This window comes from Chanos chanos, chromosome 4, assembly GCF_902362185.1.
Source record: "Chanos chanos chromosome 4, fChaCha1.1, whole genome shotgun sequence".
Lineage (NCBI taxonomy): Eukaryota > Metazoa > Chordata > Actinopteri > Gonorynchiformes > Chanidae > Chanos > Chanos chanos.
This window is the reverse complement of record NC_044498.1, coordinates 17,983,124-18,126,170: the sequence shown is the minus strand read 5'-3', so window position 1 is coordinate 18,126,170 and position 143,047 is coordinate 17,983,124. Positions and strand designations below refer to the sequence as shown.

Genomic DNA, 143,047 nt, shown 5'->3' with positions numbered 1-143,047 from the left:
TTTCACATTATTATGTTTGTTCCTATACATGTCTATGGAACAAAAAACTTAAAAAGCTAAATACCCTAGGAGGAATGACCCTATGCCCTGTGCTACTCAAGTTAACAACCTGGTTCTGATGCATCAGATTAATATTAACATTTATTCATCTAGCAGATGCTTTTATCTAAAGTGATTTCCAAGACAAGAAGAATACAAAACAAGCATAGAGTGGTGCTAGGGTCTAAACAGCAAAAAAAGAAATCAAACAGCAAAGAGCCTAATTGTTTTGTTTTGTTTTTCATGTGTTTCAGGATCAACATATGTTTAACATGGTCCTGGACATGCCTGAAAAACCAAAAATAAACCTCAAATAACACCCAAACCTAAATGTGCAACTTCTTACATCTTTAAAAACTTAACCTCAACCCCAGTGCTATGGGGACTAAATGAAGAAAAGGCACTAAAATGTGTCCTACCTGTGCTGTGAGTAGGACTGACAGGGCGATCTGGGCCCTCTCTGTGGTGATGTCTGTACGAGCTTTGCCCTCCCACACAGTCTCTTTTTCTATAGCCAGTAGTTTCTGCTGAGCCTTGGAGATCAGTGCAGTGCCACGTGCACCAGGGGAATAAGAACCCTGGGCTCTGAGGCTGCAGTCTCTTCTGCCCTCGGGTGTATGGGACTGGTTTGTTAATGCAGATTTATGAGAAGGTTTGAGGATACTCTGTGTTTTAGTAACAGGTTTTGTGCTGTGGTGGACATGTAAAGGTCTTGCAGAAATATTCAGCTTCATTTTCTTAGCAGGCACAGGACTAACTTGCTTTGGTCTCATTGGGCTGAAAGACAGGTGGTTTCTGGAAGAGACTACTGACTTGTCCAGAGATTTGTGGGGTATATTTGTATTGGATGTATTGGGTGGTACGATGTAGCGAGACTTTAGTACACTATCTAGAGTCCGTACATAGCTGCTGCTCTTAGAGGGCATGCAGTAGGTCACTGGAGACAGAGAGATCTTGGAGAATGCGGCGGCCCGATCACTAATCTTCTGAGCCTCACTTTCCAAATACTGATCCAGCAGCTCACTGCAAAACGCTGAGTGGTTCTTCGGACCTGTTCCCTCTGAAACAGAAGATCTAAACTCAGATCTGTTCAAATGCAAATGCATATACATTCAACACAATTTTGCTTCTTAAATGAACTTAAAATAAGGCCGTGTGTGCTATGTGCAGACTCAGCTTTTGACCCTGAAAAGAGATATTCGGTCTTTGACCGATTAAAGAGGTGAAATCACTATTTAATTGCTATTAATTAAAATTAATTTACATCTCTGCTAATATTCACAAGAACACTTCTGGAATTAAGCATTCCTGTAAAATCTACAACACTGTGGGACAATGTCGACAGAAAAGCGTTCGTCTGTGCTTGGCACTGAGCTGTAACTGTTACCTTCAGGTGTACTTAATGGGGTTTCGGGGCTGAACTTGTCTTTCCAGCCTTTTATTTTGGTGGGATCATTTGTCTTTCCAGTCCGAGAAACAAAAGGAACGGCCCCACCTGAAGAAGGGAAACAGACATCTCTAATTTTGATTTCTTGAGTTTAACCTCATTCCCCAATAAAACCAAGCAAGTGTCAACCCACTGTACCACTGTTATTGATAGATTTCAAGTTTCAAACATTATGTATGAGTAATTGCTCATTGTCCAGACACAATAAACCAGCCAACTAGGCATAAAGAGCTCAAAATTGTTCTTAGTACATGCATTATTTAAACGCGGGCTTACAATGCTCCCATCAATACACTTTACATTCAGATTTGCTGATTTAAACAATATACATTCACACACATGGTTTCCATGTGATCGGTGCGTTACAAATTCCTCCACCAATCACTGACCATGTTACTCCTTTTACACATGCTATAATGAACTGCATGTGTTATGGGCTTTGACAATCAAGACCCTAAGAGTAGAATAACTCAATGAGCATTCTCACTCACCAGGGGGTGGGACAAGGCTCCCTCCATTCACTTTACCTAAGCCACCATATACACCTAAGTATTGTAAGTCTATGGAAACAGCTGGATCCAGAGGGTTTAACTTCAGGCCAACTACATGGAAAATAATGAGACAATATCCTTTACATTTTATCACTAAATCTCAGCATCACTCAGAAGGCACAATACTTACACACATGTGGCCATTTCTACTGATTCAAATATGATTTTATTGTTTCTGTACGTGTGGAGCTGTGGTGTACAGTTCTAATCACCTTCCTGCAGATCTGGGTGAATGACCTGTCTGTGCATCTGTTGTTTCAGATCCTGAAGTAAAGCACGCTCTGAATTAGAAATCTTCTCCTCAATAGTCATGGGATCTTCTCAACAAAAAGAAAAAGAAAAAAGAAACAGAAACAGAAGTGATTTAGTTGGGAAGGGTCTCCATTCAAACAGTTATGATTGTTGTGACATAGATTTAATACTTCAGCTTTAAACACATACCCTTATTAGTTTCAGCAGGCCAAGATTTCTCCGAATAACCCTGAATATGAACTGGTGGAGGATGAGAGGCCTCCTTGCATCCTGCCACTCTCCCCACATCAACACTCAGCGCCTCCTGAGGCACAAAACACCAAGACATTCAACATCATCATCATCATTATCATAATCATAATCATAATCTCCAAAAAACATGACAGCAGTTAAAAAAAACACCTGAAAATGACTGAGATATGATAGCTTGTTGAGGATTTGCAAACATACCTTAGTGGTGAAAGACACAAAGAGAATACCCTCTACATCATCGAGGTGTGGCTCAACAGCTCCATCTGTCGGGTTAATGGCAGATTTCACACCCGACCCCTTAAAGTACTTTGTTTTCGACCAACATTTAGATTTGGGTTTCCTCGCTTTTCTCATGGCCTTAGGAGGTCTCATTTTATACCTCTGAGTGTTTAAGGTGTTCTCAGCAAAAGGAGGTGACAGTTCAGGCAGAGCAGCTCCAGGCTTCCGTTTGACAGGGGAAACAAACTTCTCATGAGACTGAAGCTGAACTGCCGCAGGGAATTCTAATAGTTCAGCATTTGGTCTTACGGCGATGTCGGAGCAAGAATCTGGAGGACAATGTTTTCCACTCATAGTTACATCCCCATTCTCAATATCCAAGGTTCCATCATTTTTACTCACAGCCACAGTGGGTGCACGTAAACCTGTAGAGAACTGCTTCAGTGAATCACTGTCACACTGACTGGAATCCATCATCCCTGAGCGGGTCAGTTCATGAGGTACATCAGCACAAAAAGAGAGCTCCTGACGGTCATAAGGAACAACCCTCTTCACTTCGGGAACAACCTCCTGATCCTCCACAAGAGTTCCCAATTCAGGGTGAGAGCATTTTTCGCTGTTGGGGTTCAAAGAAAGACAAACCGTGTTATAGCTTTTCACAAATGGTGAGTAAGAAGCTGATTAGTTGAGTAATGACAACTAGCAGCTGCAGGACAATTAAGGGAATAAATGGCGCCTAGTCTGAAAGACTGACAAATTGTTCACTGGTACATTTCATATACTATGTACACTCTAATGTATGACATATTGAATATATCTGTAATTTGGAAAACATGACCAAAACTGCATACAATAAACAATTCGACAAATAATGTCGCCTATGATCCTTTTTATTCCACAGTACATGTTTATAAATCTGTCTAGAAGATTTGACTTTCCAATAATTTGCTTGTCTTTAAATATTTTCTGATGTTATTTGTTCTTTGCTTTTATTTAGAACAGTGGTTGTCGATTCCAGGGCTGGGAACCCATTTTAACAAATACAAACTGTTTTTGCCCAAGCCTGACTAGTGCAATAAATCCATAAAGCTCTTAATCAAGTATTTTAGATCTGTGTTATGACAGTTCAGCTATAGGAACAGATCAAAGTATGAGTAGTATTAATAGCCAATATAACTGACACATTTTGTCATGCCTGACACAACCTACACATTTGATATTAGTGCAACAAAGAAGTGTATGTAGAGTTTAGGAATAGATCAAGCCATTTGCTCTCTTGTGAAGGTAACTACTGTGCTGTAAAACACAATGTGCTGTTTTACAAAAATGTGTTCAGCATAGAGAACTGTATAAAGAGCAACTATGCTCATCATTGGATTTTGCATTGAAACAATAAATGATTTAGTGTTGAGTAAACAAGTTACTTCGATCATTTTGGTATATGCTTGCCATTTAGAGCCCAGGTTCATTCATCTGGAACACACATTCAAGAAAATTCTTATTACCTCCCATGACTGTGCTACTACAGGGCTGGGACTGATTAGCCAAAAAAATTCCCCCAAGCTAATGCCAATAAATTATGGAGCACAACCTTAAAACATTACATGTAGTTAGTAGACCAAGTGTGTTTCAGTAAGTATATTGTGATGACTTAATACATTACCTGAGGTCACTGTTTAGAGATGGGAGGGCATCCTGGGTTACTGTCAGAGGAGAGGAGAGCACATCTTTATTTCCCAGAAAAGAGAACTTAAGTTTTGACTTCAGAAAACGGGCTCCCTGACTGACATCCCTAAAGGCCTTGGCAAAGGGGTTGTAGTCAATTTTAAGCTGGGTGATTTGTGGATTTTGGTAACAGGTCACAGCATAGAACTCCGTCTTGGGGAAGGTGAACATGCGGACATTTGGACTATCCAGTGGAACAAGCTCCTCCGAACCACTTCTAACAGGCACCACGTGAAGACGAGGCAAATAACGGTGCATAGAGTGCAGAACTACATGGCCGTCTTGGTCCATCACATTATTAGTCAGCTTCATCTTGTAGAAGGACACTGGGCCTTCCATCCAGCGCCGGCCCAAGGAAGGGGAGTCAGGATGGAGACACACTCGCCGGAGCACATGTGGCTCTCCACTCCCACTGGCCTCCCACATCTTTCCATTCCACCGGTACCGTGAGCCATCCACAGGCACGACGTCCATGACCAAGAGGTATTTGCAATCTGGCTCCAAGCCCTTCAGACTGAACCGACAGCAGGGAAACATGCGTCTCCCTGGCTTTGTGAGTATCATCTCGGTGCCATAGCTGTGGAATCGGCTCCATACAGAGTCATTCTCAAGAGTGGCTTCAATGTTACTGACATCAAAACTTGGCTCTTCATGGGTCTGAGTATGTGTGATGGAAGGTAAGACATGTGTGCGGTCCCCTTCTTTGGTCATTAAAATGACTGCCTGGTTCCCACTGCCCTCGTTGATTTTACCTGGCTTGAGAAAGACGTAGACTGAAGGAGAAGCTGAACCCACAGGTGCATTCTCCACCACCTCCCTTGCCTCCAAAACCCTCTCACAGCTTTCATTCTCCATGGTAACAATAGCAGTGTGCAGTTATGGGTCTCCAGCTGAGCTGTCAAAATCTCTCACCTCAGGTGCAATGTTTCTTCAGTGGCATCCTGTGGCAGCTGAGAACAAGACCAGCACTATTAAAACACAGCACATCTGGAGGATAAATACTAGTAACAGTAGCAAATTGGAGGAGTACTTGGCCATGTTTACACTATTAGAAAAAGTGACCCAATTCTATTTTATATTGTTGTTATTGTTAAATGTGACACAAATTGGATATTTTCATGAAATACATAGCAAAAATAAATATACACTTAAAACAGACATTCAAATCTGTTTACAACATTCATAAGTCGTGCTAAACACTCATATCTATCAAGCCACCCTCCATCAAAACTCTCACATCAAATTTCATTATTAATTGCAATTTGTGTGTTACTCACAATGCGACACCCTCATAACTTTTGCAAACATCATTTGCAACAAGGGCTCTTCTTTCTCTCATTCACTTTATTCTTGAAATTGACTTCAACTCAGGCTTCCTGAGGTAAAAGTAGAACTCCTATCCACCACCCTGGATGGGTCACCTTCAATGGATGACTAATGTAAACACAGGTGTAAGAAATGGGTTACTTTTTTAAAAAAATGGGTGTAAACGGCTACAACTGGGGTGAGTTGTGCTGGGAAATACTGCCCAGTGCTGCTTCTACCAGCAGAAATGCAGTAGCCTATTAAGTTATCTTAACAAATTGCAATACAACGTTATTTGTAATACTCATATAGGCTCAGTCTTATTTTGGGCCCAGATTAGTTCCTACCGCAGTACATCAAGTTTAAAGTATCATTTACGAGCCAAATACTCGGCTGCTGATGCTAGCTAGAAGAAGCCTGCAGCGACCTATGTCGACAAACTCTGCGTGTGGACCTCTGAGGCCCAGCGACGATTGAAAAACATTTTGCAGATCGTTTTCCCTTTAATTTTAAAAATCTGACACCTATCATCTACTATATCGGTTATTATGTTTACATATTTGTAAGTGTGGCGAAATGTTAACGGCCTAGGCGAGGTGCTTCTCCTTGGAACTTCAGTTACTTGTACATCGGATCGGCAGTTAATCGCACTACAGCACTTTTGGAGTGGCTGATGTGTAGGTCTATGGGGCACGTGTTGTAGAGTCAGTTGTTAAGAAGTGTAGCTGTTATGTCTTGGAATATGGTCGAATAAAACAGGACTACTGAGATCAAAGGAAATCTTTTTAAAAGTGCCAAAAGCCATTGAGCGGTAAGACATTAATCTAAAATATTACGCTTCGAGAACGTTGATTTTAACATGGTTTTGTAATGTTACAGCACGTGATTTCTTTTCAATCAAAGGGCTACAAGAACAGACATCCACAAATCGCGCCACCCTAGCGCTGCCAGCATTGGTTAGCTGGTGAGCTCGTGACTCTTGAAAACAATGCCTTAGAAAGTTTAGATAACTGCGCACTCATATTCAACTCCTGGTTTCTGCGCACAGTTCTGTTGAGAATCTGAAACAGCACTGAACAAGAAAGCGTGTTTCTTCCCACGGCATGTATGCTAAACTGCTTCTTGTCAACTTCGACGGCGTTCACAAGCTCAAAAATGGAGGCCTAAACGGGTAGCTCATGCTCTGCCCGTGTAGAACGAGCGCAGCGCATGCACATCCACCTCAATGGCGCGTGATTCCCAAAGCAGCAGGATAGAGGCGGGAGTCCTACATCCTGAGGTTTTTAGCACCCCTGCATACACTCGTGCGGTAGAAAAACTACCACAAAAGTGTATCTTAAACTATGCGTATTAACATGTGTTAACTTACCTTTATCAACCCACAGTGAATAGAACTGCAAACTTGTCGTTTATAGTCTTAGTATTGTTGCCTATGTATAGTCGCCTCTCCGAAAGAACTCTTCACACCGTCCTTCGTATCAGCTGTAGGAGCAACATATCCGTGCCTCTTACAAGCGTGACGTAGCGCTCTCCATGGCGGCATTCAAGTGAGAAACTACCACGCAAGCTCCCTCCAGAGGTGGGTTTCACATACTTTCTGAACGCAGCAGTAACTAATCGCACTTCTCTAGTACGTACACAAGCTGAAGACAAACCACCGACAACACTCCAGTACTCCATTTATTAACTAACACTGACAAGGCTACTTTGACAGACTCGAGCAATGAATGGATGTCGAACTGTTGGATACGTTTAATAAAAAATACTGTCAATCCATGTCGGTATATAAAGAGTCATGCGTGACACAGTGACAACATATCTATCTATCTATCTATCTTAAAAGATGTAATCATGTGACAGAGAAAATAAGTGCACAATTCACGTAACGTTTTTCTGTCTTAAAGTATTACAGGGTCTTCTAATACGCACCATAAAAATATTAACTCAGAAAACGTGTGACAATGCGTATTTCGTCTCTAAAATGCTTTTTACGGCGAAACAATCTTTTTTAACTTTAAGTTTTGTTAAACAATCGACGCGTGTCTGTAATTATTTCATAGCACTCGGTGTAAGCAAATTTCATGTTTCTCTTGATGGGGGTCGATGGGGTTATGGTCGTCTGCCAGATGAGAAAAGGTGGTACAAACATCCAGACCCAGCTACCTACACGAGCTACAGTTGCAGGAAAACTATACAAATTGTTGAGTGCTGTTGCACTGTTTTGTTCACTCTAGGAATATAAGGTGATGTTGTGTTTCGTAATTAGAACGGATTGATTAACATTTCGAAAATGAGACTGGAAAATGAATATGGTCAATTACCACATTGTGAATCCAGCAGCATTAACACACAAACGTGATAATTGCCGGGCATTTCAATGGTCTTTAAAAGCTGTTTACTGTGCTAAATTGTATCAACTTGTTTAAGATGCGTTTCAAAATGGCGGAACATACTCTTCGCGCTCCCAAACTCATCGGCACGCTCTTTGTTTAAGCTTTGTTTTACCATTTCTTGATACTGTTGCAATATTGTAAAAAGAATGTACATGCGTTTCCAAATACTCCGAAAACACGGCAGAGCGACCTTGCAGGGTACAGAATAGCTTTTGAAATAGCGTGTTTGCCTTTTGGGCGTCTTTCATCTGTTATCTTTCGCTGCATTTTGGTGCTTAAAACGAATACCAACGCTTTGTAGTATAAGCAGAGTTTCCTTTTTCATCATGTGTTTATGTTATTTGCACCAAAGCCAAATCCATCAATTAGAAGAAATTAACTAACTAACCTCTGTATGTACCATAAGCTGTTGAAACAGACTAAACATCCTGAATTGCTATAATGTGGAAATCCAGATACATAGCTCAATCATGTATAGACTACATTAAAATCTCCATTGAGAAGACTTTTCCCGGAAAGAAAGGGTGATGCAACCTGTTGAAATTCAGTCTCTGACAACTGAGCCCTTATAAGCTTACACAAGTCAAGTAAAACTATCAAAAACCGATGGGCCTAACAAAGTTAGCACAGCATGTACAGCTAAAATACATTAGCTTCATTTGTTCTGGAGACAGAAACCAGGAAAGATGGCAAGTTAAACCCATTTTACAGTGCGTTCTTGAGCTTAAATTGTCTGTATTATCTCAAAGAACTAGATTTAGATGTACAATCTGCATGGAAAAACAAATCAGAGGCAATGAGTGTGGTGGGTTTCAAATTTTGAGCATGGGCTAAATACTAGGAGCCTGTATGACAATTTATAGACCTACATAATTCAGCTGGGTCTGAATGAAATGTAAAAGCATATAGCTTTGATGTTTAATAAAGTTTAATGATTTATTCATTTGAGGTGTATATGTAGAATCACATGCTTTGAGACATGCTCTTAGTTTATGAAAAACGTGCCCACTATATGTAAAAATCCCAGGCATAAGTGTCAGAGAATGCTACATGGTGATATACCATTCAGATGGATCCCAATTGTTTCGAAAGCAATTACACTTAAATATAAAAAGCAAAACATAAACAATACTGCACATTAGAATGTCATTTTGAAGAGCAGTAGTCTTAAACTGAAGCAAAATCTTCCTTATTAGACAAGTCACCTGTTTTGAGTGACACCTGTAGAGCACTCACAGTTCCGTTAACAGAATGGTGCCTCAGATTTGTTCCACTGATATTGCAGAGATACCAGGCCTTAAGTTAGCACAAGACTCTTATTTACTGTCACTCAAATACTCATCAGTGAATGAAGGATGTTGTCTTCTACGGAAAGTGACACCAAGTTCCTGCTTTTTACAAATTATGGGGCTGGCAAAGCTCTAAGGCATCAATTAAAAGACTCCCAACCCTCCAGGTTCTGGAACTGTTCCTCAGGCTCCAATTAAACAGTGAGCAGCCACTTCAGGTTAACTGACATCAGAGATATTCCGACCCACTGAGGCAGAAATCTGAGGAGGAAAGGAGATAAAAGAAGTGATCACATTGCAGCACCATCAAACATAACCAATTAGCGATGAACATCAAACCAATGGAAGAGGTTATCATTTCACTTGTGGCATTGAGGATTCTCATCTCTATCATTGGTATTTTTGGGAACCTCTTCTTGATCCTGGCCATCTTCCAAGTGAAGCAGCTAAAGACGTATGAAATTTTCCTAATTGGTCTGACTGCCTCAAACCTGGAGGAGATTGTGGTTGTTGACATCTATGACATTTACATGAGGTACAAGAGCAGTGTCAGTATTTGGTTATGTCAGACCCTTAAATTCTGGACCATCATAGGACAAGTGGGCAGTATCCTCTTTACACTTGTCATAAGTATTTACCGCTATCAGAAGCTCAGAGACACTGACACACGGCTTAATCTACCAATACATATGGACAAGATTCGAGTTGCCATGGGGCTGTGTGTGTTTTGTGGGTTTCTGGCTGCACTCTTTGCTGTGCCTACTTATGTCCTCAAATTGGACGGCCACTTGGAAAACTCCACCACTAGAAGATGCCCTCCGGATTTCTTCCTGTGTTCAAAGACAAACTGTCCCACTGTCAACCGTGTCTACAAATTCCTCTTCATCGTTATCTGTAACCTGCTGCCTCTGATCATTGTCACTGGGACTAGTATGCTCATTTTAAAAGTGCTGATTGTTCAGCAAAGGGTGATTGCAGTTCTGCAGGGCAGAGGGTCCGTGATCACAAATCGCCAACGCCCCAGGAACAAAGGGTTGCATCGTAGCACTGTGGCAGTTCTTGTAGCCATGGCGGTTTTCCAGGTAGACTGGATCCTGTACCTTGTGTTACATCTTGCCTTTGAGCCAAACAGCTTCTCCGCCTGGTCTGAGGTAGAGTTTTTCATTACAACATCTTACACTGCCATCAGCCCATACATATATGGTATTGGGAGTAACCTGTTCTCCTTGAAGCATTTCATGAATTAAAAGCAGCTGTTTTTACTGTTGCTTTTGACATAAAGGTAAGCATGAGACTGAACATGGAAACACATGGTATTCAACTAAAATTGTCACTAAAAATAGCACTCACAGAAACTCATCACTTATTAAGGTTTTGTTCAAATTTCAGATATGCAGAGAATCATATAGTCAGATTGAGTTTTTAAATAAGTGACTATCACTCACTCACTAACACATCTTAAAGTGTAAGTTCTAAATATTTCAAACGAATATACGTATATTCTTTTCTTTCGGAATTTGATTGTCACAGTTACTATGTTTATTTCATTGTTCATATTACAAAACTGATTGTGTTTATATTTGAATTGTATATCTATGACATCTTTGTCACAGCAAATGTGACATGAAATGTGAAAATGTCATGTTTGCAAAGAACATAATGGTATACTAGGAAGACTATTAAGCATTGTGGAGAGAAATCTAAAAGAATGGCAATAAAATTTATCTGAATGAATTTATATGAGAATGCTTTCTCTCCTCATTCTCTTTGTGCATTCATCTGCTCAGGCTGATCACATCATGTTATACATTTGGAACAACATAAGCATATATTGAGTCAACAACCCCTCACCCCTTGTGTTTTGTTATGCATTTAAATTTTATTATCATTAAAGGGAGGTTATAGCTTTGAGAGTGAAAAGTGTTCTCTTCACTGACACCACCCTGTTGTGTCAACCTCTTATACAACTTGCGCAAGTCATCTTCTCCTGCCTCTGAATTCCTTAGTTAATAAGGAACTACTTCAGGTTATTGTTATTAAATACCACGGGCCATTTTAATCAAGGCATTGTGGTGACGTTCAAGACAAGAGAATGTAGTTACTATAGTTACTAATGACTTCATCAGTGCCATTCACTGAGCTGAAATCAGAATCATCACAAATCATAACAAACAGCAAAAAATGTGAACAAATACCAATACTTGAAATGAAAAAATGAAATCCAAGACTGAGCAGAGAGAGAAAGAGTCTCACAATAGAACACACGTGGAACAGTTCTGCTCCTTAGTCGATCGCACTCCCACCCCACCCCCGGAAATCAAACCTGCGTCGTAAACATCTCCTAAATGAGGGCTTGGCACCTCCTCATTAGACGACCAGTGTAGACACCTGCATGAGCTACTCGTCACTCACAATGAATTCCAAAATGATTTGTTAAGTTAGCTAGGTTTTATTATTATGTTTTATTAGACACGTCCCACTGAGATTGATATTTCTTTTTGAGAGACACCAGGCAGAGAGACTGCAAAACATTCACAATGTAACACATGAATAAAGCAGAGACACAGTCCAGAATGAATGATCAACTTTTAGAGCAATGACATGAGGCATTAATGCATGTACAGACTTCAAATACATTATTACGTATTAATTATTTAAAATGATCACAAAACTTTACAAAGTGAACTTTAGAGTTTTCTGAACTATCTGAAGTAGGGTTCCTGGTAAGTTATTGCTATTTTATCAAATTCAGTGTCTGGGGCAAGGAAAATCAAAAAGTAGCAGATTATCTGAATGGAGATTATAAATGCTGTACTGCTAGTACAGATATAAAACAATTTGATTTGTTTCCCTAATATTGAATTGTAAGTTTAAAAAAACTGCCAGGGGATCAACATAGGAAGAAATAAGGGGGTTAGGCTACAATATCTCTACCTGTATCTTCTTAAACAAAAATGAGAAATTTAGCTATAATTGGTTAATTAATTGCATTTATTAATACCAACATGACAAAGAGAAGGAATGTCAACAATTTAAAACAAATTGGATTCACTGACTCATGTGTAATGTGGGAGGATATATGCTTCCCTAAGAAAGAACTGGCCAGGAACTGTAAATACAGAGATAAGATTTTATTTAAATGCCTTGTTTGCTGTTTTTCTCTCACCATAACAGCTCCTTTCACTGAATGCAATTTGATCTGTATCACAATAGGCCAAGGAGGATCCAGGTCTTCACATACCAGACATCAGTCACATCATGTTGTGTCACAAAAGTGGCATGGTTTTGTGTTTCATTTATCTCTCACTTTCTTCTTTCTTATAAGGTACATTCTGATTTAGGATTTCTTTGGGACCACTTCCACTGATCTTTCATCCTGTTTATCTCTAGCAGTCAGCCTCCCTCTGTCAGCTCTTTCACTCTTTGAATATATGCTTAATGCAGTAGCCATAATGCATAAAACTACTGCTGCCTACCCGGAGAGGGTACAGGGTTGTGCCCATTCTATATGTTAATCATTGTGAGTCGTTTCACAGGAATGACTCCTCTCTAGGTCTTCTCACAAGAAAGAAAACACTCCAGGCTGCTACCCCGTTCAGGTAACCTCACAGCGTTTTTAACAAAATGATGTGTGTGAAATGCCGGGATGGCAAATTGTTCTTGTATTATAATTTGATATATTAAAATCCATGTGTAAAAAACGCTTGGGTAATTGAAACAGATTAAGAGTATTGTCTCACAGTGGAGTAGAATGTCACTGGTGCAAAAAAGAGGTTCAGTTTTTTCTTCTTTCCAGAAAAATGGAAGATGACAACCAAGGTGCACGTAGCTAAAAAAAAAAAAGAAGTGTGATGGAGAAAATTGAAAAATGCACATCGTGTGATGGAAACTGGATGGCCTAGTCTAAAAACATTAGCTGTATAGCTGGAGGCATAAAACTGATGTGATAACAAGTGGACACAGAGTGCACCTACAATGACGCTTTGTTTCTCTCCATTATTAGCCTTCTTGGTCTCACTTTTGCTTTTGCTGACTAAAGTTCAAAGCTTGGAAACCCCAACATTTTGCATTTCTTGTCTAGACCAGAACTCACATTTTCAACTGATTAACTGAAAAGGCTGTTATAGAGCTGAAAGGAAACACAACTACAGCCTAGGTGCTCTTTGTGTCCCAAGGGCTATCACTGTTTAATGATATTAAAGACTATGTTTCTGTGAGCAAAGGTAGGCTAGTCCTAGAACTGCGTATGAAGTCCTGACTGATATTACAGACCACTCATTCCTCACTCATGCATAAGCTGTGTAATTGGGCGGAGCTAATTCTTTACTGGAATTTAACAGCAAAAAAAATATTTTAATTTAAAAGAGACTACACCAAATCATTAACATTATGAAAACTTTTACCGATATTTTCCACCCTGTCCACCTTTATCGTGTGTACTGATGCCGACTTAAGATACCCGAATAAGCATGAATGAATATTTACACTCAGGACATAAGTATATTTCAGATATACAAATATATTTAAACGGTTATAACCGAATAATTCTAATTTTCCTCAAGTTTCATTCCTCTGTGAGGAAACGCTGAACGTGACCTCATTTTGATAATTGGCAAATTGTCAATTAATCCTGCAAGACATTTTCAACAGCATTGTAGAGCTAACAAACAGAACTCTAATACAATCAGCGATCACTGCATTTTTCGTGCTGTAAATGTGATCAACTGGACTCTGACCTATTTAGAAAAGTTGCGTTCGTTTAGGAGGAAAACTTAACGTTTCTGGCGAAACGCAAGAGCTGGTGTCTCTTTAAGGAACTCCATGTTTTCCTCACATGTGATCGGACTGGGAGAGGGGGTGATGCTGTTATGTAAAAAACAGAGTAAAAATAAGGTGTTGGGTTAAGTTTCGATTAAATATAAGAACATATTTTGCAAAACATTTGAGCTAAAACACGAAGCGGATCCATTTAAATCGGGTGGACGACAGAACTACAGGGGACCTGTCTGCACCTCTTGACGGTACGATGGTTGCTAGCTAGACAGATAGCCTGTGTCTGCGCAAAGGTAGCTAATCTGTCTGCTCTGAAACGGCGGAACTTAACGACAGCGAAACGATTTCCAGAAATCTGCGATGCCTTTAACTTATATAGTTAAATGATATAGATGAATGAATGGGTGTCGGCTGAAGCATATCGGGGACTGAGCAACATATAGCTGTTATAATGTAGAGACGTAAGAGTTGTTCCACCCTTTTTAAATTATTCTGAGGCATCCTCGAACAGTGGCAGAAGAAACATATGCTGCCTCCGCAACATTATCATTTGCCAAAGACCAAAAGAATAGCACTTGACATTGGGCAAGTAGTGCTACAGTCTTCCACAGGAAAGTGAAGTAATCTCAAGGATTAACAACCAGTGTGGCAGTTCAGTTTTCTGTTCTTTAACAACATTCGAGTAGGCGATAACACTTTTTCGATGAAGGGGCTTCACTAATTTCTTCCAGGTATTATATCAAATAATAGCGAAATTATTAGAATTCATCGCCATACATGTTAGCCTTAATTTAGATGGTAGGTTAGGGAGTGGTAGCCTCACGACTGGCAAATGTGCGCCTTGCCATGGCCATGAAACAGGACGTATAGTTGCAGTTTGATTGGAGATTCAACGGTTAGAAAGTCAGTTGGATTTCTAAACGGGCATACTACACCTTCTTGTCCGTAGAGGGTTGCTGATCGATTGAAGGTCGTGTCTTTACAGTGGCCTTGACCAATTCGCATAGGGGATCACTGGGAGAGGTTTATCGGAGGTATGTTTAGTGTGTTAGACGGTCCGTTTAGGCAGAGTTGCCCGTTTGCTCCTTAATTAAATCACTTTAGTTTCTGAAAACTAACTATGAGTTGTCAGACTCTTTTAAATGGTGTCAAACCACATGAATGTTATCATATCTCGCTGGATGCGCTTAAGATGAGTCACGCAATGTTGCCCATCGTGTGCACACGGCACGTCAGATAGGAGAATGCGAGGAAGTGCCAGCAACGGTCAATAACAACAACATAGATCAGTTTATACGTCTCTAATAGATCGTTTAAACGCGGACACAAGAGAGTGACGTCCACAAATAAATGACCCTATAAAATAATGAGTTATTTTAAGTTGACATGTGCAGGTGCAAGCCTATAGCGTACTGATATTCCGCTTCTTTGGTGACATCATCTTCATCTGTCGGTGCCTCACCACAGTAAAGTGATATAATGTAAAACATTGATTAGCTGGCGTATAGTTGCCAGTGATACTATGTCAAAATTTAACGCACTAGAAATGCACTGCTGTGTTATAAGGCTACTCACTATTATAAATTTGGCGTAGCCATGTTATTACGTTCGAGGAGTGAAGTCTATGTAGTTCAAGCTAGTTCGGTCACATGACGGTGAAATGGGATTTTTTCTAAAACCATAAACTCTGTTTCAGCTGTGATGTGACCTGTCATTATAAGCTCTCTGCCTGTCATGTTTTAATAGCTCTAAAGTCAGCCGTGGGTGTGAAATGTGTGTATTGTTTCTTTCTCTTTTTTACTGCATTGTTTAGAGAGTCTCGTGTTCTGGCTGTATTTGTGTACATGCTGTCTCTCTGTTTGCGTCTATCCCAGTGTAGGCAGGACGCTAGATTTTGTGGCACTGAAAAAGTCATAAGATAGGCTATGTGCTATTTCTCTGCACTTCAGCGGGACTACGAGCAGACTAATTGCGCTCATCAGTTCTTTGTGGTAAATTATGTGAATCTGTTACAATGTCAAAGATGCCTAAGATTTTTTTCCTACTAATGGGTGTTTTCCCTTGCATAGCACGTTAACAAACCCACTTAAGTTAAGAGCCTTGTAAGGATAATTGTGGACCTCTGCACGGTTTTTCTTGCAGGTTTACTGAAGCTGTAGGAAATCTCTCTTGCAAATGGCAGTTCAATATTCCACCATAGATTAATGCCTGATCTGAGACACATCCTACAAGATTTTGTATTGTTGAATTGTGATCCATAACAACATAGATTTCAGATGTCCTCACATAAGAACCAATAACTTATAGGCTCTTTCAAGTGAGAGCAATAAGATAACGCCAGAGGGGTTTTTTTTTATTCCTTTGAAGTAGCCTGTGTAATTACAAAGTCGACGTCGGTGTGGTGCAGCTACAGTTTGACGTAATAACCAGGTTCAGGTTTTAATGTACTTGTTCTGTAATGATGTTGTTTCAGGATCCTTCTCTTTATGTTTTGCCGTCAAAATGAAGTAGAGAGCCAGGCCCGAGAAAAGAAAAGCTGGATGGATGTATAAAATCACTGACATTAAAGTTCCGTTGTATAAAACGTATACGGAACTTTCCGCTGGACAGTGACCTGTTGAACACAGATATAAGTATCGGGGGAAATCATTTCAGTGCCCCGTTTATACTGAAAGTTTGCCCCAGGAGTAACTCCCAATTAAAGGGTGTATTTTCCACTCCTCGTGTTTTTGTTTTCATTATTGGCTGCTGAAAAATGCGACTTTAGAGAGACTTTGAAAGTGTATATGCTTTGTAAAGTAGGCTATAGTGATGAAATGAGTCAATCCTTCTTGAAGACCGCTTTGAAAATATTCAGCTCAGAGTTTGATAAGGCTATCATATGAGCTTTATCAATGAAATTAGTCGGAAGTTACTCCACTTTTCAGTTCATTGTATAGACATTTTTTATCTGTTGTCCCTTCATGCTGAAAACAATGTTTTTCTGAAATCTCGTGCTTAAAATAGGAAATCTCACGAAGACAAAGGAAAGCTTTAGGGAACATTTGCACGCGTTTCACTTTTGATGATTTAAGCGTTTTATAAAACCAGACGCTCTCCAACGCTGAGGGTGTTCTATGAGATTTCAGTTATAGAGTAGCCTATGTCTGAGGTTGAAAGAGAATCTAGCCTACTGGATAATGGAAAAGAATTCTTATTTTAGGCGCACTGGAAATAATCGACAGTAGTCCAGTTAAGTACAAAGTCGAAGAAAATGTTGCTGTTGGTTTGTTAATTAGAGAGATTCTTATACTTTTCGTGTGCTTAGAAAGGTCAGTTCTACAGGCTACGTGTGAGAGCGTTTAAATACTGAAAGAACTATATAATGTATAGTGGAAACAAGACACGGACAGTGTTGTGCCCCAAGGATCGATTTAATCCAACCCTGCTGTTACTGATGCCGCGGTCGTAGAGAAGAAATAGTAGCTGTTTAATTTTTCGTCATAACCACATGTAGTTCTCAGAAAATATCTCCGCTGTGCGTTGTCATTTAACGTATTTTGTTTGATTAATTGTTTTGGACCTTATCTGCATGCTCCTCTATTCCCTGATTACGTTGTAAAAAATGATGCTTGACATAGGTCTTAGCTTGTTTGCGCAGCAAGATTTCATTGTGTTTCATAAATGCATCTTGAAGCATTAATGTTGAAAAGGCCAGTACACCTATTTGTCAGCAACTGGGGATCTTTAATCTCTCACCTGTTGTAGCCTGCCTGAATGCCAGCCTATCACTTCATTTTAAAGTAGCTGACTCCACCGTTATCACGTCTTATCAATGCTTCAGTTTCCGACTGCCTGAAGGCAAAAAGAAAAAATCGGTTCTGCAGTTTATACATTAAGAGATCCGTATAGCCCTCTTTGGACAGCTCAATAAGCAGATGGGCAGGTATCAGTGGAAAGGATTTGAGGTTCACCGAGACTCTGAGACCGTTATTTCGGTTGTACGACATTTTGACATATTTTCAAATTGGTAAACAACTCGGAATTATCCTAAATAAGAACGAAAGAAGTCATCAGTTCTAGATTTTAGTTTCTGCAAATAATTTAAAAATTCGGCGTTGTTTTTAAGGCTAAGTTTATTGCAGAAGTAGTTATGCGGTTTAAAGAGGTGAGCGACCTCCCACGTATTGACTCAACTTGTTGGAAAATGTTCCATTACTGGGTTTGAGATATAGGTGACGATGGAAACTTTATTTTGGAAATAATTTACAAATGATTCGTATTTAGAATTAACAACTGGCCATGATTTCATTGGATGACGGAAATGTCAAGCTTCGAGTGTCTGTATGGCAATTGGTTCATGTTAAGTTGTGTGCAAATCGCTTGCGCTGAACCAGGAAGAGGGACAGCTGGCAATACTCTCGTACACCTCGTTTACTAGAGAGATTTGCTGTTTTATAAAATTGAAGTTGCTCGACGGTTGCCGGGATTTTGTCTCCAAATGCTGTAAGTCATGATTTCAGAATTGTGAATCTCTTGTATACCGCTTGGTATTGCGATTATTGCATACAACCATGTCTAGAACAAACATTTTCTTACTGTTTGCAAACGTCCTCGCTGCGGGCGGATTCAGCTGCGTCGTGATATTTTGTACGACCCGACAAATGAGGCATTGCTTTGAAGCATTTGTGGGATGGTGGTGAACTCTAGCAAGTGTTGCTTTGACGCCAGTATATGTCAATAGACTGTTGAATGATGCTACTCTCTGATGTAACATGACTCATATAGCCACTGTGTCGGCCTACGTTCTGAACAGTACGCACAAGAGAAGCATCATTGTGGTGTGTCCATTACGAAGTTGATATGCCAAATGGGTCGATATTTCGACTTTTAATGCTTCGAGATTTCCTATTACTCTACACGTAGACGTCCAACACCTTAATGAAATGCCGAAATAGCCTCAGTTTTTTTTTTTTTTTGGTTTGTTTCTGAAAACCTCTTTTATTAAAGATCAAATTTTGAGATGCGGTCAAACACAGTGTCCACTGCACCTGCCGGGAACCTTTCCGTTTTAACACATCCATATTATAAATAGCGAATCTTTCTGCCTATAGAACGATTGAGAAAAGTTTGTTTTTTTCAGAAAGTTGTTTTCTCACACCAGTTATGGCCGCTCTTTAAAGTTGAGTGTATAAACAATAGAAAACGCATTTCTGAAGATCAGATAATCACATGGGGTCGTTATCATCGTATCTTGAAACTGGAAAACCTCAAGTGTTCATATCTGAACTGATATTTTCTTTGGCCACGATTACGTTTTGCTATTAGATTATTTAAGGCTGTGTATGATATCAAGTGAATTTATGTAATATTGGCATCATTTGTTATTGATAGACTAAAACCCTGTAGCTTTAACTGTGCTTTCCCGATATCTCAGGCGCTTTAAAATACCACGAAGACTGTCTCAACAGTAATTCTTAAGTAATTAGTTTTGCCGAGTCACAGTATCCATGACTTACTCTTACTCTGTAGCTTAGAGCTCACCCTAGAAGTAGTCCGACTGGACAACTCATCCAAATGTCGTATCTGAAAATCATTAGAGAATGAAAGCGTTAGCAAATCGATCGTAAACAAATTTCGGTTAGGTTCTAATCTAACCGAAGTGGAAGAGCAATCAATGTATTTGGTTTAATTAAACACTAGCAGTATTGAATGGGTGACAAGGAAAGGCTGTAGCTCTATGGAATCCATTACACACTCTAGTGGATACATTTGTCGCACGGATAGTCGTACAAGCCATTAAAGTAACGATGACATTCATTTGACAGGTTCTAATTTGTTACAAACACTTGTGTTTTAAAAAGCCACTAATTATGATGTTGCAGGCTGTTTCAATGCATGGTTAATTCAAAGCAAATTATTTCAGAAATTTAGCAAGTGAATAGCGCCAGGGTTTCAATCACGCAGAGTCATTTTGTGCATTAAGATAGTATCACAGATAAAAAATAAATTCAGGATGAGATGATTGTACATGTTTAAAATTGAAGAATGATCAGGAAGCTCTGAATAACAGGGCCATTAGATAAGTTGCTTGATTTAAGATATTTGAACCCATGTTATGCATATGAAGTCATCTGGCAGCAGGGAATGTGGAATGTATCACAGGTATTAAGTAAGGAAGCATAGTGTAAGGCATATAAGCATAGTAGCGTTCCTGTGGCAATCTTTAACTCCCAAAAGATTTCAGATATTGTCTTTTAAGTTTTTTTGTGTATGTGTCTTTTACTATTAGAGTTCATATGATTTCAACATAGCAACTGTAAATGGGTTATTTATAAGCACATGACCATGAAGTCTGATTTAAAGGCCTCCTATACAACTTTCCAGCTTCTTCACTTCCTGTCAGTTGAAAACTGTCAGTTCCTAAGGACATGTATAGGAACATATGACAAACTTCAATGATGTCATTGTGGTTTTGCACATGTCTCTCTCCTTTAGATGCACTGGGGAAGAATGTAATGACCCGCACTTGGCAGAAGGATTCCCTTAGCCAGTGTTGGGGTGAGGGTCTGGACCACAGTGTGGGGTGGTCACATTTTGACACCATGAGAAGAACATGTCCAGACTACAATGGAAGAGGGGGCAGAGCTAAGAGTGGTGTGGCCAAAAAAGGCAGGGCAAAGGTGTCAAAGAAACTGAGAGCAGATCGGGACAGGAAGCTGTATCCTTTACGAGGGAGGGGTGGCACACCAGAGACCGAGCCCCTTAGCTGTCACGTCTTGCTTAAACGTCTAGAGGAAGATGTCCTGGACCAAAATAACAGCTTACATGACCATGGTCAAAACCAAGTTTCAGGGAAGCGCAAGCAGGCAAAATGCATGAGTGCAAGAAAGAGGATAGATAAAGCCATCAAGTCAGACCACATACCATCCAAAACCAAATTAAAGCCCACTACAGAGAAGCCACAAGCTCAGGAGCCACGTAAACGAAGGTTAGCCTCTCTCAATGCTGAGGCAGTCAACAGCCTGCTGCTGGAGAAAGCAGACAGTCCACCATCTGCCAAACTTAACAGGAAACAGCAACAGGAGGCAGCCCTGGGTGGACAGAGTGACATAAATTCAGAACAAACCAGAAATGGACCTTCAAAAAAAGCCTCTCTGATTGAACTGTGCCAAAGCTCCAAACAGACCAAGAAAACAAAGTCAGAGGATAAAGTTCACCATGAGCTCAACCTAGATGCTCCTACTCCAAGACGTTTAGCGGGACTTAACGCAGTTGCTCTGCTGAAACTCACAAGCTCAACAGCAGGAACTAAACAGCGAGCAAAAATGGACAGTAAGATTACATGTGCTATTGGCAGGAAGGTTGCAGCCTCCAAGTCCAAGTCGCGACAGTCAAAGAAAAAGGGCTGGAAGCAGCCTCCAACCCAGGGTGGTTGTGCAGTGTGTAAGAGGCATGGCTGCTTTGAGCCCAAACTAAAGTGGGAGGAAGCTGTTGGAAGCCACCCCCTAACCAAACCAAGCTACCAGTCCCGCAGTATGTTGGGGTATCCCTTAAAGGTGGTCAAAGAGGAACAGGTGGAAACTGAGCTGAGCTCCTACTACTGCTGCCCCCCAGAGGGTTCCATGGAGTACTGCCACAGATTAGCACTGTTTCTTGAACAGCAACCCTACAGTGAATCTGAGGAACGTCCCATTAGCACTGTTAAACATGAATGCCTGGTGCCTCCACCTTCCCTGGCACATCCAACTCTCACCTTGAGCACCCACCCTTGCTTGTGTGCAGATCCTTGCTTCTCGAGTTACTATGTCCACATTACCCACCCTGGACCTCCATCAGCTAGCCTTAGTGCACAGCCTCTACCCTACACACCAGCCCATCTCTGCCCAGGTAGGGTCTCTGCCGGTACCAAACTGTTGGCTCCATCTGTCTCCCATGCCTCAGGGATCTCGCACTCAGCCTTCTGTAACTCTGTGAGGTCACCCTGCTACAGCGATGCATGCCGGGTTAGTGGCTATACCTTCAGTGCCATCCAGCCTGTCACCAGCAGGGGGTGCTCTTTCCCGACAGGCTGCTCAAACTGTACTCATCCAATCAAAACAGGTATGTATCATGAAGGATATGGGGGAAATGGCAACTAATCAAATATGCATTCAGTGTTATAATTTGGTTTGAAGATTATCAGTGACCAATACATTCCTATTGAAAATGTTGTGACATGGTTTATTATGCTTGATTTGATTCTGCCTCTGAAACATCACATACATAGTATGCCAATTATGCCAATTAAAAAGTCCATCCATGCTCAGTTGCATTGCAAGGATTCTCCAGATATTAATGATTAGTGTCTTGTTCCTGCAGAGGGTTACTCCTTACAACAAGGTGAGCATAGCCCCTCCCTCGGGGCACCTCCTGCCCTGCCTCTCTCTGGCTGTCCATTGCCCCGAGTAGCCCCCTCAACAACACCTGCACCGCAGCTTTTACAGGCAAAAGTGAGGCTTCAGGTGGGAACAGAATGCCCTCAAAATACCAAGCCATCCAACGGCTCCCTTGCGATGGGCCGTATCAGACTGTCCCAGAAGCAGCCAGCTCCCAGCCCTGCCAGCACAAAGCAGAGGAGGGCAAGTCGCCGTCAGGACACAAATGGCTGGCTGCCTGTAGGAGTTCCCACAGAGAGGGAGATCTTTATTGCTGTGAGTATCTGTTTAATCATAGTCATTGTTGCCTGATTTTCATGTTCAGTGCTTCAAAGTGCGCACAAGCACATGTTACAAAGGATATATTTCAGCTGATTATTGGAATTAGCATAGCCACATAACAACTCCGGGAAGTTCAGAAGTGGGACTAGTCGAGCAAAGAGCATAAAAGAGCTGTTAGCTTGTTCGTGTTAGCTTTACCTGTTACCTCACATCGTTCAGGGTGAGGATGAGACAGCCCTGCGGCAGTGTTATGAAGGAGTGGAGCGGGATGGCGAGGTGATCCGAGTGAGAGACACAGTACTGCTGCGCTCTGGTCCCAGGAAGAAGTCCCTGCCTTATGTGGCCAAGATTTCTGCTTTGTGGGAAGACCCCAAAACAGGTGAGAGATGAAGGGTGGGACCTCACGTTAAACAGACAAGACACATGTAGATCTCGTGGTGTCACTCGGTAATGTGGTAATTCTTAGTATTTCAGAGTGGAAGAGAGGTTTTTTCTGTTGTCTTGTGGTGCATCTGTGGTATGTAGCAGTGTATGGTGCTACTGAACGATGTTGCAGTTTTTATATCTTTTTTTGGGGCTAATTAAACCCCGTTCAATTCACAGTTTTCACAGTGAGAATGATACATTGTGTTGGTTCATTGAGGTCTTGGTAGGATATTGGTAGTGGTCTCGGTATCCGATTCAAGAATATTTCTGAAAGTTCTCATATTCTCATTAAGTTAGCTCTTTCAATTTGACAATGTGAGCAGTTAGACACTCTTCAGCTTTCACACACTGGGAAATTCTGTGCTCAGATTTGTAGTGTGCTGTTTATGTCAGTGTCATGCTATTTGTCTTGGTAGGGCAGAGAGTGTCTATAATTGTTTATGTCTGTGGATTGATGTTTGGTCTGTGAATGTTTTTGCCTGCAGGTTGTTGTTTGTGTTGTTTGTTGTCTGTGGCTGATCCCTGATGGCATGTCTTGTGTTTGTTTTCTCTGTAGATGACAGCCTTCTTCCACAGACTGTAGATTATACTTTTGTTTTTGATAACAGTTGAGAACACATTGATTAATGTTTGTGGTTTGCTTTTTTCTCAAACCAACTGGTTTTTGTTATTTACTGCGTGTCTTTTGTTTGACTGCACTGCCCAGGGCTGACCATAAACTGTACTTTTTACATTTTTAAATGGTCTTAGTATGTGGCTTAAGTTTGTGGTATGTGTTGTACATAGCTAGTTGTCAGCTCCTGTGCTTTATGTTTTGTTATTATGTCATGCTAGTTATTTGTGGTATGCCATATATATATGGAATGTCGACCCTATAGCCCTGAATGCTGTGTGAGATTAATCTGCATGATATTTCCCCTGCACAAAGGTTACATCCGACCTCCATTCACATAACTCTGAAAAATACAGCAGTAACTGTTTAATTGCTTAATATTCACATCATTCTGTTTACCTTTGGAATTGCCTCTATATGAGCGATGAACAATGGTCTATCACAGAAATATTTGGAAGACTTTTTTTGGTTTGTGAGGGGCTCTACATTGTTTTTCTCTCAAACTTTAGGAGAACTGATGATGAGCCTCTTCTGGTACTATCGACCCGAACACACTCAGGGAGGTCGAGATCCCAGCATGCACTGTGAGGTGAGACACACCCCGTTCTTTGAGTACACAGCCATATTGTGTATTTTTCATCAGTTTGTAAATGTAGAAGTGAATAATTCCTTGTTCGAATTCAGCAACTCTGTTTATGTCAAAATACTTGTCACTCATAAAGGAGCTTTCCTTACTTTTTTCCATCTTTCAGAATGAGATCTTTGCCTCTCGACACCAGGATGAGAACAGCGTGGCTTGCATTGAGGACAGATGCTATGTTCTGCCATTAGCACAGTACTGCAGGTACTTATAGCTGTGTTCTGACCTTATGAATAGGAAAAGAATCACTAAACCTGTTAGGTGCTAGTAGTGGTCTTCTGGGAGGCATAAAGCAGCATGAGTTCAACAGTGTAATGTTTTGATCTTCCAGATTTTGTGCCTTGGTTAAGCGACGTGCAGAGAGTGTGCCCAACAGTCCTCCAGTGGTTCCTTGCCCAGTCGACTACACCACCCCCTCTCATCGCCTTGTGCCTGATGATGTCGACCCAGAGCTGGTGTACCTGTGTCGCCATGTCTATGACTTTCGCTACGGGCGCATCCTCAAGAACCTGCAGTAGAGCTACAACTCAATGCCATTTCTCCCTTGTGTAGCAGCTACACACTGAGGATAAACTTGACCGGAGGAAGATCTCTGAACCTGGTTGCCCACTCCGATCCAAGCACCTGCTTTCATGGGAGGAAAGGATACTCTTTTTATTTTCTGTCAAATAAATGTGGGACTGTGGAGTTGACCAAGCACGGCAGAATTACCTGCTCCCATAGCACATAAGACTATATTCGATCCTCAGGACCTGTTTGTGAGACACAGGATGGCTGAGCTGTCGTGCCATTGCCTGCAATGGGAACAATTAACAAGAAAGGGTGTTACGCATAAATGACAGCTTTATACCATTCTTCATTTTTTTTTTTTTTTGGGGTTGTTTTGTTAGATTTTGTTTCTCTAGAGGAAGCAGTGTACTTTCCTCACATTTTGCCTTACATTAGATCAGTGTAAGGTGAGGGGTTTTGGCATATCTGTCATTTCTTTGTCTCATACACTGGTCTTAAACAGTGGTGGAGAGTGTTAGGGAAAAAAAAACTGCCATTTCCGACCATCATTGTGCAAGGAAATGGATGTGTCACATATCCTCTTTTTTGTTGGAGCACACTTAGAGTAAAATCCGTGAGGATTCCTTCCTTAGGGTTTCATTTTTGTGCACTGGGACAAAAGAGTCCAATAAGCAACATTCTGGAGTTGTTAAGCCCCTCCTTCGATGCATACAACCTGTCAGAAAGTGGGTGTGCCAACTTCAGTGCCCCTCCCACACTTTCTACCCTATTGGCTCTACTCCCTGTCTTGCCTTAATACTTGCAGGTAGCATAGGCAGCTAGTCCAGCCCCTTCCTCTTAAAATCCCATTCCTTAACTTAAACAAACCAAAGGATGTCACATGTTAATCACCGGTCCTCACCAACTAAAGGCCTATATCCTGTCTCTCTTTTCTGATCTTCAGAGATTCTGATGTGTTATCAGAACAGCATTTAAATTATTGATAAAATGTGTATTTTAAAATATGTTAATGAAATCTTTCATTTGAAATATAGGTATATAATCCAGAGCATATATAGTATGCTTCAAAATTTTTATTTAATAGAATTCTGCCTGTACCCCTTCTATGCTCCCTTGTGAATTTGCACTAATCCATTCCTTTAATATTGCTGCCTTTTATTCTTTTCTGCTAATTATTATGTGTAGAAGAGGAATACTAGTGTACTTATGTCTGCAGTGCTGATTTCCTGCACACTCTCCTGTCTTTATGATCTGGTATATCCAGAAAACCAGGGTGAGACAACCCAAATACTCTGCCTCACTCCTTTGAGGGATGAAGTGAATATGACCCACGTGGGAACGTCATTGGCTCACTCAGCAGACAAAATAGATAGGAGGGGTCATACAGTAAATGACAAGACTGAAAATTCGCAGCTATGTATAAGGCAAACGGCTGAAAAGCGGTTTATAGCACGTTACATTACATCCCATCAAGATGATGATAAAAGAACGGTGTTTATGTGGGCTGAATGAAGGACGATGATTTCCACAACTTTGCTGAAGGATCAGGGCGCTCTTCAAACTACAAAAATAAGTTGGGTTACAAAAAAAAAAAAAAAAAAAAAAAACAGGGACAGAAATAAGAATTTTGTCAGACTAAATGTAGCCCATGCCTTGGCCTCTAAATTCTTGAAGATTTTGGAAGATTGAGACACAGATTGTGTTGATTGAATCAGTGTGCCTGAATAAGAGATTAACAAGGAAGGAGTCCATGTATTAGTGATTGTACTTACCCTACACATTTTGAAGAATACAGTGTGAATGATTGGAAATGGCTTGGAAAACCCCCGCCATTCATACATCAACTCTGACGATCTTTTTCACATGTAAACTTAAAGGTTATTTCCATACTGGGGCTGAGGTCCAAGCCAAGAATACTCCTGAAGATTTTTTTTTTTTCATGTATAATTAAATATTGAATGGTCTTGTCACTATTGACCTTATACTTTATTTTTTCAAGTTTTTTTTTTTTTCAACAAAGGATCTACAATGGTGGCAGGGCATCCTCTGTAAAAGACAATTGTAGCTTAGATATCACACGTCCAGCTCTAATGATTTATCATAAGTCGTTCCATGTGTGTAATTTATGTTTGAGCTATCTCATTCCTTATTGCACGCACAGATGTTGCTCTAGTTATGCCTAAATCGGAATTTATTTTCGAATTTGTAATATTGGTTGAACTAAGATTTACTCATTTTTGGGACCCACACTCTTACAAAATGATGCTCTTCTGTTTTACAGTGATTACTGATAAAATATTTTATTATTCTATTTCTAAATTTGGAATATGCAGTATATTTTTAGGACTATTTTTGGTAAAAAAAAAAAAAAAAGAAAGAAAGAAAAAGAAAGAAAGAAAAAAAATTACATTGGAGAGCCAGTTTCTCGTGTTGTTTTATTTCAAATTAGTTTAAATCTTCAGATTTTAAATTATGACTTGAAATGATCAACCAAATGGATATTGGCTAAAGCATTTTTTCAAAGTTCTGTTGGATTAGATTGTGACCCAAAGGAATGAGGTATTTTAGAGCCATCACCTGATAATATTTCTAATGGAATGTATATTTCAGGAAATGCCAGGCCATCTTTTAAATAAATAGGCAGGTATTGCACAGTACATTTTTATCGATTACAAGACCAATAATTATATTTAAAATATTTAAATTAAAATATAATACAATATAAATATATAAAAATATATATACATATATAGATATATATTTCAGATTCATCTTAGTTGGAAATGTGTTTGGAAGTGCTGTAACTATTATTGTGTGTGAATGAGCCAGTTGTGTTTTTATAATAAGTTATGAAATCTTTGTGAAACAGTTGCGGAAGATTTGCTGTGTGTGCAGATACAAGTTTGTATGAAGTCAAAAAGACCAAAGCACACTCTTTGACTACTACCCTTTTGTCAACCTTTATTTTTTTTTTTATATCCATCAAGCCATGTAGTCACCCATGCCTCTGTAGCTGATGTTGCTAGAAGCTTTGTTATCACGTCAAGTGTGTACTAGAAAGATATTGATCTGAGAGTTAAGGCTTGCCAGATTGCAGCTAAAAAAAAATGCTTCAGATGTTGCTTGAATGTGTTTCAGATGTGGATTTTTGTTGTTTATTGCTGTAGGTTTTTCTAAACTTAAAATACAAACACAGTACTATAGAAAACTTTTAACTGACAAAACATTTGGGTATGCTTAATAATGCGATACTTTGAATAGTTATTTGACACAAATTAACAGTTAACTAAAGCGTTTCCCTTTTAACACTGGTATTTGTTTGGTTCTTGTTTGTTAATTGGTACAATGACTTAAGTCATTATAGAGTAATATAAAGTTTGTAGACTTTAAGTAATATGCACCATGTGTTTGAATTTTTTCATTTTTGTTCCACTGCTTCATAGCTAAAGGAATGGGCTATACTGGAGAAAGTTGTCTGATCACCAGAAGGTGCTTGGTGTCTGTTCTGAGCTCTTTGCTGAGGTCAAAGTGCAGGCCCCTTCCCAGCAAGCCTTTTTGTTGTCAGTTTTACCACATCTGATCCAGGGGAGTTTGGACCAAATCCCTTTACTCAGTTATTGGGAAGTCTTTGACCCTGGGTTTGTGGTAGTGCTCTCTCATTGTCATCTCTGTGTTTCATTGTGACATCACTTACCTTTAGGCAACTTAAATGTGGCTCTCGCCTGTAATCTCCTCTCACAGAAGAGTTCAAGGAGAGGCTAGAAATGAGGTGGGGGTGGGTGGTTGTGAGTATTTCTGAAGGAAAGTGTTTGATGCCTGATTGTGTATAGCTCTCCTGTATCTGAGTAGTTGGCCTGCTGTCTGAACTGAAGAGCAGTAAACATGGGGCAAGTAATGTATATTTTTCAGGTTGACCGAAATGGATCTCTTATAAACTTTCTCTAAACACCAACAAAAAAAAAAAAAAAAATGAGGAGCCATGGTAGTCAAGCAAAAACTGACCGATACTAAGACTTTGATTTGTGTGTTAGTGTTAGCATACATATGAACTTTTTTGATATTTAATAGAGGGGCTGGGGGGAGGGAAGGCGGGATTGGGGGGGAAAAGTCATTTTGAACAGAAGAAAATATGTTTATATCAGATGATTTGTGTGGCTTTATCATAATTTTTTTCTGTTTTCTTTCTTTTATTTTTTGATGAAAAGCAAGGATCCCTGCTGTTTATTGTTCCAATGAAAGAGTATTTATAAAGTTGAAGTCTTTTGTGAAAAAGCAGTTTGAGGTTGTTTTCTTTGTTTGCCTCCTCTGAGTCTCTTTTTCTTTCAAGAGTATAAAAATCAAAATACACGCATTTGTTATATGCAACTTTGTTACACACAGTCATGAAGCCACGAGAAACTGCATTGTGCATACTTCTCTTTGTGTGGAACACAGGCATTGTCAGTAAGGCCAACTGTATTAAAACCCAAAATGTTTATGAAAAAATACATTTGAATTGGCTTTTCATCGACATACATTTACCTGTTTTGGTCTGTCACTAGACCTATATAGGCTTATGGCACACTGCACCGCTGCCACATCTCAAATAACTAGCAGAAAACAGGTTAAATATCACAAGGACATTACTGTAGTATAGATATCTTTACTTTCTTTTTTGTAACTGATAATGTTCATCCATCTCTATCCGCAATAACGGCTATTTATGTGAATCATCTTCTTTCAGTCATGTATTTTTACAGATTAGAAACATATATGCATGTTGTAAATATCATACGACTTTTTTTTTTAACATCTTTCCACAGCACTGCAATGATTTGCTAGTTTCGAGAAAGTTGTTTATGGGATGGTGATTTGTTGAATGGCTGCTAAACCTACCTCTGAGGAATAACCACTGCTCCCAAATTTGGTCAGTAGGTGGCAGTAATCATCTCTGACATTCTTGATGTGGTTAAGCTTAAATTGGCTTACCATGAACACAATCTTTTTTAGACGTTCACTAAGTGCTGAATATTTCATGCTGTCTCAATTCTGTGTTTAGAATACAATGTCTATCTTGCACTCTCTTTGAAAAGAAATCTTTTTGCATGTGTATGTATTCCATGTGCTCTACAGGCTGTAATATTGTCTGCTGCCTACGCTGGAGTGTGGTTTTCTGTCTATGCACAGTATGTGTGTGGTGCCTGGTACTCCAGGCTTGTCTCCAGCCCACAGGGTCATCTGTAGTGATGCGCGTCTTCCCTACACAGAGTCCGAGCTGTTTTATTGTGTGTACTCTGCTTTGGTCTCGCCCCTGACCCCTGTGTCCTTCTGCCCTGAGTCGTTCATTGCGCTCTGTGTCATTTCTCTGACCTGCTGTACGTGGACTCGGCTTTCAGCCCTGATCCTCTTTACAGATATTAGAGGACTGCCTGAGTGTGTGTGTGTGTGTGTGTGTGTGTGTGGATGAACCAGTGAGCAACAACTTGTGTCTCCTTCGATATTGATGGTCTAACACTGTCTAGTGCTGAGTGGAGTCAGTTGTGTGAACTGACCCTGTGTTGATTTGGCTTACAGAGTGAAAATAACACTAGCACAAAACCAATTAAATTAAGTAAGTATGGTCAATGAACTGATGTGTTCTGGAGTTCCTTCCACTAAATCACCTACTCTACTGGTGACGTCCGTCAGAAAAGCCAGGTTAACACTAGCATTGAGAATGTGACTTGACTTGTGGCTTGCTCATTTTCAAAGTGTAGAGTAGTGCCATGTTGCAACCATCTCTCTTTCTCTCTCCCTCTCTCTCTCTCTCTCTTGCTCTCTCTCTCTCACACACACACTACGTGACTTATGTGCAGTGTGGTAAGCTTGGCATAAGTGTATATCTAATATCTTCCTGTGTATATCAATCCACTAAATGCAAGATAGACAGAAATCGAGCCTACTTAAGAATCTGTTACACTGCCCCATACCGACTCAATCTTCAACAGACTGTCAAGCAATAAAGTAATTCATTTCCCCAGCTTAATTGAGTGTAATCTAGTTTCCTTCGTAATCTTTCCGGATGATCATCCCATCATTTGTCTTATTAATGTGTCAGACTTGATTGTGGCATTGTGACCATTTGTCTCTCAGCTAGTCTTTATAAAGAGCTGCTCCCAGAGGACTTTAAGAACATGATCATATGTCTTGTTATTTTTCAACTACAGCATGCATGTGTCCACATACATTTCAGATATTGTTTTAAGTGTTTAAACTACATTGTTCCCAAATGTAAAGTCTATATTTGTTATCGAATTCACCTTAATTAGTAATTCAATTAATTAGAATTCGAATCAAGCGCGCTATATATTTTTCTCACAGTAATTTTGTGCTTACACTAGTACACTGCAGTTAAGGTGTAGGTACATTGGTTGAAATGCAGTAGTGCAACTTGCAAATCTGTTCTTTCATATATATAATACAGAGAATTTTCATATATTTGCACAGAACTGTAATGTAGGGTAGACCAGAGCTGTTGTTATCATTGTTATTCTCATGTGTTTTTCTGAGAACTTCTGAATAACTATTTCTGTGATATCTGGGCCTACCTCTATCAAAATGAATAATGAATAGGTTTCCATGAAGAGAACTGACGTTAAATGTTACATAACTTTTTGTGTTGTAAGAGGCTTCTAGTCAGCTTCAATTGGAACAATTTGTCTCCTTTTAGTAAATGTGTATGTTTATGGAGAAATTAAGTAATTTTTACCAAAAAAAAATTTCTAGATTGTAAAACACAGAAATCCTATTCATCTCAAGGTCTTGTGTTTATTTCCATGAACTGACCAAACAGCCCACTCACACACACGCACTTCCCCCATCCCTAATTTGTGAAATAAACACACATGCACACACAGAGACCCTCCTCCCAAAGACAAGCTCTGGAGATGGCTTACCACCAACTGTAATCAGGCTCTAATGACATCATCCTCCTCAATCTCCGTGTGTGTGTGTGTGTGTGAGAGAGAGAGAGAGAGAGAGAGAGAGAGAGTGTCCGTCTGGTAAAGCGTTGTGAAGGTCATAAAAGAGGGGAGGTGCGTGCACTGGTGTGGTGTATCATACAGCTCAGACAGCACTTCTCTGCACACACAAACAAACACACCCACACACTGAAGAGGACATAGGGATGGCAGACACGCACATGGAGGAGCTGGCGGAGTCCAGTGGAGCCATGGCACATGAAGGTGGAGGATCTCGACTTTCTTACCACAGCGAACCTCTTCTTGCTCCTGAGACGGACTTTATGACTGGTCAGTGAATTACATTTGTCCTCATTCTCTCCTAAACTCTGGCACCCTCTCCGCATGACTGGCCAGTGAGTGATATCTGTTCTCTGTCTGCACTCAACCTTGCCACTTTCCTAACTACTCTCAACAAGTGCTGCAGAGAAATGTATGTTAATTCACTGAATGTAATGAAGGTGTTACAGTAAGAGCTGGGACAGAGGTGGGCGTTGTGTGAGAAAATAACTAGCCTCTTTTGCATTGTTACACTGAACACATAGAAGTGGTGAAACCAGGTGAAACTCTACCTGTTGAGAGAGCGATTTCTCTTACTGAATTATTAAAACAAGACATAAATATACATACAAACATATGTACATCTAAGTTGTGTTGTCCTGAGTTGTTCCACCAAAATCTGTTTTTTAGATACAAAAGATCTGTCACTATTAGGAACAATGATAAAGCCAGTTCCTCAGATGCTTCCGTCCTACTTTAGCAGGGTTGCAGAGCTACAGACTATTTGATCATCGCGTCTAGACAGATGGATTGAGATGTGTACTGTGTTTTGTGAAATAGTAGAAAGGAACATATTTTTCTGCCTTCCAGTTTTAATTATTTGAAGTTTTAAAACTTGTCATGTGACTTTATGGTTTTGTAAATTGAATCCACTTGTGTTTGTTTGTTGTCTGATCTCTTTTGTTGTCACGTTAGAGTTGTTACGTAAAGTGGCAAGGAGGGATGTGAGTACTGTGCGTATTTTAGGTTCCAACACGATACAGCTTTGCTAATTCCCTTTTACTGTCCCGGGATTAACTGCTATTTTAATCCCAGCCTCCATATGGGCTGTGACGAGCTGTCAGAGACTTCCTGCTTGGGATTACTTGGGTGAAAAAGAACAAAAGAAGCTGATATAAATAGCCTCATTTCACAGTTATATAATAATAAACATAATATTTCTTTATATCAGATAAATTTCCATAATTTCTATCAGAATCAGATTTTGCATTCACATACATGACATTCACTCTGATCTTTTTGTTTCATAGTCTCCATCAGTGGGTTTGTGTGTTAATCTCAGATTATAAAGATGACAGGAGGGGTGTTATATGTCAGCGTAAAGATATGTGCTGAACTAGTGAATACATCATAGGATACATGTATAATTCAACCATTAATGTTAACAAGAGGATTGGTTGGAGATGTTGACCCCTAGACTCAAATTCCTCTGGTCATCAAACAGCCCTGTGATTACCAGTAATGCTTGGCGATGTGCGAGTGAATGAGTGAGTGCTCTAAATGTGTATTTCTGTGAGAGACTGTTGCAGGTGGGCATTTGTGCGTGTTTTCCAGATGATCGGAGCTCGGCCAACAGCGGCATGGACGTGGCCGATCGTCTCACGTACCTGGAGCAGCGTGTACAGATGCAGGAGGATGAGATTCAACTGCTGAAAATAACACTGGCAGACGTGCTCAAGAGACTCAACATTTCAGAGGAACAAACTGCTGCCCTCCACAAAAAAGGACCTGTAAAAGGTAAAATAACATACACAAACCCCGCAAAATTTCACATTCATAAAAACTGCAAGTATAATAAGTGGATGGTATATGTGAAGGTTGCGACATTGCTGCTTTTAATATATTTGCCACCAGTTAAGCAATACTATACTCTTTCTCTCCTACTTTCCAGTGGCCAGGCCTGTATCCTTGGCCCTTCCCCCAAGACCCTCATCCAGCGGTAGTACAGGAGCTGGCTCTCAGAGGAAGGCTACCACAGTGCCCTCCACCTCCAGCAGGAACTACAGCCCATCAACCAGCAAAAGGTACTGCATGCTTACTGTACTGCGCTCAGTCAAAGGGGCTGATCAATCTGTTTCATTCTTAAGCCTGTTGTGGGTTTTCTGTATTTTTGTTAGCTCCAAACAGGTGATACTGAATTCTTTCTTTTGTCTCTGTCTCTGTCTCTGTTTCTCTCTCTCTCTCTCTCTCTCTCTCTCTCTCTCTCCCCCCCTCTTCCTTTTGTCCCTCTCCAGGAGCCCAGTTGGGAAAGCAAAAGACAGTCCTGGGTCTGCTAGTGGAAGAACTTCTACCACCACCACCACCTGTAGGAAAGTGTTGGAGAGGTCAGACTGCTCCACTAAGAAATAATCAGATTTGGCTGCACATCCACTTAAACATGCTCCCTGTATAACCCCTACTGTAGTAGTGAAAGTGACAAATAACAAAGTTCTCTTTTGTCTCCTTAAAGTACCAAATCAAAGGAGACAGGCTCTAATGTGGCAGGTAAAAGGATTATGTTATATAGACTGTAATAATCTACCATATGAGTGTGTGTATATATACATATATATTACATATATATTCATTTACTTTGATGAAAGTCACTTTGATCATATTAACATGGAAAAAAGTGGATTACATAGAATATTCTTAGAGTTAATTTAACATTAGGAAATTTGCGAAGTCCACTAAATTAAATATATAAATATAAAGGTCTAAAAATGCTTATACCTGAGATCCTTCATTTAGTGGACTTCACAAATTTCCTAGTGTTAAATTAACTCTAAGAATATTCTATGCATTCTACTTTTTTCCATGTTAATATGATCAAAGTGACTCTCATCAAAGTAAATGAACTTAAGAAAGTGCTTGAAAAAGAGTGATATCCTACAACTGCAACAATTTAGAATTAATTTATTGTCTACAGATTAAACATTTAGTTGAGATTATATGATTCTTATCTCATCTTTTTTGTATCTGTTTGACTCCTCCAGGGACACGCCGCGTGACTCATTGCAAAGGTAGGTCTCACACCACACTAGTGGCTGTTTTTAAGCAGAAATCTCACTACTAAAATCCCACAAACTGAAAAAACAGCCCAAACAGAAGAGTGCAGCCTACAGTAGCCTGTATCAGATCAGATGAATTACCAATGAAAAGTAGTGATCTCTCCAGTATATAAACTTCTATTAAATCTCTTTCTTCACTGGTTCTTTTTCTTACCTTGCTTTGTCTCTTGTATCTCTGTTTTTCAACTTCCCTCCCTACATCTATTCCTCCATCCATCCTCCTCATCCTCTACCCCATCTATCATCTTTGGGCTCAAACCGCCATTTCCAAACTTCACTTAGTGACTATGCAGATCTTTCTGAGCCCCCTGTCAAGAAGGACTGGGTCTTCTGAGCCAGCTGTTGCCATAACAATACAGCCCAACACATCTCCCCCTAACAGTGGATCCTCTCAGACTAAAGGAGTGTCTGATAAGACCAAAGCAACCGTCCAAAAAAACCCTGAATTCACCCTGCTCATGCAGAAGACCTCATGTCGTTGCCCATCTTCCCCTGTGGACAACCCCAGCTACAAGAGTCCTGTCAAGTCACCCAGTCAGTATTTCCAAATCTGCTATTGAAGATGACACCCTCACACTGCATGTTATGATGTAACTATGGTTAAACTTATTTTTGAAAACAACATGTTACACTAGAGTTGGCTTAATATTACATGTAAGCTAGAAGTGAAAAAGTTTAGGTTTTTAGGTTTTGGAGAGGAAACATTGTTGTAATGTAAGCAACTGATGGTTCTGAGAACTGAACCAGCTGATAGCAGATGGTCTTTGGTTCTCCACTTTCTTTCCACTGTATTTTTTTTTAAACAATGGTAAGAATTGTTGATATTTCTTAACAAATACTTTTAAACTCTTTTAATCTTTGTAGTGCGGTAAGCTGTTAAAAGGCAAGAAATAAAGGGAGCATCAGGTAGCTCTATTCTGGTCCAATTATTTTGTTATATTCACCAGCTTTTCTTCGCTCTTCCATGATTCAGTGATTTTATCATGTTGGGTTTACTTGTTGGAAAGCACAGGTCGTTAATTCCGTTTTTGTCTAAGTTTGGTGAGTGTACATATCATGAGTCATTACTCTGCGGTTCATTGACGTTTTCTCATCATTTAATGTCTCTGTGAATTCTCCATCCGCCAGAACACTTGCACAATAATCAAATATGTCCAAACATGCAAACAATCACAAAGGGAATATGTTCACCCGAACCTATCAGCCACGCATTCCTGCATAATCAATTTGCCAAACTAGAGGCTGTTTAGAAGTGCAAAAAAGTTTGAATGTAATATAGTGTAAGATGTTTAGAAACCATTTCCATGTCCAGGACCATTACCCAGGACGTGACTGCCCCCTACTGGCAAAATCAATTCCGAATCAGCTGCTACAGTACACCTTCAGGTTAAATTGATTTTGTTAGATAAGTTTTTGCTTAGTGTGGTTGGGTTATATTAGATTCTCATATGTTGTGTTGTGTCACAAGATACAGGGATTTAACAGATCTCTTGTTTTCTAAAAATATCTGTCTTTGTTCAGTAATTAGAAAATGTGTTAAACCACTAATAAGAGCTGCGTAGGGTAGTGAGTGCCATATAATGACCGCACCTGCTGGTTTAGTGAGGAGATTAATCACGTAAAATAACGAGACTCCAAAGTGCGGAGAAAGTGTCTGTATTTGTCATTGACGTACACACTGAAAATGTGACATCTGCTTTGCACAGGCTTAGTATTTTGTTACAGCACCAGCTCACATGCTATTCCCAGAAGAACAAGAGAAAGTTGTTCTTCAGCAATATGGATTCTGGAGGGTAAACGCTACGATTCTAAACCATATGCTATAGCTGTCCTGTGCAGGGATAAATTGCCTCAAGCATCCTCTTTTTCAAATTGCCAACTGAGAACATTTTCGAATACAGCATTTCTGTAATATGACAAACTAAGCTTCTCCGCTGCATGCTTACAGCTGTGAATAATCCCACGGATATAATGAAAATCAAATCGAGAGTAATGGTCAAACACGTGAAGAAATATGCCGAACACTTATTCATATTACGCACTTTTAAATGTCTGAGGGCTTGACACAGAAGAGCATAATCCAGATCACAAGAGGACGGGGAGTGGTGTATGTGCAGCGTTCATTTTACATTTTTACTGTAACGCTGAGGGCGCCACTGGACAGCAACGATACAGTGACTCAGTGCTGAATATTTTAGTAGACACCCCCCCTTCCCCCTCCCTCCTCCCTCTGCCGTCACCGTGCTCCCAGTGGTGGTAAAGGAAAGATGGCAACGCAGCAGCCGCTGTCAGCCCCAAAGTCCAGTCTTTCCCGGAGGACAGCGTTCTGAATTGATGTGAAATGGAATTAAGAACATCAAAAACGGAGAGAAAGAGATAGGAGAGTGTTTCAGAGTCAAGAAAAGACCGATCAAATCGTTTGTCGCATTTTCTGCCATCTGCACATCCCTGACAGCCTCTCGTTGCATCGCTGCTTTGTAACAGTGATAAACATTACAGTAATATTCATTATATGTAACTGTTATAGTGTGAACGACTCACACGGAAAAAAACAGACACTACATTGTCATTATTCTTCCTTTATTATAACGAGGACGAGAGAAGAAAGATGAGGTAAGCAAAAGCATGCGTTCTCTGACAGACACCGCGTTTATGAATGCACAATGATCAGCGCTAGGACTGCTGCAGCCTATGCGTTAGAGAACCGTTTTATAGGATTTTCGTAGGATACAAGCGCACATAACCCCATTTATAAAATACCATGTACGTGGTATCGAGTAAAATAGTTACAGCATCAGAGCGGGTGCCATGCACTGTCTCTTTGAAGGATTTGAGGAAAAGACGCATGATTCCGCTTGACCGGCATGAGTACCTGTGGTGGTAGCCTGATAAAGGCCTATGAGGCGGGTGGGCAGAAGTCAACATCTGCATGAGAAAACGAGCGAGTGAGCGAGAAGGAGAGAGAGAGATTGAGATTTAACCGGTTGCGCCCTAGTTACTCTACACCAGCAAGGGCATACTTGGAGGGCATTGTATTGAAAAAGGGAAAACGTTTGTCACACAAGACGGAAAAACGTCCTCTGCTCTGCATCAGTGCTATGATGCGTCCATGAGGGAGTGGTCTGCGCAGAAAGGAGCTGTTGTCATAGAAACCAGACAGCACGTGTGGCATGTGTAACACCGTTATTACTGCGTATATAAGCCATTCACTCAGACCATATCCATTAGTGAAATGCAAGAAAGGGTTGGTGAGATGGTATCTGAGGATTATAGACTGATACCGATTTCCACTGAATTGGAGCAAATTCCCCTTTATATTGTTAGCGATGCTTTTAAAATTTTCTGCTGTTCTTCCAGCCGGCAGGTACTGCTCATTTTCAAAAGAAACAAATAGCTAAGTCGAGAACATAAGCAGGCTCATTTAAGAAACTAAAAACTGAGTTGAGATTTTTGTCAAAATACTTGTTGTTTTGTTGTCCCGTAAGGTTTTGTATACATACAGAATTCAACTGTCTACTTTCAAAGAAGTGTAAAGGTACTTTATCATTAACTTGGATTTCAAATTAATATCTGAGATTCTCATGATCACACTTGTCTACAACTTTCAACTACGAGTAGTGGTAATTGTACATGTTAAAATGCTGTACAGCTCCTAAACATGAGCTCTTTAGAAATCCTAATTCATTTTACGCACTGTAAAGGTCCTCTCAACCTGTTCATCACACTGGGACGTTATACTTCTACCAGTCCTTTTCAGATTGATTTTTTCTTTCTATGTTTGTTTGTGTAACGATCTGCTCCATCCGAGCATTTGTATGTGCGATGATTTGGCCCAGGTCTGCTCTGTATTCTCTACATCACAAAAAAGTGACAGTTTGTCTGGATTCAGCCATTAGGGGCAGTACTGGTGAAGATTATGCAGTTAGCAAAACAATTGTAGGACATCTCTCAATCATTCTCCATCACTGCAGCCTTCAGATCCACACTGTTGTCATCTTTGCTTTACTTTTCTGTGACTCTGGAGACAGAGCAATGACAGAGACATACAGAATGAAGTAAAATGAGTCTGACTGGCTCCCAGCTCTCATGCAATATAATCTAAGTATATAATAGTGTGGTGTAAAATTGCTGAGGTCAACAGCCTTTTTTGTTTTAATAAAGGAGTACCAAAGATCAGTGATCTAATTCGCAGTTTATTGACAACAGTTGACTTGTATTTGTCATCTAGTGCCTCTCCTCCGTTGTAACGCTGATATCTGCATGTGTTGGTTGTTAAGGTTTGCACCCCTTGGTATGAAACTCTTAGTTCAAGACTTTATGTATAGTGTCTTGACTTGATCCCCGAACCAACTGTCACAGCCTTTACAGTGAAATTCCAGGACACATAGGAGTACTGAGTAGACAAAAGTACTTCTTGGCAGGAAATGCAACGTACAACTTTTCCCTTGATTTGGCAGTACCCCTAGATCCCCTGTAACTCTGTGATTGGCCACACTGGGTCCGTACTGGATCTTGGTCTGGGAAGAAAATTGTTGTTGGCAGGTTGTGTACTGGTCAGCGTGAGAAGCGTCTGCTTCCCCAAGGGCAGAAGAGGAGGCGGCCAATTTCGCCCGCAGTGTCTGACCAGTGAGCTGGTCACTGTCCAGCACACACAGGCACAGTGGCCATAAACCCAATTCAGTACCGGCAGGATCTCACACTAACATATTACAAATGACAGATCTGTAGTATTCTGAATGGTCAAGGAAATAAAATTAAGCTTATGAAAGTTATGAAAAATTGACCATAGCAGTTCTTTCAGCCTCAGCAGGTCATACAGAGATATAGCAGAAGCAAGAAGGATGCCAATGATCACCAGGTTAACGCAAAATAATCACCAGAAATGACCAGCTTGTGTCTCATATTAAAGCCCTCCATCAAACTGAATCTTTCGTGAAGCACTCCTGATGCCACGATGGCATTGTGCCTTCTCTGACTCCCATCCATCAGTCTGTCCTTTAGCAAACTTAGAGCTCCATGGTGTTGGTTATAACAGTGAATAATGCAGTTGTGTGTGTGTATGTGTGTGTGTGTGTGTGTGTGTGTGTGTGTGTGACCTGCTTTTGTCATGAGCTTATCTGTGCAATGGCCTGTATGTGTCACTAGTGTTCCTCTTGTCTGACCTGTTTCTGTGAGCACAATCTATTGTCCATATAGAAATGTGAGGGTAAAAATGAGAGAGAATTTTGTTCGTTGCCAAATTTATGTATGTTTGTTTAGTCTAATTTTGGCATGCTGATTAGCGAAGAAGCAGACGAGCTTTTGTAAACAGTATTTATGGATGCAAGACCTGCTTTTCCTCTCTGACTTTTTCCTCTTAGCATTGCTGTATTTTCAGTTTTATACATTTTTCAAAGAACAAATATGCTAATCCAAAGATTTTTCACATCATCATTTGATTCTCTGGGACACCATGAATTTCAACATAGTTCAATCAGCTGATGTGCTGGGCATGTGTTTTTTTTGTTTGTTTGTTTGTTTGTTTGGTTTTGGTTGACTCATTAGCTGACTTTGACACCTCCTGTCTGATGTCATGGAGTCTGTAATATTCAAAAGTTGTTTATCCTCCAAGCCAAAAGAGGGCACTGCTATGAAAGGCTTTAAGGAAAATGTAAAGACTACAAGCATTAGTGGACTGTAACTGCCCTTACCATCACAGACATACTGACAGCACTGTGCCTCACAGCTCCAAATTGATATTCCTGTCAAATCCTTCTACTGTAAATATTCAGTGTCCTTAGAAGTTGCTCCAACTGGTTATATGGACACTCAACAGAGCTGCCAGACTCAAAACTGAGAGCATTTAGAGTTCAATTATAGTCATATAAGTGATAATAGCAATCATAGGTTTAGGAAGAATACTATTATTATAGTCAGTTGACCTGTGATCATTTTAATTGAACACACTCTCCACAGGAATCCACTGATCACTCAAATGCACTGGCAAGGCTGGATTTGAAATACCATTAAAATGAAAGCTTCGACAAGCCTGCAGCCTACAAACCCACTTCAGTGGATATTGATCTGGCTGTATGGGTATTGATCTCTTTGATCAGTGGTTTTCTGTGTCACTCACTCAGTATCTGGGGAGAAAATGATTTGAATGACTTGTGCTCTGTTCTCCTCAGGGTTGTAAACTGTTTGTTTTTTTTAATTCCCATTTAATATAAGTTTTTAGTATTCTGTTGGAATCCATTGGAGTCCATGTGGGACTTTTTAACAGATCTACTCATGAGCATACACACACACACACACACACACACACACACGCTATATTTACATATATATATATATATATATGTGTGTGTGTGTGTGTGTGCATATATATATATATATATACGCACACACACACATATATATATATGGGGTGATGTCTATGTATATATATGCCAGCACACACACTGCTTAGTCAGACATGCTGTTTCTATGGACATTCATGTATGACTATGGTAGAAAATCCATAATCTCTCACAAAAGTATAGGGGGACCAATTTATATATATATATATATATATATACACACACACACACACACGTGTGTGTGTGTGTGTGTGTGTGTGTGTGTGTGTGTGTGTGTGTATACATATATATATATATATATATATATATATATATATATATATATATATATAAAAGAAACAGAATATGTCCAGTTCTTTCTTTGTCTTTCATTTGAATGTCTTTTCTCCGTCTCCCTCTCTCTCTGTCTTGTTATATTCCCAGTGTCAGATCCCTGTAGAAAGGGCTGTAATTAAACAGATCCATTTAGTGTGTTGGTGGGCACCATTCTGCCCTTCTGCCAGTTATCTCTCCATCAATCCTGTTAGAGGATGAGTTCTGAGCCAAAGAGACCGCCAGAGTCACACGATCCTAAGCTCTCCCCCCCCCCCCCCCCCCCCCCCCCCCGTGTCTCTCTCCATTTCTCTCCTTCCTGCTCTGCTGCTCTCACTCTGAATCAATGTATGTGTTAAGATCAGGAGCAGGAGGTGTGGTGCCTCACTCCTGTCATCTGCAGCCACAACTGTCACCTCCCTCCCTCCCTCCACCCCCCCCCCCCTCCATCCCCCATCCTCTCATCTTATTAAGGATCACCTCATCACTGCTTCTCTTTTCGGTCGCAGTGCGGGCCATGTATGCAGTTGATGAGTATGGGTAAGAGCTCTCTCTCTCTGTGTCCCTTTCTCACTGTGATGTAGGAAGGTAGCTGTGGTTTCCTGTGGAACAAGTCTGGTCTCAAACAGAGAGCTAGAGCAATTTTAAGCTTTTGAGAACTCTTTAGGAGGTTTCTGTTATTTTCTCAACTTGCGGTAGCTTTCCACACTAGTTTTCCCTGGATACCTTGATAGCCCAGTAGAAACATCATCTTCATAATATCAACATCTCAATAGCATTAGTGTGTTTGAATGAGGACATTGGAGTGGGTGGGTCAGCACATATATTTATGAATTTTTGGTTTGTTTCGATGTTTGATGTGGGATTATGTTTTTTTCTCTTTTTGATGAACTGTGTTTGGGCTCAAATCTAAACGGTCCAATAATTTGATGCAATTCATTATTACAAAGTATGTTCTATCTTTTCTGCCTTAGATTTCATTCAGCATTTGACTTTACTGTCAAATCTGCACACTCAGTTGCATTAGTAAGCAAAATTAGTATAAAGAGCTATAAAAGGTTAGGTATCAGTTATGAACCTGTATGGATCTGTGTAGGTATTTGAGTGAGGGAGATACAGACAGATATACAGGGAATGCACACTCTCTACAACATGTGCTGCAATGCTTTTTGAATCTGATCTCAGCTGACACAGTGGCCGAGTCTTCATCTCCTGCAAGAGACTGGGCTGACAAATAAGCTGCAGAGGGGCGTGATTTGGGGTGATGTCTAGGGCTGTGATTGGCTTATAGAACTGCCATTTGTGGACAATCCTCCAGGGTCTGTAACCTTGGAGAAGCTCCAGTGTACCCGAGCAGAGATCAGCGTCAGAGACAGCTGCCCACGGCTTTTACCAACATCCTTCTCTCTCTTTTGCCCTTTCTCTCTTGCCTTCTGTCTCTCTCTCTCTCTCTCTCTCTATGTCTCTTCCCCTCACTCTGTAACTCCTGTATTCTTTGTGTCTCTGTTATTATCTGAATGCTTTCCTTCTCCATTCCACCTCATGTCATTCATGTTTTCACCCTCTCCTTCCTTCATATGAGATTTCTACTCTCTGCTTCTGCCTCTTATTTCAGTCCCTGGGTCCTCTCTTTTTCTTTATCTCCTTCTGTCATTCTCTTCAGTCTCTTATTCCTTCTCTCCCTCTCTCTCCCTCTCCCTCTCTCTCTGGCTGGGTGTAAATGTATAAGGCAGAGCTGAACTCCCTGCTGTGTGGTAGTAGCGGTTCAGTTAGATTTGGCTCAAATGGAGGTATTTCCCTTTAAGGATTAGAATGCAGTCTGCAGCCAGGCACTAACCTGCTGGAGAGAGAGGGAGATAGAGACCGCAGTTGGGGGAGGGGTGATCTCTGTGACTGCTTTCTTATACTGGTCTCCCTCTCTCTGTCTTTCGCTCTCTCTCTCGCTCTCTCTCTTTCTCTCTCTCTCTCTTTGCCAAATGTTGAGGTTTATTGGCATTGAAATACTATCAGCTGTAAATATCATAAATATCAACAAAGCATAAATACTCCCTAACAGGAAAAATACAGACAATACTAATTCTACCATTACAATCATTATTACAGTACTATCACCACCAATAGTAGCATTTTTACTCTCTCCCCCTCCCTCTTTCTTTATCTGGTATACCTATGCTCTCTCTCATTTTCTCCCTTTGGTTATTCATAGTGATGTGGATCCCTTTGTGACTATGTTAGCATTGGCTGTCACCATGGTGATACACTGATAAACACATCTGGTGTTGGAGAGAATTGACACGCTGAAGAAACATCATTTCACAGATCAACATAATCTGATCATATATGTAATTTCTCATTCAGAGGTGAGGTCAGGGATATCCTGTCTGCAGCGGAATCAGATCTGTGCTAGGTTAGTTATAAAGCACTGTTCAGTTCTCTTTCTCTCTCAAGCTGTGCCATAAATAATGTCAGTAAATAACTAACATGTATTAAGAATAATAATATTAGCATTATAGAGTGTCTTGAAAGAGACTTGTTGTTTAAATTGTGAAAAATTTTCCAGAATTTATCCTGTGTAATTAGTGTGTGGGGTCAGTGTGTGTCACAGGTAAGTAAATTAACTTATTTGAGGTCTAGAGCAGTTTTAAATCTACTGGCATTTTAAAATGTGCAAACAAACATTCATTCCTGCATGGCATTATCTGTTGTTTTCATCTGGGAGTTGCTGAGTGAGCAGCTTGTTGATTACAGTATGGTAGATAATCTCATCAAAGGCTCTTAATGTGATTTTGAATAATGCAACCACACCAGACCATAGTAGTGTAAGTGCAACAGACCTTTCATAGTCCTGTTATTACTTTAATACTGTTGAGAGATCATGGACTTGTTTTGATTTGTCTGTCTTCTTATTTAATGGTATGGTTTCCTGTCAAATGCCTGGGGCCTGTAAGTTGTTTGTTTTATTTTATGGAAGAGCAGGGTGTACTTGACAATTTCTCTGATATTCTAGTTGATTAAAAAAAAAGAACTGAATGTTCTCATTGAGGAATATATTGATACAGGAGCCAGTGGTTTTGTGACCCCCCCCAAAAAATAAATAAAAACCTGCCATCACTACAGTACTACATCCACTCCTTAGAGCCCTTACACTGTGCATGTATTTATCACAGTGTTCCCTGGCCCAAAGGAGCAATGAAGGGCATGTTAGTCATGTGAGTCTGGGGTCTGTGTGTGTGTGTATGTGTTTGGGGAAGGCATGCATATGGGGCTTTTGGCCCGTAGGGCTGGCAGTGCATCCTTCATGTCACAGCTGGAAGGGGAGGAGGAAGTGTAAAGGGATGGAGAGAAAAAGAGAGAGAGAGAGAGAGAGAGAGAGAGAGAGAGAGAGAGAGGCAGGGATGGGGGAGGGAACTGGTAATCCACGGAAGCAGCAGTCTGAGGGCAACGCCTCACAGTGAGCATCATTTCATTCAGTCCTCTCACACTGGTGAAGGGTCCTCTCGCACTCTCTCTTTCTCTCTCTCTCTCTCTCTCTTATGCCCTCCACCAGCATTGTGGTCAAAGTCACGGAAGCTTTGTGCACAAAGAGAGGATGAGAGTGGATGTCTTTTTTACTCTTTTTTGAGAATCTCTATTCAGTCACTCACTCTTTTTGTTCCAAATTGTTTTTCTTTTCAGTTCTGCCAGAACAGCTCTCCTCCTGGGATTTTTTTTTCCTTTGGAGTTAGCCAGAGTGAAGTGGTGTGTGTTTGTGTGCCTGTGTGTTTGCGTGTGTGTGTCCACACCTGTGAGTACATGAGTGTGTGAAATGGAAGGGGATGCAGGAGCATCACCCGTATTGTTTAACGGCCCTTGTTCTGAGAGCATGATTGGAATACCGCTGCCGCTCCGGGTCCTGTACCGCTAGCAGAAGAGAAAAAGAGAGGGGGAAGGGAACGGAAAACCTGGTTGAACAAGTGAATGAGAGAACACCACACTGAGAAGAGAGAGAGAGAGAGAGAGAGAGAGCACCTGTTTCTCCCTGCTATGAGCCAACAGGATGGATATTAACCTTCAGTCTCACCGTTTTTACTTCCCTCAGATTTACTGTGATGGAAATGCGCAGGTCATCGAATATAAAGTCAGGTAGGTTACCAAGGATATCAAGTGCTCTTCCAAAAGAGAGAGAGGGACAGAGAGAGAGAGAGAGAGAACAGAGATGGACAAACTGTCCACTCCTCTGAGGTGTAGGAAGGAATTCTAACTGAGCATGTTTTATGAAAGAGGACTGCAGGATGGCTTGATTAATGGCTTTCGTTTGTGCTTGCCAGGCTGCAGTTGGTCTATGACTGTAGAAGGTTTCATGGTACAACTGAACGTACCACTGTGGCTCTTTTGTTCTCTCTCCCTCTTTCTCTCTCTCTCGTTCTCTCTCTCTTTCTCTCTCTCTCTCTCTCGTTCTCTCTCTCTCTTTCTCTCTCTCTCATAAATGTGATTCCTTGGAGCCCAGTAAGCCCTCTCTAATATCTTTGTTGCCATGGAAGCTACTCTTACAGAAGCTATATGATGGAGGCTCCTATGTCCTCTCTCCTTATTGGTCACTCATCCATTGCTCTCCTACCAGTTTCTCCATCCATCTACCCATCGTTTCACATTTCATCTTCTCTGTTAATCTGGTATGTCTGTAATGGGCAAATCTATTTTTTTCTTCTCTGCTGTCCGATTAAAGCAGATTTAAAGGGTCCTGTAGCATCCTGGTCCTAATCTGATTTGAATTCTATGGCTGTTTCTCTTCAGACATTGGACTTTGGGAGAGTTGGAATTTCGATTAACTTCTGGAGTTTCTTCTCCATTTTTGGTCCTGTGATTTTGGTCTGAAAGGCTTCTGTGGGGTTTTTTTTCTGTTTAGGAAGGAAATAGCTTAGATTCTGTTTGAGTTGGAGCTGAAGGCAGCATCTGCTTCTTCACACTGAGGAAGATGAGGCTCATCTTACTGGTTCCTGCTGTCTGAATTGTTGGTCCTGAAAGCCAGAACTGAACTTTTTTTTCCAGAGCAGATTTTTGGATTTGGGGCCTGCGAGAGAGAGAGAGAAAAAGAGAGAGAGAAATAGAGGCCAGCCGTGGTTTCGGGCTGTGGGCAGTAATGCTGACGTTGTCTCCTTTGGGGTCTGTGTTCTTGTACATACTACAGTACTGCAGAGCCTCTTCAGTGGGGTCTAAAATGTTGTTTTTTATTGTACTATTGGATCTGTACTGTAAGTGGTGTGATGTTTTTGAATAAAAGACAGTGATAATCAGGGCCAGTCAAACAAGAAGAGAGAATGCCAGCTGTCCTCTGCAATGCAACACACACACACACACACACACACACATATATACATACACACACACTCATACACTGTGATGCAGCACAATCAATAATGAGGTTACAAGTACATAGGGACATGCATATGTACATAGAGAGAAAGAGACAGAGAAGGAGAGAGAGAGAGAGGAAGAGGGGGAGGTGGAAGGTAAGGACAGTTGCATACTTTGCAGAGACAGGGCAACAGAAGCAAGAAGGAGAGCAGCTGAACTGAAGGGATGGAAAGAGAAGGAGAAAATAAAAAAGAAAAATGGTGGAGACAGAGAAGGAGAGGGGTAAATGAGTAAGGATGGAGAAATCAATGAAGAGGGGGCATGAGATATGTAGTTTATGGGAGTTGTTATACTGTACTGGAGAGAAACGGCATCCCATAATACAAAGACCCCTGACTACCATAGTAATGACATCATCCTGTCTGGAATGGTACCAGAGAGCACAAAGAGCAAACATAACCTTTTCTGATGGGTTTGAGTCTGTGTGTGCGTACATGTATGCATGATGTATATAATTGACCAAGAGTTAGGACATTTCTGCCAGTCTCAATAATTCATCACGGAAAAGGCCAAATGTGGAGCAGTACAGATTTGAGAATTAAACAGATCTTCCTGAATACTAGACTTTATTTATTAGAATGCATTCTTAGCTTTTATTCTATGAAGTTGAGTGTTGACACACTGGGGCTTTGTAAGCACTGTCAGTAACACAGATGCAAGTATCTTTGTGTAATGTCGCACATTTACTGCAGTGCTCTCAGAAGATTACCGGGCGCTGACTTTTCACATAAACACAGTTTAGCTAAAAGGCCATTACTCAACGACAGACACAGGAGATGATGTTAACATAATTAGCTACTACACTAATGCTTCAGTGTTTAGAACTAACTTGCCAAAGAATGTATGAGCAGAAAAAGTGCCTCAAATAGCACTTTCCCTCACTTCTTCATTTTCTGTCTGTGAGATTAAGACTGTCTCTGTATCCCTTAACACAAACAAACAAACAAACAAACTAGAAAAGCTTTTCAAAATGTCCAGTACTGCATAACTGGAGAGTCTGCTTTAGATGATTAGCAAATTGCTGTCCAGTGTTCCACATTGTTGATTTAGGTCCATTGTAAATATGCTAAAAGGAGTTGCAACAAAAAACATCTTTAAGTCAGTCCAGGGTTTGGCTGGTAACATTCCACCGGAACTAATAAAGAGGCTGACATTTAAGTATTCAGAAGTATTGCTATCTATCTATCTATCTATCTATCTATCTATCTATCTATCTATCTATCTATCTATCTATCTATCTATCTATCTGTCTGTCTGTCTGTCTGTCTGTCCTCTGTGTTCTGTTTTGGAAGCAGCTGCGGTCTGTATCTGGATTCATAACAAAAACCAAGACTTTTATTGCCTTCTTATATTTTCAGTCTCTCAATTATGTTATGTTTTTGAGACAGAGAAAGAGAGAGAGAGAGAAAGGGATTTGTGACATAGCAGGAGTAGCTGCCAACTTCAATGGTCTTAATGAGTGTTTGACCTAGTCAGACATGATCTCTGTAGTCTCCAAACATCAAAGTGTGCTGAGGCCCCTGGGAGACTAAAGCGGCCACATTTCAATGATTTAGTGTTGTGGTGTCTGGCATAAACACAGAGGTACTGCATAAATGTACTGTATGTATCTGACTCTTCCTCCGAACATGCTGGGTGTATTAAGTAAGCACATGGATGGGTTTTTTTTATATAGAGGAGTGGATTTCACAGTGCAATACTTGGTCTTTACATTCATAAACGGGTAAGAGGGGACTCTCTCTTTCTTTTAAACACTAGTTTTCAGCCTCGAAGAGAGCAGTGAGCCTGAAAATTTACTCCGTTTTATGATTTCATATTTTGTTTGACAGTCGATAATTATATATTGAGTTTCATTCAGTTACTTGTCCAAATTGGAAAGAACTATTCTAGAACTATACATACAGACAAACCAGAGAAGACACAATTTTAAACATGGTACTAAACTGAACAACCAGGGCATGTCAGTAACACTGTTTTCTCCTATGACATTTCCATAAAGGTCATGATGAAATCACAATGATGAAATCACAGTCACCTGAATGCATGCCACATTTATGGATTGATTTTACGTGAAGAGCTATTTTATTTGAAAGACTTTCTGAATTCATGCAGGGTGTTCATCATGAGGCTAAATTTATTGAATTCATTTGTTAAATTCATTGACCTCCTCCACTGTACTCTTTTCCAGGCCATGCAAATATTCTACTGCACTTTCCAAGCCATCGAGCATGATGTGGCAGTTTATGCAGTTAGCTTTACCAGGGACCTCTGGGGGTTAGAGGTCCCCACGATACAGCACACACACACACACACACACACACACAAATTTTGACAGCTCAGTGGAGTTTACACACATATACACAAATGCACACATAAACACACACTGCTCGTCTTATCAGCATCAGTCCTCTCATATGCCTCTGGTCAACTGAACTTGCAGCTCTGATTCTTATGCGAGTAAAAAAAATCAATTAAAAATGTTCTTAAAAAACAGGCATACTGGTTATATAACTATATGTTTGTACAGTCACTCCATTGTACTGTACGAACTGTTGCTGAACTGTTTCCCAGGGCAGCTGATGCTGCCTTCTGATATCCCACAGAAAAAACCCATTTAAGTGACTCAGAGCCCTAAAAAGCATACAGACAGTCTCTCTCTCTAATGCTAGAAATCTGTATCATCTTAAGGACTTATGCTACACTGCTCCGTGCACATGGTTCGTCATCTAGTAGTATATAGCATAATCTCATTAAGGTTTATGTCATCTAGTTAAGTCTTGGTTTAAAATTTTAATAGGCAAAATCATGTTCATTCGTTTGTGCAGATATTGCTTGACATATTTTGATGAGTGGTTTGGAGCAAGTTCTACACAATGCATTATTCAACCCTGAGTGGATTGGAGTGCAGTCTACCAATAAGAGACTGTGCCTTGGAGTAAATGGCTGGATTAGCACATATATGTCAGCCTCACTGGTTTTGAAGAAGTGTTACATATTACAACAGTGAGTTTTTTTTTTCACCTATAAAATGTTTGACAACAACAGAGGGAAAAGAGGGAGAGAAAGAGGGAGGAGAGAGAAAGAGAGAGAGGAACGTTGTGTGTTATGGCACAAAAATTCTTAAATAGATTTTCTTGCAATGTTTCTGCCTCATTGGAATATGTATAAAGTCAGTCAAGTGTATGTGTGTGCATGTGTATGTGCATGTGTGTGTGTGTGTGTGTGTGTGCACGCATGTGTGTGTAAAACTCTGTGAAGAGCTCTTGTAGTTGCAGAAGCAGTCTCTGAAAAAATGAATATTTTACTGCTTCCCCATTTGGAGCTCTGGAGGCTTGTTAAGGTGCATTTAGCTTGACCATCCACTCAATTCATTAGTTATGAAAAGGGTATATATTTAGCATGAATAAAAATCACAGATGAATCCTCTCTGTTATGAAGTCCACAGGACCCTCTCTGCTGTATATACCAAACAGAACCCGTATAAAGACTCAGAAATGAAGTAACATCATGTGAAAACTGTTTAGAGAATAAATTCATATAAGATATGAGCCTGGCTTCTAGATCAGACATGTAGGCAGGTCGCGCCACGGGAAATTTTGGGCCCTATGAGAGAATATAATATACTTATGATGATGATGATAATAATAATGATAATAATAATAATAATAATAATAATAATAATAATAATAACAGTAATAACCGTCTTCTATGATGGTCCACTGTCAGCGCTCAGCCCCTCCCCCCACAGCACCCCTGCATGCAGGACAGAAGTGATGTCACTGCAGATGATGTCATATCAAAGATGTGTTGAATCTGTGAAATTATCTCTGCATTTTAGTTATTGTTAGTGTTAGAGAGGCTTACAGGACATCTCTTACTACAAACACACACAAACACATTCGTCCTCTACTCCATAGCTCTCATCTTTCCACACTCACCCCGAAATTAATCATCTGTATCTGTCTATGTTTGACTGATCCTGTCAGCTCTATTAGTATTCATTTTACTTAAGGGAAGGATTAACAGTTTAGTGAAGTGGTTAACATTCTGCAGTGGACATTCACTTTACAGAGTATGACTTTAAAAGATGTAAGTGTGTGTGTGTGTGTGTGTGTCTTTCTGTCTGTCTGTCTTACAAATCTTACTGTTACAATTACAAAAGTTTGTTCGGCGGACACACTAAATCACAGCCTGTTACAAAAAGTACAGTGAGTATTAAAGTAATAGCATGGAACCTTTTTGTGAGGAAGTGTCAACACCAGTTACTAAAGTGTTTTTTTTGAGAGAGATAAGTGAGCTATGGAGACATTGGCTTGGATATATTGACATATGTTCCACATAGTCTCACAAAAGATCCAACTCATATAATTACTACCGACAGCTAGTTCAATAAAAAGCTTTTTAGCCAATGTATCAATACAAAGATGTTTTCTCTAAGGTGCTCACTTGAGTTAATTATGCACACTCAGTGGATGAAAATAAAATATACAGTTAAGTGCAAGTGGCACTTTTGAAGAGCAGGTGAAATTTTAGTGCAGTGTTTAAAGAGGATGTTGTCATGCAACATACATCCATATATCCAAACTATCCACTGTGGAGAATACACACTGGCATCCTCATCAGCAACAACTACTGCAGGATAAAGGAGCATTTCACTGAGCATGGTCAATGCATATGTAATTACAGATATACATACACAGATAAAAACAGACACAAAAGACACAGACTTGGATAGATCTCATCCAGTCCATGTGCAGTGGGGTTGTCATGTAAAGGCATCAGACAGGATAAGGTCAGGCAGAGAGCAGACAGACCAATCACACAACATAATACATGCAAAGAGGAGGAGCAACAGGGTGGAACGAGGAGGAGAAGAATGATAGTGAGAGGAACACATGGAGAAAAAGGAAAGAGAGAAAGAGCATAGGGGATAAATGAAGGTGGAGGGGGGGGGGGGGGGGGGGGTACGTATGTGTTGATATTCAAATCAGCACAGCTGAATTATCCATGAGTGACGCAGGCATGTGGCTATACTAGCACTGACAGAGGGAGCTTTGTCTCTCTCTCACTCTGTCTGTCTGTCTCTCTTACTTTCAGGTCTGAAAAATTTGCCTACTAACCCCTACACCTAGTAGTACCCAGTAGCACTACACAAAGAAACATGTAAGACACATGTAATTTTCACAGTGCAGCTCAAACCCAGACACTCACCACACATCACACGTTCTTAATGTGCACATAACCAGTGCTCACAACATACACACTGGCACAAAGCGCACAACTATTACATTTTATACTTATGTTGTAAGATTGTTTTACTTCCAAAATAGCCTTAGTGTGGACATAGGAAGATTTTTTAAGAATATGTGTACCGTGGATCTGTGGGAATATCTCCGCCTTTTTTAGAAAATCTTTGCTTGATAGTTTTATGAACACTATGGATGTCTGAACAACACTTTGTCTGTAAAGTGTATTCAAAGCTGTTTCATTTATTCATGTCACCACGTATGTTTGTTAATTTTTCAAAGGCATGCTGTGCATAGCATAGGAAAATGAAAACGTGTGTGTGTGAGAGAGTGAGAGAGAGAGAGAGAGAGAGAGAGAGAGAGAGAGTTAGAGTTTGTGTGTGCGCATGTGGGTTAGAGTGTGAGTTTGTGTGTGTGGCCTAGACCTGCAGGGAGAAAGCTTAGCTTTCTTTCATGTCAGTTCTTTTTTCTTTTCTCTTTCTCTTTGTAATTCCTTTTAAAAAAAAAACAACAAATTTTAAATATGATGCTTGTATTGGTGTAGATTTATGGTCTGTTGAGATTGATAGCACTAATGCAGTATGTATGTTATGTTGGTCTGAGAGCTTAGTCTGTGATTATTTATAACCGGGAGCTGTCTGCAAGTGTAATTATAATTCTTCCCCCTCTTCTCTCTCTCTCGCTCTCTCTCAAAATGCAGTTCTTCTATTTCCTTGGCCTAGATATTTGGACAAAACAAAGAAATAAGAAAAAACACTGAAAGTCTTAATCACATTTTTTAGGATGGGATTTTTCAACCAGTGGCAGCTATTCGGAGCACTTGTAAAACACATTGTTAGGAAAGCCTGACACATTATGTGAGAGGACAATCAAAAGTAGGCTTTTAAAATAAAAAAAAAAACCTCTGTACGAATGTTGTGAGAACTGGATCCTGTTTTGTAAAGGAAAATCCACAGCCTAGTCTGTACACTATTAAACCATCTTACTAACACGTTTAAGATGACTAACATACACATCTATCAGAAAATCAAATTTAATCTCATTGATTTGCTCAGTACAGTACAGGCCCTGCTCAGTGTTAAAACAGTATAAACCAATCATTAGTTGTTTCTCTGGCTCCCACTGCCTCCCATGTGTATCCCTCACTCTCTGACGCAGTTCTTTCTGATACAGGAGCCTGGGGCTGTTCTCTTAATTTTAGCTCTGCACAGATGGGGCCTGAATTTGTTTTTCCTCTTTTCTGCCAGAAAATAAAATTATGTATGTTCAAGAATTTCCATTTCTTTCTTTTTTCTTTCTTTCTTTCTCTTTCCCTCTCCCTGTTCTCACGTTCTCACTCCCCATTTAGAATGATAATTCCCCTTCAACACTCAATGGCTATAATTAGCAACTGATAATGATAGTTTTCATTTTGCCTGTCGATGGATTATAATCTGTGGTTCTGTGAAGATTACGATGAGAGTATTCAGGCATGTCGCATCTTTTGGTGGCATCATAGGGACACGGGGATCTGTGAAGCCACTTACATTCTTACTATATATTTAGTAACATTTATCTTACTTTCAACACTTTATACAGCATCATCATGTCTTTCTGTTCTCTGTTTTTGTGAAATAGTCACAAAAATACATGTCTCTGACATTCACTGCGTCACTGAAGCGAACAATAAATTGACTGGGGGAAGAGATGATGGATGAATGAGTGAAAAAGGAAATACTGGTGTAAAAAAAAAAAAGAAGTAAAAACTGGTAAAAAAAAAAAAAAAAGATGGCTTACATGGATGTATGTATCTATTTATGGATGGAAGGATGAGGATGGATGGATGCATGGATGGATGGATGAATGGATGATTGGCAGAAAGGAATTTAAGGAAGAGCCATGCGTTGGTCATTTTATTTCTGGTCCCATTCTGAACTGGTTCCTCAGCAGTTGAATGGATTTGAATTCATGTTAATATGTGAGCTTAATAAGATTGTTCTAGTTTTCTAGGTTGATTGAACTAAGTGGATATGATAAATGGATAAACTGATGGTAGATCAACCTGCAGACTGATTGATCCGGCCTGCCCTGGACAGACTGTTTCTGATTGGCTGACACTCTCTTATCCTTACATTCTTTGACTCTTACAGTTTGACTGATTGGCTGAACGTTGATTCTGTCTCTTTCAGTGAGCAGAGTATCTGCCAGGCCCGTGCCTCTGTGATGGTCTACGATGACACAAGCAAGAAATGGGTGCCAATCAAGCCAGGCCAGCAGGGATTTAGCCGCATCAACATTTATCACAACACTGCCAATAACACCTTCCGTGTGGTGGGAGTCAAACTGCAGGACCAGCAGGTGGGTTTGGCTGTTTTAACCTACCTCAGTGCTTCATATCTTCCTCTTAGTTCTTTATAGAGTGAGATTGATAATTAGCAGTTTTAGCCATTGTCAGTGCGCTAAAGATTTCAGGTTATGCTGTTTTGCACAGTGGATGCTCTTTCAGTGAGAAGTCACCAGATACACCTCATAAGACATAGCCTGTTATTGGATGCTTCTACTTTTGCTCTTGTAGTAAACTGTAGTTTTCCTCTTTAGTTGGGGATAATAGGGCATGCTGTAAAGTGAAGCTGCCTGCTCTGCTCAGAATTGTGATTGGCTATTCATTTGAGGTTATTGTACATATAGGACATTAACATCTTGGTTGCCTCTCCTTACAGGTGGTCATCAATTACTCTATAGTAAAGGGTTTGAAGTATAACCAGGCCACGCCAACATTCCACCAGTGGCGCGATGCCAGGCAGGTCTATGGACTTAACTTCGCCAGTAAGGAGGAGGCCACCACATTCTCCAATGCCATGCTGTTTGCCCTCAATATGCTTAGCTCCCAGGATGGAGGTGAGACCATGTTTCATCCCTTAAATCTCTCAAATACACAACTGTCCACAAATCCACATTATATCAAATCAAAATAATTGTTTAACATGATTTCATCTAACTTTGCTCTAAAATTAGAGTTTATGGTTCCTTTATTTCTAATATTCTAAACATAACCATACCCTCCACAAACATAGCACAATTTCAGTGGAATATGATTTGGAGTTGCAGATCACCGTTTCCTCATGCTTTGATGCCAACTGCAGCAGTGTGGTTAGTCTACAGTAGATAGTCAATCTTCTGAATACACACAGTGAAGTATGACATTGCAGGCCTATCAATATCTTTACTCATGGGTGAACAACTATTGTCAATAAATGCTGTGGTCAGTCCAGAAGTGTTGAAAAGTAGAGCCATCTGAAACATGCCAAAAGTCAGCCATTGTTTCTTTTCTCCTGTTCAGTTTTGAAATCTCTGGCAACTGTACATACGCCCCACTGATGCTGGGTTGTTAAAGTGCCATGGCAGCGAGTGTACCTAGGCAAGCGATGCTGCTCAGACTGAAACACCCACTGCCCAGCAATGATAAACATTACACAGTAGGTAGTTCCAGTCGAGTAATTTGATTGGACAAGAGCATTCCAAAGAGTGCTGATATAGAGTATAACAGCACTGGGATGTTTTACCATTCTGTACCACTTCACTTTACAGATGTCCCCATAGGTGTAAGTCATGGTGGGGGTGGGGGTGGGTGGGGAAATCCCACCCAATATTCAAAACAGTGGTGTTTGTCCCACACAATATTTTCCAGGATTTTACTTTTAAAGTTATGAATAAATTTGTCGGGAGAATTCAGTTTTCATCCAGCCTACTGACAGAGGGGCAAAAACCTTTTGGCCGAGGAATTCAGTTGCATATGCATAAATGTCTCTGTTGTTATGGTAATGTGTATCAATGACCCAGAGCAAGTGTTGTTGACAGGGATTGTGGGGATAGTGACATCCTTCCGCGTGCAAGTTTCCCGTCATGGATAAAAGGAAGGGGAAAACAATACAAAAGAAGAAGCTGACAGATTTTATAGGGCTAACACTTGTGCTCGTAAAGCTCAGATGTCCTAAAGCTTTTGTCAGTAGACCATTCCTTTGACATGTTTTACTCAATCTATGGGTGGCACTGTTGAATCTCAGGCTGATGCAGACTAGTCTACTCGACGCGTGGAAGAGCCTACGTTCATGGCTAAATTAGGGAGGATTTAAAATGTCTTTTTTTAATTCATGAGGAACAAGGAGTAATTGTCAGACTAAGGATTGTTCCCCCCAATACTGAATGACTGTCCGTCCCAGTATATACTATATAGCCCTGGGAAAAAAGTTGACCACCCTGATTGTCAGTGTATAATTCGCACTCTGGTTATGCCCTTGAATGTTCCTATGCAGTTGTAGATTATACCAATGCAAACTTCGGCTTTACCAACAGCACACATGGATACGTTTCCATGTATGATAAAAAAAGAACCTAGCTAGCCTGCAGTTGGGTATGAGAAACAACAGCTAGCTAGCAAGCCTACCGTATATCGAGCCCGTCCATACATGCTAAAAAGTAGCTCGCTAGCCTGTAGTGGGCTATGATTAAAAGTGGCTTGCCTGCCTAGCATGTAGCTAGCCTTTACGTGTATGATAAAAAAGTAGCTGGCAAGCCTGCTGTTGGGTATGAAAGAAAGTAGCAAGCTACCCTTTTCGTGTATGATGAAAAGCAGTTAGCTTGCTAGCTAGCCAACTAACCTACAGCCAAGAAACTGTTAATTTGTTGCTTGACAACACATGTAAATGTAATGCTGAAGGAACTATTTTTGTCGGCGGAGCCAAATGAACAACGAAAAAATATCATTTGTTTACTTGATAAACAGCCTTGTTTGTAGAACCGTTGTATAAAAGCAACATCGCACTTGAGGTCGTGCTGTTAAGCATAATTCACTACTGTGTCACTTGAGTGCTGCCCACTCTACATGATCCTTGCCATTCTCAATGAATTCTTTCCATCAAGGACATGCTCTCACCCACAGAACTGCTGCTGATTGGATTGTGTCTTGCACACCATTTTTGGCAAACCCCAGTCAGAGGGGCTGCTGTTTTTTAGTTGGAACTGGCCTGCTAGTTATCCAGTGGTCATACCCTAATCAAAGTTGTTTAGATCACTTGTTTTCACGTGTTTTACCTATTCTGAGAATCACTAAAATAGTTACTAGGTATCCTCCATCCCTGTCTACCTGCTTTATCTGGCAACTATGGTCACATGATGTACTGTCACAGGACACGCTGTTCAGTTCATTAATGTGAACAGGTCAGTGTACATATCATTACTGGCACTGAGCGTAGAACATTAAGCACTTAAATTTACGGATGGAAGAATAGAGAAAAGACTATGGCTTGGAGTCTGTCTGAAAACAAAATCATGGAACCCTACAGTGGTTTGGAATCAGACACACACATACAAACACACACATCCTACCCTTAGTCTTACATAACTTGTCTGATAAAGTCTTATGACTTTTATCTTTTGTCTTTTGAGCTCTCTGAGTACTCATTAGAAGCAGACCATCCTCCAACTGAAATATCACAGAGAGGCAAAAGCTGATGACAGAGGATGTGCTACTGTTTGTGCTGAGCCGCTTTTGGACTTGTAAATTTGACAGCTTTTCCTTCGCTCTATTAAAAGCTATCCTGTAATATGGTTAATGAGTTTAAATCCTCACTGGAGCATAACAGACAAGACATATTGTATCTCAGGACAAGAGCCGAGGGGATAAAAGTCAAATGAAGCCCTTAGGCTAAACAAATAGAAACACACACAGACATAGGATACCCATTTTTTAGCCTTTATTTGGATCCAAGTTAAAGGACAACCAAAGGAATGGGAAAATTTTCAAAAAGTTTAATATGATGTCCGATTTTACAAAATGTTTAACATGATGTCCAGGTCACTGATATAGTCATATAATGTTCATTTCATTGATGCCCTGAAGCCGTATAAGGGCTTCATGGTTTTCTTTAGAGATCTGACTAAACACATAATGACAATACAAGATTTGGAATACACTACTCTGGAATTTTCCCTTTTTGTTTTTTTTACGATGGCTGCTACAACAGATGGGCTTGTATGGTAGGACTTCTAACACCAAACAGACAGTACTGCTAGTGTTCTAGTCTCCATCCTCAGCAACAGCATTACAAACACACACACACATGCGCACTCAGACACACACAGACACACACACGCGCATACACCATTAATATTCAGCCCAGTCACACACTTCTAGGGCCAGTAAGATCTGATGTACTCTCCTTTGACAAATGTTTGTCCCACTGTAGTCCCTCCTCCTTAGACTGGCATGTGAGACTAACAGCGCCCTCCAGTGGCCCCCACTACACACTTAATAAGTCAAGGGCTTGATCTAGATTCCAGTTTCCCTTAGTAATGCCAGATAACGTCAACACTCTGCTGTTCCTCATCTAAGACCTATGATTATCTGAACTGTATCGTAGCAGAATATACGACTGTCCAGAAGGTTTATTAACTCATCATGTACCTGTTACACCTCCTTGAGATTGCATGTGGTTTGTGAGGGAGTCTGCAGACACACATTGACACACACATACCCACACACACACACACATGTACATACATACATTAATGCATGCATGTGACTCCCCCAGTAATCCTCAATGAAAAGAGACAATGAGAACAAGAGGAGGGTAATGAAACCCAAGCTTGTGAGTTATTAACTGAGAAGTGCTTTCCCAGTACTACACTAATCTTAATTAAAACGAGTCATTGAGAATATTTCCCCCCTGGGTTCAGCACCAGAGCATGACATTTCTTTTTTCTCGATAAGACAGAGAGAGAGAGAGAGAGAGAGAGAGAGAGAGAGAGAGAGAACAAAGACAGCTCAAGTAACAGGCTGCTTACATCTGTATAGTTCAAGAACACTGGGTTCACTCATTTGCCAAATGCCAGGTTCATCTATCCATGAAGCACTGCTCCGTGTGTGAAACCAGCACAGTGAACCTCAATGATAACTGCAAAACAATGTCACAGAGTCCCATATTTTTACTTTTCCCGTATTATTGTCTGTTGTTTGTATAAGGACTACACACACACACACACACACACACACACACTCTGAAGTGACTGATGAAGGCATTGTGGGTCTGTGCTCATACAGCTCTGTGTATACCTCTCCAATGAGAGACTGAGGGATTACCTCAGATTATAGGAGATCCTCTCTGATTACACGCTATTACTGATTACAGTTCCTGAAAGACCACTGAAAGTACAACCAGCTGAGAGATTTGACAACTGAATTCCAAACAGAATGCTTTCCTTCTGCTCCTAATGTATTTTCACAAGATCATTCAAACCAGGGGAAATATGAAATTCATACGTAATTTGCAAAGCTACACTTGAGACTAGTTATTATATTCACATTGTGGTGGTTCACCACTGTTCACTTAGATAATAATATTGACAGGCTTTACTGCCCCCTGCTGTCTTGGAGGACTGCATTGTTAGATCAACTCTGAGGTGGTTTTGAGAAACATGACACAACCAACCGACCAACACACGCTAGCCTGCTGCCTCTGTAATGGTGTGGGGTTTCAGAGAGAGAAACCAGAGCCACAGTGGGAGTGAGAGATGGAGAGAGAGAGAGAGAGAGAGAGAGAGAGAGAGAGAGAGAGAGAAAGAGGAGGAGGAGGTGATGAAGGGGCCAGGTGAGCTATGATCAGCAGAGAGTGGGTCTGTCAGTGCTTTTGCTTTTGCCACAGCCGATTCTTCTTCTTCAAGATGTCCTGTAGGTACTGCTCACTCTCTCTTTGTCACTTCCTCTCCCTGTGTGTGTCTCTCTGTCTCCCTCACTCTGTCTCTCCAGGAGTTATGTGGTATCTTAGTTGTCTGGAATGTGTTTTGTGTGGAGGTTAGTTTCTATAACTGAGCTCATGTGTTGTCACACTGAAGTTGAATTTGTAATTTTCCAGTCCATTATCAACATTTGTCTCTGCCCACTGTGCTGTGTTATTTTAGAGTGTGTTGGTGGTAAGGAGATGAATATGTTGGTGTTGTATCATGTGTGCTGTGGTCTGAGAGGCCAAACATTTATATTTGGAAACAGAGTGAGACAAATTATGTATGTTCAAAACCTTGTGTCCTTTTTTAAACCCATTTTTCATTAACAAAATTAAACATATGAAATTAACAGTCCAGTTACTACAGCATTAGGGAATTAAGCCACCAAGCCACAACAACAGAAAATATCATTATTAGTATGGCCTTGAGTAGATCTTTATATTCTCGCAAATATGGATTTACCAAAAAAACAACCATACAAACAAGCCAAAACTAAAAAAAAGGGAAAATTTTGTAGATGCTTAGTTTCCACTCAGACCATGACATGAATAACTTGGTAAATGTTTCTTTTGTTGGACAACCTATGTCTCAGTCAGACTCTTGCTGCCTCATGAGTCTGTTAGAAGTACTTCCAGGTGAAAGAACATCCCGTTTTGTACCTCTTCTTTTCTTTTGTTCCTTTGAAGCAGGCTGTTCAAAAGAAGCATGATAAAACTGACTGACTGTTTTAGATTGTGTTTATATGCATCACTATTAGGTTGCTTTATCCAGTCATTGCTATCAGTATTATATGTGCTAATAAAGACAAAGGGTCTCTGCATTGTATTTGGATACAGCATAAATTGGACAGTCCTAAGGCATTCAGTCAGAAAAACTTGTAGACAAAACCTGTGTGTGTGTGTGTGTGCATATGAGCGTGTGTATACACAGGAGTGCATGTGCGTGTCAATGTGTGTGAATGAAAAATGAGTTGAGGTGCTGGTGTCTGGCTTTGAGAGATCCGATCATGTTTCCTTTTGTTTTGTTTCTAGTTTTAGAAACCGAAATCTGAACACAAGAGCACACTCTTGTTCCTTAAACCAGCTCTCTTTCATTTATAGCCCAAAACAACTCTTTAAAAGCTGCCACAAATTTCTCACCAGGCATCAATCTTAAATGTTACCTGCTCATCCACATCTGTTAGTGTCAGAATAAACTCTGTTCAGACCCAAAATGGAGCTATCTTTGGCCAGTGCTGTTTAGATACACTGATGCAAAGCTCCAATAACACAGGGCTGGCTTTGTTCTCTGTAATCATCCCTTCTCTCTTCTTCTCTTCTCTTCTGCTCTTCCTTCTCTCTCTCCCTCCGCCCCCCCCCTCTCTCTCCCTCTCTTTTCTGGCTGACTCATAGCCAAAGCTCTAGGGCCCAATTCTGAGTAGGTCTTTTCCTGATGGAGCTGTTTCTAATTCAGGCTCACTATTTCTTTTATTTCAGCATCATTCACCTCACCACTGCTGTCTTTGAGTGCTGTAGCCTACTTTAATGTGTCACCTGCCTCTTCTAATGCACAAAAACTCTACTGTTTTCTTCTGACAAGAGCTTAGATAATGCAGTTGACTGTCTGTAAGAAACAACTGTCCAGTTTATTCCTGTGTTGTGAGGATGTATCTGTATCTGTATATCCTGTGTTGTGTTCTTTGGCTCTATATTTATGGTTCTTAAAATGCCATGAAGCTGTTTCTCTTGATCCGTTTCCCAAAATATTGAAATGTATTTTGATTTTCCAGCAGAGGATATTTACATAATAAAATTTTCACAGACATGCACTGAAACTAGGCTCTGAAAAGTAGTGCGTGTAAGAATGCAGCCGTGTACTGTCTACCACAGAAATAATTTTCTACTTAAAATAACTACATGTCTTCATAATGTTGCTGTGAAACAGTTATTCTGGCTCTGCTTAAGCAACCTAGTCTGTCTGCAGAGCCCAGTTGCCCCATTGCCATAGTAACAGAACCTTTAGCTCATGATATAAGCATTACACCATACATGTGACATCTGTCTGACATGCTTGGTAGTGGGCGGGGATATGTCTGTGTAACCCACCTGTCTGGTTGGAGGTGAATGGTTACCATCCAATAGGAATTCCATGAAATTAGAGCCCTGATTGGAGGAGGGTGTCATGTCTCCCACAGACCCACAATAATAGAGTATGCGGACCAGTGTCCCTCTCTTGTGGACATGCATGGAATAGGTGAAGCATTATAGCAAATACTATTTTTTGTTGTTTCATCGGATGTTTTCTGTCAAAAAAACCAAACAAAAATATCTTCATTCTGCACCTGAGCTTCCTAGGCCTTTAAATAAAAACTGTCTCGACAAGCAACAAGCCGAAGCTTATCCAAGAGTGAGCGAAAGTATTCAGTCAAAAAATCAGCTTGTAACTGGGTTAGGTTGCGAGCTTGCTCAGTGAACCTCACTGTAGTGTATCTGTGTTTCAAAAAAATAGACACAGTCGGAGTCATGGTGGATTTGGCAGTAAGTAAACACCACAATTATCACATCTCCAGTAAAATAGCTCCTCTCTCTTCTGTGCTCCTTCAGGTCCAGCTGTTCAACGCCAGGTTCAAAATGGACCAACTACAGATGAGCTGGAGGCACAGAGAAGGTAAGACCTCAATCAGTCCACAAGAACATTCAGAGAACATTTTTGACAATCTTGAACATCAGAGGAGTAGTAATAAATTAGCCATAAAAGACTGAGCACAGTGTAAGAACACATTTCAGTATGCTCAGATTCCAGATCATGTTGTCCACAGTTCTTATCAGTGGGTAGTATTATCATAATCTCTTGTCAGATAGTTAAAAGTGAAAATATGTGTTAGATTTCTACTGCCTCGCCCCTCAAGAAAAATCAAAATTAGACTTTCCATTGTGCCTCAATATGGACTCTAAACAAGATACCTTATGCCAGCCATATATTCACATGATTTGGCAATTGACAATATAAACTTTTTTTCCAATAATGTATTCTGTCAAAATTAGTCTATAAACAACTCTGATATAGGAATTTGAGTGAAAGTCTGCCTTTTGAAAGATAGAAGGGCCTGGGACTACCCCTGGTGGTTAAAAAAGGCAAATGTCACAGTGCTGTGGATCTCCATAGCAACTATAGTGCTGTGTCAGCTTTTCTCAGGCATGCCTCTGGAAAATTCCACAGCCAAACCATGTTCCACATAAAAATCTGCCTTATACCTCTCGTTTCATGCATATAATGAATGGAAGGCAAACAACTTTTTTAATGTCTTTTAAGTGGCCTACCCAAAATAAACACATATTCAAACCAATCCTTGACTCATTTCAGTTTATGCTGACACACAGTAACCAGTTTAAACATGTTTTGTACTGTTCTGTGATCAGCACATTATTTGATTATTTAACATGTGTAATCAGGGGTTATCAGGATTACCTAGAGATGCATCACATCCAGATTCACCACATTCTACTGGACATTTAACTGTGTATAGTGTACGTGAATGTGTATGTGTGTGTAACTGCATGTGTTTATGAGTTGAAATGTTTCCGCTGTGCCCTGTGTTTCCAGGCAGATGGAGATGCAGCAACAGCAGCAGCAAATGCAGGCACACATAGAAAGAGAGCGTCGGGCATCCAACTCAGGTATCAGATCTGTTCTATACTGTCTCCATGCAGTATAAAACTTGCAGGTGAACCCATTTCAGAGATACTAACCTTTCTTCTCTCTCTCTCGCTCTCTCTCTCTCTCTCTCTCTCTCTCTCTCTTTTTCTTCAGGTTCTCCATTCCCAGGACACCCCTCAGTCCTCTCTGTGGCGCCCCCAAATGCACCTCCCCCTATGTCGATGGGAGGCCCGTGTCCCCCACCCCCACCTCCTCCTGGTCCACCCCCTCCCTCTGCAGGGGCACCTCCCCCTCCACCACCTCCACTCCCAGCAGGTGGAGGAGGGCATGGCTTCCACGGAGGTCAGCAAGAGGAGCCACATGCCCCCACGGGCCTGGCTGCCATGATTGCAGGAGCCAAACTGCGCCGTGTGCAACGAGTCAGTCACATAAAATCATTAAGACCACATCCACATATTCCCATACACAACAACATGCGGATATTAGTTTAGAAACTAGATTTTATTTACTTCTCTTACAATTCCATTTATTTAAAGGACTAACAGAATGAAATTATTTTAATAGGGATAGAAAAATAGCTCTGTATTTCCTGAATTGAACACAAAGTCGGCTTACCGTATTTCAGTATTAATGCACCTGTGAATTCACAGCCTGAGGAGAGTTCGGGTGCCAAAAACGATGCCAACCGGACAAGCGGGGGCAGTGGAGGCCTAATGGAGGAGATGAACGCCCTGCTGGCACGAAGGTCAGGATGTTAAATCCATCAGAATGTTAAAATAGACACTGCACTGCTCACAAACATCACAGGAAACAGTCACTTCACTTTTCACAGGCCTTCACAATGAGAATATGATTAGTCGATGTAGAGTTCAAGAAGTGGCGCTAAGGGGTTGTGAATATTTGTGTGTATGTATTCAGTTGCATTTCAGGCATTTTTTGTGTTAATGCAGAGTCATAGTAATATTTGAAGAGCAGCTGTATCAATCTTATTTCTCTCCTTGCCTCTAGACGGAAAGCTGCAGACCAGTCAGAAAATGACAAGAAAGATACAGACCGCCAAAATGTGAGTACAGAACAGTATGAGGGACAGGAAAATGTCATCTCTGTGGTCAGGACAAGCAAGCCTGCACTTTTATTATTGTACTAACCACAAGATTCATTTGAAAATTCAAAGTCCTCTTTGAAAATTCATGGTTAGCTTTTTTAATTATATTTTTATGAATAAACTTCATTGTTTCTGATTAAATCAAACAACTTATCAAGTAATGTATATCTATAAAAATTGTGTGTGGGGGGTATTATTTCTGTGTTATTTCTGTCACAAGTCTCTCCCTTACATAGTAATCACTTCTGTTATGTTGAATGAGGCTAACATGTGCCTCCTTTTAAAGATGTGAAGCCAGTCGCTCATTTTGCCATACAAAAAATCCGTCATAGAAAGATATAATGCACTTTGAGCAAACTCCTATTTGCTTGACTCTACCCACAAATGCATAGGTACCTGTCTGTCAGAGATTATTACTTAGTGAGTGGGTGAGTGACTTTAGCTGACACACTTGCCCAAGGGAACAAGGCCAACACCTGGCCGCTGTTGACAAGTATGTTAGAGCTGGGATTCAGTGAATAAATCCCTGAACTGGCACACACCTCTAAGCCGTCAGGCAGCTCCTTAACCACTCATTAGCCCTGATTATATCATCTCTGATATTGCTGGTGAAATTAAAATGAAAATCATTGTCTTGCAGGAAGATCCAAACCTGTCGCCCTCTCCCTTGGGGAGACAACAGAGTGCGTCAGGTATCTTCTTTACAGCATCCTCACAGACTGACTACACCACTGAGTCATGCCTTAGTCATAACCTAATCTTAGTGTCTTTTAAAATAAATGTTCTCCCTTTTCTACTGTGTTCTTACCACAGGTACTATTTGCACATATGCGGTTTACGTGTAATTCATAAGTTGTATTAAGATGTACAAAAATATTGTTAATTCTTTATCCTATGCAGATTTGTCATACATACATCTCCCTGTGTATGTTTCCTTGTTATGCCTTGCAGACACATAAATTACAATTAAAAAAACCCCATTAAAATCACTTTGTTTTAAACAGATCTCCTCCTGTTTAGGTAGTCATACTGTGTATATTATCTTTAGTATATTCATATTATAGACACAGTACAATATAGTAGTCAGTGGTCTATTTGTATTATAACAGATCCAGTTGTGAGCATGGTGAAATCTTTGTGCTGCTTAAAAAAAAAAAGTTACTACAGCATATTCTGACCTGTCTCATTTTGACTATAGATGGCGTGAAGAAGCCATGGGATCGAGCCAACTCTGCAGAGAGATCATCACTGGTATCAAGGTAATTGCTCAAAGTTTGCCTCTGGAAGGTTCCACAAACACGCTCCTGGTTTGATTCGACTGTGGAGGAATAGCGGACGTATAATCTAACACAACACCAAGCTAATTTCTGAGTTACTGAACTACAAACACTGTGTCTCTGGGTAGTCTTGGCCTCTCAGATTAAAGAGCCTCTGTGATATTTCTGCCACGCTCACTGATGAATAGTACTCCAACTACAAACATCCCCCACATTTCTAAACAGCCCCTATGACATGTATTGAGAATTAAATATACCCTCATGTTTATTAGTGCATGTGTGCCTCTCCTCTTCAGGGTACGACCAGTGGGGAGCAGCAGTGATACAGACGCCTTAGACTTTGACAGAATGAAGCAGGTATGAAATGAAGCACGTATAAAAGGTGGTCATTTAGGGCTAAATTCTATTTAGTGCTTACACATGGACATGTAAATCATAGTCATATATCTCCACTTGTGTCTCCAGTTATATATATATGAGAGAGAGAGAGAGAGAGAGAGAGAGAAGAAAGAAACACTTATGCCCTCCAGAAATAACGCCTTAGCTACACATGACTTTTCAGCAAAATAAGAGAGTGTTTTGTGAATCAGAAGAAGAGAAATTGACTTTCTTGGTTATTTCTGTTCTATCAATTTCATGTCTCTGCGCTGTACAAAGCGTTATTTCAGAGAAACTAGCTAAACTTCATGGAGTGAAGACCAAAAGGAACACATATTAGAGTAAATTTTTATGCGCTTAAAGAAAAGTCTTAGCTTTAATATACTTTTGAGCAAATTGTTTATTGTCTGAAGTCTTAAATGTGGTTTACCATGGACTTTGACCATCTTACTTTCCTGAATACAGTTAGTTAATAAAAATAGAAGTTATTTTATTGTGTCAGAATCTCATATAATGGTTGTCTTAATGACTTCACAAGATTTTGTTGTGTTATTTAACAGGAGATCTTGGAAGAAGTTGTCCGTGAATTGCACAAGGTGAAAGATGAAATCATTGATGGTGCGTTCTCTTACAGAGTTATGTTTTGTATCTTGATTGTCAGTTTATCTATTCTGATCATCTAAACAGAATGATCTTTTTCCTAACTCTGACTCTAAATGGAGTAACAGAAATTCATACACATATGGATCGAATACATCACAAAGCTTAAGTTCCGACTCAATAATTGTACATATTTTTGAAAGCCACTTTAGGTAAGAGTATCTGCTGAATGAATAAATGTGAAAGTGACATAAGGATAGCCTTCATTAACATTATGCATGATGAACTTTACAATGGCTATTTTGCCAGATGTTCATATTGTAATTCCCCTGTTATGTCTTACAGCCATTAGACAAGAACTTAGTAGAATTAGCACGACATAATCTCCTAGACTCCTCTGAACCACTTTCTCTGAGGCCCAAACCCTTGGCAGGACCTGCTGTAGCTGAAGAGGGGACCCATACCCAAGCAATGTCTAACATGGAAGCAACGTCACTGTTATGTTAAAGCAATTGAGTGATTGCATTAACATGACAGAAACTTCAGTTTGGAAAGTCAATGGATGGAGGACACTTGCACTGATCTCTCTGTTTTTGGATTTAATCTGTGGTGACCATCTTTTTCAAGTCTGTAATGAAACAGGAAATTCAAGTCACATCTTGTTTTTTTTTCATATTTCTGTTTGTGTTATTATTATTATTATTATTATTATTATTATTATTATTATTATTATAATTGGTCTTCTTGTAGTATCAGTAGACAACAACAACAACAACAAAAGCAACAGCAACAAAAACAACAACATTAATAATAATAATAATAATAATAATAATGTGCTGTTGCACATCACTCAATGTTAGCCTTTCATATTTTATTTATACTGGTCTTTGTTTTCCTTTGGCTGTGTTAAAAGTACAGTAGTAAGCACATACCATTTTATTTCTAATGACCTAAATGTGAGACTTTTTTAAAGAGGGATTTTTTTTATTCCTTCTGGCAACACAATATGTGTGGATTCACTGATAGAAAGATTTTTAAAGGAGTCAGAACCTGAAATAAGGCATAACATATAAACTGTTGCTCTTTGAATATTGCAATCTTATATAAAAAAAAAACATTGATACACCAGAGTATTTGTGATTATGTTGTTAATAAAGTGTTTATTGACTGCGAGGATATGGTGAAGTATTGTTCGTTTTATTATTGCCCCCTTTTTGACCAAGTGCTTCCTGGTTTGGAAAAAAAAACATACGCTTTATGTTTCAACTGAATTCAAATAAAACTGTGAACCATGTCTTGGATAAATGAGGTGGCCTCTTTACTTATGAAAAGACTGTCTGATTTCTGCTTTAAATGTCTGACTCTCTCCTCACTCAGATTCCACATCCATCACTAATATAAAGATATAACATGCAACCCTACAGCTGTACAGCATAACCTCATTCCTATTTTTGTAGCATCATTCTGATTATTGTAGTTTACTTGCATAACATACAGCAGATGGAGAGCGCAGAGGTAAAGCGCCCCTCAGTGGCAGCTGAAAAACATCTCTCAAATCAGACTAGGAACAAGAGTGAGATGTCCAATGCAGCTGACAAGGCTAAACCAAATTAAAAGTTAGACTTTCATCAGAGGTATGGTTTACTGGTTTATGAATAATCATATTAGCTGTAGAATTTGATTTGGAGAATTGCTTATTCTTACATTCACATAAATGCAGTGGACAGAGGGAGAAATGTCCAGAGCGGCGAACCATCACACTACATCTCTCGTACAAAAGGCAAATATATATAATTGATCTTAAACACCTAAAACTGATAAACAGATGACAAAAGATGATAACTGAAAGAGCATGAACCCCTGAGGATATAAGAAGCTATCAGGAAACAAAATAAAATAAATTAACTAAAGACCAATAACATGACGAAAACAAGAGAAATGTCTTCCTTTTCCTTTCAGGTTTTTCTTTTCAACAAACAACACAGGGAGTAAAGACAAAGCTTTGTGAGCCAGAAATGGGGACAAACACAAATCGGTCTTCAACTAACTCTAGCTAAGGACTCCAAACTCTAAATGCGCCTGAGAAGTGTTCTGTTTTCTACTTAGTAATAGACCAGCAGGGGGGATAGGGTGAATTTTATGTGAATTATTATGGGTATATGTTTTTGATCGCTTTTGATTACCTTAGAAATATTTGCTGATGACCTATAGTACTGCTCATGAGGATACCATATGTTTCAGAGGTCTGTAAATTGTAAATAAGAGCTGGGTGCACTTCTGTTTCAATTTACCCTTTAATTGATCACTCATAAGGACATTCATATTTCAATTATTATTTATTTATTTATTTTTGCAGTACATGCTTGTATAAGCGCAATCCTACAACCTTTTATGTATGTTAAAATAATTTATTTAATCGCAGTTGATGAAAGCCTGCAGACCTAGGTGCTTTAAGTTTCCCAGCTACGAAACTGTATTAGCCCCAAACTTGACCTACGCACATGCGCAAAATATCGCGAGAGTAGGAATTGGAGCGCAGAGGCGACGTGAATTCGTGTGAACTGAGTGGAGTTATTTGTATTATCGAAGAGGGAGGACAGCTATCGCTAGAGTCAGAGAGGGGGTGTGTGTCTGAACAAGCAAGCTGGCGGAATTCAATATGGCATCCGGGGAAACGCTGTATATAGAAACCGATGGCTCGGAGATGCCGGCTGAGATAGTCGAACTTCACGAAATTGAAGTGGAAACGATTCCAGTGGAAACTATAGAGACCACGGTGGTTGGAGGAGACGATGACGACGAACATCAGCCCATGATTGCCCTACAACCGCTAGTTACAGACGACCCAAGTCAGGTTCATCACCACCAAGAAGTAATCCTGGTGCAAACCCGAGAGGAGGTTGTTGGCGGAGACGACTCGGACCTCCGTGCGGACGATGGGTTCGAGGACCAAATTCTTATACCGGTGCCTGCTCCCGGTGCTGAAGAGGAGTATATCGGACAGACTCTGGTTACCGTTGCAGGGAAAAGCTCTGTGGGGCGGATGAAGAAGGGGGGAGGTAGTGGAAAGAAAGCGGGCAAAAAGAGCTATTTAAGTGCTGCGGAAGCCACTGGAAGAAAGTGGGAACAGAAGCAGGTGCAAATTAAAACGCTGGAAGGGGAATTCTCCGTTACAATGTGGGCATCAGGTGAGATTTGTCTTGACAAATTTGGAAGTGTTTCTCTGGACTGTACGTTCCGTGTTGTAGCCTACAAAGCAGGGCCTTGCGGGGCGTTGTCCTTCTGCACCAGCTTTGTTCAGGGATTATTCCGAAAGGGCATTGTCTGGAGTATTTTTCAGAGTTCTTGCTACAAAAATGTGAGTAGTTAGATTCAAATGTTTTTGTTTTGAAGGGAAGCCATGTTTTTAGGTGTTGATGGGCGCCGCCATGTTCCCCGAGTCCAGTATGGCGGCCCGTAAAAATGGCGATGGTGCGGCCGAGTGAATATGGCGGCTGCTGCGTGAGGGAGCGCGCTGCTGGTGCAAACTGTAGGCCGCAACTGCGTAGCCCGAGCTAGCTAACTGTTAGCCACATCACATGAGTAATACTACAGTCGATCGCGCAGGTTCATAATTTAGTAGCATGTTAGTGAATATTATTTACTTTGATTTATCCAATGTAAAAGAAAATCATTATTTATTATAATATGTTGGTCTGAAGATCGTCAAAAATAATGTAATAGCAACGCCATGACGCTAGCTCGCTATAAAGTAAGCAGGCAGATGTTGGTTAGTTAATGGTTGCTTTTGAACTCTTAGACTAATCGTGTCATTCGTTGTGTTGTTGGCTAAGGGGAATTTGCTAATGTTATTGTCTATATTGTGTCTAGGTGATGGATTTTTATTAATGCATACGGGCAATATGGTGAAAACAGGCTGGCTTGCTAACTAACCATATGCTTAGATTCAACCAATATACGTTGGACGAAAACACCTCTTGCGAGTTTACTACTCAAACCGAAGCCTTAACGCGTAGCTCGCGGGCAATCTCGAATGCAACAAAGGCGTTCGGTGAAAGGGAGGGAGTCTGATTAGCATTATGCTAACTACGCAGTTTACCCTTGAGCGACTGGCACAGGCAGCGAGGCGCCCTGAAGTGCAGGAGTACTTGGGCAGTTTGCAGTTAAGCCTCATGGTTCATCCAGTAGTGCTATCAGCTGGCTGCGGCACACGAGGTTGACAAGGTGTGAAGATTTTATTTTCAAGACAGTGGCTTTGGTAATCTTTTGTTGAATTCACAGAGTGAGCAGAGGTGTTGAAAACTCACGGAACGCCAACACCATGAAGGTCTTCTACTGTATTAGCTTCGTGCTGTTTAGTAGTCTTCATAAAACTTTTTTCTTTTCAGTTTGTCAGAATGGTTATGCTCCTTGTTTGAACTGCATTTTTATGCGCTGTTTTGAACCAACCCTTTGTGTTATTTGCCTGGAGGTATTATTTACTTTAGTTATCACAGGATCTTGTTGTTAGAATGTGATGACTCCATGAAACCACTTGGTTCGACTGTTTATAAATGATCAAGCCTTGATCAGATAAACTCCATTCAAATATAAAGTCAAAACAGTTTTTTTTTCTTTTTCTTTTTTTTTTTTTTTTACAACATATTAGTAGTAGTAGTAGTGGTAGTAGCATGATCTGGGTTGATTGTGTCATTAAATGATATATTAGACTTAGCTGGTGAATTAATCTTTTGTTTCAGATGACAAAAAGGACATTGATCACGAGACAGTGGTGGAGGAACAGATCATCGGTGAGAACTCACCTCCAGATTATTCAGAATACATGACTGGGAAAAAGCTCCCCCCAGGTGGCATTCCAGGAATTGACCTCTCAGATCCCAAACAGCTGGCAGAGTTTGCCAGGTGAGATACACAAGCAGAAAAAAACATTATGCCCATTAAATATTTTTAAAATAATTAACATAAGTTGGGTAGTTCTTGAGTGTATTACGTTGTTGACTGTCACCTCTCATCAAACTGACGTTAATGACTCCAACAGTGCAGTTTTCACTTGGGAATGAACATGAAGTCATGTAGTGCCTAGCTTTGATTATGGTCACATGTAGATGATAATGTGCCTCTTAGCCCATGCAGTAACTCTGCTGCTCCTCATGATAGTAACCTAACATGTCAAGTATATAACAGACTGTCAAAGCTTATTATTAGTCTTTTGATGACTTTGTTAGGAAAACAGGATTTGGTTCATTGAATTGAAACAGTGGCACACGTTGTGCCTAAATAGCTGTATTTTTATATGTCAAAGACATGCATGAGACTCCTTGCTGACTCTTTCATTTTGTAAATATTATGATTGCCTGACCTGGATAAGATGTTGTAAGCTACTTCATCTTCTCTCAGCCTGTCAGAGGGTGCGTGGTGAAATTAGGTGGTGATTGTTTGCAGAGTTAACGACCCTTGACTGAGAACTTATGAAAAATGCACAAGTAATGATGATGGTTGTTCAAAACAGACCATGTACACACTTCATTAGAATTAACATACTCAAGCAGTTCTTATGTTACATTTTTGGTCCATGTACACACCTCATTAGAATTAACATACTTAAACAGTTATTTAATTACATTTTCTATTTCCAGATTGCTATTGTAATGTAATTGGCATATGAGGTGCCACTTATGCTACAGCTTTTCAACAGCCAGTATTAGTCACTGTTAAATCAATCGAGATATGGTTTGTCATATGAAATGCTTAGATTAACTCTTGGGTGACCGAATAGATCTATCCTACAAGATGTCATCTAAATAATAAATTATGATAGACTTGCTGTATTTTCATTATGTAGTTATAATTAAGTCCGCTTGTTATTAACTCATTTCAGGGTACTTTAGAGTGATAATAAATAAGCATATGACTATAAATAACTACATGTATTTACTTTGTGACGATTGCTGGGAAGTTCAGAATTGCAGTGGGTAAACTGTGCAGTTTCACACTTCACGTAGTGTCTTCACAATGTCATAAAAGCTAGAATACTCTTAGAGAAATTGGAAATTTACACTTTTTACAGTTTGTAGATGTAAGAATGCACCTTGACAACTACTTAACAGACAGACCTGGCCCTCTGCTAATCATTTTTGGCACTTGGTATAAAAAAAGCCTGCTGAACATGACAGAAACAGAAGGCTCTTTGAATCTGGGAAGACACCTCCTTTGGGGGAAGAATTAATTATTAATGCAAAACATTCATATCCAAAAAAAGTTTTTAGACGTGAATTTGAAAAGGGGACATTTTCGGACTAGGCACTTGTGTAATTATTGTCCTTTGACTTAAATAACCAGTAATACAGATATGTTGCTGTATGAAAATATACCCTTTTTTTAAGTGTGCCCTTTGGATTGTATTGCGTAAGCCCTGATGGTGGTATGGGATGGGGGTTAACGCAAGTGTTTACATGTAACTCTTCAATTATATTTTCCTTTAAAATGTTTGCGCTTCATCTTTCTAGGTCATATGTATGTATTGTCAAGGGAAAGCTCTGAAGTGATAGTTTTTGGTGTGATGGCTGACTGCTCTGTGCTTGAGAGATCTGTTGAGACTAGGGCTGGGTAATGCACTTCGATAGCTTTTTGGCACTGACCAAATTGTTTAGGTATTGTCGAGTATTGATAAATGCCTTGTCATTCAATAGCAAATTTCGATACCTAAGGAGTAAATCTCATCAGCATCGGTGAGCCAATAAGCATGCAGCATGCTTGTACCAAGATCTAATTATGCTGGTGATTGGCTGTCTACCGAAATGTTACATGAAACATTGTGGAGGCATGCAGGAAAAACACTACGTTACACCACGTGTGTGCATGTTGTTGTATTTTGAGTGTGTTAATTACAGTGTGTGTCGCACAGTAGGTGTGAAAATGTCTAAGGTTGTGTTTACACAGCGTCTTTTTTTTTTTTATGGAAAACGCTGGCCAGAGCAATTTTTCATATAGAAAAAAACGATGGCAGCCTTTGTTCCAAAAAGCAGCTGAGAGCATCTTGAGTTTTGCTAATGACAAGCAGTAAACACAAACACTTACCAGAAACTCCTAGGATCCATCCAATTTGACTCCAGATGGCCTCTTTATGATGAATGTTTTGATACAGCTGAACTGTCATGTACCGTTCACTGTGCTCAGAAACTAGCACAATTAACTTCTCCACCGCTACCTTCTCTATTTTTGGTGGTTGTTATGGGAAACGACGGGTCTCTCTACTCCGCTTGTGATTGGTCAGCTGTCAAAAAAGCGCTTTACAGACCACTTTGTACTCCAGTAATATTTTTTGTTGGGGCGGCAGTTGTTCAGGAGGTACAGCAGTTTTCTGGTAATCTGAAGGTTCCCAGTTTGATTTTTATACATTTTTATTTATTGATATTATGTTAACAGATAACTTCAAGTTGTGGTAAATAGGTTTATTTTTTATGTTATGAAACTGTTTTGAGTGTGTAAAAATGCCAAGGAGCTGAAAAATAAAATTAAAGATTTGTAATGTCATTTTCTTTTGGTTGAAATGGATTTTATAAATTGGTATCAAAAAAAGTATCGTTCAGGAACCAGTATCAAAGTCAAGGTGTCTGTACCAGTATCGAACATTTTTGAATACCCAGCCCTAGTTGAGACTGCAATTAAGTGGTTTCAGAGAGATGGGTTTTGTTCGTTTTCATTTCACTCATTCTCAGCGAAGCAGTGTAAAGGCACAGATCAAACACAGTTTTTATGTGTTTCACGAGTCACTCATTTGCGTGAGTGTCAGGAGTGACCGCATGGCTTGGTAGGGAAGACCTTGTCAATATTTCTGACTGATGTGGTGAAGTGAAGAGTTCATTTTGCTCTTTACCAATTCAGAATGAAGCCGCGCAAGATCAAAGAGGATGATGCCCCCAGGACGATAGCATGCCCGCACAAAGTAAGAGTCACTTTATCCATATTTTTCACTGCACTGTCTATGATCTTACACTGTTTTTTTGTTTTTTTTTGTAAAACTAACTTGGCTCTTTTTGTGTGTGTGTATGTGTACCATACACATTACCCTGACAGAGGGCAGATGTGAGCAGTGCTATCTGGTGTCGTGTTTGTTTTTCAGACTCACTGTGTTTGTTTTGTCTCTGTGTCAGGGCTGCACTAAGATGTTTAGAGACAATTCAGCTATGCGGAAGCACCTGCACACCCATGGCCCGCGTGTCCACGTGTGCGCTGAGTGCGGTAAGGCCTTTGTGGAGAGTTCCAAACTGAAGCGCCATCAGCTCGTTCACACCGGAGAGAAGCCTTTCCAGGTGTGTGTCTTTTGTTTTTTCATAACTGCATATAGCAAGACCCTTTCACATCCTTTTTGGAACATTTATTAGTCAGTGGAGACAATTACCCACATATCCTTTCATGAAATCTAAATTTAAACTAACAGATGTTATTGTGTCAATTTTTTTTCTGACCGATAACCAACGCTTGTTAACCGACCATTAACTGTTAACCGACAAGATTAAAATGTACTGTAAAAAATACCAATACAACAAATGTTTTGTTTGTTTGTTTTTTTCATAAGGAGTTAATTTTTACATGTGCAGAACTGGTGTAATAGCCTAGATCTCCCATGTAAGAAAATATTTTATAACTTAAAATAAATAGCAAGTAGCCAGACTTTCTAACGCATAAACAGTTTAACAAAACGAAAACACACATTAAATCCTCCAGCGCCGAAAGCACTGTAACAGAAACCTCCTCCTCAGGTCCTGGCTAATTAATGAACAAAAACAACCAACAGGTTAACAAAACGGAGACTGGTAGTCGCATTTTTCAGACCTCAAAATAAAATAAACAGGCCAGGTATACCTCAGTTCTCAGCATAGCGGACAGTTTGTCTACTAGATTTCATTCAGAAATAGCAATATGTCGACATGCTGTGGGGTTAGTCTGGTGTGCAGTCTGTTAACTGTGAGGCCCGCGGCGGAGAATACCTGCTCAGATTTTACTGATGTCCCAGGACCGCAGAGATAGCGGCTTGCTGTCACAATCATGAGTTGATTGATATGTATAGCCTATTTTTCTTTTACCTCACAACTTTTTAAACTACTTAAAAAAAGAAAAAAAAAAAAAAAAAAAATATATATATATATATATATATATATATATATATATATATATATATATATATATATATTTTTTTTTTTTTTACTCTTCAACTGATTGGTCAAAATCCATATTGTTTGTTAACGGTTAAACGGTTAATTAGTAACATCCCTAGTCATGATTAGTTAGATGATTGGTAGAGGATGATGTGAATTGCATTTTACACCGATGTACTGCCTTGCTGCTGGTTGTTAGGTTCTCTACCTTTGTTCCATAGAACACACACTAATAACTACTGCACTTACCTATCTGGATTGTCTGTTGTCTCATCAGCTTAACTATGCACGTGTCAATTTGCGATTTAATGTGCGTTGGATAAAAGTGTCTGCCAGATGAATAAATGGAAATGAAATCTCAGAAAATGTCTGTAGGCCCACTCCATCTTTCACAGGAATTGTTCAGTTGGAGATCAATTTGTAGTGTTTCAGTCTGAAAGGGCTGTGATTTTAATGAGGAGCATCACTGGGAAGACAGTAATATCCTCATTGTGGAATTGGAATTGGTTTTAATTAAGTGCTCAATCACCAGTGAAAGTGCCTATTTAATTTGCCAGGCTATGTCCAAACACTTGTTAATTTCCATTGCCTTGGATTAAATACTGACCAGTGAATGTCTTGTTGGAGCAGAGAAATGATACTGCATGTTTTCTCTCTCTTTGTAGTGTACTTTTGAAGGCTGTGGAAAGCGCTTCTCCCTGGACTTTAATCTGCGAACACACGTGCGCATTCACACCGGAGACCGACCCTATGTCTGCCCTTTCGATGGCTGCAATAAAAAGTTTGCTCAGTCCACCAACCTTAAATCGCACATCTTAACACATGCAAAAGCCAAAAACAACCAATGAGCACCTCCCGTCTGCCTGTGTCATCCCAGAGCCCGCCTCAACACAACAGCATCTTAACACTGGAGGAATGAACCATGTTCTTCTTTAGATCTCCCAAAGGAAAAAAAAAATGTGATGTGAAGGAATTTGGATAAAATATGATGAGGGTATAAAGGCACAGAAAAAGCAAAAACTCTGCTTTTTTTCCAAGTTTTTCTCTCCCCCCTTCCCCCCATATAGAACAACTTCGTTACCCAATTTCCATCGCTGGAGCTCAGTCAGGGGGGACTTTGTTTGACCTGCCTGGCTCTTCACACTTGATTTGATGGCACGTTTCTGCCATGCGGATGGAACTCATACACACTGAGCGATAGACAGTGCTTTTTATCACACAGGGCGAAAACAACAACAACAACGTTTGAACTGTCACTCCATGTTTTGTTCTGTTTTCTTCTCTTCTTTTTTTTCCTTCCCAACTGAAATCTCACCGGTCTGCATAGATGTATAGCTTTTAATTTTGTATTCTCCAAGTGTGCATATTGTACACTTAATTTTGGGATATGCTTAGTAACGCAACCTTGTGATCATTCTTTCTCCCTGAAGATTTAAGGTTTTTTCCTCATGACAGTTCTTCTTGGAAGAGGTGATAATAGTTACTGTAAAACATTGCTTCAAAAGTATTTTTATGTAAAAAGTTTTTTTTTTTTCCTGTTTAATCTCCCTCCCTTATTTGGTTGTAATCTAACCATTGAATTATCTTGTGTAAGTGTATTGTATGGCTGTATGGAGATCATGTAGAAGTGGACAGCACAGCGAGTATGTGTGTTTATCGCTTTAAAATGTTTAGTCATGAGTTGCATTTCTTCTTTTTGCCGTGGATTGTTGCCACAGGGAAAAGGAACATTTAGTTCACTTTTTAAAACCAGTCTGTTAAACCACACAACCTGCATTAAGATAAGTGTGATCTCTCATTTTTCTTTGTTAGAATGTATTGTAAAGGCCTAAAACCATGAATTTGTTCCATGAATTTGTGACTTTTATTCTTTGTTAATATTTACACCCTGTATTTCAGTGAGCTTCAATTAAAAAAAAAAGTGATCCCAGCATCTCTGCGGACTTTGGGTCATTTCAGTTTATTACTAATTTTTAAAACTGTCAGTTTTGTCACAATTGTCTCAGTGTCAGGGTTTGAGACAATATTAGTTTTTACCCACAATGCATTACTTAAGAACTGGAATGCAAAGTGTTCACAGTAGTAAAATGAAAATGGCCCTTAAAAGACTACTGTATCAGTATAGATGTAAACTGTTGACTTTTGTCTTAAGTCAGCAGTTGAAATATAATAGAATAAAAAGTCATATAATTCTGAATTCATTGCAGGAAACTTTTTCTTAGGTCATGGCAAACGTGAATATGTTTGTGTTAACAAATTCACACTTCATGCATATTTTTAAACTTTTAGCTAATGTTATGCAGCTGTAGAACAATGTTTCTGTGTTGAGAGAGAAAGGAGAAAAGGAGATGGTTCTAAGCGATACAAACACAGCAAAAATCGCAAACTATTATTCCTTAGGTTTACACATTTGTTTGTGTGTGTGTGTGTGTATATATGTGTGTATATATCATGTGGTCACTTGCATTTACATAGTTTCAAGTAGACAGTGCAAAAACAAGCTTGCAGATGTATTTTTATCAGTGACACTAAGGTGAATACTCAGACTACACATCACATGCTCCAAGTGTTGAATGATCTCCAGTGTTTGAGATGTGAATTGACACAATTGACATTTTTCATCAGCATATTAGTTCTCCTCAGTCTCATTAAACAGTCACTCTACCTCTGAATGATCTCCCACGTGGATGACAATACAGCTCACAGTCAGAAAACAAAAAATAGACAAAATCATAGAGCCAAGCACAGTATGTCATTGGATAATGGATGTCATGTAAGTGGTGAGACATATGTGTGTGTGTATCTATGTATGATTACTTGCTTTATGTTCTTGCACCGTTTTCTCAGTGATTCCAGTTAGAGAAGCTAAATAGCATGGGGTGAAATGTGCAATTCCACAAGTATCAAATTCCACTTAAGACACTGGCTGGCAGTTTTCCTACACATACTTCCACTGGTCCTGACATTAGCTGAAATTTTTAAATGAGATGGAGGTAGCCTGAGAAATCAATTCATCTCTTGGCAAGCATGGAGGCTTGGAGGCATGTACCACTGATCCTTTAAACTATTTAGTTTGAGTGGAATTATACCCATGAGCAAGATGCATCACAAGAATGATAACATGCTTCGGTTTATTAGATATGCGGATTTATGAAGGTGTCAGCTCATGAATCCCTTCAAACATTGACACTGCATAAAATGCATTCTGGAAGTCTTGTCAAATGCATAATACAATCTAAAACACAATTGCCTAGTAAATGTCTACTAACAAGCCAGTCAAGCAAACCATATCTTTGAGTGTGAGTGTGTGTGTGTGTGTGTGTAATTACTTATTTAACCCTGAGAAGTCTTTGCATAGCTGCCTAAGCATTTGTTTAGATTTGGATCATTTATCAAGGCAATCTTCTCTTTGGATTGACAAAGACTGGAGAGTGTAAATGTGGTACTTGTTATGCAGCTGATGTCAGTCAAGCCTCCAACACCTGCTCTAACTCTAATGGTGTTTTCTTCATTAAGCTTTTCTCTCCACAAGCCAAAGCTAAGCCTCTCACTTCATAATGTTCCTGATGAGTAGTGTGTCTTCACAGTTTGCAAACAAACTAGAGATATGACCATACATTCATTAAATGGAAATGTTCAGAAAAGTCACTCAATGAACTTCAAATCAACTCATTTCAAAAAATGAAGTACTTGTGCTCAGCAAATATTTTCACGGTACTTGTGATGAATTACTCCTAAATAAACTTAGGGTTATGTTACTTTCCTGTTATATCCAGTTTTAACCATGCACTGTCCGCTGTCTATAGCTTACCATGGCAGTCTTGAATTCGTCTTGCTCTATATTCTTTAAGGTGTGTGTGTGTGTGTGTGTGTGTGTGTGTGTGTGTGTGTGTGTGTGTGTGACAGACAGCAGGTTACATGATTGAGAAAGAGTTTTGACATAGATGTATGCTGTGTATCTGTGCTGTGAGCACAGCCTGTCTTTCAGATATTATTTTCATGCAGAAATATGTTGCCAAGGTAACTGAGATGTGAGCGCCTGTGAGCAGATACCCTTGAATCCCACAGAGGCAGTGAGAGCAAACCAGAGAAAGAAAAAAAATGCCCAACATATGCTAATGATTGATTAATCCTCTGGTAAGTGGGTGATTGTCTGTCCTTTGGAAGTCTGCTATCTCTGAACACATAAATACTTGAGAAGCTTGGCATTCCATGTCACATTTTTTCTGGGTTTTTGTGTCCCACCATCAAAGATTCAAGGCAGCCGGCCTGTTTTCATCTTTTTTCCCTTATTACTGAGGATCAATATAATGCACATAATATTAAGATATGTTTCAGTGTTCCTGCCTGTACCCCATGCTCATGACTATACATGAATATATGCCATTGATTTCCACCATATCAAAGCACTCATCTGTTCTCTGTCAAAGGGCCACATTTGAATATGGAGATTTGGTTTGTGTTGTATTGGTATTTTCCTAGGCACAAAAAAAAAAACCCTGCCCTTCAGACAGTCATTAAGGAGCAGCAGAGCTTGCGTTCGAAACCTCTGAGGTCTTTGTTCAAATCACTGGTTTGACTCTCTCAGTGATAATTCTTTCAAGATGTTACCATATCACCATTCCATGTTATTGCCTTTGATGTTTTGGTGTAGTGGGTTGTTAGTATTCTTTTCTCACTCACATAGAAGATTTCGTTATGGATCAAATTGATGGAATCAACAGGCCCGAGGCTAAGAGTGTTTCAGCAATCCTTTGTGTCTGTACGAATAAGGCATATCAGAGTAACTACCTACATGCATCATCTACAATAAGTGCTGAAAGAGAAATCAAGAGACCATTTGCTGCCTTCACACTCCCTTATCTGCCTCATGTCTGTCTTTGCACTGCAACCTTAATTTTAGGCATATCCACTGTAGATGTCGTTAATTGTGACGCAACAAAATTTAAATTTCACATACGTGTGACAGATATTTGGCAGGCTTTTAATATCTTATCAACAAAATTTTTAAGTCACATAGCAGAGCAAGAGGAACAAATATTCATATGGAGAAAAGATGATCAAGATAATTAGCAGATTCTGGTTCTTAAATGACACACTTAATGTGGGAATGACTCAGTCAGTGTCTTAATTTAATAACTGTTTCCATTTTGGTTTTAGAATCTTTTCCTTCACAAGGCATTTTGATTGTCTATATTGTACTGTAGAACAAAATATCCAGTTTATTTGACATCACATGAATAGTCACAAAAGAAGGGACATGTTATATGTAGGCTAACTTATCTTTTGTTTAGGCTATATCATTCCAATTAGAATATTCTAGACAGCAGTCTCTCAGGGAGAGTAGCTCAATTGCTTTCAGCACTAACAAGGATGTTCATTCAGAGCACATTTTTCTTTATTAATAATGCATATGCTTGGAATTGGCTTTGAATGGATTATAATATAATTTTCCCTGTTTATATTCTCCCTCTGTAGGCAGGTAGGAGGAACAGAGCTATTTGCTGTGACATCACGTCTCCAGCTTTTCTACTCTATGCCCTCATTATGGACCGCTGATTAGGTAATGAATAATGTAGGATGACAAAGTTGCTGCAGTGATTTGGTGATTAAAATTTGTTTTCACTGAATGTTTTTCTGAAAACTTTTCTGTGAGAACAAACTTGCATTTGCACTTGAAAGAAAAAGAAAACCTGAAAAGATGAATATGACCCTTAGCAGGTGACTAACAGATATACGTATCAGTGTCAAAAAATATCAGTTTCTGATAAAGGATTGATTGAGTCATGTCTGAAATCCACTGTCTGGAAACTGGCAGATGTTTCCAAGCAACTAGGTGACTGACAGATAAAGCAGTGTGACAAGTGGTTAAGCAGGGTTTTTGTTGACTGACAGTCTCATCTGTGTGCCAGTAAACAGATAGATGGCAGAGAGGATTTGGGAGGATTTTCAGTGAAAGTAATTACAGGTGATTGACTTCTGTGCTATATAGGAGGAATAATCAATGAAAGGTTTATCAGTAGATAGATTTGGGATCAGTGTTGTCTTTCCCAGTCCTAAACTCTAAAGAGACAATAATAATAATAATAATAGTAATAATAATAATAATAATAATAATAATAAAAAACAGTCCACCATCTGGAGTTAGGAGAAGTCATTATTGACCTGCTGCAAACTGAGCCAACACAATCTCATCTACAGTCCCTCTAAAATGGAGCTGCACAACTAAAGAACTCCTCATTGGGTTTCAAGAGATTATCTTCTCTCAGAAATTTATCTTTTATTAATGCAGGCCCACAGGATTCACTCTAGACTGCCAGAATTTATGTTAAACCTCTCAGCATTTGACTGGTGGATTGAGAAAATGAATAAATAAATAATCCACTCTTAAAAAATATATAATGTGCAGTTAATATGTGTCATTGAAATTATGAGCAACATATTGTTAACTGATATCTGAATCCATTTAACCTTGCAGGTACCATATTAGTATTCACTCTAGTATGTATTCACCCCAGGGTGTAACTACATTTCAGTAAGATGACCTAAATGTGAAAATTACTGCAGTTTAAAACCAGTAATGTGTGTGTGTGTGTGTGTGTGTGTGTGTGTGTGTGTGTGTGTGTGTGTGTGTGTGTGTGTGTGACTGTATGTACGTTTCTAGGTGTGTAATTGTGTGTGTTCATTTGAATGAGAACAGTGATCTTTAACCTGCACTGTTGGAAATGCAGTGCTTTTTTGGCTGTATTTGTGCTGGGAGAAGGAAGGGCAGCTGCTTGTGTAAGCAGGAAGGGTGGGAGGGGAGCATCCCCAGAGAACAGAATGGCCTCTTTTATCGCCTGCTTGCTGTTCCTTTGAACAAACAGAGAAAGTCAGAAAGCCAAGGCTTGGGAGAGACCCCCTCTCTCTCTCATTCCGTGCCTCTGAGGAAGGCAAGGATTAACACTTCTAAAAATAATTATGGCTCAACATTCTCCACTGCAGGCTTATTGGGCTTATTCAGCTTTGCAAAATATATAATTTCAAACCAGCCATATATACATCAAGAACAGAAGAGGCAGTTATCACCATATGGCATAGACTGTATGAAGGAGCAATGATCCCTGTGGTTGTTTTGCTTTGTCTTTCTTAAGCTTTAGTTTTGAAGAGAACTATGACAGAGTCGAGTCGGGAAGAAACAGAAACTGGTCTCCATTAGCATGCAGAACAAAATAAAACCTGTATGTTTTCCTCTTCTTCTTACCTTATTATTCTAAAGTACTAAAACAGTAAAAACAAAACATATACCAAAAACTACCAAATATATATTGTAGTTCAATGTGCCTCTCTTGAAAAATAATATCGAAGTTGTTCTCTGTGTATAGAGAAGCCAGAGAAATGGCCTGCAAGTCTTCTGGACCACATTAATAACAGAACCCTGACTGTGTAATCTGGGCTTTACAGATCACGACACTGGTTTTGGTATTAATGGTAGTTTGGGATAAATATATACAGGATAAAACGTAAAGGCTCAGCCTCTATTTCATTTGAAGAAATCATTTTTGAGTATTTTTCATATGAACACACTACTAAAGGCATAGCAGTCCCAACATTACCAGTATTAATAGCATTTAATAGCATATGAACTCAAATAGAGTTTTGTGTGTTTTATTTTACACAATATAACATGTTTATACAAGTCACTGGGATTAATTTTATATATGCAAGAAATGGTATTTCATTTGTGCTTTTTTAAAAAAACATTTCCACTGGCAAGGCCTTTTCCCATTAATTAGTCCTTTTACCTCATTGGTTCAAATTATCAAGTGACATGGTCAAGTTTTAAACCGAAGTTCAACAAAGACTGAATATGCACTCTGGTCTAAAACAGAGACAATCATAAGACAACCTGTAAATCCATCAAAACAATAGAGATTGAAGTCAATAATCCCAATCAGAGAGTGCTCTCAAGAACCCACTCTGACCTGGAAATAGTGTCTTTCCCGCGCAGCCTTTCTGAACAGTGCAGCTGCGGCAGATCCCCACTCATGGAGAGACTCCGTTTTGAGCGCAAGCTACTTGGGGTAGGCTGGTAACTCCCGTAGCTACGCTGCTGGCATGAGTCTACATTCAGAGAGTGCCTGCGACTCACCCCCCCAACCGGAACAGTCATGTAGTTGTGCATGGACTGTAGCTGTGCTCTCCTGGGCATTGGGGTGACCACAGTGGAGAGAGCTCGTACGTTGGCTTTGGGCCGAGGCCTGGCAGAGTTGTTCTTGTTGGTGTTGTCTAACTCCACACCACTCTGTTTGTCTGCCGCGAGGACGCCAGCTATGTGAGCGGGGCGCAGGGGGCTCGGGGAGGCTGGGTGCCAGCTGTGATTGGCAGCAGAGGTAGTGACTGTACATTCAGGGAGAGCAGCTTTGGCTGAACGAGGGGCAGGGACCGGCACAGGCGCAGGCGCGGGCACGGGTGCAGGTGCAGGCGCTGGTGCTGGCGTGGATTCCATTTCGGGTGAGATTTTTCGACAGAAGTCCCGTTCTGGGCCAAGAAGCTGCTTAGACATGGACTTTATGAGACCGCAACCTTGTAGCTGTTCACTTCTTGACTGAGAGTGGATTTCTCCCAGCTCCACTCCCTTATCCCCTCCATCCTGGCTGCATACTCGGTAGCGTACAATAAGGAAGATGATGAACGCCAGGACCGATGCCACAATGATGCCACCAATGATAACAACAATGGTACCACCCAAGAACTGAGACTTCATGAAGTGGCAGCGGAGGTACTGGGGCTCGGTGGTGAAATGAACACAGCCCACTACTCGTGTGGCTGTCAAAGTGGTCACCACATCATCATAGATGGCCAGGACGCAGAGGTCATAGAGTGTGCCTGCCGCCAGGTTATTAACCAGTATCTTTTTACTGGTGGGAGGTATCATTCTGTGACGAAACAGAGTTTAGTAGGCAAACAGTTAGTGCAATAACACTCACTAATATCAAATAACATACCAAGTAATATAGACCAACATAATTTTGGTGTCAATGTTTAAAACATGTACATGACCATATATCACTATGATGTGGGAGCTGTAAAGTGATATCCTCCTCATCATAAGTGCTTCTGTGGAAAAACGCTCAGCAAGAGATTTATCCTGAATAAATTTTTAATTTGCTAAGCTAAAATCTCAGAGTTTCTGTTCTACAGACTAATTCCAGTGGGTGCTTCTGATCAAACTCAAAGCCTACATTTAGACAAGTTCTTCTTCCATGAGTCACGTAACCTCCGAAGACCTCTTAGACCATGCTATCGTAGTCTGCAGTCCTCCTTCATCAAATCATTGTGTTTACATTCTGAGCTGGCAGCAAAGCTACTGGAAGAGGAGGAGGACTCTCTGAACTCTATTTAAGTTTATCTGTGCCCTGTGTGCACAGCTCCAGCTCACTTACACAGTTCTGTTTTTGGAGTCTTTTTCTTGACTGACTCTGTGAGGCTACATTATGTTTTAATCAACTGGATGTGTGATTTTTATGTCTGCTGACATCTTTTAGGTTGATCTTCTAAATTCTGCCAGTTTACAGGGATAAGCTATAAGACTACTTGTGCTTATGGCCATGATGTGGAATGCACAATCAGTTTTCTGCAGGCAAAACATTTCATCATTTTTCTTAACTATTTCACATTATGTCACATTTTACATTATTAAGAGCTTAAATAATGGAGAAAGCTCCATTTCTGATCTTACCTGTAAACCAAAGAGTCATCATAAGTGCCATTGTATTGAATCTGGAACATGCGAATTCCTGGAATATTCCACTGGAAGTTGAACTTGATGAGAGCTGTGGAAGATGTTATTTCAGCAACCAAAACTCGCTTTTCCTGCCCACTTTTGGCATTACCCATGGAGACACCACTATCACTACCCGTCCGGGTTGATGTGGCAATGTCTGAAGACCCAGGGTCTGGCTCTCCGGCTAAGCTAGTGTCGTTGGTGAAATGTGGCAGTTTTGTGATGAGCAGTGTGACAGTTTGCTGGGCCTCTCCAGATGGATTGGAGGCCACACAGGTGAAAGAGCCAGAATCCTTCACTGTGCTGATAAGGATATCCAGAGTGCCGTCACTGTTCACCACTGTGCGGGAAGAGTTGGACACCAACCTGCCATCAGGGGCAATCCAATGAATGACAGGGTCTGGGTCACCCCGGGCTTTACATCGAAGAGTCACATGCTGCCCCTCCAGTGCTCGTGTCTCCTGGGAATGACGTGTTATGAGTGGCGGTTCACATAAGAACTCCTCCTCAGACACTGTCCAGAAATAGCGTCCGGCAAGGTGTTGCGGTGCTGCACAGGTCTCCAGATCGTCTTCACGTCTCAGTCTCCTCAACCAAAGCAGCTCACAATTACAGCGCAATGGGTTCCCACCAAAACTCAGTGCAAACAACGATGGGCCCAGAACCCCTGATGTAGCTAAGACCCCTGCTCGCTGGAAGACTGGATCCGGTGGAAGTTTCTGCAGCTTGTTAGAGGTGACATCTAGTCTCTTGAGCCTTTGCAGCCCAGAAAATGTGCCTTCAGGTATGTAATCAATCATGTTATGGTCCAGACTCAAGGTATGTAGGCTGGTCATACGTTGAATGGCCACCCAGGGGGCACTCTCCAGATTATTGTAGGACAGGTCCAACTCCTCCAGAGCCAGCAGGTCATTGAAAGCTCCAGAATGGATATAGGTGAGCTGGTTGTTGTTGAGTATAAGGTGGTGCAGCTTGGACATGCCACTGAAGGTGTCGTTGGTGATGCGTATAAGACGGTTGCTGTCTAAGTGAAGGGCACGCAAGTTCTCCAGGTCATTGAAGGCGTGTGGTGAGATGGTGCTTATCGTGTTCCTGGACAGTGTTAGGTCCACCAGTTTAGTCATGTTGGCAAAGTCTTTCCGTTTTACACTGGTGATGAAGTTGTCACCCAGTCGAAGCTCAACAGTATGTTTGTCAATATTTGGAGGAACAAAAAGAAGCCCCTTCTTGTCACACAAGGTTGCAAGATTGGGGTTTAAAACCTGGCAAAGGCATCGTTTTGGACAGATTTGAACCTTCTGGGCTTTCACTGCCATGAAAATGACAAGCAAATAGACCAATAAAGTCTCCATTGGGTTTCTTTTTAAGGGAACCACACCTGTGAAAGGAGATGGAGGAGAAATAGCTTAATGTTGATTTAATCCTTACTGGAAAAATGAGGTATGACAGGCCTGACCAAAAATAATAACTTGAATTAAACCATTTCCTAATCATTTACCACACACTTAACATCCAAGTAGTACTTAGGTCCTCTCATGCTATTTCTTTAGTCAGATTTCTTTGATCTCTCAGGACATTCCCGGGCAGCGTAGCTCTTCCCTTGTTCAAAAACATTAAGTCTTGACAAATCAAACCCTAAAGACACTCTGAATAGTGTCTGGAAGCAGCTAAACACAAAACCCAAGCAAAGCCGATGCAGTGTTTTTGATATGATAATGCTTTGCCTTTTATCTTTATGTATACAGGGATGAAAGAGTTTCTTGGCCATCCAGTTACTCATCAGAATTAGACTGATGTCTCTTAAGATCACATGAAAACAAAGGGAAGGGATCAGCAGGACGGCCACATAGGGAGAGATGTGTCATCCCTCATTATTGATTACCTGTACTCCTCCACTGCTCGTGTTACTTACCATACAATGGGGACGGGGAGTGGAAGGGGGCAGAAGAATAACAGAGCGGGGGATGGGGGGGGGGCATTCGATGACTCTTAAGACCTTGACAGGACTATAACATTTCACAGAGCTACAGATTCTGAATAGCATACAGGAGTGCAGATGTTAAAGATCTTGCATAAATGTTTATTTTTAACATACAATATTAAACACAGCTGAATTTGGCATAGTGTATTTTGTTTTTGTCCTGATTTTTATTTGGAGGAAAAGATTTTTCTTTTTCCTTGGTATATTCTGAATAAGTATGAAACATCCGTTAAGTTTTTAGTCAGAGATTTTTGAAGAGCAGCTGGTGTGTTGCAGATCCTGGCAGTATTTAAACTTGACTCAGTGATCCTTCTGAGTCAAGTGGAACACCAGTACGGATGTGATATTGATTCACTCAGAGCATAGGAGATATTTTCCTTCTTCCTCACAAGACTCAGCCAAACGTGAAAGATATGTGAGGACATGTCTTTAGATTCTCAATTTTGGTTTAAAAAATACTGTGGAGTCCTGACAGTCTTTAGAGGTCAACATTCACAAAAACACAGTTTTGAGATCATTTACCTCCTATTGAATGAAACGAAAAAACTGTGAGAAGGAAATTTCTGTCTGAGAATGTAATTTCTGGATGTTGGCACACTGGGAATCAAGTGAACAAATCAAGCTCATTTATCTACAACATTTCTTCAGAAATCATCTACCCTCTACTTGATACTTGGGAAGAAAAGTCTTCCCTGTAATAGATTTCTCTAAATGATCTCAAAGACATTACATGACAAATACATGTTTTCATAAAGACAGTTCTGCCTCTGGAGGAGGGAGTGGCCAGCACACACACTCTTGTGATACTAGTAATATAGGCCATGCTGGAGGTAGACCAATCACGTTTTTCTTTTTTCTTTCACAGAACATGTGGTTGTGCCAAAATTGCATCATAGAGTATATGCAGAAGGAACATATCTGACACCATTGACAATGAGGAAATCCAGCGGTGTTAAGACTGAAACTGGTTCAGTGAGGAGAGAGGAGGTGTGCTCTTAAGGGATCTTGGTCTTTATAAATGGGATAATTATGATTCCAGATCATGTGTTTCATAGAAAATGCATTATGAGCTCATTTCAGCTCATTGTTTCTCAAATAAAGATGCACACTTTTTGGTTCAGATATACAATGACACACCAGATTTTCCATACCTATCTGATTGATGCATACAGTATAAGGAATTGTAGAACTGCCAGAAAGACCGCGTGAGGATGACAACTGTCTCAGTAAAATCCATTTAAGAGGTTTTGGGGTTCTTTTTTTTAGTGAGTAGAAGAGGGGGTCCCTAATTCCCCTGTAACAAGGCTTCCATCTGTGTACATGGCAAGCTCCTTGAAATCATTTGCTCATTTCTTGGATTGTTTGAAGCTTTGAAAATATCATATGTGTGTTTGTGTGTATGTGTATATATATATATATATGTATGTATGATGTATGTATGTGTGCAAATAGACAATATCGTGTGTGTGTGTGTGTGTGTGTGTGTGTGTGTGTGTATATATATATATATATATATATATATATATATATATGATATTGTCTATTTGCAAATACATGGATCTGCAATGCATGCTGGGTCAGCCATGTGATAGCCCACCACTTCAGTATTAAGAACTTTGTCTTGTAGGCCTATCTGTATTGGAGTTATGCTAATATATACATATACATTTGAGAGTTTCCCATAGTGAAAGAATGCTCAGGTGCACGCACTCCGATTGCAAGATTTGGACCTTGACACCAATTCCTCGCCATTCAAACAGTAACTTGCTACCCATAAGACTGAATATCATATGAACTATTAGAGGCAATGGAATCATTTTATTCTTTATAAACAGCACCCGATCTTTTTTTATTCCAGCTATGTTATATATTTGTAATGTTATTTAGCTTTAGCCTGCCGCTTTTTCCGTAAGATTTTTTGTCATCCAAATCGTTGTTTCTTACATCTGAACTGCATATCCATCAGGTAAAGGGATTTTTTGACCTTGCAGTGCGAGATATGCGCTCAGCTACATTCCATAGAACGAGAGGTTCGGGAAATTCCTCGCCTATTCTATTAAAAAAGACGTCTGCGTGATGGTTAAAGACTGTGGTAGCCTATAATTATGAATATACATCCATGCGATTTTCAGTCCAAATGATCAGACCGGTGCTTAAATCTGTCTCTCTAGAGCGTATGTGGAGGCTGGGAGAAACACATAAATGAAAATTTTTTCATATTTACCTTGGAGAGGATATCTGCCCTGTTCTGTACAGCAAGGTGCATGTACAATCAAGTAAAACCCGTCCGATAAATTTCAAATCACAGCACCTTGACGAAGTCTTCCAAATGGCGATTCTTTGAAGATGACCCAAATAGATTAATTTACTATTAGTAAATATTAGAGCAGTCCTGGAATCCGAAAGAAATCCTCAAAGACATCCATCGTAGGCTATAGACGAAAAGAGGCAGAGGGAAAATTCTGTAAGTGACCACCTCAATCACCCAGAATTATCAGTATGAAACGATTACGGTCTTTGATTCAGGAAAAAAAGCCGCAGACGAAGTCGTCCCGTTGTTGCGGCCGCACTCCAGCAAGGCTGGCCTCTCCGCATTACACTCGCATGCACCGTTTACAGCAGAGAAAACGCCTTTGTGGCGACAGCCGTTAGGAGACAGAGTGACTAGAGCTGAATACGGATTGCATCTCAGCAGGCTGATGTTTCAGGTCCTCTCTCCCTCCAGCTCATTCGCCCAAAATATGGCCCCGAATGTTGTCTGTCCACATAGATGGAGCAGGTGTCACCCGCCCGCTTTTAACGGCGTCAAGACATGACATCCCTCCTCCACTATCGCGCAATACTATCTGCAGGTGAAGAGTAGGCTGCCGTTGGGCGCTCGACTGGTGCAATAAAATAAAAGCTCAGTCATTCGGAAAAATGACTTTTAATGCCTCTGCTGAATTCGAACACACATATGCCCACACATATATTCTCAGAAACAGGCTATACTTAAAATATCTTTAAGATAGCAGGATACCCTAATGATCGATTCTTTAATCCTAAACATTAACGGGATCACTTAGACCTGCACATTAACTTCTGCTGAATTTACTGTGGTCCAAACAGACCAAATGTCACTAATTGAGGGAACTTAATTGCTCCATATTTTGTGGAGTGGCAAGGAGCAATTGGTCGTGGAAGAGCCGTTTTAAAGCCAGTTCATTTCTTCCCAAGTAACATATCTTCTTAAACAAAGACTTCCAATGTGTTTCTTGTTCTGTCGTATTCAGTCATCATTAATTGTTCAGAAGTACCCTCTCGCATAAGGAAAATCTGAATATCTGCTGTCTATATCTTCCTTGATATGGATGCTTGGATATCAGTTTTCCACCTTCTTGGTTCATTTACAGAACAGACTGAAGACTGACCAGCACTCTGGTATCACATCACTAAATCAGACTGAAGGAAAATGCAATGTATTTATTTAAGAACGACATTTGTCTTTCCAAATACATTGCAGCCATGCCTCTTGTCTGTGAAACAGTGCATTAATGAGTGTGTAAGTCTAGAGCTCACATTGGCTTTCATGGACAGTCAATTTACAAGTTTTAAAACCAGCTGCAGTAACTGAACACCACAGGAGAACAAATCACAGTGGTTTGATGCCCTACGTTTACTTCAGAATAAAGACATGGAGACAGTTTGACATACTCACAATTTTCACTTTATTAAGTCTCCTTTGATGAGGCCTATTTTTTCTTCTGGTTCAGAAAACGAGTGTAAGTAAGGGAGTCAGCTTGTTCCCCTGTCCTACTCTTCACCTCCAGAAACATCACCATGTCATCTTGTGGGGGGTCTGAAATGCTACGGCTCCAAAGTGGCTCAGCTATACCCAGAAGTTTTCGCACATGAGCAGAGATTGCCTATAGAGACACACCACAGTGGTTTATTCACCATTTACATCACAAGATGTTCCCATATGTCTGTATGAGGTTTTTGTGTTACAGCAAAATTTATTTTTAAAGTAAAAGAGGGGAGTAGCTGTGTGGAATTTTATTGTGTGTCCTGTCCTCAAGTTGCAGGTGCAAATACTCAGAGGGCTGTCTAAACATAGAGAAAATATCATTTGAATTGTACATCTCATTCTTATGTTCTAGCTAATGTAGCTGTCCATCTCAGAGACTGTGATGTTTCGTTTAATCTTACCTTCATATCCTTGAAGTCAGTGATACCTAGTCGAGGCAGATAACGGCAGTTCACGTATATCAGCTTTCTACCAGTTATGAGATTCTCTGTGAAACATGGCTGAGATGCAAAATGGTAACATCAGTTAATTAGGCGGTAGGCTACACACAGAACAGGCTAGTTTGTTCCTAAATTGTATATTCATTCCTGATCAAGGATGGCACTTTAACAGAAAAAGCACGACGTTTATGTGATTCACACAATTCTAGCTTGTTTTATAATTTAACGCTTACGAAACTTGTAACATGCTGCATGTAAGGAACACACAATTGGCAAATCTAAATTATATGATCAATTACCACGCAGATTTGTCCGTTTTCTTGTAACGCACACTGAAGTCATCCTATTATTTAGCCAGGTCACGGGCGACTCTTCACTGAAATGGCTGGCTGCTTTTCCAGGCAACCGAAGTTACCTGGGCTAACTACTCTATTAAAAAAAGCTACACATTGTAGATCAGACTAATTTATAGAATAATCTGTTGTTGTTTTTAAGGGCTATAACCAATGTTAACTAACTATTTAACGTGATACAGTGGTGTAAAATATTCTTACAAGATCGAATAGGCCTATATGTACAGTATATTGGGTTCGAGCTGGCATTTTTATGATTTTACCGATTTAAATTCTTGTAGTTGCATAAAGTTGAAATATTGTTTTAATACGACGGTAAACTGGATTACTGAAAGAACCGTTTACCGTATAATGGGGATAACCAAGGGATTCTATCCATTTGGCGACGTCCTCACAGCTCCAGCGAAGGAACTCCATTTTACGTTTATGACTGTTTCCATAGAAACGGCACTGCACCTGTCCTCCAATGAAAAAAAGTTGGAGGACTGTTGCAAATACGTCATTAGATGTAGACAGTTTTGCTTCAGAAGGGAGTTTTTACACTATTGGCAATAGTGGACCTGACGGGCTTTCGAAACAAAGATAACAAGAAATAAATTTTGCTTTCATTAGTAGCCCATATGACACAAAAATAAGTGTAACTGTTCTCATCTACCTGTCAGCTATTTTCAATTATGGAATAGTGATGCAAAGTTTACTGTACGTTCACACTGAGAGCGGCGAGAGCGTCAAGAGTCGCCCAAACCTCCCTGCCAACGACGCTATTGAACACTGTGGACGCTCTGCCGTTGATGAAATAGGCGGGTACAAGTTCCTTCGGAAAGCTTGGTTATGCAAATGTTTTTAAAGGGGCTATAAAGCAAACAAACAGGTCGAGCGGTATCTTTGTGCTGACTGACCACCAGTAGGCTATGAGTTAACCTTATGAGACATTTTAAATGTGAAGGTGCGAAATCGACCGATGACAGAAATAAATAAACAATGCTAATTACATATTTCGTAACAAAATTAACTAATGAAAAACACTACTTAAAAGCTTTTTGTTGTTGTGTGTCTTTTGTGTTAATGATAGGCTAGGTCAAATTCCAGCATGGAGTTTATAGGATACGTTTACTAGCCTTGGCCTTTAATTAACACTAACGTTTGTGCATAACCTACATTACAGTACAACATGGGGAAACCCACCACCGATATAATCAGTTTCTCCTCCATTTTGCTTAGGACCAAAAGTTTTGTGGGAACAATAGTTTATACTGTCGTGTTCTCTACAATTCTCTAGAGCGGAGCACTTCCAAGTTTCTATTGGTTGCCGCCCAACCGCGTCATATCTCATTACCATAAAGTTAACCGAACTTCAACTGTATTTTGACGCCCAAACCACCCTCGCCGCGACGCCCTTTGCCGCGACGCTCTTCGCCGCTTAAAGACGCTGGCTCTCATTGAAAATGAATGACTTCCGGTCACTTTGACGCTCTCGCCGCGCTCAGTGTGAACGTACAGTTAGGAGGTGAGTGAGTGGCATAACTAAAATGACTGTTTCTTCTTCCGCTACTTTTTCAGTTTCTGCGCTGTGAAATTGCTGATAAATCCGCTGATGTCTACCGTATCTTATTCCTCGAGTGAACAGAGGACAACTTTCAGGTAATTCTTTAGTAGACTGTTTTCTTACTTTTTGCTTCCCGAAGCCCAAGTTTGTCAGGTGTTAATCATCTGTATTTTTCATCCAGACACGATTGCCTACAACCCAATGTACTATTTAATGTAATGTAATCATTTACGTATTGTGTATGCCGTAACGGTGTGTTGTGCACCAGTTTGATCGCCCTTTGTCTCACTTTCGGCCAGTACCATGCAACCTGTTACCAAGCTGTTAATGGGTGGAAAATTGAATCTCAAAGTTCCGAATGATTGAACAGTTAGCTGTAAATACTCCCACAGCATACCCCATTTCTGAGGAACGAGGAGAATTAGTTTAGTGGATTTTTATCAGACAGCTGGGTTACAATGAAGCAAAGCAAGGCTACATTAAGGCTTCTTGGATGCATTCCTTGGAAGGAAAAGGGATTCTAGGCAGTTGTTCATAGATTTACTCCATTGTCCCCCCTGGTCAGGGGTTCTGGTCTAACATACAGAAGCTCTTTTCCACAGGTCACAATCAAGATGGTTGGCTCTGTCCCTAAGTAAGGTTAGCAACCCCCCCCCCCCCCCCCCCCCCCAACATATTTTCCTTAACATATTTTCTTTTCATTTTTCAACAGTCTGCTCTGAGGTACATACAGATAATTCAGATTAACATGTATGCTAACATAAGTAAACATCCTGCAAGCACAAAGATTATCCTTATATCAGGATGTAAGATGAGTTCAGTGCTCTCTCCTGTCTACAAAGTTCACCTGAATGTGCATCATACCTCTGGTAACAAGACCTAAAAATTACAATTGGGCCAACAAAAGCAAATCTTTTACAAGAGTGCAAGTGGAACAATAAGTACAAATAGTAAAAATTTAATATGGGCTTCTACTGATGAGTGCATAATTGCTGTTATATTCCTATCTATTCTAAACCCTTTATTGACATCCCTGTGTGATTCAGCTGGGAGCAGCAGGTTGGTGGATGTGTAAAAACAGCTATTAGCGACTGCAATGAAAGTGGTTTTGTTTTGATTGTCTTCTCAACCCCACAGCTATGAACTTTGTCATCCTGCCATCACAGCCACCGGCTTATTGGGCTCCAACCAGGCAGGAAAATCCTATGAAAACACTGAAAACAACTAGTTGCATATCTTTCACTGTTACTGAAGTTCTCTCTCACCATTTCACTGTTTAATCTACTTCAGTTTAATGTTGTACACATCATTTTCAGTTCAACCACTGTAGGGATTTGTGAATCTGTGATAAAAAAAAAAAACCAGTCACACAGTCAGGCACAAATTTGTTCTTCAACACAGAGAAAACCTGAGAAATACATCGATTCACGGATTGAAAGTTCACCTTCATTATTAAAAAACAAAACCAAACAAACTGAGATATTTCTTCTATAATAGGATCTGTAAATTTGCATTGTCATAAACAACTACACAGTTTGTACATTCAGCAGCACTTTTGGTGAAAAAGACATGATGTGTCTTATAGTTATAGGTTCTATAATTAGTTGTAAGAGATAGAAGTAAGTTCCCTCTGTGCTTTTGGTTACGAGGAACATCTAGGGCAGATGTAATGTCTCTGATCTCTCCTGAGACCAAGCAGGGAGTGGCAATTCTGCTCCAGAGTGGTGTGGAGTAAGGTCTTAGCCTGCTGCTGGATGGGTGGAACACCTTGGTCAAAGGTTACCAAAATGGCAACTTGGTGGGCCCTTATCCCCTGTGGAAAAAAGCAGTACGTTCTCAGAACCTAATGCAATTCAACAAATTGAATTACAGGTTGAATGAACAGACGTGTATTCATGAAACACCACAAGATCAAACTTTTGGTTCTGCCCCCCTCTTTGCTAAATTTAGACCACAGCTCAGTAGGAAAAAACACAGTGGCAATAGTACAACCATGCTCAAGACCAGTGGAGCACTTGCCACCAAATTCACCCAAGAAATGAATGCTGACCAGATGTTTTTCTGAACCAGGACATTGTATAGTAGTGTTTATCCACCATACATGTGCATTTAAAAAGGGATGCTTTGCTGAGCTCGTGACATCTATGACGTTCATGCTCACCAACCCCAAGCGGCGAACTTTAATCACTCCATTAACAGTTACACACCATCAGATGTCACTGAAAGTTTTTTTTTCTGTCAGCAGTCAAGAACATTTGCCTGAAAGAAGACAGGAGGACACAAAAGAGCTGGAGAGAGTGAGAAAAGAATGTTTAATTACTTTTTCACACAGAACCAAAAGGGATAGGGTGTACTTTATTTAGTTTTTGAGAATGTTCATTTTTCTACAGCTAATTATTGTGCAAACTGAAATCAAAGTATGATAATGTTTTGGGGGGAAAAAACACCACTTCCTCTTTAGAAGTGTGATTACTTTGGCTATTTTCTGTCAGTGGACTGGTGTGAATGTTCCCATTCCTGTTCTTCTGCGCATATGTTGCTAGATCGTTTCAGAGAAGAAATCTTTTAGGGTGATTGGTTAAACAGGCCAGGATTGAAATATGACCCATTACCCCCTCAGCCACTATTTGTTCTTCCTGTTTTCCTTAACAGTTACTATGTATGTACAAACCCCATTTCCAGAAAAGTTGGGACATTTCGTAAAATGCAATAAAAACAAGAATCTGCGATTTGTTAATTCTCTTGAACCTTTATTTAACTGACAAAAGTACAAAGTAAAGATTTCCAATGTTTTCACTGACCAACTTAAATGTATTTTGTAAATATAAACAAATTTAGAATTTGATGCCTGCAACACATTAAAAAAAAAGTTGGGACAGAGGCACATTTACCACTGTGTCCTTTTAATTACACTTTTTAATCATTTGGGAACTGAGGATACTCATTGTTGCAGTTTTGCAAGTGGAATTTTTCCCCATTCTTGCTTGATACAAGACTTCAGCTGCTCAACAGTCTGTGGTCGCTGTTGTCTGATTCTCCTCTTCATGATGTGCCATACATTTTCAATAGGAGACAGATCTGGACTGCTGGCAGGCCAGTCAAGCACATGCACTCTGCGTCTATGAAGCCACGCTGTTGTAGCCTGGCACTGTCTTGCCAAAATAATCATGCACTTCCTGGGAAAAGATGTCACCTTGATGACAGCATATGTCACTCTAAAATCCCAATATACGCCTCTGCATCAATGGTACCTTCGCACATATGCAAGTCACCCATGCAATGGGAACTGATGCACCCCCATACTATGACAGATGTTGGCTTTTGGACCTCTCACCGAAAATAGTCTGGATGGTCCATTTCGTCTTTGGCATGGAGAATTTGATGTCCATTTTTCCCAAAAACAAGCTGAAACGTGGACTCATCTGACCACAGCACATGCTTCTGCTGTCTTTCAGTCCATCTGAGATGAGCTCAGGACCAGAGAACTCAGTGGTGTTTCTGCTTAGAATTGATGTATGACTTTCTCTTTGAGTTTCAGGTTGCATTTCTTGATGCAGCGGCAGGCTGTGTTAAGTGACAACGGTTTTCGGAAGTTCTCCTGAGCCCATGTGGCTATATATAGCAGAGTAGCATGACGGTTTGTCATGCAATGCCTTCTGAGGACTCAAAGGTCAGGCACATTCAACAGTGGTTTCTGGCTTTGCCCTACACGGACTGAGATTTCTCAGGAATCCCTGAATATTTTCACAATATTATGTACTGTAGATGGTGAAAGACCTAAATTCTTTGCAATCTTGCATTGAGAAATGTTCTTTTTGAACTGACTGACAATTCTCTCAGGACATTTGGCACAAAGTGGTGAGCCACGACCCGTCTTTGCTTGCAAAGACTGAGCCTTTGGTGGATGCTCCTTTTATACCCAATCATGATACCCTCACCTGTTACCAGTTCACCTGCATATTGTGGAATGTTTCAAAATGGTGTAACTGGAATATTCTATAAACTTTTTTCACTCTGATTTTTTTTGACTGTGTTGCAGGCATCAAATTCAAATTTTGTTTATATTTACAAAATACAATCAAGTTAGTCAACCAAAACATTAAAACTCATTTCTTTGTCCTTTTGTCAGTTAAGTAAAGGTCCAAGAGAATTTACAAATTGCAGACTCTTGTTTTTACAGCATTTTACAAAATGTCACAACTTTTCTGGAAATGGTGTTTGTATTAGGGATGCACCGACCCGATACTTATATCGGTCCAATACTGACTCAAATAGCTGGATCGGGTATCGGTGACAATGGGGCCGATCTTTGGGGCCGATCTATTCAATTAAATTCTATGCTTTTCTATGCTTATGTCTAAGTGCTTTTGTCGTTAAAAGAAGCGCGCCGGTAGACCCGTACATTTTCCTAGAGGGAGCGCTAACATAACCTGGAGGGAGCTAACAACAAAGCAGTTTGGAGGTGTTTCACGCTTGCTACGCCAACAAGTTCTACGGCTACTTGCAATATCTGCAAAGCAGGGTTTCCGCAAGGATTTTTTTCTTGCCTGTGTGGTGTCCGGAGAGAATTAATTTTACCGGGAAAACCTGAAACTTACCGGTCATGTTACAAGTCTAACAGTAACAAACGCAAATATAATGTACACTTGACGAAAGAAAGACAACGACCTCAAATCAGTTTGACTGTTTAATGAACAGTAACGATTGAGGAAAAACCTCAGCATTAGCCGTGAAAATGTAGACTATTACGAAACATTTGTAACCTGTAGTATCTGAAAGTCCGCTGCGGCCGACTTGAAATCAAACGTGTCCAATGTGCCTTTGCAGCTTGCAATGCTGTTAATAGAGTGTTTGGCTGTCAAAACACAAATGTCCTATTTAGGGATAGCCTACCTTATAGCAACGTGCTATAAGAGCATTATTACCGGACATTTTGACCGGCAAGTTTTTAATCCATGTTTTTTACCAGGCAAAAACTGGTAATCACCGACAAACCCTGCTGCACAGCTAGTGATTCGTGGGGTGGCGGTAGCACTTCAAAATATAACACAACCAACTTAATCAAGCACCTTCATAAGTATCATGCTAAAGAACACGGCGAATTCAACCAAACAGTAAAGGGTGACGATTCGAAGAAGCAGTTAACTTTGTCGGGTACATTGCAAGGACGCGAGAACTTGTGTGAAAGCGATAAAAAATAACGAGAAAAGCTCGAATTCATTGTTCTGGATGGGCAACCCCTGACAACGTTGAGAGGACTTCCTCCTTAGCCTAGTTTGTGACTTAATTGTGATAAAATGTTTACATTTCGTTCTCATTTGATTTTTTTCCAGTATTTTTTTACTGGAATTTTAATTCCTACCCAATTTGTTGCTGCATTAAAAGGTTCACACTTGAATTGTAATTCCTGTTCATACTGAAGTTTGGTATCGGTATCGGGACTGAAAAAATCAGATCGGTGCATCCCTAGTATGTATGTTACTGTCTCTTTTTGTAACTCTTACAAATAGGGTCACTGAGATCTATACCTGGGTTAAGACTATTATGTTGCAGAGGATGTTACACTAACCAGTCCTTTTGTTAGTGTGACAATTATGTGCACTTATAGGAAATAATGTATATATGAAAATATCCCTCGCCCTGAGTGGGTATATTGCCCTGAATCTCTTCAGAATATGGACTATATAATTGACCTATATAACTATATCATTTGTTTGCCTTTCCTTTGAACAGTGTTTAGACATGTGTTTTGCTTTGTGTTTGTGAGTGTGTATGCATGCTCAAAAGTTCATTTTGATGGAGGGAACTCTGACATGTTTTAATATTTCCACTGTGTTTCACACCATAAAAGACTACTGTGTAGAAACCCCCTACTGAACAGTAATCTCTGTAATTAACACACATTTAGCACCACCCCTTGGTGATAGTCCACCATCAACACTACCATCATTCTTTGTTAGCTTTGTTATCCCTACTCTCTGCCATTATACCTGCGGGAGTCCTACTATGCACATGCCAAATACTGTTGGGAAAAGACAGGTATAACTATAGTTAGCTCTGGCTATTAGTATGAGACTTTTTATGGAATTTTTAAGTCAATGCAAAGATGTCAGTGATGAAGTTACTTTGACAAAAGGTTTCTGTGACTGAGTTAGCTTCATTTTAGCAGTACCTGAGGTCAGTCAGGGATCAGACAAGAGCCATCTGGTTGCCTCCGGTGTAGTCATGAACTGGAGTATGCTACAAGACCTGGCAGCATCACAGTCCTGTGATGTACCAAATTGTTTAGACCTGAGATCATGAGGGATCAGACACAACTGCAGATTGAGGGAACCACAAGATTCCTTCCTAGTATAGTAATTAATCTGAAATACAGACAGTACCACCTCTTGTAACTGCAAAGCATACAATACCATGGTTTAATATTTATCAAGATAAATTGAAGGAATGTTTGGAAAGGTCATGGAAGCTGTGGAACTGATGACTGTGACATTCATATGACTAGATTTAATCAGTTAATAATCACAGGAGATATTTCATGGTAGCTGTCATGAATTTATCATCCCAGCAACACCAAATCTGCTATTCTAGCAATGATGGGCCCTTTGTTTTTTTCCTGTGTTGCTTATTAGTAGTAATAGTAGTTTTAGTGGTAGTAGTGGTAGTAGTAGGCACGGGAACTCATGACTTCAAAATCATTCTGAAAGGACTTTTATTTTAACAGTTTGCTTACTCATCTTTGATTTTCTTTCTTTTCATTACTGATCAGATTTTACTTTTGACATTTGTACACGCAATTCGTATGTGCACATGTGGTGCCAAATGTACCGTAATGATCATATTTTTACAATGATGTCATTCTCTGTGCAATAATAAAGTGAAAAATTTAAAAATGAATGAATGAATTCTGATATTTCAAACATGCTGTATAGTCTTTAAGCATACTCTCTCTGGTGGTTGATGATGACCAAAAGCAGGTGAAATGTGAATCATCATGTCAATGTTACTTTCAAATATGTTTTGTGTATTTTTCCAGCCAGTCACTGCAGCCTCTAATGCAAATCACACATTGCTCTGTCCTGTGGAGTTATCAATTTTGCTATTCCAGGAATGTTTGCATCGATCGGCTGTTTACATTTATTTACAAGATTCCAGTTAAAGTCTTCATTTAGTCAGTGTGTGAGTCATTAAACATGTTAACATTGTGTTTGTGTTCGTTAGTTTGGTGCAAGAGGTTTAGTGCTTTAATGAGCAAGAAGATATCTGTTATCTGCACCGTATGTACACGTAACGTTTTTTCAGTCAAGGCTGTAGCTGTTCACACGTTTTTGGGTTTTTTTTCTTTTTTGTTTGTTTGTTTTTTTTACTAATTTGACTGTGTCCAATACATTCTCATATTTTGACTGTTTTGCACAATAAGTGATGTTGTTCGCATAATATTTATGTATTAGATAACGAATTATCTTAGTATGAAATTTCTGTTGTAATTTCGAATTCGCCCACACAAATGATATATTCAGGGGGGCTTGTCTTTACATGTTTTGTCCTGTGCGACGTTCCATAGTAACGTAAAGGGAACAGATCCTGGGGAACTGGGCGTTGCAAATTAGGGAGAAACAGGGCAGGGAATAAAAAAAGAATTTGGGGGTGTATAATTTATGTCGGTGAATTGCTGAATATAGTAATTTCCTTTGTACTACTAATTGTTAGACATACAAATGTGCAGTTATAGAAATGCACTTAATGTATATATGCGGTTGTCAGGAACATATTACTCAGCTACACTGAGTCAACAATAGTGAATTGGCGGTGAGAGTAAGCTATAAACTTTTATTATAATGTAATTTATGTTTAAGCAAATGCAGCACACTTAGGCAATGAAAAACTAGTGCTTGAAGACCAGTTTAAAATTGTACTGCTTTGACATACGTGTAATTACATACACTTTTAAATATAAACAAAGTAAATGCAGCTCAGCAGAAATGTAACTGGGCGAAGTTTAGGGGAGGGGCTTCTGCATTATTTGTTTTACAAACTGTCTCATCAACAGTTTTAGTTTAAGGAAGGCTCAGTTGGGTAGGTGTAGACGCTGTGCGCAGTGCAAAATTACAATAAATAAATAAATACATATGTGTATACAGACAAAACATAAAACATCTGTACTGCATATAAAAAGTAACCTGACCAACCCCTAGCGTCGTCTCATGATCAGGTGACCCTGAGTTAGTCTGTCAGTCGCTTGTCTTCTACACTCAATTTATGAAGCCAATTCAATACACCGGTTAAGGAGATAACGGGGAAGGCAACACAGACAGCTGCACAAAGAGATAGCTTTTTGGATATCTTGCTTCTCAGGAGTAGGACGAAAATGAGTTGGTTAAAGTTGCAGATACTGTCATGTGTTATATTTTGTTCAGCAAGCTAGTTAGCAACATAGCCTTCAGAAACAGTGAGAGCTGAAGTTTTAGTAAAAGCATTGTTTGACGTGTGACTGTCTTATCTACAAACACCAGATTGGAATAACTGCCGGCTTGTTATATGGGGATACGTCGTTGCAGCTAAGGTCCAGTCGGTTTGCTTGAGCATTTAAAACTTAACCTAGTTCTCAGTGGGGTGGAAAAACTTTGGTTACTTTGTCGATAAAATTGGATAGGAGCTGTCATCGCAGGCGATGATCAGTATGACACCAGAAATTAAAGACAGGTTAAATGTAACAACAAAAACACCTAATTTCAGCTGACATTTGCAGCATTCTCATTCTTGCTGATCTAGGAAATATAGAGGAGGTAAGGGAACATCTTGTGCTCTTCATGTGAGGTTCTTGAATGTCGATCGTGCAAATGGGGTCTAATTCAAATGTTTGTATTTGCTCTACGCTTCTCTTGGAAAATGCAGTCGCTCGTAAGAATGATATGGTTTTCTGAAAGATATGCGTCTTGGCAGGTAAATTGCCCTCAGAAACCAGGAATGGTTAATTTAATGCCGATTCATCAAGCTTGGGCATTTAATTATATGATTATTCTTAGTGTTGGTAATCAGAAATGCAAACATCTGTAAGTGTTTAAAAGCAGTGTGGTGAAGTGATGAAAAAAGTTCCTTCAGGGCAATTTTCTCAGTTTTCAGACTTTGTCTTTACACCACCACAAACAGTATGCCACTTTGCTGATCATAATGGTCCATAAAATTGTGCATTGAGTAGACTAATAGACTATTGTCCCGAGATCATTTTTTCTGTGTCTGTCTGTGTGTATGAATGAACTACAGTTAACACTTGGCATAACAGTGAAATAATACATTATTTAATAATGTACCTATTTATAATAATATGCCTGAAATATCATTCATTCATTTTATGTCTTGGTTAGGCACTCGTGTACATTTGTTTTCATAACATGGTCAAGTCTAGGCAACTTTACTTTGTTTGGCTGTATTGGAGCATGGCCATTAGCACTGTGTTTACATATTTGTTGGAGGTGTTGGCAAAAGGTCCATAGTCATAGCTTTATCTGTGGTGATTCTGCAGTAGGAGGAGCTTTATGCTACAGACTAGTATTCATATAAACAGGTTCAAGTTCTGTGAGACTGGCTTTAATGTTTCTAGCAGCAGAGCAGTGACTGACTCGTGACTGTGTGTGTGTATCTATTGTGTTCTCCCCTCTCTCAGGATGGCTGCTGTCACATACCTGCTGCTGTTGTGGTCTGTGACGGGATTTTCTGTCGCTCAGGGGTACACAGGTAACGGTGGAAATTTTGCCGTCGACCTTGGAAACATCCTGCCCACCTTGACTCGTCCTGCCAACGCCAGCCGCATTTTCTATGGGATCATGTTTGATGCTGGGAGCACCGGCACGCGTATCCATGTCTACACGTTCATTCAAAAAGACTCAGGTGAGAGTTGCTGCACAGAGCTTAGGCTCTTTAACCATAAAACCAATGGCTGTCTGACTTTGCCAGTGTCAATTAGAATGGAAATATTTGCCATGTCTGATGAAAAGGCATCAGCTGCATAGTGGCTCATTGCTTTTATGCTTTGGTGTAAAGTAACTTTTATAAGTAGCTATGATAAATTTAAATAGTTGTGATAAATTTAATATAATGTGCTTGTACTCGTATATACATGGGTAATATATGTGTGCATCTTTTAGATGGCTTACCCGTTCTGGACAATGAAATGTTTCAGTCAGTCAAGCCTGGTTTGTCTGCCTATGCAGACATGCCAGAAATTGTGAGTTGATATTTTTGATTAATTTCTTTCGTTACCACAAGAGAAATAACACTCATTTTCGTTCATTTTTATTTATTGGACTCATTTGACAGCATGCAACCATCTGTTTGTTTGTTTGTTTGTTTTTTGTTTGTTTGTTTGTTTTTGTTTTTACTAATATTAGTAAAAACAAAACAAACAAACAAAAATCCCCAGAACAAACACCACAGTAAATAAAACACTTATTTAGTTGTAAAAGACGAAATCAAGTCGGTATATTTCTGAAATACAGTAACTACTATTAATTTAGCACAGTTTTCCAAAGTAAAAAACACTGTTCATTCAGAAATTTGCAGTTTTCTTTTCTCTCAGTCACACAACTGTGTGTGTTTATGTGTGTATGCATGTGTGTGTATGTATGTATGTATGCGTGTGCGTGTGTGTGCATTTGTATGCTGGTGCAAATATATATTTGCACCAATGTTCCTGCCCAAAGGCTGGGTACACAATCAGACAGCTCCTCAGGGTGGCTAAGAAGACAATCCCTCGTCTGGAATGGAAGAGAACCCCAGTCGTTCTCAAAGCTACTGCAGGCCTGAGACTGCTTCCCCCAGCCAAGGCTCATGCTATTTTGGAGGAGGTACAGTAAAACACATGGTTTTATGATCTTGTATCTGCTGGCATGAGTGTACTCTGCATGAAAGGGAGGTATAGGATTTCTGCTGGGTCTAAGCAACTGTTGGTATATGAGAAGTAAGGGTAGATACATTGCTAGCCAAGCTGCTTTATAAGTCAATTCCGACAAGACCCCATTCAGTTGAACTGTAGCACCTACAACTAATAACTAATTACAAAACCATAATAAGACGATGCTGAGTCAGGCTACAGGAATGAACTGCTCTAGATTCTGCACAATGGACGATGCTAATCTGCAGCTGTATAATGAGTAATGGCTCTCTCTGCTGTTGTCTCTATCAGGTTCAGGATGTCTTTGACGAATCTCCATTCTTTATTCCTGATGACAGTGTCACTATAATGAATGGCACTAGTGAAGGTATGTCTGCAGTTAAACTGTTAGCTTAAACTTAGTTAACAATGAAAGATAGGAGAGTTAAGAGGTTTAACAGCTGTTTTATGTTCAACAGAGTATAAACCTAATCTAACTTGCCTTAAGAGCTCCACTTAAATTCAGGGGAAAACAGTAGCTGCATTAACACATCTGACAGCTATGTTGTTACTTAGAAACTGTGAAAATGTGTGTGTGAAAACATCTCCTAAAAGGGTGCTTAATCTTTTTTTGTTCTTTGTACTTAGAGAAGAAACTCTAATGTCAGCACTACTGCTGTGTTGATGTCACCAGACTTAATTAGTGTGGATTACCCAGAGTTTGAACTTTTTGATGAAGCAGCAGTTTCATCAAAGAAACATGTCTTGGGTCATTGTATTTTGCTCAAGTATCAAAAAATGTGTGATTATATAAATGCAATGAAATAATTGTGGTTTTGTGGGCTCCTGTTTTTGTTATGTCATCAGTTTGGTTTATAAAATACATGAACAATTAATTGTAAGATGCAAATCAGTATTGAGTTACTGTTTCATATCAAATTTTGCTTTTACCACGATAACCTAGATTTATTTTTTTGTTTTCTTCTTCTACCATAGGAATTCTAGCTTGGGTCACTGTGAACTTCCTTACAGGTAAAAGCTTCTGTGTATTATTCTGGTCATTTCAATCCAGTGGACCCTTAATTACACTGTATGACTGAAAATACGTTTCAGTGTGCATACAATTTACAATTTACAATTTTGTTATTTGGCAGACGCTTTTAGCCAAAGCGACTTGCAATCAGTGCATCAGTCGGATTTCTGATACCTCATGAGCAGAGATCACAATAAGACTGAGCGTCAATTTGCCCCTTCGTATTGCGCCCCTGGAATACTTTGACAAACACAGATACAAGACAAGCTTTTTTTTTTGTTAAGGAAAGGGAGGGTTAGGCAGTGGGGGACAGGTGGGGTCTAAAGAGGTGGGTTTTCAGTTTCCTGCGGAAACATACAAGAAGATTTCGACTTTCCTTGTGAAGCACTTGGAATGTTCTGGTTACCTATGTTTTGGGAACTTTTGCATTCAGCCAGTGCCAGTTTTACGCCGGCAGAATTATTATATTTACTTCCATCAACTTTTATGAAAGTTCTCACTTTTTGCAAAACCTATGTCCCACAAAGAGAAATAGAATGAGCCCAAAAGATCCGAGCATGATCACTGTTACACTACAAAGATGACATTTGAAGCAGTACATGAGCAAACAGAGTGAAAGTTTAACAGAACTACATGACCTTATGTGGTTAGGTTAATATAAAATCCAGTGGGCAGCCCAATTACTTTGGATGAAGAGGAGCTCTCAATGACTTTGAAAGGGATAGTGATTGCTTCACCTACTCAGTGATCACACCAATTAGGAAACACCTGCTTCCAGTATATTCTATCCCTCATTTACTCACAGGGTTCATACAAAAAATCATGGAATCTGAAAATAGCAATTTTCAGGTCTGGAGAAGTTTTTGAAAAATAAATAAACCCAGAAAATTTTGGAAAAGGCATGGAAATTTGCTTCACAAATACCTGTATAATGTGGTTCAGTATGGCTGTGTTGAATGCCATTTTTGCCACTTTTTTGCGAAATTTTACCCAACCTTTTTCGAAATAAGCTTTGAATGTCTGTGACGTCATCATTTTGGCCTGTTGTGTCCGGATACTCTACTTTCTACGCAATAATATGAATGAAGAGATGATGAATATGAGAAGTTGCAAGTCACACTTTTTTTTTTAAGTTTGACACTCTTTAATAGACCATATTTACATCATTTGATCCAGAGTTCGCAGTCTTTGTGGTGTCGACGGTTGGCATTCCTTCCATAGCTGAGGGTGCACCCAAACATCCACAAATAATACAGTGATTATCTGCGCAGTAGGCTAAACTAAATTTAGGCGTAACTAACAATATTGTAGACCTTAATTTAATAAGATAACCATTTACGAATTCAGAAATAAACTTACACTTTTCAGATGGTTTCCCAAATTTGTTGAGTGATGGTAGCTACACGAGTTTTATCTTGCATGTTGGGCGCTCCGCTGGAAGTCATCATCAGTAAATTTAAAATGCTTCCAAACCAGGGATTTTTGGGAATTTTTTTTCTTGGTCCAGGACTGAGAATCACGAACGAACGTTATTCCTAGATTATGCCCTAATTTATGACGCCTTGAGAGCAGCTTGAGGCTTCCGTTACTGAGATTCAAAAAGTGCAGATGTGTTTATTGGCATAATTGTTTATGTTAAATGATAATGATACAAAAAGTAGGCCGCTTTAACATCTACATTTTTTGTATTACAGTAGCAGTAACTTTAAAACTGCAGCTGTGCACCAGTCCTAATAACAGAATGCTTAATTTCACAGTTGAATGCCTATGCAATAAATATTGGTTAAACAATAATTTAATATCCGGGGAGATCAGTCACGTCACTTGACGTTCTGTTGTTCTCTGCGTAGGGTAACGTCAGACTCCGACCTGAGTTGCAGCTTGTACTTTGACAAGATATAAATTAGTGCAATGCCGGGAAAATGCCAATTTAATAATGTCTGGCTTCAAACCATACAGCTTGTCATTACTTTTAGTTAAAATACACTATGGTAAATTTTGACATGGATTTTTATTCTTATTTTTCATGTATACACAGATGTTTCAGAGAATGTATGGTCATGAAAATTTGCTCAAAGGCATGGAAAAGTCATGGAAATTTATTGGTAAAACTGTGAATGAACCCTGTACTCCGGTGCTTCCTTTATTTTTGTCAGATGTCTCTGCAGTGGTCAGGGGTTAGTGTTCATTTTATCCTTTTCCTCAAGGGCTGGCAGATGAAAGTTAACAGTTTTGCTGGTCGAGCTTGACTGTTGGGAAGGATCGTGTTGATTATGCACACAAAGCAAGTGTGTATCTATAGGGCCTTTATCTGACTTTACTGCTAAATATAAAAACATTTGTGTTCACTCAGTAACTTTGCTGTTGCAAGAGGTATACGTGTCAGTCTGGAGCAAGGCAGGTTTCCCCATAACCACAAAATGTGGTCCCTCTGATGAGGATTTATAGAGGGACTTTTTAGATTGTTCGCCAGTGTTACAGCTTCCAGCTGAGTGTTTGTTCATGTGGTTCCAGGTCACCTGTACCCTAACACAAAAAAGACAGTGGGGATCTTGGATTTGGGTGGTGGTTCCACTCAGATATCCTTCCTGCCAAAATCTAAGGTTAGTGTGTTTCAGTCATAATGTTTGAAGTTCATAGACTGGTGGTCGCAAACTCTGAAATGTCACCACGCATTTGTGTATTTTTTCAGTTTGGTTTTCCTTTTGAAATACCTTCATCTACGTTGTCTTTTGTTTCACAGAAAACCATTTCAGTGTCACCTCCTGATTACATCGCTAAGTTTGACATGTTTAACACAACGTATGAGCTCTACACACACAGGTAACCAAAAAATAAATGGTGTCTTATATAGTCATTTGTGTGTGTGTAATTAAATGTAATATGTAACCTTTTACAAATCTGCTGTACTTTCTTACAGCTATTTGGGGAATGGCATCAAAGCAGCTCGGCTGTCAGCTCTCGGGGCTCTGGGGGCAAAAGGTACAGCATGGCATTTTAAAGAATTTTTTTGTAAATTCAGTGTGCTTTTAAATCTGTTCTAATTAGGATTTTTTGTGACTCATTTAATCTGGACTAATTTATATTTATGTGTGTGTCTGTATACATACATATATACACACACACACACACACATACACACACACATATATATGTGTGTGTGTGTGTGTATATGTAATTTATATTTGGTGTCCCTAAACACAATATAACTCTTGAGGATGCAGATTAATGTGTTTTCAGGTCTTGAGTCGAAGGTGTTCAAAAGCTCCTGTCTACCTAAGAAATTCAGAGACGACTGGACCTTTGGCGGACTGACATATAAAATCAGTGGAATCCCATATGGTAATACATTTCCAGATGGTGCTGGCAGTTTCAAATATGATGTTACAGACTTGTTTCTTCTGGCAGGCTGTCAACCTGTTGTACTAGCTTCAGAATATTGAATGTCTTTTTTTTTTTTTTTAATCTCAAATCCTTGATTAGCCCATTTCTGTTCCTTGCCAATGCTGATTTGTAGAAGCCTCCATCTTCTTAGCTCACCTCCAAGGTTGTCAATAATGTTCCACACTGAAATCATCCCAAATTTCATCTGAATTGTACTTTGTCAAGGTTACACTGGATACAAGTTGTGCTACCAGGAGATGCAGAAAGTTGTGAAGGGTATAATACATCAGCCCTATGAGTTGAGAGACACTGGACTTTTCTATGCTTTCTCCTACTACTTTGACAGAGCAGTGGATGCTGGCCTTATCGGTGAGAACCAACTGGGATCAACATTTCATGCCGTTCTGTAGTTTTATTTTCAAGCAGAAGTTTTACTATGGTGTTTTTTTTTTTACCGAAGTAAAGTTATACTGTAAAGAAAACACACAAGGAAATGCAGAGTCGAGATTTTGGATAATAGAATAATGACGTCTTTGCGGACTGATGATTATTAAACTGGCAACACTGTTTCCCCTGCACTTAAGTACCCTCCCTCCTCTACCTTAGATGGCACCCAAGGAGGAACAGTGCTGGTTCGAGACTTCAGAAAGAGAGCTAAGGAAGGTGAGAGACACTACATATGCTGCATGACAAACTATATTCTTTAGATGCTAGAAGCTGTGATTTGACAGTTCATGTGAGTATACATTAAAAATATGTGACTTCAGGTTCTTTATTGTATTTTGCAGTGTGTAACAAAATGTCCAGACACAGCACTATGAGTCCTTTCCTGTGTATGGATCTCACTTATATTACGTGCCTGCTCAAGGATGGCTTTGGTTTCAAAGAAAATGCAGCACTACAGGTAAGTTGCGCAAACTGGTCTGAATAAAACCCTAATAATAAATGTGGTACACTGGTTTTTAAGTGACCGCAGCTCTAAAAGGTATATTGATATTTTTATTGTGCTACTCAAGAAGCTAATTAATGATGAAATTGTACCAAAATATTAACATTTGGCTACATGTCTCATAGACATTCAGAGATAAAAAAAAAAATTCCTTTCCACAAGGCAACTTAATGTTTTTTGACAGCATCAGTGCTCAGTGCTAATCAGTTCATTGATGTTGATGTTTCTGTGTGACGATATCATTAAGCTTTATCAACCGTTCTATCAAGCATGACGTTGTTATATGGAAGAGAGACTGACATTTCAGTTTTTCTCTCTTTTATTGTTTGTAGCTCACCAAGAAAGTGAACAGCGTGGAGACCAGCTGGGCTCTGGGAGCTACACTCAGTCATTTCCAGAATATCAGGATTCACTGAAGAAAACACCACACACTGACGTAAACTTTTTCTCCTCGCGTCTGTTTGCTGACAAAAGAAAGAACTGACTAATGAACCTTCATTTCTCATTGGTTACCACATGCCTTTGTCTTTCTCAGGTTATGAATCAGGTTATAAGTTTACACTGTGATTAGCCACTTCGACAAGTAATGTTATGTATATATGACTTTCTCAGATACAGAAAAATGAGAAACTCTCCTGAATCAGCAAAACTCCACACAGTCTGACAATGACGATAATAAAAACTATATTTAAGAACTTCATTTTTAAACTGAAAAAAAAAAAATAAAGCAGATTTTTATTTCTTAGGGTTAGTAAAATAACAGCATTTATGTTGTACTTTATCTCTTAGAGAGAGAGGTGCTTTCCTTTCTACCCTCAGGGTTGTTGTTCCTGAACATTGCCCACCATCTGCTTCTATTGTCTTTCATTTTATTGTGCCTCATTTAACTGTCAATTTTTCTGTTTTCCACGTTGCCTTGGGGGAATACACGAATCCCAAGTATAAGTGTCTTTTTTTTTTTTTTTTTTTTAAAGTATATTCAGAAAAGACAGAAGGATCCATGAAAGACTTGGCCAGATTTCATCATAACCAGTTAGATGCATTAGCTCTGTTTTGTTGTTTTATACATATTTGGTCCTCACTCTTAGTCTATTCTCTCTAGTACATATTACGGCATAAAAACACAGACTGCCACATCAATGAGAAGGCTAACTAAAACAACTAAGATATTTTTCCCCTATGAGCCATAACTCAGCCTGACTGTATCGTGTACATTTTTATGCCCTTCAGGGAAAAGAGAAGCAGAGACAAGATTTCTTTCTTGTTCACAGAACGTACTCCTCCCCAGATCGACCAACGGCTCTGTGAAGCTACTTCTTTACTGAATATTAAAGCAAAGCAGTAAAAAAAACAAACAAGCAAAAACAATCTCTCTGGAGAAATCTGACATTTCAAACAAACCTATGGCCTCTCTCTCTCTCAAGTTCACCTCAACCACTGACTGGTTTGGAATGCCAAAATATGAAACATGACTCGCACACTGCCAATGACAACCCAGTAGAGGAGAAAGATTTTTTTTGTACTCAGCCCTGATGAATACACAAAGGACTGAGAAGTCCAGGTGGCAAATTGAACAGACATCAGGTTGTAGTGTTGTTTCATGTAGTGTGTTTAGTGGGTTTACTCTATTTTGATCACAAAGGCAATCCTAATGTTAGTATTTCTAACAGAATGCTTCTATTTTGTAGCTACTGTTTTCAGAGTCAGATGGTTTGGTTGAATGTTTGATTCAACTGAACATAAACTGTAGGAACATTAGGACATAAGTTGTTTCTTTAGGATTTGCTTCTGTACAAACTCTCAGGTGAAAAAAAACACACGCTATTGACATTAGTTACATGAAGTCTTACAATAATTTTATTTACAAGCACTGCTATAGCAGAGCCACAACATCCTCGCCATAGGACTGCCCTCCGGTTGTCATGGTAACCAGGTCATGAGGCGGCGAGAGAGCCACCACCGAATCTGAAGGTCCTACAAGAGTGAGAGAGAGGTAAATAAACAGACAAACAGGAGAAGGCAGTACAGTTGCACCACAGATGTCCTAATATCTCTCTGGTGTGGTGACTGCAGCCACCTTGCTAACTTTATATCTGCTGATATTAGTCAGTGTGGTATCATTTGGAAAAGTTCTACGGAAATGTGGATGTACCTTGTGCTCTAAGCATTGCGTGGTGAAGGTTTATTGGCTCCACCACTGTCGTCATGGTTGCCATGGAATCCCCCGCTGCACCGTCTGCCTCCAGCAGGCTGCTGTGTGTCAATGCCTCACCTGTCAATCACAGATTGGAATCATACCCATCAAGCAGTTTGACAAGTGACTGGTCATAAGAAAACTCTCAGAGAGAGAGGGTTTTCACAAGAGACCATGTGAAAAAGACAGGTGGTAGTAAATCAGTGCAGCTTAGTGTTAAAGTGACAGTTACCTGTGTCTCGTCCCTCTGTACCAACTCCTTCGTCACTGTGTCTTTTCTTCATATGAACGTTCCTACTGCCACTCTGAGAAAACGTCTTCCCACAAATAGAGCACTGGTGTGGTTTCTCTCCTGAGAGAGAGAGAGAGAGAGAGCGAGCGAGTGTTCAAACATTCACAAGAGCTCACACATATATAATTTAATGCGTACATCTGCATAAATTATTCATCATATGTTTCATATGTCTGCATTAATATATTTCATTTGTGAACTATATAATATACACTATAGTCCCTGTAACATTTGGTTGGGGATCTTGGTTCATCAGGGTTTAAGTCAATGATTCAGTCGAGAGGGTATTTCTGCCTGACGGTATCTGGCTGAAATGTATGAGTCCTCAGTAATGACTTTCCACTATAGCACTTGACTGCTCTTTGGGTTGACTCGAGTGAGAGATATTTTCATACCTTAGACGGTGAAGTGGAAACATAAGCTCTGAGGGCCAAATGTGGTCAATCACAATAAAAATGAATCAAGCCAACTGAATGAGCATTATGATACCGTGCATCCATTCGCATGTAGTCATTTCATTTAAAAGACACAGTTCTGCCGTGTTCTGAAGATCCATCAAACTCAGATCACCACAAGCTCTGTTTACAAAGCTGTAATACACAACAATCAACACCTTAAATATCTATACGCAATATGACTGTGGAGGCGTGAAAGGATGCGTAGCGGTTGGCAAATCACTGAAAAACTGAAAATAACTGAAGGTTTCACTGTGAATCCGTAATCAAACTAAGGTTTCACTGTGAATCCGTAATCAAACGGTGATAAAAAGCTCACATAAAAATAATAAACAAAACCCAGCGCTACAGTCCTTACAGGCTAGAAACTGCTATTAGAAACACTGCACCTATAGAGACGCCTCCATTTAGCAAAAACCATTTCAACAAACTGGCTCTGAGAACAGAATGAAATATACAATTTATGATAATGTTCCCAACAACATACTAACTTAGAAATATGCATATGTGCTAACAACAACAGACTTTTATGAGTGGTAAGCCACAGTCTCTGTGTCCTAGCTCAGACTAACGTGCAGAAAAAGGACAACAACTTATATCTGCTATTTGAAGGTATGAAAAACAGCCACTGTTTTGGTGCATCCCTCCCTGATCTACAACACGGCTTTGTAAAAGTGAATTGTGGGATGCTTTCCCCTTAAAAACACTTGCAACAAGAAGTTAGAATTTGGTAGATGTTTTAAATGTCAAGACATTTTGGGTAAAATAAAAATCTTGGAATGTGAAGGCACAGACTTTTTTTTTTTTTGTGAAGCTGCTTTGTGATAAAGTTTGTTTTTGAAAAGGGTTTTAACTCACCAGAGTGGACCAGCATGTGTTTACGGAGGCTAGAATATTCAGCGAAGGATCGTCCACAGTTGTCCACCTCACACAAGAAGGGCTTCTCACCTGAAACATAGAGCAGCTATATTCAAACTTTCAATGAAAAAAAAAAAAAAAAAAACAAAACAAAAAACAACTTCATAATTCATAATAACACATAAGACTAATCCCTTTAGTTAATAAAGAATCCATTCTCTGCTTACCCAAGGTTTTGTGAAACAGGCTTACAATACCAGATGGTTGTGTTAACAGAAATATAATTATTCAATTTATAATCAACTTGACCTTTTTATGCGCAACTACAGGCTGGAAGAACACCTACTGAGACAAAGACTATTTGATTTTGCTAGAACATTCCATTAACCAAAAACAAAGGGAGGGTTTGCTCTGGCTAAACATTACCTCACATAAACAAAGTCGGCAAAGCCCTGTATAATATGTGTTCCGTTATTAATACAATATGGGGAAGCATTTTTCAAATATTCTGTTCGCTTGGCATCACATCCAATCATACCAGTAAAACAACTATAAACCAAAAACATTTTCCCTCACAACCAGAGTCTTTCACACACCCTGAGCACACATATCAGCTGTCCAGCTGTATTCAGGATAAAATGTGAAAAGCACTGTGATAGGTTGGCTTGCTGCTAAAATCCAGACACTTACCAGTATGTGTGCGTTTGTGGTTCTTCAGATTTCCAGCTGTGGTGAACTTCTTTCCGCAGTTTTTCTCGGTGCAGATAAAGGGTTTCTCCCCATTGTGTGTCCTCATATGCACCTGCAGCCTCTGGAGTACATAGAAACTCTTTCCACAACCTTCAGCTCCACAGCGGAACGTACGGTCATTCCTGAGACACACACACCCACACACATTTAAACTTTTCACAACTTCCAGACACAAGGATAAATGCACCAAGAGACCATATAAAGCCTAGCAGAAGACCAGCAAACCGTTCACCATAACAGGGATACAGTGTACACTTAAAGGCAATCACCATATCTAACTATGTGAAGGAAAGCACATACATATTACTGTCAATATGCCATGGTTATATAATTTGTAATCTAACATTCAAATATCCTGTCTCTTATCAATTTAAGTCAAGACAATAACATGAAGGAGACTTCAATTTTTCACAAAACATATCCTAAAAATGCTACAAAGAAGTTAGACATTTCTTTGATTTTATGCCAACTACTCAAGTTGAATAGGCATCTAGAGACATCCAGAGATCTCAAGCTATTCAATTTGGTCAAATACTGGCCAAATGCTTCCCCCATTTACCTGTGTGTTTTCAGGTGGTATTTCAGGTGAGCCGGCCAGGTAAATGTCCTGTGGCAGTTGTCATAAGGACACCTGAGAATCTTCTCTGCATGCACACGATTGGTCCGAGTTGGCTGCTCTTTATTTGGCCCCTCTGATTGGTAGCTGTGTATATGATCACCTTGGCAACATCAGAGAGGATTGTAAAGTCAAATTGAGACATAATTTAACACGTATACTCTGTGAAACGAAATAGATTTTCAATCAAACCATGTTTTCAGCCCCTTTCTTACCCTTTCCAGCTTCCTCAAGGATTCTCAAACCATATAATTATGTTCACAGATCGTTTTGTCAAAAGGCATCATGAGCCAGCGGTTCAGGCAATCGACATTGAAACAGAGCAGTGTCTCATTCAGTGGCTCCATAGCAGTTCCCTGGTCTAGACCCAAGCATGGGAAAATGTGGAGAACTTACTGTTGCTGCTGGCACGTGCATCCTTGGCAAGCTGAGCTCTGGTGGCAGCTATCAAGCTATCATGTGCCAGCTCCTGGACCCGCAAATACCAGGGAGCACTGCCATCCCCACACTCCCCTCCAGAAATCTCCTCCTCTGCTTCGTCTACATCATCCTGAACAAACACCAGAGGTTCAGCAGAGGCTGCCAAGCCTGTCAGAAAGACAGAGGAGGGAGGGAGAGAGAGAGAGAGAGGGAGAGAGAGCATGGGGGAGAGAGAGAGAGAAAGAAAGAAAGAGACATAGAGAGAAAGAAAGAAAGAGACACAGAGAGAGAGACATACACAGAGAGGCAGCAGAGAGGCCTATTATTTCATGTGACTACATTCCAATTTTACAAACAGAATACACAAACACTACATTTCTGAGGAACACTGTACTGCTTCATATATGATGACCCACGAGTGAAAACACTTCGTTCAGCAGTACTTTCTACTGTTTGCTCATTGTGAAGCTTCAAAAGCACCAGAGAGTTAAGAAAGAGGAAGCACAGGAGAAAGCAGTGATGCAAAACTTTATGGAGTAGAGAATAGGTGACAGCAAATGGTTGAGAATATGACTCTGACCTCTGGCCAGGTTGAGCAGGACATAGGAGGTACTGTCAGACTGCTGCAGATCCTGCAGCAGTGCAGGGGGGGTGGGACTGGGAGGGTTCGGCTGCAGGTGCACTACCAGGGGGCTCCGCTCTGGACCGAACTCCGACAGTGATGGAGAAGTAGCATGGCTAAGAGCTCGCTCTACCAAGAACAACAGATAGGGGTTTGTACTGAATTCATATCAAATATACATAAAGTTAAGCGGTGATTTTTTTTTTTCACTTGAGTAACGAGGAACTTCAACTTTTGATATTTTGTGTGGAAATGGACTGAACAGTCCACATAATATGACATGAAGTTTGTACCTGTGAGCTCCAGCTGGCTGCATATGGAGCTCTCAGCAGAGGGGAGGAGAGGTAGACAGCTGTTTTGGGGGGTTGATTCCTCCAAACTCTGGCCCAAAGGGATGGAGGCGTTCTGTACAAACTCAACCAGCAGCTGCAAAATCAATAAACAAACAAATTTTCAGCTATGGTATCCAATCTATGTCCGACATGACTATGGTTAAATATATAACTATGTGGGTGATGAATGACTGTACCTCGGGTTTAGAATCAAGCTCATCAGAAAGCATGGATTCAACTTTCAAATACCTAAAAAAGAAAAATACAGCACTGATTCGAAAATATCAAACATTTAAAAGAATCAGCCTTAATATACTTGTAGAACAAATCTTCTCATTGATCAAATAACGACGACTTACTAACCCTGTTCCTGTGGGTTCATGTGACGTCTTTGGGTCAGAAATGTTTAATCCTAGCCGTCAACTTTGATGTCATCGGTTGGCTTCTGAAACCTGTATCACACAGCAATAAATATACTAACTGTTGTTTAATTATACAGGACAGATGGCTATAACAATACACCTACTTTAATTGCTGAGATTAGCTTGAGTAACGTTACTGCTAATGTGTCTTCACGCAGCAGCAATGCTACATCATCATAGATTTTTGCGAGTTTAAATTGTTTAACGTATTACTTGCCACATAATAAAAAAAAATATCATACAACGCAAGTAAACCAGTTGCTTGTTTAACATATCAAAGAGAACGCTAACGTAGTTGGTTAACCTGCAAAACTTAGTTGAACACTGAACATCAATTCAAGCTAATGTAAGCTAGCACACTTGGTCACTGAAACAACAGAGGTCTGCTAATATTGCGGCTTTACATAATGGTGAACTCATGATGGAATCGGTCTACAAGTTAATCGAAGCGGTGAGAATGCCGTTTGCCATCACTTAAGTCATTGCATCAGTCTACTCTCTGACAAGCTTAACTGATATAAACATGTCAAGTGGAGAGCTCGAGCATCAGCTAGCCTGAAAGCTAACTGGTTAGTTTGTAACCGTCTTATTCCTCGTAACACGATCGTGAACATTTGCACTTTTATCTTGCTTCAAGTGTGAACTGTATTTATGCAATACTCACCTCCATTCTCATTTAGTCTCCAAATACTGGTAAATTTGCTCTGCGTATCCCAACAGACCTTAGAGCAATTGTACCGTCGACCACTCTGCAAGAAGGAAGCGCATCCAAATAAAGAACACAATATTTACTTCCGGGGCTTGAGTTGCGCCAAAAACAAAAACTGCACAGGTGTACTATGATAATAAAACATTCTGTATGTATCACGTCATACTTTGTGAAACATATGTATAGAATTGATCAGATATTCTTTGCATTTGGCTGGTTCGTAATCTCTGTCTGTCTATCTATCTATCTATCTATCTATCTATCTATCTATCTATCTATCTATCTATCTATCCCTGAAACATGGCCTAACACGCCTTTGTCATGATATTTACTGTATATGTCAAAAACTGTTCCAGTGTGTACACAGTCAACAAATACAATGCTATCTTTCGGAGCCGCCCATTAGTAATTGTTTTGTCTCAAAACAACCAAAGTCTGTGAAAATATTCTGTAATAACGTTGTGATGTTAAAGGTAACTTAAGACAGTAACAACCCGAAATGTCATATCGTTATTTTAACTTGAATCACTATGAAACTATGAATGATACTTGGGGTATGTGAAGATTGAGAGAAAAAAAGTTAAACATATACAATCATACGATTTAAATGTTCTCGTCCCATGTTGTCTATGCGAATTAGGTTAACAAGGGTGCTTATCACTCTAAAATTTGTGGCCAGTCCTCGAAAAATCGTTATTGAAAAGGTTTAATCAAAACAATGTTACAAAACTTTTACTAAACCTATGGTTATGTGTTCGTCCCCATCTGACAAGTGATCTACAAGAAAGAAGTCATTGACTCCACCATTGGGTTAGAAGAAACACGCCATCTCCCAGAAGGCCTGCAGTGCTCTCCTTTGGCAGCTGGCGGCGGTAGTGATCCATTTCATGACGAGATAAAACTGCAGCAGTGATGAAAACGCGCAGTGTTGTGAATTCTCACTGTTCAGAAGATTCTCAGATGCATTGTTTACTTGTCTGTACATTCCCTAAACATCCAGAGAGTCACGGATGATCGAACAGTAACAGAGTGGTTTAAGTTTTTTTCTTTTTTCTTTTTTTAAAGAAACAGTAAAACAAAAGCGCTCTTAAAATACCGCAGGTTAATTCTTAACTTCAGTCTCACGTTATTTATAAACTTTATTCTGCAAAGCTGAAAACGGATAATAGTAGCACTTTTTTAAAGAACCAGTTGTTCATATGTGCGACACATGACTGGTTCTTTTATTGTATGAGAAGCCGGATTGTTTGAATAGAAACATTTTATTAAACTTAAATGTGTATTTCATATAATGTGGACTGCTGATAATGTCTGCTTTACGTTACTTACTTTGTGCTTAATCTTAATCATACATCAATTTTGTATTACATGTTTTCGAGTGACCTGACAATGACCTTGTAGCGTTCCTGAGGCTATGGGGAGTATAAGGAGAAATGCTGTTACTGAGTTGTAATTCTTTAACACCTTTTGAAGTTTTGTTTGTCAGAATAGTTTGAAGTTGAAAAGCTCTATAACATAACAATCAGCATGAACAATTTTGCATAACCAGTGTATGGGTTTATTCCATTTGTCAAAGCTACAAATATTACAATTGCATCTAAAAGTCTGTAAGCAACATCTGAAACAAAAGTAAAGAGATAACAATTCACAATTATTTTGGACAAAATATTTACAAACCCTCAAAGTCACAAAGACAGTAAACATCAACATGTCTATTGAAAAGAAAGCCTCAAATAATAATAATAAAAAACTATTTATAGGCATTCCCTGGCTTTGAAATGACTGGGGCAAAAGTAGTACTGGCAATACTGCGTTTCTCTAAAAGGCTTTAGGGATCTGGGTCTAGCCATTCCTAATCTCTATCCAGACAACAGATGACACAGTGACACATACAACCTGCTCAATGGAAACTAAGCCCTCCATAGCACTGGACAGCATTATCAGTCATTATGAATCGCACTTTCTAAAGATTACTTAATGTCAGGGCAGTCTTAACTCTGGTCAATACAATAACAAAAGAAGTCGCAAAACCACATACAGTTTATATCCTAGGAGTTTATAGGTCATAAATATATCTCTGCAGCCTGAACAATCACATTTTAGCTGCAAATTGAAGTATAAAAAAACAATAAATAAATGAGAAAAAAAAAATATTAATTTGAAGGCATTTTACAGTCAGCACACGTGTGGTAGAAAACTGATCTAAGCCCTAGACCAACATCTAGAGCAGAAATCTGCTTACTGACCTTATTGCAATCACAAAACTGTGACATCAAAATACAGTCACTTTTGAAACTTCCACATACTGAGCTCTGGTTTAACCTAGATCTTATGTAAAGTTTCATGCACAAACAAAATTTACCCCTTCCTGCAAATGAGCTGGCATGAGCATACAGGGTAAAACCACACGAAGCAGTGACCAAAACTTCATAAAACAGTTCTCGAGATTCATCTTTTATGATAACTAAAAACAAAGGCATTTGTCAAGTTTTAATCAAAGGGGCTAGCATACACAGGGCCAATGCTCTTCCTATGCCCTGTTTACGTATTCACTACACCTAGATGTGATATTTCTCTTGCCCCTTTACCTGCTGCTTAATGAAAACAGAGCCCTTAAACCTCCACGCCCCAGCTCTGTAACAATAGAAAGCCATTCAGCAATGTAAGCCCTGGCTGCTAACACTAGCGATGTTCATTTTCAAAAGGCAATATCTTGTCGCTACCCTTTGCTGCTAAACATACTGGTAACAACTGACAAAACAAAGCGCAAAACATAGTGGTTACTTTGTTTTAGCTGCCTGAAAAAAGTTTAAGTACCACCTAACGTGCTTTTTTTCTTTCTTTCTTTTTTTTTTTGTTGAAATTATTCAATGGAATCACAAAATTCACCAAAAGGTCCTTTGCTCAGCTAATAAAATTAAGAAAAGCACAGTGTTTTCATGAAACAGACATGAAGTGAAATATTTGAATTCAACTTGTTTGAATGAAACCGTCTAAAACAGCCTCTCCCAAAAATGAGCTGATGGTGACTTCCCACAGGGCATCATTTCACGTCTCGTCATCCTGACATGAATTTGAGAAACTTTTCAATTATTTAATCATGTACATATGTTTACAGCATCATACTACACGGCTGAAACCAAAACTGGGCTGAACTACACTATAATACATGGAATATAAAATGACAAGTTTAGAATAAACGTTCTATCAAAAAAGATTTGAAAACAGTGTTTTCCATCTGATACAAGCTTATTAAGTGTATCAGAGGAGACAGCAGTAAACCTAAATAGAAGCTCTTCAAATTAAAGTCTGTATGGATGTCAAAAAGGACTTGTACAGACACGTAATCCTTTGGACCTGCGTGATTATAATGCTTTACCACATTATCATGTTCCATTCCACACACACCACAACAAGTAGAAAATGATTTGAAAAATTCTCCCCTCTGTGCCTTTAAAGAAACATGTCTGTTGTCTGTGAAACATTCCAGCGAGTTATACTATTAGACAGTCCCTAACAATCAACTCATCCCCCACACCTGGGCTTTTCCCTTTCAAAAACCACCATCTAAACAGGTATAATCCCAACAGGGTCACGACTGACTTGTTCATTTCAATGATTTTCCAATGAAGTACACAGACAACACAGGTTTGATAGTCAATGCGCATTGCACTGAAAGCAGAGGGAAAGCAATGATCCAACTAAACTGCTAAAGGACCTTTAAATAAAGCTGAGCTTAAATAAAGCTAACTTGAAGTGTGCTACAATTCTAACCCTGACTCCACAACCAATGTGGAGACACAGTGTTTTTTTTTAAGTGACATAGCTATACAAGAAAAATCACTCACCAGGCCAGTGAAATACTTTCACTAGCATTACAATTTCAGTTTCATCTTCTCTAAACAAGAGAACTTCATGTGCGAAACAATACATTAGACGTCCAGACTTTTATAATACCCGTCCAAATCTTGCTCTGTCCATGCCCCAACACAAACCGAAGCTGAATTCACTATCAATGCCTTATTTATCTAAAAAAACATTATTTACATTTCTCTCTTTAACGGAACTGTTACTGAGATGTCTCCACATCTCAACAAGTCATAAAAATATATGAAAGCAAAAGTAACCAGCAAGCTATAATCATATCATCTTGAATAAGGACATGGCACCAGCGTGCTGCAGCTTGAGTGCATGTATATGTTTTAAAGGCATAAAACTGTGCTCTTCTGTAAGAACAGAACCAGTAATGAAGCTTTTGATCAAACAATCGAACCCAACTTCATTAATTCACTTTTGAACAAGTTTACAATACTTAGGCATAGATACATTTCTGATGATATGGACACACCATATGGCTGTGTGTAAAAAACCCCACTTATAAATAAACTTTTTTTCCCCCTCAACTCTCCAGGCCTTTCATTCTCTCTGGTCCTTGTTACCATTTCTCCCGAAACAGTCTCCTTCTCGTCTCAAAGCTGCCAGTCCATTTCAATCTCCCATCAGTTCCGTCCATTTTTCTCTGTCTCTCTTTCTTTCTCCTCCTCCTGCATGCTTTTTTGTAGTTTGGTCCAGAGCTGGGAGTCACCTGACTGAAGCGCCTCTAAGAACAGGTCAGTATGCTCACGGAGCCGATCCAATTCGCTCTGAGTTCTTCGGTTCTGTCGGATTAGTTCTTTTGTTCTAAGCGTGATGTCAAGCAAACCGGACTTGCTAAGGATATTGTATGTGTTGCAGAAACGTTTTCTCTTATTGCTGCAGTCTGAGCCATCAGTGCTGTCATGGTTACCATCGCTCTGGGCTTTTAATATATCATCGTTGTGGTTTAAGAGAGCAGAGTTTATTGCCACATGAAGATCCTGTCTGCTTGTCACCACTGGTCTGTCACCCAGCGGGTGGTTGCTGCTAGTGGTCTCAGTGGGTGTAGTCGGTGGAAGGGGTGAGGCTGGGAGAGATGTAGGCGGAGTCATAAGGCTGGCTATAGTAGTACCTGAGGAGGAGCTGGGCTGAGAACAGTGCTGCTTATCTCTGTGATGGCGCTCTCGCCCGCTCAATGATGAACTGCTACTCTTCACAGAGGAGGTGGTACAGGAGCTACTGCTGCTGCTCCGCACAGGGCTGTCCCCTGGATGTGGGGCTATTTTGGGATAAGATTTAAGAATGGGAAGGTACTTCTTGTGGCGTCGACGTTTAGGGGGAGGTCCTTTGGGCACCGCTGCTGTGCTCTGGGATACCAAGGGCTGGAGGAAGACTACCTGGGGTTGCTGAAGAACCTTGACAGCAGGGCTGAAACCCCATGGTTTCAGAGAGGGGGGGTTATCACCTGGCTGTGAAAAGAAAGACACACAAAGGAAAAAATAGCCTGGATGTGGCATATCACCTGAGCAAAATATACAGTAAAATCTTTATTAAACTACCATTAATTTATATACCCCCTCCCTTTAAAATCCATCCTTCATAAGCAGAAATGCTTCTATAGCATCAATCTGCTTTAAAATATTAAGAACACCACACAAGAAATCTGAATCTGAAAATTTAATTTTGGTTTTGCAGTCTTACCTGTTTGAGCAGAACATTGTTCATGATGATCATAGGTGAGAGACTCGGGAATGATCCCCCTACCACAGCTAACTGAGACTGAGACCTTGAGGTGGTAACATCTGGCACTACAGCATGAGACTCATCTTCTCTCTCCTGTTGAACAGCCGGGCTCAAGTGCTCCGAACTTGCATCTGTACGAAGAAATGAGCATAGAAGTAAAAGTCGTAATTCCTGTACAATAATGGATGGCTCACAGCACGAGTGACTTTCATGGTCAAGGATGAAAATCCAAACCATTCATTAAAGGCTAAACAGACAACAGTATCTATGGGCTTTCTTTTCTGCTACCAAAACGTGGTGTTCATGTTTCCATAAACTAAGAATAGTTTAAAAAACGACAACAACACAAATCATTCACACCTGAGAAGCCAGAATCCCTCTCGGAGTCCTGTTTTCCCTTCTCCATCCTTCTGATTCTCTGTTTGCTCACGGACCTTAAAGGATCACTCTCCTCCGTGTTTAGGCTCATCCTGCCTCCACCTTTAGACTCTGTAACTCAGACACAGAACGGAATCGACAACAAATGGGTGAACTCGAGAAGGACCCATACAGGCAGCTTTGCTTCATATTCAACCACTATATTTTTTCTTCTCGCAAGTCACCGAGGTTCGCCCCACGCGTTTTTGGCATTTTCTTATACAAAATTTTTGTCATACGCTGCTCGTTCTATATTCTAGCATCAGTTTAACAACGTACGTGTTGAAGTGTCGTATCAAGAGAGGAACCTAAACGATTTTGCATGTGCAAGCCATAGTGCAAGTGGTTCAGCATTACAGTCAAGGCCTTCAATTGTCATTCAGGTCTTTCAAGCGTTAGATGTTAATAAATCAACAAAACCAAACCTGGGGTCAGATCCAGCTAAAGTACTGGACAGGAGTTATCCAGGAGTTATCCAGTACTTCTGAGAAAAAGGATCAGTCTAGTGACACGATTGGAATTTAGGCTCTGATTTCAAACAGGCCCTTTAGCACCAGTTTGTAAAGTAACAATGCAGCTAATGGGACTTCATAAGAACTTTACCATTCCGGTATTATGTATTAAGGAGACAACGTCTACAATCATTTAAATACGGAGACCGTGGTTGAATAGCTAGCTACCTTGCTAATTCAATACTCTGTCGTTAAATCAAACCCTACACAAATACAGAGCATACTTCGAATGTCAATACCAACTAAATTACCGGCTAAACACGACAGCTCTCGCTCACGATGCGCTCCAAATGGGCCGAGTGATTAGAATAATTAAGTTAATGTTTGATGTGTATGCTGAATCTGTCATTAAAAGACACTAGCGTGGAAGAAAGTTATTAGAAATCTAAGAATACCGAAAACAGCAGTAGCTTGCCAGCTAACGCAGACAGCGTAGTTATTAAACTAATGGAGGATACTGGAGTGAGAAAATAACGATTTCGAAACATATTGCTAAAATACAATGTTAGAGAGTAAGACAACATAAAATCCATTTCCAGACTGTAACATTTGCATACCTTTTCGTCTTTGTTCTCCGTGTTCCGGAAGCCCCTGTCGGTAACCCACAGCCAGCAACAACCGTCACGTAAACCTCGTCGAGAAATACACGGTGCAGTACACGAGACTATGTGTAGTATACGTAGCTACACCCCTGACTCATTTGACTCACATGTTGACCGAAATGTTGAGATTTTACGCTGTACCATTTCTGCTTGCAAATGCAAATATATTAGAGGCACTAACTTAAAACAGTGATTACATCACTTAAAAATAATAATTTTGTGTCTCAAGACCTCATTTACGGGTACGCTGGGCGGTGCCAACAAACAAAAGATTGTAGACTTCGATATACGTCACCATCCATGATTGGTGGATCCTACTGATCTCCTCCCTATCGTGACCTCCCATTGGTCAACAACATGGGCATTAAGCCAAAAAACGTGACCGCTCACCAAATGTGTGGCAACATGAGTACATTGTGTTCAAAGGCATAGCAACTTCTTTACGTCAGCTTTCCAAACCTGAGATATCAGACAGTCAGTTCAAAGCTGCATTACATAACAGTTCTAAGACGCTATCTGTAGCTCACTCTTTCGCGAATAAGCAATTAAAGTGTCAGCACAAATCACTACGCGTAATTACACCGCGCCATATCTTATTACACCAGTATTAAGTCATTATTTTTAGTAATGAAAGCACTCATAAAGCTACAAGTATTAAAGGTTAACTCTTTACATTTGTTTATTTGAGTTCTGTCCAGTTCACTTAGCCAAATAAGTCATTACATTTGATATCATCAAACATGTTGCTATATGCAATATATTTTATGCACAGCTTGTTTCTCACACATAGAACTACATATATTGACATATGCTGTTTAAGTAGTTAAAAAGTTTAAAAGATAAAAACTTTCCTGATAACTAGTTGTTTGTACATAGCTTTCTTACTTATCACATTTTCCCTATAATTAACTGCAAATTATGCCGCCCCTGTACTACCCCTTGCTGACTATACGTCAGTAAGACTGTGAATGTAACAGAGAATACAATGTTTCCAACTTTCCCCATTGTGTCCAACAACAGGGGGAACTCAGACAACATGACAACACAGAGAGCACTTCAGGTCATCATTACAGACCCTGTCCACTAAAATTATAGACAGTCCGGATTGTGAGCTACTTTGTCACATTTTGTTTGACATCAGTGGAACCTGAGAAAGAGGTTATAGAATGAGCTTTCAGTGGCAACTCTTTGTCAATGTAGGCCTGTTGGAGACTATTCTTATTTTCTGAGAGTGGCAGACAGAAGCAAAACTCCTTGAGGTCAACATCCTGGGTCAGTCTAGTAATTGAGATATAGTTCCTGTTCCGAATAATGCTGGGCTTGCACAGTCATTGAGACACAGAACCAAAACACTGCTCATGAGTTTGCTGTGAGGAATATATTACGAAGCAGCTCCAATTAGATGTGAGGTTGACGACACCTACAGGACAAACAGAGAGCATTCAATTTTAACAAATAAAAATTTCCCAAGAGATTTTACTGTTTTAATGTTAAAGTGTTTTGGTCACTTTTCTTTTGGATGTTTGTGGCTCTCACTTTACCTCATCAGAGAGATGAATTTCAGTTGTAAGAACACACTCCATTAACCAAGAACATACTTACCGCAACTAACAATGCATGCTAAACTGTGTGTCAAATCATGCTAAGTGGAAAAAAAAAAAAAACTTGACCTGTGGCTGAAGTACTGAAAATAGCTTTGATTTAACTTGACTGTCACAGTTATGGTTTGAGCTGTGCATGGTAGAAAAACATAAAGGCTTAGTACTGTAAATAAAGTGTAACCATGCATATAAAAAACATGCACTTTCTTGCTGTGTTTTACCCAAAATATTTATCCATAAATGATGAACGTTTGCAGTGCCAATTTATACCGCTGGCTGTCAACAGAAGTGTTGTGTGCATGTAAGAACATTTTTGAATGGGTCATGAATGCACATACCTCCACTAGCATAGTCAGCATAGGCACATATCATATAAAATCAGCATAGTAACATTCCATAGAAACAAGCAAGAATGTGGATTCTTACACATGTAACATATTGTTTGCAAGTCTGCTCTACTTTAAATACTTAAATAGAGACAACAATAACTGTTTGTTAAATAAAAATCCATGTGTTGCCACCACTGACCACTAGAGAGCACTTCAAAACTTACTTTATACAGTTTGTCGATCTTTTCCTCCCTCTCCTCCGCCTATGTCGGTAACGCACTCTCTTTTTACTGTGGAGGGCAGCATGGAAACAAGAGACAGCCAGTGTTGTCAGACTGATGCTAACAGTTTGTTTATGGCTGAGAGACAATACTGTATCTATACCCACTTGAGATCTTTCAGGTGGCCCCTCCTGGGTCTGAAAATAGGAAAGAGTACTAGATCACAATAAACCCTCAGAGAACAGACAATAGTGACACAATGACAGTAATGACAAAATGATCTCATTGTACAGAGCAGTTCTTCTTTCATACCTGCACTCACAGGTGTGGTGCTCCAGAAAGGAGAGCAGTACATACTCTCTTGTCCTCTCTGCAGGAGTTATCCTTAACAACTGACCAACCCACAGAGGAGGAAAAGAAGAGAGAGAGAGAGAGAGAGAGAGAGGTTGTTGTGTCATACTCCTGTCATTCATTGTGATCTGTCCTTATTACAAAGCTAATTACAATGCCCATCAAAAATGCTACCCTGGTCCTATGGAAGTTCACAGCAGTGAAAACATTTCAGTCAGCAATAAAGTGACATTCTGTACATACACAGCAGTATCAACCTTATACAAATAAACTTCATAGATGTTGAAGAGGTGGTTAAACTGCGGTACTACATGTATATATATATATATATATATATATGTGTGTGTGTGTGTGTGTGTGTGTGTGTGTGTGTGTATACATGTCTTATTGTATAAAAACATACCCATAACATACCCATAATAGATTATACAGGTAAATGATACGGGTAAATGACATTAACGCACTGCATCCTAAATTTGACTTAACATCATTTCAGAACCTTTCATTAGTAGAAAAAATACCTGTATGGTAACATTTTGGGTGCGAGTGGGGTAACATTCCAGTTTCTCATCACTACAACAGCCAGAACAGCGTTGGAGAGGCACACAGCCAGGGCTGAATATGTGCTCCACCCCTCCAGGGTATTCCTGCTCCACCTGCACCATCCTCTCCAGAGAACGACACACACTCCGAGCCCAGGCCTCATGAAACAACATCACTGTGAGAGTCACATGGAGAAGACCAAATAGAGGGATGATGTACATGTAGTGCCAAACCAGGAGTTGAGATCGTAATAAATATAATTTTACTGACTGCTGAGGTCCCCATGCATGGTGTTGACCAGTGATACAGTAACAGAGATATGTGGTACAGATTATGTGTTGTCAGAAGAGTTTCTCAGTTTCTTCATTCACATTATAGATTACATGAGGAAAACATATGATCTCACCTTTGGAGTGGCTTTTGCTGAGGGGGGCTGAGTCCTAAATAAAAAAAGAGAGCATTTATGGATATCATCGAATGCAATCACAGACATAGTGAGTAGTATACGATATGTACAAATGTCCAACCTGACAGGATTTTTAGTGATATTAATAACAGGGACTTGGTTTAAAGTGATTTAAGAATAAAGCTTGATGATGATGAGATATGGCAAATCTGCTTGTGTATTCAGCAAACACGGCACGCAATAGATCCTGCAGGGTCAGTCATTAAGGGTCAAGTGTTTTAATGACTCTCTGAGTAAAACTAATGGGTACATCTCTGAGTAAATTGTACCTTTATTCAGTGCTTTAATGTGAATTTAATGTGGTGGATAAGATCGACTCCAACAAGGCTACTTAACTAAAATTAAAAACCTTTCTATATAAGGATTTTAGTTTAAAAAACAAAACAAAACAAAACAAAATGAGCCTCAATTATATTTGGACAGGAGCAATGTATTCTTTTCCTCTTCTACCTCTATGCTAAACTCATGCACCTCGGCCCTGTTTACACCTTGCATTAAGATCCAATTCTGGTGATCCGATCACAAGTGGACAGCTCAGAAGTGAAGGTGTAAACGCATCCAATGCGCATTGAGGTCGCATTGAGATCCAATCACTCAGACCTCATTCGGAGGTGGTCTGGACCGCATGTGACCACATTCTTATAGCAGTGTAAACGCGAATGCGAACTCGACCACATTGAACTACCGCCTACTCAACTGATGTCCTCTGCTTATGGGAAGCACAACCTCATTCGCATATGTACACATTCGGTCGCCAACGGCATCATATGAAAGTGCGACAACACACAACAACAACAAGAGGCAAAATGGATATAGTTTTGATTTCTTCTTCTTCTTCTTCTTTTAATTTCCGACAGACTAGACACGGAAAGTGCATTGATGCCTCCCGCCGATTAAAAACAACAACGTTTAACGTGAAAAAGCTTAACGTGGCTTAATGTTCCAAAACTGCAATAAATGATCACCAAATTTCTCTGGACATCTCTTGATAGAAACGCCTCCTCAAGTCAAAAAAATCACAATCGAAATCCTAGGAATATGGTCGTTATCTCACGTTAAGCGTTTTCCTCTCCACTGACGCCAATTATACGGAAACAGCTTAACGTGCATCAGTGTCCCAAAACAGCGATCAGTGATCACCATATTTGTCTGACATGTCACATGTTATAAGCACTATATCTAATTTAAAAAAGCAAAAGTGAAATTCAATGAAAGCGGTAACGTGTTGGAAATTATTTACGTGCTTATTTGCATATAGCGCGGGGAAATGAGATCCGATCTCAAGTGGTCGTTCAAGACACGGATTCTAAAGCCAGGTGTAAACGGACGTACTTAGAGCTGTCCACTTGTGATCGGATCCCCAAAATCGGATCTTAATGCAAGGTGTAAACAGGGCCTTCTTGAGCATCGGCGAAAGAAGATAATACAACTTTTAATTTGAGTGAACGTTAGCCCTGCTGCTTCACTAAAGACTCTAACTCATTTGTTGAAGTGTTTCAGTTGGCTTGATATTTGGAACTATACATAAAATGAGAAATTTTAGCTGCACCAATAATCTACAGGAACAATCTTAACAAAATATATTGTGCATACATGCATATATGCATACATGCAAACATACATACATACATACACACATAAATACATACATGCACACATACATGCATACTGTATGCCCCTAACAAAGCAGTTAGATCTTCCTTTGTCCAATAAAATCATAGCCCACTAAACTGCACCACGGCCTTCTGGGTCTATCCCCATGGCAACCTTCACTGTTCGGGTCTCAGTTCAACTCACCTGACCAAGCAGAATATGGAGACACACAACAGGCCATGTTTATTTTTGTGTGTACACACTCTGACTCACAGAGAATGGTGTCTCAGTGGAACACTGACTGCCTCTCAGTGAGAGACAATAGGAGGAATTATGAAGAAAACGAGGGAGTGAGACTTCAAATGAAATCAGATTCATTTGTATTTGTTCACTGAACCAGGTCCTGCTAAAAAGCCCTGGATGTAAACCAGTGGGTTGTCTTGGCCCACATCCATCATGGAGCTGATTGGTAAGCGTACACGTACAGAGTGTACATTAATTAGGGCACATGGGGACTTACACTTCCATAACAGTGAAGCATGATGGAGCAAAGTCTGATTTTATCCAAAGGACATACAAACCCATATCTACACTAATCAGGGCTCTGAGCTACCCATATTAACAAAACCATAAATCAACCCTATATTCATATGGAAAGACAGTGTAATGTCCAGAGACTCCGAATGTCTAGACCCACACTTGTGTTGCTTTGCCCATACAGCATGAAGTGATCATACTAATGTGAAGATGATGAGGTTCAGACCATGAAACATCATCGGTTACAGATGACGACTCTGACACAGAAATCCATAAGCCACATGAATATGATTTAAACAGGGGTTCTGATGTTTTAAATACCATGTGGTTTCAGAAAATCACACCAGTACTCTTTTATTGCTTGGGTAAATCACAGTTTCCTTCAAACAGATCTCTGTTACATTCATCTAACTGAAAGGAGATGTTGCTACTGAATAACCGTGTCAGTCTTTATTTTTTGCAGTTTGCTGGTAAACTAAAGTGGCACAACAGAGCAGCTGACTTACGGTCAAGAAATAGAGTGCCACAGTAATTAGTAGAGAGGAGGGAGGAGTAAACAGACTTGTTAATTCTTCAATGATTGTATGGTTTTTAATAGTATATTATTTCTCTGTTTTTGAGGACTGAAGGTTGTTATATGAATGCAAGTTTGACAGAACTCCCTGACCCACTTCAGGAACCCATATCTTAACACCTCAGTCATATTTAAAGTTTGATCCAGTATTTCTTATACATTAATCCTATTTTTAGCATATTGTACAAGAAACAGATGCTTGAATATCAAATAGACCACAATCGCGAAGTATAACAAACGCAAAAGTCTTGCATTTAGTAGAATGAGTGGCATAAGTGAGCTCTAAACAATCAAAAAGAGCATGCTACTTTCATTCTAGAATATTAGTTTTCGCAAGATCGAACAAAGCCAATCCCCAAATAAAATCTGGATTTCCAGTACACACTATGAAGCTGAACAAAAGCCTTGAACATGTCAAGGAACGAAACAAGATGACATAGTCAGTGTCAGTTTTGAGCATGGTAACGGGACTTTTTGTGTGTGTGCGTGTGTGTAAATTGGAAGTTGGCTACATAATAATTAACATTGTCAGTGGATATTACTATACCTTTATCTCAGAGAATTTCTTGAGATGAGGTCCGGTTTATTTTATTGCATTATCTAGTTCATCTTTTTGGCATACTGCGACAAAGTTGTAACGTAATGTCATTCTCAGTCTAAAGAAACGCTTCATGTTCAGCGACTGACATTCAAAGCAAATATTTTTCTTTTGCTAATCAAACACCAGTATATTTGGACTGGCTGCGACAGTGTAATTGCATACCGTATGTTCGTTCTCAGGAATAAATGCCATAAGTTTCCTTACCTGTGCAGGTGAGAGATGGACCAGAACAACAGTAAGTATCAGTAAGATACTGACCAGATTTGTCATTTTTAGTCATTCATCCGATTTAAGTTTACAGCGACAACCCTTTACTGCTCCATGCAAGGGAGCGCGCATCACCGTGCGAGAGAGAGACCAAATAAAAGTGTCTTACTGACTCCGCTTCGTTGAGCAAATTCAGCTGCACTTTAGCCTGCTTGTTGCCTTTTGTAGAGAGCAATTTTTTATTAAACGTAGTAACATTCTATACGCTTTCATGAAATATTAACTGATGAAGACTCATAACATGTTTAGTGTCAAGTTACAATCGGTAGAAGTTTGTTTGCGTAAAACTATTCAGCTATCGGAAAATACACAGTCCCTCAATTCTCGCATACTTATGAAAAACTCTTATGCGGTACCCGATTGTGTTTCACCGTGCCTGCCCGCCCAAAGCCCACCTACCAAACCCAGTATCCCTCTCTGGGACTGAAATAATTAATGCAGATCAAAACATCAGTATGTCCCGTATGAAATCTCGGTGAAGCAGCCGGGGATTCAGCATAGGTCTAGCACATACATACACGTACTAATGAGGCATCATTTGCTGACATCTCTCTCTCTCTCTCTCTCTCTCATGAAAAATAATCATGTTGTTGAGGAAAATCTGGAAGAAAAATGGAACAACGCCTCTAAGCAATAATAACTTTTAATTTGGGGCCGTTCCTCAGGTCTGTGCAGAGAGATAAACACGTGATATATCAGCATGGAATTTGTATCGAAATGTGGCCAGTTCTCTGACAAACAGAATAACTCCTTGACTGATGAAGATTTGTCTTTTAAACGTTAAGGCAAAAAATAACACAGAACACAGGAATATGTAAATGATAAAGGAATGTAAACAGCTGCCAGAAGAGAACTATATGACTGCTCTAACATGCGCCTAATGTATATGAGATGTATGAACTACAGTAAACATCGACTGACGTGTGACTGGTAAAGTAGAGTTGATAGTGATGTATGTTTCATTGTTGACCATACACACATGCTCTCTACTCGTTTTACAGATGTCTTGCTTTTTCCATGCCTATGAGGGATCATGAGTGGTAACAGGTTGGGATGTAATGAAATGTTTAAGAGTAGATCCTTGCTTAAACGGTATATTTACTAGTGAGTTACTCGCACTAGTGACACTACTTTTTGTTGTTATCATTAATGACAGTTGTGTACAGTAACTTTCTAATCGCGGAAATATGGGGCATTAATATGAACTTTTTCAGAGAGTAGAGACTGATTTTCATTTAGTAGTAATTTCTGCGCATATGTTGTGATAGGCTAGACTCCTGCTCTTCTGTTATGTTTGATCAGTGTGGAATTCTTTAGATTAAGGGTTGGAAATATTGTTTCATTTTGTCAGACTACTTTGTGTGAATCTGTAAAAAGGCCAAAACCATGAAGCTGAACTGTGAGGTATTAAGAATGATGTATGAGTTAATTAAAGTGGATATATGTGGTGCAAGTGAGAGTGTCCGGTCCAAGAGATAAATGTATCCTTCTCCCAGTGTCCCTCACTTATCTTAATGGTGGGTTATGTCTCAGCTGTGGCAGCTGTTGTACCCATCCTTATATCTTCAGCCTTTTTTCTTCCTTGAATAATGAGTACCTACCTTAAATAAATTAAACGCATCGTGAATGCTAAAGGTGCATAAGAGTGCCCCTTGCCCTCACGCTATTCATTGGGGCATACATTTATCTGCTTGTATTTTTAAAGGGGGGAAGTGCCTGAACAAACATTTGAAAAGATGAGAGATGACATTTCATTTCATAACATTACATCACTAATTATAGTTAGGTGGAAAAAGTCACAAATGTGTCCAGATGTATCTGGTTGTTATTCAGTCTACAGTCAAAACAGCTGAAAACACAGATTCCGTTCACTTTAAAGAGATTTCCATCTCTGTCACTCTATCATTTCAATTACTCTTTTCTTTGGCATTTGGATTTTAAGATCATATTACCGTAACGGTCTAGTTGAAAACATACAGAGGGAGTGAAACATTTTTACGAGGGTCACCCATGGTGAATAGTCTCTCAGAAACAGAGAAGCTAAAACTGAGCTCTGTGCAGTCGGGTTTGGCAGTTGTGACCGGATGCTGCCACATTAAGACTAAAAACAAGGGGAGTGTCAGCATGAAACCCATCCATCCAGAGTGTCTAGGCCTGACTTGGCATGAAAACCCATTTATCCCCAGAGTGAATAGAATGTTAGGGTCAGACAGAAATTTTCTAGTTTGCATTGGTGGAGTACTCTGTGAGAACTGTGAACAACATGGCCAGAGGCAGCAAACTCAAGATAGGACCCACAAAGTATAAAAATGATTGTTCATTTGTTAATTTGTGTTAGGATAAGGATAGGGGCAGTGAGTGGAAGTCTGAGGAGGAGGAACATCTATGTGAATTAGTGGTTCTCTATGGTTCATCTGGTTGACTGGATACAACAGGACTATGTGTTCAAAATCTCAAATTCTGGAGAACTTTTCCATGGTGTTCTTCCCAGTTTGACCAAAATGATGGCACTGTCCAGTTCCCACATTAGAGCCTGTAGTAGAGGTCACTGGTCTAACTGTCTCTTTCACAAGTCTCTAAGGTCCTCATGGCCACCCTATCCCAGCTCTGTATGATGGGATGATGCGGGGTGTCCCTATGCAGAGCCAAAACAGGTGCATCCAAAGTGTAAGACAGGATGTTACATTCTCACACTGTTACATATGGGAAACCAAAAGACTTTTTGATTGCCATGGCATAGAGTGGTCACCTGTCTCTTTAAAAAACAAAAAAGCATTTGCCGGTAAAGGAAAGAACCTATTAAGCAGCATTTGTCAAACATATACACTATTCTGGATTAGTAGACTGAAGTTACTAACTTAACTTGCTATAATACATTCCTTTTGTGTGACATCTGCATTGGTGCTTTTTTAAATCAAATTTATAATGGAGAGCTCAAAGAAGCTTTAGGTCTTGTTCAGCTGCATCTCTGTAGGAGTCCTTTAGGCTAGTACAAAAGGACGGCATCAACAGAAGCATGTACTACCAATGATCTGCCCCCTGAGGGTGTTTGCCCGCTCCCTGAGCAAGCTGCACCCTGGGTTATGTTGCTGGATATACATAAACACACACACACAGAAACACTTGGTGTAATGATCAGAGAAGTTGTTTGAATCTCTCTGAGAAGTCTCTCTTAGTCCCTTGCTAAATCAGTTTTTCTCTCTTTTTGAAACATCTGGGCACGGTTTCATTTGAGTTTCAGCCAGTAGGTGAACAGAAACTGGGGAATTTATAAAAGTTATATAAAACATAATTATTCTGGCTAAGAAACAGCAACTGGGAACAAAAAACATACATCCTAACATCTCAAAAGCAGTTGAAACATCAAAATTTTGTTTTAAGTGAATTGACCTTATGATCTTTTTCTTGGATGAAACTTGTCTGTTTGAAGACTCTGTGCGGCCCATGGGAGTCCTTCATGGTAGAAATGCAAAAAGGCTAAATAGACTCCAAAGGCCTCATTTCATTTGGACCAGCCCTGGTATGCCCAAATGTGAGGCATAATTCCACAGCAAAGATCAAGAAGATCGGCATGGCCTTCAATATGACTGCATTAAATCTGACTGACTGACCTCTCTGACCGTGTGCAAATCTCCTCAGGAGAATGTAAACAGATACGGAGTGCTGGGGCACTCTTTCCCATATGGTTCAGACCCAGGCTCCAGGCCCCAGGCCCTCACCGCTGGATACCAGGGCAAGATAAGACCATTCTGTGCAAACAGAGCCGTAAATTCCAGGCCTATGCACAAAAGTGGGGTTGAACGTTTGCAGGCGTTTGAAATGCTCAAAACAAACTCAAATTGTTATTTTGAAAAAAAAAAAAAAAAAAAAAAAAAGACAATCATTACATTGATGGAAAGCAGATAAAGGAAATATATTAGCACGCAGCAAATAAAGCATGTTTTTATGGAGCGAGCTCCAAAAATCATCTCAAATATCCACAAATATCATCACATGTTCAATTTAAACAACTGAACAACTATGATCTCTTGTACAAGTAGAATGATGAAAAAGTGGGGAATCTGAAACATCCTCTGCAATCAAGCAAATTAATGGGTGCTACAGTCTTCCTTATAGCACCAGTACAAAAAACAACCTCACAAGGGAAAGAGACACCACAGCTGTTCAACACTTTTGGGAATGTTTACTTAATAACACGAGGAAAACATCCATAAATGTTTCAGACAATAGCAGATCTTTCCAATGTCTCTGTCTTTTTATGTAAATAAATAAAAGCTGGTCAAACTCCTGCACTTGACTACAATGAATCTGAATCAGATATTGCACTATACTATGATGGCCATGCAGAATTGTCTGCATACATAAAATGAAAAAGCAACATTGAAATGCCAGATAATTACGTACTTTTGTGGCTGACCTACATATTTCCCAACAACGATGATGTCTCAGAAAACAAGTCTCAAATACCATGGAATTAATGTGTAAACCTGTACAGCAAAAATCAAAACCTCAAACATTAGATGCTTGCCAGGCATACTGGATTTGTATCCAGCATCCATAAACTTTAAAATCTACTCATGTTTCCTCTATTAAACTGGCATATGCCATGTTCTAGAATATGAGAGTTCAAATCTCCCTGGTTCTTTCTGAGGGTGACGGCACCCTGGTAGTAGAGACAAACTAAGCATTTATTTAAGTGTGAAGGAGAGCAGTACGCGAGTTTACATCTGTATTAGACAAGAGAGTAAACTCTGACGATGAACAGAGTGCATCTCAGACATGGGTGTTCAGTTCTAGGGGAAGGAGGTGTTATAACTAGGGAGGACTGTGAGTACGAAAGCAGGAGTGTCAAGGCTTTATTTCTCTGTAGAAAAAGCTCTTTTCATCAGCGGGGGAGGAGTCTTCCCTGTATCGTACAGAGACTCGAGTGGAGGAGCACTGAGGGAGCACCAGTCTGGGATTCGGCCCGTCTGATTGTACAGGTCTCTGGACACGGAGCGACTGCCCAGGATGTCCTGCAGAGCTCCGAATATGGCTCCTGCAAAGACAGATTTAAAAAAAAACAAAACAAAAAACAGACACACATGAGCACTCACACTAACGAGTCATTCTCTTAGAGAATAACAAACTCAAATTCAAAATAATGGAACTCAGTTTGGAGGACAGCTTTGTACCTTTAACTGCTCATAACACACACTGACACAGCACTGGGGAGTGGTTGGATGGTTAAATGAAAAGTATGAACTGTCAGTCTGTGATGCAGTGAGGTCAGAGGGGTGAAGCTTATAATAAGAATGCCTGTTTTCCTGTTGACTTATTTACTGGATTTGCCTGTATTATTATTAGTTTCTTTTCATTTGTGATTCATGAAACAGTCTTGTTTTTCAGTCTGAGCCAGATGACGTGACGTCTCGTCACTCACCCCCGAGCCAGGCGGTGCAGTTGGGTTTGGCCGGTGGGCTGTGGATACGGAAGCTCTTGGTTGCAAGAGCATCGCGGTACTTTGGCTTCTCCACCAGCAGCCGGATCTCAGCCAGCAACCGGTGCAGGAAACCAGGCAGCATCGCCGTACCACCAATTATCACCAAGTTCTCTGAGAGGGTCTTACGAGCATCGATGGGGCACTGATAATAGAGAAGGAAAAAAACACAAGTGGATGAGTGCTGCAACAACAGACATGTAGTTAAGATGAATTTAGTGCATTTCCCATTCAATTCTATGCATGTTCTAGGAAAGCAGAGGTGAATTTCATCCAGTATCATCTTTATGAGAACAGAATGCAAATGAAGGTGTTTTGAGATGAAATTGTAAATGAGGGCAGTGAAAATGAAAACAGAGCTGTGTCAGTTCAGAAAATTCAGTGTCTCTTACCTTGACTAGAGTATCTAGCACTAAAGTTGCTATTGACTTCTCCTCATTGTCCTGCTCAAACAACATCTCAATCACAGAGTCTCTGAAAAACACAATCCCCAATTCACAACCAAAGATTCAGAAAATGCCACATGTGACCCAGTGAAAATATTCCACCTGTCAGGGTGAACCAAACAGAAGATTAAGAAACTGTCAAAGATTGAGCTTTTCAGTCTTTGGCAAAAGTACATTCATTTCGAGCCAAACTGAACAGCAGGTAATAACTAAAGACTAAGTATTTTGGTCTTTCGCAACAATCCATTATAATAATTCGAGTATGTTAAGCCACGTTAAGAGACCCTTGAGATTCCAGAGCAGAAAAAAAAAAAGTTATTTGAACATTACCACAGTTCACTGATAATGGTTGGTTACCTGATTGGACCCTTGATATGCAGAATCTTTTCTCCATCCAATGGGTAATCAACATCAGGGGGTGGGGCAGGACGCTGAGGGGAGAAAGAGCCCGTGAAGATGGAAGTCTTTTAACCATTCAATTTTCCCACCAGTCTAAGGGGCATGAGTTCCATGCCAATAGAGAAACACAAGTGTTGCCACCAATGGCAAAAACTACAGTACATTTTAAAATGTAAGGGACCTGCTCTATGCAGTAAAAATGACAAAAGCTCTGGCAACTCGTGCCAGACCTTGAATGAACCTCTCAAGTCAAAGGAGTCGGTTAAGCTCAGATACCCTTACAAAGAATTCATGAAGAATGAGAGGGCAAGTGCCTACAAACTGACAGACCTCAGCAGTTCCCTCCAGGTTAAACTTTGCTTCTTGGATCTTCAGACCTCTCTGCAGGTCACTGACAAAGCAAGTCCTCACTAAAAATTCACATCAAACGGATCAATCAAACACAGCACAGACAAGCACAGCAAGCTGAAAGTTACTGATTCACCTGCTGAAATCATTTGGCAAGACTACTGAAAAAAGAAAGACAAATCAAATACAAATCAGGATTTGAATGCTCCCATGAGATAAATATTTATTTCACAATTTACATGCGTAACATAGCATAAATAATGTGGTTAGGTCTTGAGAACGTTTTTCTTGGTAGTACTCAATGTTACCTTTGATATCTTCAACAACGTCCTCTGGAATGGAGCCTGAAACATAGGAAAGATTGGAGTGCTATCAAACCGTAAACCAAATGACAAATACTCACTTTTAGGTGACCATTACGTTAAGACTGTGGATATTCAAGGTCATTTTTGAGGCCTTGTCAAGAGTCCACTGTTCTAATTTCAACCCACAGTAAGTACATACAATAAACACTGTCTGTTAGAGGTTTGATGACACATTTTCATACCAAACAATTAGACACAGGACTATTGAAAATTGATTATGGTGATGTATAAAACTATACAGTGTTGTGATATAATTTTCACATATCCAAGTGCCTACAATCAAACAAAGACAGCGTTCTTCCTCTAGACCCAGAGCACTTCAAAGTCAGGTGTATTGCCTAAAGCAACATGCATTCTGAATGAATGAATGTTGACTTCTTTCTCAAACTCATATGTTTCACTCTGGCAAAGCACAATCATTGTCTGTCATTCAGGAAACGAACATCTGGCAATGTCTTTCTTTTTCAAGGTACAGAAAAGGTATATAATCGTTGACTCAAAAACTGCAGCAAGTACTGAACATTCATATCGATGTATTGCTACACTCCTGCTCTGCTTACACCACTGATAGGCTCCTGATTTGTATTAATAATTCATATAATCCAAACCTATGCTGCATAGAATGGACTAGAGACTGGACTGATTCACCCTCCCAGTACCGCTGAGGAGTAAAAGAGAAACTAGGCCAGAACAAGATATTCGTAATTCAAAACTCAGCGAAGGCTACATTCCTTAACAAAAAGAGAACACAATGTTTCTGCTTTTTCTGCTGAGTCTGAGGTGTGGTGATGCAGCTGCTCTAATCTGCTTTGTGACAGAAACTTCCTTGGCGAAAAGCTAAAAATCACGGGAGCAGTGTTGTCATAAACTCACCGATGACAGCAGATACATTCTGCCCAGTGCCTGAGTCTGTGTCCACAGTACACTGGTCTGTGAGAAAACCTGCCAACTCCCTAAAAGAAAAAAGCAATTGATTTAAGGTAAAGCAAATGATGCTATGAGAGAAAGACACATGCATGTCTATACTAATCCTCAACAATCACTCACTTGTGAATGGCCTTTCCACCCAATGGAAGTGCTTCCCAAGCAGACAGGATGGGGATTCCCTCATACACCTATTTACTGTTATGGAAAATCTACAACATTCATAAGACCAATGCCATTCGACATCAGAAACAGTCTGTATGGTGTTACCTCCACTCATGTTTTCAGCACAGGGAACAGTTTCAGTACAGGCAAAATCAAAACATTTGAATATTTCCCATAAATCTGCTGGCAAACTGTTTCTCTCCTTTCACAGACTCCAATTAAAAAGGATACAGGTAACACCAGTGTCTCTGTATAGCCACAGTCCATAACTAAGGCTGAATTAATGCCCAACGTCATGACAGACATCAGGTGACAGGGAGCAAACAGAACCGATGGAACCTGAGAAAAAGAAGTAAATGGTAGTATTCAAATTCAAGAATAAATACAAAACAATTTAGAACTGGAGAGGCTGGCATCTCTACCACAAAGTGTCTTGGTCAGTTGAGCTACACACTAGCCAACAAAGATTCTCTACCTCAAAGTGTTTGAAGAAGACCTTGGCGAGAGTCTCTCTAAAGTGTGAGGGGCAGAGGATGGACTCAATGATTACTACTCTCCTGTCTCGAGGGTTTACCAGCAGATGTCTGTGATAAAGAGAACAGCATGAAGCATAAAATAAAATGACACTTACAGCACAAAACTAACCACACCAACACAATCCTTACTACAATTAATCAAATGCATTCTAACAAGAACCAGAAGGGCCAGGGTTGCTGCAAAGATTCAATGGGAAAACCCTTCAGCTTATAAAACTGCTGAAATGGAGCAACATATTTGTACCAGAAAAATAAATTTGTCTGTCCTACCTGAAGTACAGTATGTGAATAAACTCCTTCAGGTTGCTGTAGAGCTCCTCTGTGTTGATGTTGTACTGTACAACTTTGATAGGCTAAAAGAAGAAATTCAAGGCTTGTAATCGTTTTGTAAAAACATTATTATTATTAATGATCAACAGGAAAGGAGCGTCTTGCTATATAACTCACTGACCTGTTGGAGGTTGGGACGCTGGATCTCACTGGGTATGATAAACCTGGGGCCAGTCTCGCCAGCAAAGCCACATCTGAGGGGTGCAAACACAGCTACTGACATTTGAAGTTTCGAAGCAAAAAAATGACACAGACCTAAGTACTATATTGCCATATACTTGTGAGGCTGATTAAATATTTGTGTATTTCTTGCATCAGAAAAATACAAGCTAACCATGTGATGGTATGGTTTGAAGGAAATAATGCAGGTGTCAGACTCTCTCTAAACTCACTGTCTCAATAGAAACGAGTTTTATGGGTGCCTGTACTCATTTTTCTGTGATCCCATAGTATGGCATGATTTACCAGCTTCACAATTTCTCACAGATACAGATTTAGAGACATCACAAAGAATCTATGCTGATAACTTCGATTGAGCGATCGCATGACCGGCTCCACGCGGTTACTTGTGATCCATGATTCTGTGACCCAAAGCAATGATCTTTATCTTTATAAACTATGAATGGAAACATTGTTGTCATCCCACATTTGTGCGTACTGCGATGAATTACTTCCTTTTCACTGAAGCTCCGTTTATGGAATACAGCACTGATTATCGCATGGTTTCATTTAAAGCATTCGTGGATTTATTAGTCAACACGTATCGAAATCTGACACACAAGCTCCTAATAAGGCTGCATTCACCTAGAATGGGCAGCGCAGCCACCACTTCTATTAGCTACGTAGGCTAATCAGCGAACACAAAATTGGATGAACAACGTTACTGGTGTCGATTACACAGCACATTTTAAGGCTTACTTCATCTATAATGAAATACACCACAACTCATATAGTTTATACACGTCAATTAAATTCGCGTAGTATTTTGCTAACCTTGATAATGAATGATGGATAATGTAGCTAACTTGCTAGCTAGTCGCTTAGCCAGACATCACACTGTCTCTTTAACTGAATATATAAAAATCATTGTGAAGAAGACTCACTTTGTGTATGCTGCTCCCAAATCTAAAACGACAGCGGTCTTCTCCCCTCCACTCCCCAACCCCTCAAACAAGGGCATTTTGATTAAGAGACGTTAGACCTGTCAACAGAAACTCTGCACTGGCAAGTCAAACACAATAACACAGCTGGGTTGGGTTGGTCAGGGCAGGGTCCTTGAAATTGTTCAACTAGAATTCGCCTGATTAAAATACATTCATGGTCGTGTTCAAACCCTGTTTGTTGGCTTATTTTTAAAGCAGGCGCAATGAAATAACCATCGCAGAGCATTTGACAATAACAAAATTGTTTAAAATGGGTGGTTATGTTAAAATGAAATAAAATCACATGCCATACAAAATGTCCTGAATTCGCCTGATAAAAATACATTCCGAACAGTGAGCAGGAGATTATGCTGAGTATATTTATGAAGAGACAATAAGAAACTTCCACGGGATATCAGATAAAAAAACAAAAACAAAAAACAAATAACCTAAACTATGAGGTTATATTGTTATGGGTAAACAGTCGTTACAGTTGTAGCACATGTCATACAAACAAAGGG

The 143,047-nt window shown here is 39.8% G+C and overlaps 11 protein-coding genes across 12 annotated transcripts; 6 read left to right on the top strand and 5 right to left on the bottom strand.

Annotated features, from left to right (window-relative positions):
* The first annotated feature begins 9,798 nt into the window (after positions 1–9,798).
* On the top strand, positions 9,799–10,719 carry ora6 (olfactory receptor class A related 6). Its single transcript, XM_030772143.1, has one exon. The coding sequence runs from the start codon at positions 9,799–9,801 to the stop codon at positions 10,717–10,719; it is 921 nt and encodes a 306-aa protein (XP_030628003.1).
* An 8,280-nt stretch (positions 10,720–18,999) lies between these two features.
* LOC115810216 (bromo adjacent homology domain-containing 1 protein) lies at positions 19,000–25,120 on the top strand. Its single transcript, XM_030772142.1, has 8 exons — positions 19,000–19,039; positions 20,723–21,860; positions 21,960–22,327; positions 22,586–22,917; positions 23,143–23,302; positions 24,472–24,551; positions 24,715–24,806; positions 24,934–25,120. The coding sequence occupies exons 1-8, from the start codon at positions 19,000–19,002 to the stop codon at positions 25,118–25,120; spliced, it is 2,397 nt and encodes a 798-aa protein (XP_030628002.1).
* Positions 25,121–32,256: 7,136 nt separating this feature from the next.
* Positions 32,257–35,759, top strand: LOC115810214 (putative protein TPRXL). Its single transcript, XM_030772141.1, has 7 exons — positions 32,257–32,380; positions 33,704–33,886; positions 34,041–34,173; positions 34,384–34,473; positions 34,599–34,633; positions 35,125–35,151; positions 35,482–35,759. The coding sequence occupies exons 1-7, from the start codon at positions 32,257–32,259 to the stop codon at positions 35,757–35,759; spliced, it is 870 nt and encodes a 289-aa protein (XP_030628001.1).
* Positions 35,760–45,885: 10,126 nt separating this feature from the next.
* evlb (Enah/Vasp-like b) lies at positions 45,886–67,626 on the top strand. The gene is made up of 13 exons (XM_030772714.1): positions 45,886–45,971; positions 54,658–54,826; positions 55,189–55,366; positions 62,830–62,893; positions 63,830–63,903; positions 64,037–64,302; positions 64,534–64,628; positions 64,892–64,946; positions 65,629–65,680; positions 66,187–66,247; positions 66,562–66,622; positions 67,204–67,261; positions 67,589–67,626. The coding sequence occupies exons 1-13, from the start codon at positions 45,886–45,888 to the stop codon at positions 67,624–67,626; spliced, it is 1,257 nt and encodes a 418-aa protein (XP_030628574.1).
* A 2,248-nt stretch (positions 67,627–69,874) lies between these two features.
* Positions 69,875–78,327, top strand: yy1b (YY1 transcription factor b). Of its 2 annotated transcripts, XM_030772578.1 has the most exons (7): positions 69,884–70,431; positions 71,983–72,145; positions 72,728–72,741; positions 74,890–74,911; positions 75,128–75,188; positions 75,397–75,555; positions 77,067–78,327. In XM_030772578.1, the coding sequence occupies exons 1-7, from the start codon at positions 69,903–69,905 to the stop codon at positions 77,247–77,249; spliced, it is 1,131 nt and encodes a 376-aa protein (XP_030628438.1). In that variant the 5' UTR covers positions 69,884–69,902; the 3' UTR covers positions 77,250–78,327. The 2 variants fall into 2 exon arrangements, with proteins under 2 accessions (XP_030628437.1, XP_030628438.1); XM_030772577.1 differs by lacking the exons at positions 72,728–72,741; positions 74,890–74,911 and having other exon boundaries at positions 69,875–70,431.
* A 6,007-nt stretch (positions 78,328–84,334) lies between these two features.
* On the bottom strand, positions 84,335–87,519 carry lrfn5b (leucine rich repeat and fibronectin type III domain containing 5b). The gene is made up of 2 exons (XM_030771857.1): positions 86,123–87,519; positions 84,335–85,319 (listed from the first exon to the last, which is right to left on the bottom strand). The coding sequence occupies exons 1-2, from the start codon at positions 87,517–87,519 to the stop codon at positions 84,335–84,337; spliced, it is 2,382 nt and encodes a 793-aa protein (XP_030627717.1).
* Positions 87,520–103,939: 16,420 nt separating this feature from the next.
* On the top strand, positions 103,940–110,926 carry entpd5b (ectonucleoside triphosphate diphosphohydrolase 5b). The gene is made up of 13 exons (XM_030772983.1): positions 103,940–104,162; positions 104,420–104,499; positions 104,975–105,118; positions 105,457–105,532; positions 106,141–106,176; positions 108,692–108,780; positions 108,921–109,000; positions 109,098–109,159; positions 109,418–109,519; positions 109,787–109,930; positions 110,168–110,224; positions 110,350–110,465; positions 110,843–110,926. Exons 1-13 carry the CDS (start codon positions 103,940–103,942, stop codon positions 110,924–110,926), a joined length of 1,293 nt encoding a protein of 430 aa, XP_030628843.1.
* Positions 110,927–112,370: 1,444 nt separating this feature from the next.
* znf410 (zinc finger protein 410) lies at positions 112,371–118,216 on the bottom strand. The gene is made up of 12 exons (XM_030772982.1): positions 118,136–118,216; positions 117,413–117,501; positions 117,247–117,298; positions 117,011–117,143; positions 116,676–116,846; positions 116,072–116,263; positions 115,619–115,778; positions 115,000–115,181; positions 114,310–114,399; positions 112,937–113,056; positions 112,663–112,782; positions 112,371–112,484 (listed from the first exon to the last, which is right to left on the bottom strand). Exons 3-12 carry the CDS (start codon positions 117,277–117,279, stop codon positions 112,384–112,386), a joined length of 1,302 nt encoding a protein of 433 aa, XP_030628842.1. The 5' UTR covers positions 117,280–117,298; positions 117,413–117,501; positions 118,136–118,216; the 3' UTR covers positions 112,371–112,383.
* Positions 118,217–119,715: 1,499 nt separating this feature from the next.
* On the bottom strand, positions 119,716–125,495 carry cipcb (CLOCK-interacting pacemaker b). Its single transcript, XM_030772981.1, has 4 exons — positions 125,265–125,495; positions 124,139–124,267; positions 123,737–123,909; positions 119,716–123,504 (listed from the first exon to the last, which is right to left on the bottom strand). Exons 2-4 carry the CDS (start codon positions 124,245–124,247, stop codon positions 122,680–122,682), a joined length of 1,107 nt encoding a protein of 368 aa, XP_030628841.1. The 5' UTR covers positions 124,248–124,267; positions 125,265–125,495; the 3' UTR covers positions 119,716–122,679.
* A 1,212-nt stretch (positions 125,496–126,707) lies between these two features.
* On the bottom strand, positions 126,708–132,395 carry pgfa (placental growth factor a). The gene is made up of 5 exons (XM_030772140.1): positions 132,330–132,395; positions 128,761–128,794; positions 128,333–128,529; positions 127,773–127,852; positions 126,708–126,729 (listed from the first exon to the last, which is right to left on the bottom strand). The coding sequence occupies exons 1-5, from the start codon at positions 132,393–132,395 to the stop codon at positions 126,708–126,710; spliced, it is 399 nt and encodes a 132-aa protein (XP_030628000.1).
* A 4,146-nt stretch (positions 132,396–136,541) lies between these two features.
* On the bottom strand, positions 136,542–142,604 carry actr10 (actin related protein 10). The gene is made up of 13 exons (XM_030771350.1): positions 142,488–142,604; positions 141,506–141,578; positions 141,325–141,407; positions 140,994–141,102; positions 140,750–140,857; positions 140,477–140,544; positions 140,303–140,382; positions 139,373–139,408; positions 139,047–139,126; positions 138,675–138,748; positions 138,264–138,345; positions 137,815–138,016; positions 136,542–137,430 (listed from the first exon to the last, which is right to left on the bottom strand). Exons 1-13 carry the CDS (start codon positions 142,562–142,564, stop codon positions 137,249–137,251), a joined length of 1,254 nt encoding a protein of 417 aa, XP_030627210.1. The 5' UTR covers positions 142,565–142,604; the 3' UTR covers positions 136,542–137,248.
* Positions 142,605–143,047: the final 443 nt, after the last annotated feature.

Coding starts and splice junctions, on each gene's coding strand:
- ora6 (XM_030772143.1), top strand. CDS start 9,799: ATGAACATCAAACCAATGGAAGAGGTTATCATTTCACTTGTGGCATTG.
- LOC115810216 (XM_030772142.1), top strand. CDS start 19,000: ATGACTCATATAGCCACTGTGTCGGCCTACGTTCTGAACA. Junction 22,328..22,585: donor TACTCATCCAATCAAAACAG/GTATGTATCATG, acceptor TTGTTCCTGCAG/AGGGTTACTCCTTACAACAA. Junction 24,552..24,714: donor ATCCCAGCATGCACTGTGAG/GTGAGACACACC, acceptor TCCATCTTTCAG/AATGAGATCTTTGCCTCTCG.
- LOC115810214 (XM_030772141.1), top strand. CDS start 32,257: ATGGCAGACACGCACATGGAGGAGCTGGCGGAGTCCAGTGGAGCCATG. Junction 32,381..33,703: donor TGAGACGGACTTTATGACTG/GTCAGTGAATTA, acceptor CGTGTTTTCCAG/ATGATCGGAGCTCGGCCAAC. Junction 35,152..35,481: donor CCGCGTGACTCATTGCAAAG/GTAGGTCTCACA, acceptor AACTTCACTTAG/TGACTATGCAGATCTTTCTG.
- evlb (XM_030772714.1), top strand. CDS start 45,886: ATGGATATTAACCTTCAGTCTCACCGTTTTTACTTCCCTCAGATTTAC. Junction 65,681..66,186: donor GAGACAACAGAGTGCGTCAG/GTATCTTCTTTA, acceptor TTTTGACTATAG/ATGGCGTGAAGAAGCCATGG. Junction 66,248..66,561: donor AGATCATCACTGGTATCAAG/GTAATTGCTCAA, acceptor TCTCCTCTTCAG/GGTACGACCAGTGGGGAGCA.
- yy1b (XM_030772578.1), top strand. CDS start 69,903: ATGGCATCCGGGGAAACGCTGTATATAGAAACCGATGGCTCGGAGATG. Junction 74,912..75,127: donor CTAGTTGAGACTGCAATTAA/GTGGTTTCAGAG, acceptor TTACCAATTCAG/AATGAAGCCGCGCAAGATCA. Junction 75,189..75,396: donor CGATAGCATGCCCGCACAAA/GTAAGAGTCACT, acceptor TCTCTGTGTCAG/GGCTGCACTAAGATGTTTAG.
- lrfn5b (XM_030771857.1), bottom strand. CDS start 87,519: ATGGAGACTTTATTGGTCTATTTGCTTGTCATTTTCATGGCAGTGAAA. Junction 85,320..86,122: donor GATGACTCTTTGGTTTACAG/GTAAGATCAGAA, acceptor GTTTCGTCACAG/AATGATACCTCCCACCAGTA.
- entpd5b (XM_030772983.1), top strand. CDS start 103,940: ATGGCTGCTGTCACATACCTGCTGCTGTTGTGGTCTGTGACGGGATTT. Junction 104,500..104,974: donor ATGCAGACATGCCAGAAATT/GTGAGTTGATAT, acceptor TCCTGCCCAAAG/GCTGGGTACACAATCAGACA. Junction 106,177..108,691: donor CACTGTGAACTTCCTTACAG/GTAAAAGCTTCT, acceptor ATGTGGTTCCAG/GTCACCTGTACCCTAACACA.
- znf410 (XM_030772982.1), bottom strand. CDS start 117,279: ATGCTTTCTGATGAGCTTGATTCTAAACCCGAG. Junction 115,779..116,071: donor TGCACGTGCCAGCAGCAACA/GTAAGTTCTCCA, acceptor GATGTTGCCAAG/GTGATCATATACACAGCTAC. Junction 112,485..112,662: donor CGCAATGCTTAGAGCACAAG/GTACATCCACAT, acceptor TCACTCTTGTAG/GACCTTCAGATTCGGTGGTG.
- cipcb (XM_030772981.1), bottom strand. CDS start 124,247: ATGAGCCTAAACACGGAGGAGAGTGATCCTTTAAGGTCCGTGAGCAAA. Junction 123,910..124,138: donor GAGGGATTCTGGCTTCTCAG/GTGTGAATGATT, acceptor TTCTTCGTACAG/ATGCAAGTTCGGAGCACTTG. Junction 123,505..123,736: donor ACAATGTTCTGCTCAAACAG/GTAAGACTGCAA, acceptor TTCTTTTCACAG/CCAGGTGATAACCCCCCCTC.
- pgfa (XM_030772140.1), bottom strand. CDS start 132,395: ATGACAAATCTGGTCAGTATCTTACTGATACTTACTGTTGTTCTGGTC. Junction 128,795..132,329: donor TCCATCTCTCACCTGCACAG/GTAAGGAAACTT, acceptor TTTTTTATTTAG/GACTCAGCCCCCCTCAGCAA. Junction 126,730..127,772: donor CACCACACCTGTGAGTGCAG/GTATGAAAGAAG, acceptor TTTGTCCTGTAG/GTGTCGTCAACCTCACATCT.
- actr10 (XM_030771350.1), bottom strand. CDS start 142,564: ATGCCCTTGTTTGAGGGGTTGGGGAGTGGAGGGGAGAAGACCGCTGTC. Junction 139,127..139,372: donor CGTTGTTGAAGATATCAAAG/GTAACATTGAGT, acceptor GTGAATTTTTAG/TGAGGACTTGCTTTGTCAGT. Junction 138,017..138,263: donor TGCTAGATACTCTAGTCAAG/GTAAGAGACACT, acceptor CTCTATTATCAG/TGCCCCATCGATGCTCGTAA.